General features: G+C 40.0%; 2 protein-coding genes across 19 annotated transcripts; one reads left to right on the top strand and one right to left on the bottom strand.

Annotated features, from left to right (window-relative positions):
* Window positions 1-48,866: 48,866 nt before the first annotated feature.
* On the top strand, window positions 48,867-57,404 carry CDK1 (cyclin dependent kinase 1). The gene is made up of 8 exons (XM_035542235.2): window positions 48,867-49,007; window positions 49,207-49,257; window positions 50,942-51,098; window positions 52,200-52,323; window positions 52,719-52,889; window positions 53,346-53,509; window positions 53,638-53,779; window positions 57,049-57,404. The coding sequence occupies exons 2-8, from the start codon at window positions 49,221-49,223 to the stop codon at window positions 57,163-57,165; spliced, it is 912 nt and encodes a 303-aa protein (XP_035398128.1). The 5' UTR covers window positions 48,867-49,007; window positions 49,207-49,220; the 3' UTR covers window positions 57,166-57,404.
* Window positions 57,405-80,210: 22,806 nt separating this feature from the next.
* RHOBTB1 (Rho related BTB domain containing 1) lies at window positions 80,211-132,842 on the bottom strand. 18 transcript variants are annotated; one of them, XM_035536802.2, is made up of 12 exons: window positions 106,551-106,595; window positions 106,073-106,176; window positions 99,108-99,163; window positions 96,939-97,094; window positions 96,495-96,602; window positions 92,183-92,368; window positions 89,447-90,417; window positions 88,895-89,013; window positions 86,319-86,469; window positions 84,601-84,689; window positions 82,988-83,093; window positions 80,211-82,474 (listed from the first exon to the last, which is right to left on the bottom strand). In XM_035536802.2, the coding sequence occupies exons 5-12, from the start codon at window positions 96,515-96,517 to the stop codon at window positions 82,305-82,307; spliced, it is 1,815 nt and encodes a 604-aa protein (XP_035392695.1). In that variant the 5' UTR covers window positions 96,518-96,602; window positions 96,939-97,094; window positions 99,108-99,163; window positions 106,073-106,176; window positions 106,551-106,595; the 3' UTR covers window positions 80,211-82,304. The 18 variants fall into 18 exon arrangements, with proteins under 18 accessions (XP_035392695.1, XP_035392719.1, XP_035428548.1 ...); XM_035536826.2 differs by having other exon boundaries at window positions 96,969-97,094; XM_035572655.2 differs by lacking the exons at window positions 96,495-96,602; window positions 96,939-97,094; window positions 99,108-99,163 and adding exons at window positions 128,402-128,500; window positions 132,777-132,838 and having other exon boundaries at window positions 106,551-106,752.
* Window positions 132,843-144,179: the final 11,337 nt, after the last annotated feature.

Genomic DNA, 144,179 nt, shown 5'->3' with positions numbered 1-144,179 from the left:
GGAGGGTAGAATCTGTGGTATACCTAAAAATCAAAGAAATAGAAAAAAATAAAACTGATAGGCAAAACAATCTACATGGTAGTACGAACAGTGTCTACATGAAAACACATGATATGCGGGGTCTGCTGTGCACCAATCCAAAGACCATCATCGCTTTGTAACGAAGGTCTCAGGAATATTCATCCTGCACCTTACAAACACACCATGTGGAATATCAGCATCATCAGAAGTATGAAGTTACCACACGTTTTACACCCCACAACTGACTGATGTCACAACACAAACTTCACATCCCACAGAATGCGGTTGTCTCATTTTATCTCACAAGGATATTACACAAACCAATTGTTTTTAACCTACATAAAAGTCAATGTATCCCAGAAATGTGTTCTAAACATTGCTTCTAAACAGATCCACACATTACCATGAAGGAAAAGATCAAGTCCTTTGCAAACTGGGGAAAATGGACTGAAGAATCCTGAGACATGAGACAGAAGGGAAAGGCAAACCAAAAGCCTGCAAAGCACTGAAAGAGCACAGGATCATCCCATAACTTCTGATAGCTTTCCCTCCAGTTCTGCCAAAACCTACAGATAGCCAGGAAAACCTGCAGGATGAAGTCTGTGGAAAAAAAAAGCAGAGAAACCTGCTTCATCTACTTGGAAAATAACAAGAACAGAGACCGCCTATGTTTTTCATCAGCACACTTCAGTTTTAAGCATCTTGGTATAGCTTCACATTCTAGATGCCGCCCATTACAGTTCTTGACCAAATGCTTTTCAGTGAGGAAAGTAGTCAGAGACACGACCAGGTAAAAGATGACTTCTTGGCAGGGTGAAGGAAAGAGGCCAAGCAGATGTCATGGAGTTATGACAGCTTTCCAGAAACTTTCTTGGATCTCCCCAGAGTTAGGACTATCTAATTCTTCAGTTCTTCAGGTGCAAAAGCAGGAAGCAGAACCTGTCAATATTATGAAACACTGTCTTTTTTTTTTTTTTTTTGGAGGAGGGGACGACGACAAGGTCCACCTGTCTCAACTCAGACCAAGAAAAAAATTTTTTTTTTTAATAATTTATGCCTTCCCAGAATAGTCACTCTTCAAGCTGCTTGATTTCCAAAGCCATTACAAAAAAAAAGCTTTAAATTGTTGCCATATCTCTGCTTTCTGTTAGTGAATACAGCACATAGAATCACAAAATTTACTCAGAACTGTATCATTGGCTGTCACAAACTGCCCAGATTATAAACTAAGCAAAACAACCACGTTACTATACAAACAGTCCCACTGAAAAAGAACCACCTACATCATATTCTATTATTATTTTTAAAGGTACTTAAAATCCCTGTGAGAAACTAAGCTCAAGAGATGCATACTCTCTGTTCTTTTGTCAGTGGGAATGTAATGATCTTTTTAAACATGTAATTCAGAATGAATTATTACCAATATCTATATAGAGGTCAGCTAATTCTGTGTATTATATGAAAAGCCAAATAGTTCAGAGATAATCCTTTCCCAAGAAAAAGCATTCTGTCCAATAATCCTAGTAATGAAGAATAAAATACTTTCACATCACAAGTCTCAAATTTGTATTCAAAGACCTAACTTTAATACAAAACATTGCAGTAATAAACAGGGAAAGAAAAACAGCAAATAGCATTGTACAATAATTCATTAAAATTTCCCATCATAAAAAACAAACAACCTTCCAGTTTAACAATTATTTGGCTACAATTCTAAACAAACAATAGGTTCCACCTCTGTAAATATTATGTTCCAGTCTTAATTCTTAAGTTATGCAAAACATTACACTGATCATTCAACAATTCATCTTTAATGTACCTGAAGAGGTCTTTACAATCCCTAGTGAATAATTCATGTTTCCATTTTGCCATTCTCTCCCAGTGTAGAAGGAGCACCTTTAGTTCAGTCATGGCCCTGACTTCATGAAGTCAGAACATCACCACAAAACAGTCAAAATGCTCAAGGAGAAACTGCTTCACATACCAAATCAAATTCCCAAATGGAAGAACTAAATAATCCTAGATAAATCCAAAACATCAAACCAGGATTTGAAAAGATTGGCCATATGCTAAACTGTCGCTCCCATACTGAGTGATGACTTAAGATACCAGTGTAACTGGCTGCTTACTACAATACTGTTCATGTCACTCACATATGTTGCTTTGACAGTTATTACAGGGTGTGGTTTTTTTGTTATTGTTTTGTTTTGTTTTAATAGTCTAATCAGCACATTAGATTTGAGAAAAAAATGCAGACCAGTTAAGGCACTGAATTTTTGACCTATTTCCATGGAACTGGAAGAAATGCTTCAAAAGGACTAGAAAAAAATATGAAGAATAATTGTTGTATCTTTGCAATTTGCGTAATGGAAAACGTGAGAAACCCAAGATACAGCTAAACAATAGTTCAGCAATCAGTATTTTCTGCAGTCTGAACAGAAGTGTGAAAATGTAATGCCTGTGGTACTATGAAGAAGATGTACAGAGGGGAGAAAAACATTTATCCATAGCACATCAAGATGCAGAACATGAATCTTACTAACTAGTTAGCATGAACATCTGACTGATAAGAACTGGAGCTTTTCTCCATAGCTGGCATATAAGGTAAATGAATCCAATAGTTAAAAAGTTGTGACAGTGGCATGATAAAAGATATGAAGCAGCTGTATGGTAAAACATATCAAGTAATGAAATGCTTATATTAGCTTCTTGTATCCACATCCAAGATTCTGGTTACTGCAGAGTTGTGGCTAGACAAAACCAAGATTGTCAACTCTTGGAACACTGGTACCTTAAGCAAGACTATGGAGCAACAAATGTCTTGTGTCTCTGTAGCAGCCAGAATACCTTTTTTTTTTTTTTTTTTTTTTTTTTTTTTTTTAAGTCTTAACAATGTTTCTTACACTCCACAGGAATGTTCGTTTCCACATTGCCCAAAATTAGCATTAGGAAAAAAGGGTAACTTCGATACTAGACTTAATAACCAAGGCTCCCAAGCATTACCTCGTTCAGAGATTCACAAAACCTTTTCTGACAAATTGGAAGTTGAGAGATTTGGGTTACAGATTTGCAGTGAGGGGTGGCAGGGAAGGAGTGGAATATATCTGTACTTTCCATAACCAACATAAGGTACAAGGAGTCCTCCGAATGATTTCATTTTTAATAGATTGGATTCTTCTTTCGTGATTTGTTTTTCTCATCCATTTACTCTAAGGCTACATTGAAGTTTCTGTAAATGACTGTACTATAACACTCAGTTCTTTCCGCAGCTGCTTGTGTGTCTTATCTAATAAACAGTTTGACAGAATACAGATGTACAACATCCTGGTCCCACAGAAATACGGAGCTGCAGATGGTTAAGGGAAAGTATCTCACTGCAAGTTATTCTGTTGAATGGTGCTCTAATACTTGTGCGTGCACATGTCTAGGTAACTAAGTTCTTATATGCAAACTCAGGTACATATAGTTGTGTATGTCACTTTGTGCAATACTGATTTTAGGTTGGTATTTATGAAAAGACACCTCTAAGTCTGGAATAAAAGACCTGAAGATGTTATACTTCATTTTCAAACAGTGTAAAACAGTATTTTTGAGGAAAGAAATTTAATCACTTTCCAGCTTTAGAGAATTTGGCTCCAGGTTAGGCACTACAAATAAGATCTCTATCATTTTCTCTGTGATGAGGAGGAATTAGAAATACCATGCCTCCCATTACCTTGAACACCTGCTACCACTCTTAAGTGTGCCAGTGAATACTGGTCAAACTGGAATATCAATGAGAAAATAAACAGAAGATCTCATGGACAAAGATTTGGGGACCTACCAAGCTTCCACACATTCTTCAATAAAACCTGCCTGGGCACTATATCAGGCAGCCAATAAGAAAGACCTTTTGTGAGACAGAATTACTTGGTCTTACAAGTTGCCAAAGAGAATCAAACGATGCCAACAGCAGCAGGAGCAGCATTATTACACTGCGGTCAGCAGCGTGGTAACTAGTAAGTACTAATTAACAATATGCAAACAGATATAAATACTTTCAGCAACAGGAGTCCATTCAGTCTCTCACACTGAAGTAGAAATTCCTGCATTCTCTGAGACACTGTATTATATGGCCTCCAGTCAATGGTTCTGATGAGATAGACTTACAAAACACTAGGGGCTTTATAGCTTGAACAAAACAATACACAGCCACATATAAAAACTTTGCCAATCTAACAGTAAGACTGATTTGATAACAGGCTTATGAAGTTCTACTTTTTTTTTTTTAAAAAAAAACACATGAGAAAAATACTTGTTTTCAGTGATGATTCAGATGAAGCAAAATATTCATTAGTATTGTTGGTAGAACTGAATTTTTAAGAGATTAAAAATGATAGCCAATGGTTTGACTTACTCCTCCTACATTTCAGAAATAACAGCCAGTAGCGTAATACCACTGGGCGATGTCTCACTGTTCTGCAGGACACCTGTCCTTAGGGACGCACGTCCCAGTCCCATTCCCTGCTGACACATCACATTCTTTGTGCTGCAGTCAGATGAGACACTCAGAGGCTCAGGTTAGTCCTGTCACATACTTTAACCCAAATACAGAAAAGAGGTATTGATGTATTAGTAATTCTTTTGGGTAAATTTTCACATTCTACAGAAGACCCCTATTTACCCTGTAAATCAGTAGCATCGCCTTCAGCTGACGTATGAATTCTGAGGTGCTCTTTATCACTCAGAACTGGTACATTTTAAATGTTTAAATGATGTACCTAGTCCCATCAAACACAGGCTTTTGTAGCATTTTAATGTCTTGGCTTTTAGTAGCTAGAATCCAGCAAAGGGGATACAAGTGCTATTACTGGTCGCTAATGGATATTCTCCTTCAGCTCAGTTGCTGAACTACATTTTGAATAAAGGGTTTGATACCCGAAGGGAACAGCCTCCTTTCATTACTGTCCAACACTTAGACTAAAGGAGAACTCTCTGCAAGTGGTTAGCAGGGACAATGTTCATATTTCTATTTCTAAGTTCCCACTTATTAGAGGATAAAGGCATTGCATAATATTTAATTTATGCAGGTCACATCCAATACATTGCATCCTACAGCTAGACATCTCCACACACAGTCTTTTCCTATTTCCATTTTAAAATTGCCTTTTATTCAGAGTATTCCATTGTGAAAATGTACATTTGAAGACATAAAGAAACAGCAGAAAACGTTATCAATTTTTTGAGCTGTCCCTCTCAAGATGTGCAACCATCTCCCACCTATGCTAATATGATTGTGCAATTTATGTCAACCTTTGTTACCTATGCCACATCCCGCTGCCTGTACACTGCTTTCAAGAGAGCTGAAGCATACGTAAGCAGATCTACACCAGTTTTGACCCAGCTACCTGCTAGAAGTACTGAAGACCTCAGCTTGTCTACATAGTTCAAAGGAGCAATGCTGGCTCCAGAACCAAGAGAGTGGATGCTGCAGTCAGCTACCAGACAGAAGTCACATCCTTGCTGTTTTCAGGGTTACCTCTGCAGCAACAACAAAACATTCATGATCATACTGTCTCATAGATGAAAGGATGCCTCCACAATCCAGTTTAGTAATTCCTTGAGCATGATCCCTGCAAGTTTATTATTCCTCAATATTTCTTCTTATCAAGGCTTCACCTTAAGAAAGGGTTGAAATCCAGTGTTGGAAGTGTGCACACCACAGTCACTACTAGCTGAAACTAGAGATGCCAATCCTGTTTACGCTGCCTTTGGCACATGCAGCATTCTGCAGATGAGCTTCAAAGCATTGCTCCTCTGCCACATGTCTTCATGCATGTCTTCACGCATGTCTTCAGCTAGCGTAACAATTTCAGAATGCAGAGTATTTTCTCTCACCACTGTTGAGCTCATCACTTCTGCTGGGGTTTTACAGCAAAGTTAGAGATGTCATCCATTTTCTGAACTGTCTCTAAATAACTGCACACTAATTCGTGGCAGATATCCTCAATTCTCTCTTCTAATGCCCAGGACTTAGCTCTTTATTCCTCCATACACACAGAATAGAGCACTTTTGCAAAATCAGAGCCTGAACTCCAAGACTTTGGAACTACTTTATTTTTCTATCTTGAGCAGAAGCCACACTTTCTCATCTCATCCCAGAGAGGACTTAATGAGAACTTGGTTTGCTCAGGTCACACATTCAGGAAAAAACACGCTGTCTCAGGAATAGTCCTCTGGGAGATCACCTAAATCATCAGAAGTGCCACTAGAGACACCCATATACTAGCCAGTAGTATATGTTATTGTTGGGTTTTACAGTGAGACTTAAAACCTGACTAATATTTTAAAGCTATTGCTGAAATAGCATAACCACCTTAACTAGCACTATTCAAACAAAAAAGCATCTGTGGATAAAAATTACGAAGGAAAAGCAGTAACTTCTCTTCCAGTAGCATCTAACACATGCACATAATACTCCTTATTTAACATATTACAAGATTTCATTTCTAGTACATTATATGATTCCATTTCTAGTACGTTATATGATTTCAGTTGTCTTGGTTGGTTTGTTTGAATATCTGTGTCTTTTCCCCTTTCCCTCATTTTAATTCACTACATCTCCAGTCTGTCAATAACAGCAGAACACACTATTAGCTTCAATTTAATTGCATAACTAAAAAAGAATCTCTTTTTAGATTCAAGCTGCTGCCTTCCCATGCAGTAAGAATTTGTACAGAAGTGCTGTGTGTATTAGACAATCTACATGTTTGCTAAGTTAAAGACATAAGTAGCCTCAGCAGCCAGTTTAATATTTCACTGCAATCTTCTGACATGCTAATTAATAGCTAATCAGAAAGCTCCTAATAAGCAAATGAAATGTTATTTAGATTAACACTGGCTATTTAAGAGTTGATCACTCACAGCACGTAGAATAGTGAACCGAAATCAGCCATCTCATGCGACATAATTTCAACTATTTTTCAGAAAATAATTAGGTTCTACTCAAAATGCACTTTTATGAGACTATCTTCAACATTATGGCAGTGAAAACAGTGGCAAACAGCAAATTCCATGGGCATCACTTCATACAGTTTATTTCACTGAATTACCATCCCCTCCACCCCAAATCCTAGCCTTTCTATGGAAAGAAGAGCTCATGTGGCATGGCAGTAGACTGTCTAATTTCATGCAGTAAACCTTGTATTCTCGTTTACAGAAGCCTGTTTTTAGATGACAGAAAATAAGCTCATGGTTCAGTCACTGCTGCAGGGGGGAAAAAGCCGAAAGAAAAACCAGACAAAGGCTTGACAAACCAACCAACCACAAATAAATGCTGAGTATTTCCACTAAAGGTCTGGACAACATCCTGGTCACGTACAACTTCCAACTGTATCCATTAATTACCTAAAGAGGCTTCATGTTCAAATTATGGAGGTGGCAACTATATCACCTCCCTCTCTTTAACAGTAACCTGGACAGACATGTTTTATACTGTCACCAAACGGCCTCTATATAGAGCTACTGATCCCAAATATTAGTGCACCAACAGTCACTATTCTTACGGTTTTGTTAATATTTCACTGATGAAGACATTTAATCATTACTGCATTTAGTGATAGGATATTTGCTAGTAGTGGAAATCGCTGAAGAGCTCATAAAAGGTGTTCACGTAGCACTAGTAACAGGTTTACTTGGCATACGTTGGTACCTTCACAGCTGATTACTACAAACAAGTTATCTGCAAAGAAAATTCAAGTAATTATGATAGGCTATTCAAAAAGTTTGAATTCTGTAACTTAAGCTTAACTTCTAATGCAAATACTAAAGGTTATATTCTTCCAAGTAGGGAATGGGATCATTCTACAAGAGCTGTTTGTGAACTGAGGAAGCACTTCAAATCAATTGCTTATGAACCACCTACAGACTAAAATGATTTCAAGGCTAATTCTTGCTTTCAATACAGTATTCAACCTGACAAGAAAAACAAAACTCACAATTTAAAGTTACCAAGAAATAGTTTATTTGGTTATGCAACTGTTAAGTTTCTATGTTAACTGTTAAGACTCTTAAAAGATCATTAAAAGATCACAGACAAAGTTTCAAAGAGCCAGGCATCAGCTGTGCTGACAAGTGTTCTTGTGCCCTTCACCTAACCATGTTGAATTGTAATGCCTTCTTGTATCATGCATTGGGTGTTTTGAAATATTCTTTTCATTCACACATTAAATTTCAGCACTTCAGGGGAAGGCCCTGCATAGGCAAAACTTGAGTGTGCATGTGGTATTTCTTATTATAGGAAAACAAGGAAACTCACTCAAGTTCTCTTCAAGAAAAGCTCAAAGTTTCAGAAATGTTCTAACACTGTGGTGCTGCTTTCAGTAGTGTTTTCATCTTCTGAACTACAAAAATGCCAAACTGGAAGTCACAGACAAGGGTCTCTTGGGATTTTCATGTTTCTCTATTCATGAGAATGACTGAGATGTTTTGTTCTCTGACATCCTCCCCCCCTTCTTAATCTAAGTGGGACTAAATAGAAAGGAGAGAAAGCAAATAAAAATACCTCACACACTCAATGTGAGCAAGATACACAGGTAGGGTAAGGCTGTTATGGCAGGTTACATCCCCTAATACTATTAACTCCAGTGCAATTCTGGCAATTTACCCCATCATCTCAATTCTTCTAAAAGTGTTTCTTTCCAAATTTCCATCAGTTATTCTTAATTTCTCTGAACTATTTTGCCAGTCACTGAGCAGGGAAAAAAAGTGTTAGAAAAAATTTTTAAATGAGCACCCCACTTTCCATTGTTCAGTTCTAGATTTACATAAAATGCTGATTAAGTATCTGCTCATATTAGGACAGCCCTTCACTCTGCTGATTAACCACACTACACCACTACACTTTTTTTTTTAATTAGAATTCAAAAAAAAAAAATCTTTCGTACAAAAATTCTATCTGGAATAAGAAAGGACTTCATGAAGAATCAATAGTAATCAAGCTGGAAGAAAAGCCTGTCCTAGCCACTACAGATACCCACTGATTCAAAGGAACCACGTGTTTAACTACTGCTACACCTACATACAAATTACAATCATTAAACAAAGCTAGTAGCTAATTACTGCAAAAGGTTCCTAAGCCACTGCAAAACAAGACAGCAATTTTTAAAGTGCTTTAACAAATTTATTATCTATATTGTTTCCCCTCATACAGCTTTTTTTTTTTTTAAACCAAATACTTAAAAGCACACTTCTCTTATTCAAGTTCTAGAGTACTGTGAGATAGCATTTTCAGAAGTACCGATGTGAATTAGGCCACACAGTCTGACTCAGTTTAAGGCAAACCCAATTTGAAGAAATGTAGAGAAAAGAAAAAGCATTGTCTTCTTTAAAAGCATTAGCTTTCCTGGCTATCAGCTTTCAAGATGTCAAAAGACAGTGTTGCTTGAAAATGTAATTCAGTTTTTTGATTACCAATTCACATTTAAGTTTAAGTTTGTCATGTTCTTTGAGCAAGGTTAGCAAAAGTCTTTCAGCACAGACGTTTGAAAAGTGAAACGGCTAACAAAAAAAAAAAACAGACTCCAAGAAAGAGTTGAAATTCTAAATGCAGTTTGGAAAGAGGCCAAGGGATCCAAGCAAACCCACTTTATCAGTCTAAATGAAAAAGAATAAGGATATTAGCTGACAAAATGATTTCTGAAGTTTAACTCTTTAAATAGTATGATTCAAACAAGTTTTGTTTGTTTTAAATCACTGTTTTTATCTGCTAACCACGACAAGGAAATAATCAAAACCATGCAAGAACTAACATGCCCTCTAGAGCTGCAGAAACCCTTATGCTTTATGGCTAAGCAGCATGGTATTCTACCAGATGCATCAAATCACCATGTTGTGGGAATACTGCATTACCAAGGTTCAGGGTTTGAGTTCCCAAACCCTAACCCCCATAAACTCTCCTCCTTCTCCCCCCACTCCCTCCCCAAGAGAAAAACAACAACAAAAAAAATTGGACTGATTTCAATCGTATGTTTTACTAGTTCATTTCTATGACTGAACAAAGCACACACTGGATAGGCATCCATACAGGGGCAGAACTGTCCCATCTAAACAGACTGCATAGGAATAGGCCACAGCTGTCTGAACACTTCTCAAAACACAGAGCTTTTTCCATCAGCTCCTTGAGTAGGTACAAACTGAAAACTGTACAAATGGAGAACAAAAGACAAATAAACAGCATCTCAAGCAAAAAGCTGATAGATTTTAGTGTGTCTACCACCTTTAAGAACATCTCCAACATCAAAACAAATTCTCCAGCAATGAACAGAAAGCTTGACTGATCCAAAGCTATAAGCATAGTAGTACTGTTCCCCAACTAAGAAAACAACAGCAAGCAGCAGGCAATTTGCTCTGTCTTCCTAAAAAAGAGGTTCAAAGACCAAAGGTCTCCCACATGCACACGGAAGGGTTGTTGCTGATGAAGGTCATTCAGGGCAGTAGCTGCAAGCTCAAATCTTTCAGCTTCAAATTATAACACAGGACTCTGCGAAAACAGAAACACCTTTAACAACACAATTTTATTGTATCCTCTTTTAGGGGCTGAGATATATCCCCTGCTGCTGCTTTTTGAAAACACGTTTCCTTAAATCTAAAACTGTACTGCGTTACACTGATCCAATGGTCCATTTTAACATAATGAAGATGCTTGCAGTGCTAATCACCTAGGGATATGATGGCAGCGTTATTTAACCCAGCAATGCTACCATAAGATCATTTTAGATTTACCGAGACGGATTTGCTAGCTGATCTGCTGAAGGTACAGAGCAGTGCGGGTTGCTGTGGAAACACAGTACAGCTACACGCTTTTCCATGGCAACCCGGCCTCCCTGGAATACTAATGAGTGCCCATGGCAACACCAAGCTAGAGACAAGATGTCTGGAGACCCAATATTTCATGTATCATTTATAACAAAAACTATATTTGTACATTTCCTGTGTGAGATTCGATGGTTTTTTAGATCCCTGCAGAATGTTACATCTGCAGCAATCTTGCAAAGTGTAAAAATTGTACATCCATAACATAAATGGAAAATCCTATTTCAAAGCAATGCTAAGGTTGGAGTTCAATTCCACAAACAAAAAAATCTGGAGTCAGCATACCCAAAGTTAGCATCATTTTGCACACAACCAGTACCATCAGCCCATGATGTATCACACAATTACTCATGCACAATGTTTTCGGGGGTCTATCTCGGGACAAGTACTGTTTAATATCTTTATCAATGACATGCACACTGGGATTGAATGCACCCTCAGCAAGTTTGCAGATGACACCAAGCTGAGTGGTGCAGTCAATACAACTGAAGGAAGAGATGACATCAAATGGGACCTGAACAGGCTAGAAATGTGGGCCCGTGTGAACTGCATGAGGTTCAACAAGTCCAAGTGCAAGGTGCTGCACCTGGGTCAGGGCAATCCTAGACACGAGCACAGGCTGAGAGAAGAACTCACTGAGAGCAGCGCTGCAGAGAAGGATTTTGGGGATTCTGGTGGACAAAAAGCTCAACATGAGCCAGCAGTGCGTTCTTGCAGCCAAAACTGCAACTGTGTCCCGGGCTGCATCAACAAAAGCAAGGCCAGCAGGCCAAGGAAGGTGATTGTGCCCCTCTGCAGCCCCACTTAGAGTCCTGCATACAGGTCTGGGGCCTGCCCCAGCGCAAGAATGATGCAGACTTCTTATAGTGGGGTCCATAGGAGGGCCACAAAGGTGCTCAGAAGGCTGGAATGAGCACCTCTGCTATGAAGAAATGCTGAGAGAACTGAGGATATTCAGCCTGGAGAAGACAAGGCTCCAAGGAGAATTCATTGCAGCCTTCCAGTACTTAAAGGGGACATATAAGCCATGTTCCAGGTGTAAATAGATCAACTGATGCATTTCCTAAGTGACAGAGCAATGAGGTCAGCAATATGGGATAATGAAGTCTGCTTCATGCGAGATATTTCACAACAGCCTTATGGTTGTGGAGCTTCTCAGGTGTCAGATTTCTTACTGCTCTGGAATGACTGCAACAGCTGATGCTATCCTAGCAGTGAAAAAACCCAAACCACTGTCCCTTCAGCAAATTGTTTCAAGCCTAGGCGAGGCAGCTCCATGTGACAAAAGTTAACTTTCTGACCTAGATCGGATGCATCAGTAGCTTTCACCCATCTTCTAATCTACTTTTAGCCTGTGGAAGCCAGAAGGAACTACAACTGCACATGCTTATGAATTCTAGACATAGGGTACCAAAAGAGGTCTGCGTTCACTTAGTCAATTCTCTCACAACAGTAACCCACAAGCATGTCATTCTACAGTCTGCTGCAGAAGTGCCATAAATGCAGCTGAACTGGAGAGACTTCCTTCATCTGGGGGCAAAGTGTCAGAAACAGAGCTCCTGGTAACGGTGTACCCTATAACATGGAACTAACCTGGACTAGTACATGGCAAATACCTCGTCTGATTCCAGATACTGCTGCTGCAGCCACAATGCATTGAATACGTGCATACAAGCACTATTAAATCAACACAATCACATTCAGCATTATCAGATTAGTGAAAGCACTGCCTACTATTACGTTAAGAGTTTTCAGTGAGTTGCAGAAATGATAATGGGCACATTTGGATAGATCTGAGGAAAAGGTTTGGGATGAAATGACAACACAAAATGCAGACCATGGCCCTAGTATTAAATTTAGTATCAGCTTCCTTGAAATACTACCACAGGACAAAAAAAGAGCTTATCAGGTTAAATGAACATTTTTGTTTCAGAAGCTTCAATTAGTATAGATTGAGTAACGAAAGAAAAAAAAGGCAAACTGCTTTTAAAGCAGATTAACAAATTGCTTGACAAAGCAACAAATGCACCCTACAGCGGACCTACAAGCAACAAAGTTTTCTACAGAGGAACAGAGCTTGCATTACTGCTGTGACAACACAGCATTACTCAATGCAAACTTTGTCTTCTTGCATCTAACCTGGTTGCACAGCACTGAATTCAGTTTTGTCCTTAACCATTTTTAGTCCACTAAATACTACAATACCTAATACACAAACCCAGCTTTCCTTCTGTCAGCGCTTACAGACCTAATTTTAATGGGAACCAGCAGATAGGAAAAAGGGATTTGCGGTAAGTTACAAGTTTACACAGGAGCACACGTGAATGCATTGCAGACGCTAGCCTTTTATTCCAATCCACATTTATCCTTGAATATTTTGGTGCTCTCCCTCCACTCCCCCACCCCAAGCTTATTTGTTATCCTTGTTCTCTTGCACTCCTCTTTCTTTGGAACTGCTTATATATGAGGGAACATGAAGGGTAGTTCGAGCTTGTCTCCTACAAAGGAAAATACAGTATGACATTGGTCTGGGGTTGACAATGGCAATTGCTACTTAAAAGAAAAAAAAAGACTTGTTCATTAAAATATTTTATGACATTCTCCAGTGAATTAAAGGTAGGTTGGTTTGGTTTTTGTCTTTTTTTTTTTTTTTAAGCAGATTGTACCATGGGGCCAAAGTGACCTGCTACATAGCACCACCTCTGTAAGGGACCCTTTGACTCTCTCCCTCTGCATGGCACTGAGCACGCACAACATATGCAAAATGCATACAATCACATACTGTTCATTTCAGTTCTTACATACGAAGAGTGTTAGGAACTCTTTGGAAATCCACTTGGGCCATGTACGTGCAGGGCTGCTTCTGAGACACGCCTGTTCCCAAGCCCACATATTCAGAATACTATTCGATTGCATCTTTGCATCTACTTATCACTTTCCTTGCATGCCAGGGCACACACACACACAGAAAAGTGGTCTTAGATATGTGGGATGCACGCACAATGTGACTGGAGTGGGACAGTATCTGTAGGCTTCTCTGCATTGCTCTGGAAAATGCAAGGAAGAACATACACAAAAAAAAACACACCTGTCTCTACTGCTAAAAATGACAGGAAAGTGGAGCTAATTAAGAAAATTAACAAGACACCTTTTCCCAAAGATAACAGACAAAACTGTCTGAGTAATTCTTCTCTGTGTAACTGAGGAGATTCTAGTAACTCAAAAAGATCCCATATTCAGGAAGTTGTGGAAAGTCCCATGTAGAAATACATATTAAGGTCTGCACCAGTCACTTTGAGCTATTAGACCCTCAAATGATCTTAAACCTTCTCATTAACTATTTTTTTGTTTTCTTGTTTATGAAGAACGTGACACCTTTCTGCATTTTTTTTTTTAATTCCCTCTACTCAGTTAATATATTTAGCTTGCTATGACCTCCTACATCTTCCACATTCTTATACTTCAGATATTGAATATGATGTTTTACTTTAGGGACAGGTCATAAACATGAAAAATGGTACTTGAGACCTGCTAAGCTCGTAAAATTGTGAAAGGAAATTCCAATAATCAGAGAAAGGCAAGCTAAGGGAGACATACATAACACACTGCAGGAAAAAAAAAAAAAAACAAGAGCTAATACTGCCTCTACTTAGAGGCAATCTGTACCACTAAAAGCTAGGAAGAGGTATTATTTAGATATGCTATCTTCATTGCAGCTAAAGCGTACCCATCTTAGACCAGGACATTAATGCAAGAGCAACATATTTACAAACTGAATTTCTCAGAAGGGAGTGAAAGGACCTCAGGTTTGTGCACAAGTAGATGAGCTTTCGTTCTTTCTAATGTCTCATTCAACAACTATTCACTGGGATATTAAAAAACTATTAGTGATGCATTTTAGGTACAAGACATTCACTTCCAAATGTCATTGTGTCGCCTTGTATACTTTTATTTGCATTAATTTAACCAAAGCTATAACCCTTCTGAGTGTAGACTTAGCCAGTTCAGCAAATCACTTAAAGATTATACATGGGAACAGCCATCAGAAGCACATGCTTTAGAGCAGAGCAGCCTTTTCATTACACTTAGGTGAGAGGTTCTGTAAAATGTAGCACAAAAAGCATAGCATTTTTAAGCAGAAAAAAAAAAAACACCTCTAAATCTGTCATTATCAAGCTACTTATTCAGAGGGACTTTCCTAATGCCATGTAGTGTCCTGATGTTATCTGATAGTGGTGAGGAACAAAACTGCGTCCTCCCTAAACTACTTGTTTAAACAAGTGCATCTTCGGTGTTATACAAAGATACCATCTAAACGTATGCAAGCGTCCAAAGTGGAAAAACACAGTGAGGCCACATGAGCACACAATCACAACAGCACGTAAGGGATTGCCCCATGTTGAGTTCTGCAACTGTGGGGCCCGCATGCCATCTACTGGACGATTTTGTACTTTCTCTTCCCATCTTTTTACCAACCCATAGGTGCTAGGCTGCCGTGGGAATGTACACCCTCAAGATGTCTACACATGGGCAAGTATCTTTTAATTAACCGTAGTGTGATTGAAAACACTGTATAGTGTTGCGTGGCATGCCTTGTCACAGGCAGGTATGTATTTAAAGCCTGCCTGTATGTGCTTGCTCAACGTTTCAGTATTACAAAAATTCTCCTGCATAAACTGGAAGTGACAATGGATTATCATTCAGTTTTGCTCCTACTGTTTTCACTTATTCAATGAATGAATTATTCCTTCCCCTACACTTTTCATTCATTTCCTAAAGACACCAACCTCAGGGCCATTATGTAGTAGTGAGATCCAACAATAAACCAGAGGTATTATCCTTTTATTAACCTAACTGGTATGGGTGGGAGAAGAGAAAAGCAGAGACACGTTTCACACAACTAAAATCTTGTAGTTTCTCTTTCCCCACATATTACAAATGCCAAAGGTCGTACAAGTTTATAAGGCCTTTTATTTTTATATCTTGAAATTAGTGCTGCTGCTGCAACATTACCACTGGAATTGCTAACACCATCCACCACTTGGGAGCTCCAGGACTCCGGTTTCTTGTTCTTAGTATGTGTGTCTGGGCTCCAGGACACTTGCTTCAAGATGAGTGTCTGGTATTGCCACCGTACATGAAGAACTCTGATGTGTAGCATCAGGTAATACAAATAATATTTAGCAAACTTAAAAAAGAGTCCTGTGACAATATAAACATATGCCATGTGATCTGTAATATTTCTGCTGCAGACACTGGGGGATTGGTACTGGCAAATATAATTCTAAGCCTAGCAGGGAAGTATACAGGTGAAAAATGGAATCTGTTTGTAGCATATTCTATTTGCTTGATGAACAAGATGCAAGATACGGGGAAAAATACTAGAATTCATGAAATAATGTAGTAAGTACAAATAATAACCGGGACACGGTGCTCAGAGCATATTTCAGTACTTTTCTGAAAATGGTAGTCATTGTTTGACTTTCACAGTCAGTGAAACAAGGCAAAATAACACCATACAGTAATGTCTGGGAAAGAGTGAGAGAATGGGTGATTACTTTGAGAAAATATGCAGGAAATTAAAGCTGCTTACCTTCCCAAAAATGGCTTGGGTACATAGAGCATAACTTAGAGGAAGCAGTTAAGCAACAAAGCTGGTAAGAGGAGAGCTTCAATGCTGAAGGAAGGCAAAAAAATTCAAAGGTGAAAATGTCATGAAGGAGAAAAACATGGAATGAACTCAGTTTCTGGTGAGTAAGGTGAGGTTACCTATGTAAGTCACAGAAGAACATTTGTGTCTTTACAGAAAAGATAATTTAGTAAGCGTAAGGGAAATTAATTACCTTTATCCAAGCATTAATCTGAGATAATTTAAGGGTAAAGAAATCCTAAGCATAATTGCAGTAAGTATGTTGTGCCATCACATGCACTGGAACCAGCAGGGCAGGGCACCATAGTTTTGAGCCATACACAAATGCAAAGCTTTAAGAGGAGCCCTGATGCATGCACTGTCTCTCATTGGTCTGTCCACATGCAACATACCTTGTGCTTTCTAGAAAGCATCAGGCCTTACAGCACACATGAAGAAAGCTTTTCATGCATGCAGTAAATCCAGTGATTGGGGCCACATCAAGCCTTACTGCACATTTGCAGAAAGATAAAACAGCATTTGCATCGCAAGTCTGCTGCTTCCTTCAAGCACTGAACACAGAAAGCAACTAAATATGCAAGTTTATATTTCCTTGTAAAAAGAGAGACCTCTGTCCATACCTCTGCTGAAGAGGAAAGCCATGCGTAAGGCTTTACAAGAACAAGAGCCACCATATCCAAAGAAGACAGCAAACACTGTCTTTGACGTGGAGTCTGACCATCCAGCTTGCTAAACAATTTAAGGCTATTGGTCATCATCAATATATATATATATATATTTAGTTTTATAAGCTTATTATAGACCTTGCCAGGGTTTTGAGGGAACAAAACTCAACTGAAAAATGGAACAAAAACACTTTTACATCATCAGGTTTTAATTACACCATTAAAAGACTAAAAACTACACACACCCTGTCTTTTTTTTTTTTTTTTTCAGTAAAGGTAATGTGTGCACCATCATTAGCAAGTGGAGTAATTTAGTAATTAGTAAAGCTGAGGTCAGCCAAGGAGGACAAAGTAACTGATTTCAGAGAAAACGTTAAAGGGTTAAAAGTTAGGTTAAAAGTATAACACCTCAGGTCATTATGCAGGAAGTTTTGTTTGTGTGTTTGTACAAGCACATACCAGACAGCTGAATGTCCAAAAGCACAAAAGCAGGTGCTTAATGTTAATACCTTAAGACCAGTTCCAGATTCCTATTACTGTAAAACTGTTTCTGCCAATTGCTATTCTCTAAGACCCTTCTCATTGCTTGAAGTCATATGGCTAACACAAAGCTCTGCAACATAATTATGCTCTCAAATATATTTTTAAACTACAAACCCCATGCAGTGCAGAACACTACAGATTGGTAGTTATTGGTACTTTAAACATACAAGTGTTTAAATGTTTAAACGTACAAATCCATCGTAAGAAGTGTAAGGCAGAACGTATTGGTTTTGGTATCCTGTGTTTCACTAAACAAACACATTACTCCACCATACACCGCACATGGAGAACACCATGCTGGTTATTGGTTTTGTGCTCTCATAGCTGGAATGTGTGTATAAAAGTAAGTTTAGCAAGACATTTATATTGCTGTTAGTAACAATTGGTAGAGATCCAGAGCTTTTGTATGTTCTCTTGAGACTTTCTCAACAGGCAGGATCCTGGGCTACCTTATGGAAAGCATGCACTAGAAAAACCCTTTACGCAAATTCAACACATTTATCCAAGTTCCTCTCTGTACTCAAATATTGTGTCCATCACAAAATAAATTTCCTGCAGATGAGAACTATGATATACTTTGTAGTAATGACTTAAGTATATGCTTACAAATATTAGAGACTTAAATACTACTTCTATCAAAATGAAGTTTTCTGAATAATGACATCACTGATGTAATTCACAGCCCTTACAAGATGTGAATATATTGACATGTACTTTACACAGCAGGGTTAAATTCAACTATATCTATTATGAAAATGGATGTCTGGTTATTTACTTCAAAATACTAAAAACTGCCTAATACTTAACCAGCAATTTTTTACTTTGTTTTGCAATAAAATTGCAATAAATAAATTTGCAATAAAATTGCAAAACAACAATCATTAACCCCTAGGCTAACAGTCAAGACAGCAGACACTATGCAAAGATGTACTCTTCACACACAAAATGAAAGATCACTGGCAAGTGGACGCAAGATGCAGTTCCACCCAGAACTTCCATCAGAAGGGAGAGGTCCTCCTCAGCCTTCCTCCAGCCACCACCCTGCTTGTGTTACCCCCAGCCATCCCCCGGCACACAGCAGAGCCTCTGCAAGCCTCAACTCACTAAAGCAACAAAACCAAACAACCTTTCTGCTAGATTTGTTTTCTGACATTTTTGCCAGCTCCATCAGCCAGCAAGCGCTGAGGGTGGCACAAAGGCGTAAAGGCAGAAGCACAAATTCTTCCCTTTAGCACTGACACACAACTGCCTTTTGAGGAGCTTTTAGCTGCCTACTGCTTGTTTATACTTCACTCATTTAGTATCAGACTAAACCAGAGCGCGCAGCTCCTAGATCTCTACTCAGACACCAGTGAAGACCTAACACAAGTTCTGATCATTTTGCACTGGAAGCCACTTGCATTTAATTCACATGCCACATAAACATACAGGTGCACCGCTCTGAGAGCGCTCAGAAGCTCAGCCACACCAGGACAACCAACGACATTAGATGGATGAAGTCAACCATTACTTTTTAAAAACATTCTAAAGCAACAAAAAGCTGGAAGTCTGATCCAGCAAAGCACCAAGGAGGCACATAAATTTAAGCCAAGAGGATAGAGGTACATATGCGTGCTTTGCAGAATCCAGACCTAAATGGTTTAGGTGAAAGGCACCTGGAGACACCTGAATCTGATATCTAGGGAATAAACCTGTTACAAACACTGTAGCAGTTTTGCTCTGGTAGATTGTTTTCATTATTTTGTCACGGCACCAGAAGAAAAACAACTACAGTTTGTTTTTCCATGCACAGACAGTTCTGTAATCAACTTCCACAGCATGCTTGAGCAACAAAATTAAACACTCACGTTGCGGAACTCCATAATAATTTAGCTCTAAATGCTTCCCTAAGCTTATAGGTTACATTTCACATTTGATACAAATAAGTACCTAGAAACCATCATTTATTTGTTTTCTATTTATATATAGTAGTGTCCAAGAAAGAAAATGCAGTCTAATGCAGACTATCACTTCAGACACTACTACAGAAAGAGTGGCACAGAAAAATCATCATGCCTTAATTTATTTTCATATTAGATGTATTGAAAAGTAGTAAACATCTAAATATTGTTAATGGTTCTTATATATAAACACACATTATGGAATAGGTCATGCAATTAACTTCAACATTTGTAACCATCGTCTTTGTATGTTCTTACCTACACAGAAACACAGTTCTTCAAGACCATGCTTGTTCTTTTTGTTTGTTTGTTTTAAAAACAATGCCATAGTTTAAGAGGCAAGCATAGGGGAAAGGTTTTTCTTCCCCATTCTTTTCTGAAAGGGTTGCATGACCTTTGTATATCAACTTCAAAAGAACACATTCTTTCTAAGAACTCATCTGAACAATAGAGCAAAACCATGCTACTACCCATGCTCTTAACCAGGGACCTCAGGTTTTCACACGAACAAAAGCAAACACTGTACGTGCACTACCTTGGCACTAGCATATTAGTTCAATTTTATTTCAAAACTGACATACTGGAAATAGCAGTTAGAAGTTAAAATCAACAGTATATACCCCTTCGTTCATAAGGCATAGCTTTTCTTTCCAGTGGTTCCACAGATGGAAAGGGCACTTCTAATGACAACTGTGCCTAACAAGTATATAACACTATATAGAAATGAAACAAGTCATAGATAAAAATAAAGAACTAGGAAAATTTTTAAAATTAGAGGGCTTCTAGAGGGATTCCAGGACAGTAATAACCATATAAAATAAGAGGAAGATGCAAAAAGCATATTTAGCAATACTGATGTTATGTTCAATAAATCCATAGTGCCTTACTAACCACATGCAGTACAGTATTTGTTAGGCTTCTGAATCCAAATATAGTTTTAAAAAAAAAAAAGAGATCTAAGAATCTACGTAAGCGTCCATTCAATAGAAAGGCTACAAATACAATTTAAACAATCATTTAACCAAGTTTTGGCATCGCCTTGATCTACCAGATAGATCTAGTATGGACTTGCCTTATGCAAATTTGTCATTTAAGTTTTAAAAAGCACCCAGTCGGGAAGCTGAATAAATGAGTTGAGCCAAAATCACCAGAGGCAGAAACTGTTACCACAAATTCTTCTTGGATGACAACAAAACTGTAAACCTAAAAGGCAAAACGTGAAGCTCTTGTCCTTTTAAAAACTGTGTACAAAAACAATGAATGCTATTTTATGAAAACATCTTTGGTTACTGAACATTTTATAGTTATCTTTCTCCTTTGCAAACAGGCATATCTAAAACACACTAATCAAAACATCACAAAAATAGAAAAAAAACAACCCGACATCCCCAAAGCATGATATTTGAAATCCTGAAGGAGTAATATTATTACTGCAAATGACCACAGAATTGATTGCAACTGCAGTATTGATTGTTTCAGTTAATGGCTATTTGCTTTAAAAATGAACTAAAGCCATACTATTTTTCTTTTCAGTTTCTTCCATGTGCTTAAACATGTTTTTAAGCTTTGTCTCTTGTAAACAATTATCCACTATGAATCAAGTAAGTGCACAATACTCATTATTTTAAAGGCTCAGTTGTAAGCACAAGCCACGTCAACAAATAACACGGGCAGCAGGATGTTCCCAAGCCTCCCATTTAGCATAAAATGCTTTAATATTTACTGCTGTTCTCATACGCTCTGCATACACATTCCCTTTACATATTTCAAATATCTAATACATATCCCAGGATAACATACATTCCAATTATTACTTTAACAGAAATGACAAAACTAACTCTTTCACCAAATTTTCATTTTATTTGCAAAAAAAAAAAAAAACAAGTCAAATCACAGAACCAAGTGCTTAGATCTTACACCACCAGGAGAGGACTGTACTACTCTGATTTTATTATGTGATTCTTAGGATGCAGCCTGTTACGGATAAAAGCAAAAATTATATGGAAAAACTGTAGTTCTTCCAAAGGAGTTTTTACAACAGCCTACAGCAGGCCTTAAGGAAATCTAATACTGGACAGACTTACCAGCTCACTAATAATTAACCACTGAACAAAATATCACATTGTAATAAATATGCAAAGCCTCATGCCAGTCTAATTTCTAACTAAAATCCAGTTCTTCTCGTTGCCGGGTGGGAGACTGACAATCAGCCTCTCACCCAGCGATGAACTCAGCAGGCCTGTCCCTCCCTGCTGGCACACCGAACACTTGTCTCATTCCAGAGACCAGGGGCTCTGAGAACTGCTGTTAAGAGCTGAACTCTGCGCTGGTTACTCTGCCTACATGTTTCTGCTGTACATCCAAAGGATTTGGACTGATTTTTGAAGGAATCTGAGGCCACTGTTTAAACCCCCTTAACCTGGATCAGCAGAGGTCTCTGCTCACACTGTAAAGCCACTTGCCCAGCTGTATAGATTGAACAACCGAGCCAAGAAACAAAATTGTCTGGAAACACCAAACAGAAATTAATCAAGCTTTGCATTGACTTGAGCAGCATAAAAGCACAGATGAGAGAGAGCAGGAAGTAACACGAGAGAAACTGCAACCTCATGAGGAAACAACAAACAAAACTCAAAAAAAAAAAAAACACAAAACAAGGGGGAATTCCCAGGTACTTGTTCCAAAGCACTATTAGACACCCAGAGGAGGAGGTCTGGAGACCATGGAGGGTACTGGCCCAGGTTCTACAGTGGCAGAGCTGCAGGAAGAAAAGTCTAAAAAAGCAGGACCATGAAGATCCCATGCTCTTTAAAAATACTACTAATAATAATAAAACAAAAACTTCAGAGGTCCCTGCCTGTGCCATAACGCTGTTTTTAGGAAGCTGAGAAGTGCATTTCCATTGAGCACATGATCCTAGTAACTATGTAACATAAAAGGAAAAAGCTCTTTGTTTCTTAAATGTGCTTTTCATCTTTGAACATGGTCCGAGCCAGCTTTCAATTTTCTTTTTTGGTAAACTTTAACAAAGGTTGGTTCTACAACCACTTTATGAGCATGCAACACAATTAAGCAGACCATTTTGTGGACTCTGGAACTTACCTCATCTGCCCCCCCCTCCCCCCCCCCCAACTCGTGCAGATTCTCTGACGTGCTAGTAGTGGTACAGTTAAGCTCACACCACAGTTGATGAACTGGAAATGCGAATTTGTTGAGCCTCCTTTGTCTGCCCACCTATTTTCATGAAGCTCATGGAAAATTAACTTGAACTGTTTCTGCTCTGCAAAGTTTAATTGAAAGCAGCCAAGAAATTCAAGATGTCTTGAGTGTTGGTAGGGGGGAGGCTAACAGAAAGGATACTGTGGGAAAACCCAGCTGAAATAAATGTGTGTTCCCTCACCAAAAACATTGTCAGCTCATTTTCAGTTATGTATTTAATAGGTCATACAGTTACACACTCAGCAGATGAAGATATGTAAATAGTTTGACTATGATTTCTCTTCTCAACTAGCTAGCCCCATGCAAATACATTCCATTAGCAGAGCTACTGCGTGCAGTTTTAGGATTCAGGCTTCTTTTGTCTCTTGGCTCTGCCCACAGTTTCCATCTCGTCTCTCCTCACACCTGGCAGCTCCTACCAGAGCACTTACTAGCCAGCAGAAGCTGTGAAAATGAGAAATGGGAGAGCAAGCAGCAACAGTTCTGTACCGTGCATTCCCCTCCCTCCCCCAGCTATCACAAGGCTCCTCTGGCTGTGTCTGCTGCCTTCCCCACCGAGCTGCTGACAGCAGCCGATGAGCTGGAGGAGGCTGCGAGGAGCAGCAAGTCGGCTGGACACATCGATGACAGGAACAGAAGCAGCTACCAAGGAAGTTCACAGCTTCAGCCCCCATCAACCTCCTCATGGAAGAGCAGCATTGCCACAAAAGCTTCTTGAACAAAATGCTAGATTTTCAGCCCTTCAGCCTCTGTGGGACATTAGGCAAATGAAGATATGCTCAGCACATCAGATTCCATACATTATAAGGATCCATACATTGTTGTAGCATCGTTTTTGGAGAGGAACCAATTAAACACAAATGGAAGTGAAATCACAGTTCAACTAAACACTGCACTCCAAATAGCTAAAAATCTCCTTCCTTCAAGAGTTTTACTTCTTTTCCAAAACATTTCAACAGTATAAGTTGTTTATACTTCAGAGGCAAGTGCATACAATGGGTATAGAGAACTTGTTTCAACCACGGTGGAGAAATAATTACCATGAACTTTCTACCTCCCACCTGCAATTCCTGCCTGAAAGAAACAATTGCAAAGCAAAACAGTGATTTAGCTGAATGGTTGCATTTTGGCACTGTGATTCAACAACCTGCAAAGTACTCACCTGAAAGAATCCTAACACATTCTTTCTTAATCACCAATAAAACTGATAACAATAAAAAACAAGAAAAGGAACTTGTAATTTCCTAGTCCCGAAGCTGTTCAACCTGGTACCTCTGGAGTTAGTTATTTTTTCCTCTAAAAGCATAAGTCCTTTCCTTCCATTCTCTACTGAGAAAAAAAAAAAATATATATATATATATATATGTAGCAAAAGCAAATAGAGATAATATTTCACACCTACAATGCTTAGCTGAAACAAACTTTCATGGTAGCAGAGCAACAGCCCTATTACTAAGTGAGCTTGGCACTAGATTTGTGTTTTAGCTTCTGCTTTTAGACATCAATTTCCCTGCATCTTACACTGAATCTTCCAGGAAAACTTAGATTCACAGTCACAATGCTGCTGGCTCCAGTTCAGGAATATATTCCCTGTTCTGGGGAACAATTTGTCAGGTGCTATAGTCCAACAAAAAGTATAGATATTCTCAGGTGCCTTCTTGAAAGAGTCAAAAGCAAGAAAAACTGCACAGTATTAGTATTAATTAGGTAGTCATCATTTTATTCCACTATTTCTGCCAGGGAGCAGAGAAAGCAGATATTTTTATTGCGGATGCTGCAGGAGAAGAGGAGAAAGCAGCACAGAACCCAACCCATTTATTATACAAGTATAACACTAAGCAAACACTGCTCCCGGCCCTGAGTAGTTCTTAAGAAAGCAAGAGTAAGCTTTGATCACAAAATTCAGGGTTTTTTTTCTTTTTTTTATTTTTTTTTTTTTAAAAAAGTAGTTCTGAAGGAGCATTTATCCTGTAATTTTCAAGAGACAGTCCTACAAGAATGCTTGCAGCTCTGTAGTTGACAGTCCACACTCAGCTTCCTTTAGGCAAGTGGTCAGCCATTAAAACTACACAAAGATACAGCTAAACTCTCCATATGAAGTTAGTCTACATAAAAATAAAACAGAAAAATCCAGCTTTCTGATTTTTCTTATGTCCCAAGATTCTTGGGGTATAGAACTGTCCACACAGGTGCTGAAACAATTTATTCTTTCCCCCCTTGCTCTGGTGTCTCACAGTTCTGGAAGATATTTAACCTTACATTTTATGAACACTGTCAACACATCTCTGAAGAATTTGCTTTTCTGATCCCTTTCCACTCTGCTCCTGCTTGCTCACTTTCTGAAAAGAGTTAGTCCCCAAATCCTGTGACTAAAAGGAATCAGAATAGCCTAAATAAATTAATGGGGATGTAAGAATACTTGGCAAGAGATACAGAAGCACACACTGATTTTTCTTCCACAATAGCTGATTCTTGGAAGCCCAACTTGACATGTATAGTATTCTTTTGTATTACTCCTGGCTTGCAAAATGTTTTTTCATGCAGCTGCTGGAGGGAACTGTCAGCACTATTTGGAAATACAAGAGATACAACTCAAAAATAGAGCAGATCTATTTCATCAAGATCCAAACACAGTCAAGCAGTTTTCAAGGCCAAAGTTTTTAATTTAAGATAAAGTAGTTGTTGCCATCTTTGCAGTTTTTACACCAAAAATACTTTCACTTCTGATTTAAGGAACCTTCTCTCACTGAAGAGTGATGAACATCTCCCTCTTTTTAGCCTCTGTGGCCTGTGGAGGAAGCTTATTTCAGTTTATTTTATTCTCAGGTTAGGGAAAAAAATTAAAAACTAAGGCAGATCAAAAGAAATAAGGCCTCGTGTTTCTTCTCTCGCATCAAGTTACACATTACAGAATTGAATGTAACTGTTTATTTCAAAATGTAGAGATTAGAACTTTTTTGGTATGTTACTGTGAGTGAAGTATTTTTAGGTTGCTCTCCCCAGCCACGCCCCTTTAAGTTGGCATTTATTAGCGAGCGTGCTTAGTTTTTCATCACTACCTCACAAGTCGCACTTCTCCATTCATCTCAGAAACTTGAGAATCTTTCTTTAGGTGCTCCTTCCAGAGTTATTCCTTATTTATTTATTCAGCAGGAAAGTGCTTGAGATTTGCTAATGCTATCATGACTGATGTTCTTTTGTGTGGTAATACTATAGAAATATTAAGATACAAGGAAAGCAAAGGTTTTCAATGTATAAGATTACTAGACACTGAAAATACACAGAACATTTGTATTTCCATTATTGCACAAAGATCCAAGCTTACAAAAGAACCTAACTTTCTCACTTAGGCTACTTTGACCTGGGTTTCCATTAACACCAAGACTTGTTTTTCACCCCTCTTCACTGCTTTAGGACAATTACAAATACGGATCCGAAGCTAATAATCACATATATACTTCTGGCATACATAGTTGTGCTGCACCTACAGTTCTCCAGGATCAGTGCTTTAAAAAAAAAAAAAGCAAGCAAGCAGGTTTTTGAGGACTAAAAGAATCTCCCTCCTCCCCTGCACCCCAAAACCCCTCAATCAAAACCATCGAGTCCATCTGCCAGTCCTGAAGTGCTCCACCCTGGCTGACAGCACACTCCAACAGCCAGCCAGCTGCATTTTAGGTTTTGTAGGACAGCAAAGAAGGTGTTGTTTCAGAACAAAAGACTCTGCCTAACACTTCCATAGATACTGGTGTTTGGATCTGACTCATGTTGCAAGATGCTTGCTTACAGGAAAAAGTGTTGCTATAGCACATGATTAGAAATTAAAAAGCAAAATGAATGTCCCAAAATGCATAGGACAGATCAAAACATTCAATTCCAACAAGACTGTCAGTCAATAGCTCCACAGAAGACAACCATTAAATTAAATCTGATACATATGTTGACTATTGTTTTAAACATATGACAAAAAGAAGCAAACCCAGGACGTCAATGAAATTAGAGACCAAGTCACATAGAGAAATAAAATAATGTCTTCAAAAAGCTCAGAAGACCTTGTGATTGCCCTGCACTGGTTCCTAGAGATCCAAGAAGCGTCACCCTGGCCAGATGGCACCTGGACAGCGTGGCCATTGCCAAACACATACTAGGACACCAAGGCCCAGCACACGAGCATCAGCTACTAGGAGGGAGTGGCTTTAGCTACAGATGTGCTCACATCTTACCTTTCTCCTTCTTGCACTAATTCTCACCCTCTCTCACACCAGTCAAGCCCTGTTTGCTTCCTGTGCACCCTTTCTTATGGTACCAAGTCTGCAGTTTTCTGGTTTTTAGCTTGTTTCTACCCATGCTCTCGCCCAGCCATTTAACAAGTGCGGTCCCTTCAGCACTCCAGTTCCTTCCCTATACTCTTCTGAATCTCATGCCTGTGGCTGGCTCCCTCCTAACCCATCTTGAATCAATTTGGCATGAGCATCCACACTCCAGTTAAAATCCCTGCATGCGCCTAAAGAAATGCTGCTCCAGATGAAAGGCCCTCAGTTTTAGAACTCAGTTGAATGCTGAGACTTGTGGTTTATCCCTAGAAACCCTTGGACTTTGAGAATTGTTGGTACCTCTATGGCAGTCATAATGGTAGGTATCATGCACTATCTAAAATTGATCTCTTAATTATTTTACTCTTTAAAGCAATATCTTTGTTTTAAGGCAACCTCTGATCACAGGATTTTATGGTGCAGACACTGCATCCAAGATCACTCTCGGCTATCAGGTCAGGCCATCCGATGAACTCAGAATCAGGCCTGCACTAACAGCAGTATCCCTCATAGTCCTTCTGAGGAATGAAAACAAAAGTACGTGACCTAAATATCCAGTGCTCTGAGAAGTGAAGGTTAGAGGATTCATCTGAGCTGTTTGTGACCATAAACATCATTGCCTTTAGGCTGGTGTAATCTATGCCCTAAAGCACCTTGAAGTTATCTGTTTAGAACATAAATGATATTCAGCATGTCCTAATAAGAGCAGCGGAAAATTTGCCAAGACAAGCACAGTTTAATTCCTACCAATACTATAAAGATCCTCAAGAATCTTGAAGAAATTGGGAAAATCTCTGGGAAAATACATAACACGCCAAAAGCACTTGTTTAAATCTGGTATTTGATAGAAAGTGTTGGGGTGGGAGGGGATGATCAACAAAAAGAGAGCAAATACCTAGGAAATTTATAGTTTATACATTTAAGATTTACAAACCAGAAACTGGGTGCAAGTCTTCAAAACATTATATATGATACGAAATTCGAAACATACTTACCTCGTTCACCTAACTAAGCACAGGAGAAAAACTGCTTGTATACAAATGCAGATGAGAGAACTTTTTGCCAGTAATAAAACATGTCATAAAATACAAATTTCTTCCATTTCAAAGTATTTTTCTACAATCTGATGAAGATTGTAATATTATAATGTTATCTTCTTCAATTTATTTTTCTACTGAACATGTAATTTTCTGCTTGGCTAATAATTTCAATGTGATTATGAAACAAGAATACACATCACTGCTTCTCAACTGAGGAACATGGAACTCATTTATTAGAAGTTAGCCATGTCAAAGGAACAAAAGCAGACAAATGGAGTTTTACTGCTTACTAGTACCAAAACAAGACCAGTTTTCATACATTCTCAAACCCCCCCCTTCCCTCCCCCGGCTATGGCAAAGGCTGAGAAAAGGGGAAAAATTAATGCAACACGTTCTTTTCTTTAGCGACTGTTATTTAAAATACAAGCTACGGTCATTCAGGAGGAAAAGCAACCTATGAGTCTGAACACAGTTAAAGGGTCCTTATACCAAATTAGATGCACATTTTAAAGAGGTTAAGTAATGCAATGCTACCTAATTTCTTCGCTCTTAACAGGTTTAAAAGGTAACAAAAATCTGTATCCATTTTCAAGTCTAACTCTTAAAATAAGAGTTGTGCAATCTAGTGGCCTTTCCTTCTTTAAAAAGAGCATTTACTCATTGGATATTCCAGTAAGCTTATTGTCCTTCCAACTACCATATATCAATATACACAGACCCATTTATCAGATGACAAACAATACAGGCATTGATGCCTATTATAAAGCAAACTAATCATTAACTGGAAAGTTAATAAAATAGGAAAGAACACATCCTTCAAAATGGAAGAGCTTTTATATTTAGTATGACCAGAATATCATAAAGCTTCAGCCAGTGTTTTGAGAGATCACTAGTTTCTACAGACAGCACTACTAGCATCCACCAAGCTTTCTGACCCAGCAAATAACTAGCCTTCTGACAGGTATGAGCGTTCTGCCAGGAAAGCAGAGCATTAGAAATATTCTGACAAGAGCACCAACCATCTAACCGGCACCATAAGTGGGAGAGATCACACACGAAGCGGCTGGCAGCCTGCCAGAGGGGCAGCAGTATTGACAAATCCAAGTAAAACAGCAAGGACATTCTTTCGGTCAGGGAAGTGCAAGACTCATTCATACTGCAAGACGTTTTTGGAGGACCTACAGCCCTAGTGACACTGCTCAGCCAGTGACTGGCAATAAGAATTCAGCCTCCACTTTTGATAACCATACACTAACCACACCAAGAGATTCAGTGCATATTTCTCACTTTTAATATCTATATCCTCATTTCATGCTGAACTGTCTAGCTAAACACACAAAAAAAACAACACAAATATAGGTATTCTTGTTGATGAGTACCAAGAGTTAAATAATCACAATTAAAAACGGACAAGAAGAGAAGCTTCAAATGTGTGCTTGACAGCATTACTGCAAACCTCAAAGAGCAGGAAGTATTTTTTCCACACAGATTTTTAGGAGAAGAAAGCATTCCTTCCTTGTTTTATGCTAGTGCTGTGAATACTCCTCTCTGGTTTTATACTCACAACAAAACCTCAGATCATACAGCAGCCCCAGGAAGCAGAGAGCTCACGCATGTTAGTATCCAGGAGTTCCTAGAACACTGGGGTGGACTCAAGATCTCAGAGAAGAGGGAAGCATTAGCCTTCACTACCTGTATTTTTGGAAGGGGATTCAGTGGGTAACACTGCAGTTTACTTCACAAGGACACAAGCCTTTAGTTTCACTAGAAGTTGGGGGCATTCATAGCAAAATAGCTTCAAAGATGGCTTTCCTTTTACAGGCTTTGTATGAACAGACATCTGAACTCAGAATTACTTTTTTTTTTTAAACTCAAGGACAGAGAGGAGAACAAGATCGCTTAATGCAAGTTTTTGTCATTATCTACCTAACCACTATGAAAGAACATTTAAAAAAAATGCTGAAGTGGAGAAGGTTACTGTAACATCAGATAGAGAGACCCATTCCAGAACCCACAATCAGCTCCAAGAATTCTATCAATTTCAGCAGACTTCAAGCCTGAGCTTTATTTGGCATGGTTCATTAAATACAAAGCTACTTCTTAAAGCCTGTACGACTAGCTTTCAGTCGCAGATTAATTGTAATCTCAGCCAGACACATTTGAGAACAGAGCAGGAACAGTAACACCTGTATCACACGCAGTGAAAACCAACATTAAAAGGCCATGCAGACAAGAGCAGACATTAGCTGTGTGGGACAGACCTCACCAAAGCCAGCAACTGAACACAGAACCTGGCAAATGGTAGCAGAGGGCATACTTAGAACTGCAGCAGGCACAGCTGGCAGACAGCAAAGACACGGGCTGCCTTCTGTCCTGACCCTGCTCAACCTCTCATCTTCCACAGGCCATGCTCCATGTGCCCCTGCCTTAGTTCATTAACCCACCCCAGAGTTCCAGGTTGAAACTCCTGCAAGGTGTCTGCCAAAAATGCAAGGCAATAGGAGAGAGATGAGCGGCTGCAGTTTAAATTTTGGGCACCAAGAATATTATGGTAGGAATAATTTGTTATTGCTGCTGAGACTTCCCACCAATATTACCACCCTGGCAATCCAGCCACATGTACTGACTGGTTGTCTGTTCCCTTTGTATAATAAAACTGGGGAAGAAGAAGTGTCATGGAACAAATCTGTAATTGTATTTAAATATGTATAGATCACTTATTCCTATTAATTTACATTTCAATTCTAAATTCCTACAACTCTGAACAGGCCTTCTACATTCCATCTCAATCTTTTCTTCAATCAAATCTCAAAAAAAAAAAGATTGATTTCTGAGAAGTTTCAATCCTGAATATTGCCATCACTACTTTCCCTGGTCATTACATCACTTGACTTAGAGTTCTACACTAGAACATGCAGTTGGACAGTCTGTTATTAAGGGGAGCTGTCTTTCTTCTAACTCTGGAGACAGGTACTGCCATTCAACACCTACAAAAGTCGAACCAGTCACCTGCTCTGCACATGGAAGGGACAGAGGCAGCTCCACTCCCCCAGCCACACGGACTGCCACACTACCAGGAGCAAAGAAAGAAATAAGCTAGTGAGTGACTGTGATGAACACAGGTGACAAGCAAAGGCCACAATCCCATTAAATACAAATACCCAACTTCTCCACAAAGTCACTTTACTAAGAAATAACAGCTTTACAATTTCATTTCAGCCAATGCAAGTGATCGCATATATATAGCGGCAGTTATAACATTTTCCTTTCATCATTTAGGGACAGACAGTCAATTTAAAACTTATGACGATTTCTAAGCCATTTCATTATCATTTTTTAAAAGAATTTCCTGTATAAAGATCACTACAATGTGTGGACACATTCCCAGGAAGATCAACTTGTTGGTACATATTTTCAAGTGTAATGTTTTATCAGTGTTTTCCAAGATTCTTAAAGTTTGGAGCTCCTATTTTCTGACTACTAAAGAGTAATATATATAATTTTAACTGATGGAAAAAACTAACAAGGGCTCAGAGTGACTAGTACAGCTGGATTTGCTAGGTTTACATCAACAGCTGTCACAGAACCAGTAACAAAGGAATTTTACTTTAAAAAAATAATTTATTTATACTAGTATAGTTTTACTTGAAAAAAGGTCATTTATTTATACTAGTATTGAAGATGTCTGCCCCTCCTCCTGTAAGAAAAAAAAATCTAGTGTCCTTCATGCAGAAAGCTTCATGTGATTATTATGTTAAACTGCCAAAATCATCTGCATCATCTGGAACTGGCACAAAAATAAGCAGATGACAAAATTGCAGGTGTCTAAGAATTACTTCTCCTTCCACGGAAACGATCTTAATGGTATTCCTTTTTGTTGCCTACAATAGGCTAGCTTTGTTAACTGCAGCAAAGGCAGGGCATGAAAGAAACATTAACCGTAGCACAAGCTTTTTTTTTTTTTTTTTTTAAGACATAGCTTTGCTATATTATTTATGGATATCTTCTTACATATACACCACCTGATAATGTTACCACCTGCAATACTACCTATAGTGGCTATATAACTGGTTCTGTTTCTAAGCATATTTGCGTGTTACTCCCCAGTGTCTAAACTCTAGAGTAATTATGTGGCATATTCCCTCGCCCCCCCAGCACGTGAGCTCAGTATGAGGTTAACAATCTTTGCACATTCACTTTACAAGCTTTAGATCACTGAGATCACTGTTGAATACTACATTTTCTTTTGTTCCCATTTGATCAAGGGACTATTCTTCTAAAACACCTTGTTTTAGAAGAACAAGTTCTTTAGGAAGACAGACACATTAAAGGCAAGGGAAACAGGCTACAGCAAACATGCATTTCATTAGAATTATGATGATTGGAACAAATGCAACATAGAATAAATGACAAGTGCTTAATCACTTCAGAAGCATGTTTTTACCTACTTGTATCACTGTAGCAAGCAATTCTAAACTGCTTATAACAATCTGGTATAATTCATTTACAGAACAAAGAACACTTCACTTTGAAAGAAGTTTTAATTTAGCCGAAAAGAGAGACTGGCTATTTCTATCTAACCTGTAAAACCAAAACTGTCATAGTAAACCCATATTAGTATCTGAAAACAAATAAAGCACAATCAAAGTGGGGGGGAAAGAGCTGCATAAATAAGCAACGGCAATAAATAAACCAACAGGGACAAGACAGGCAACTTCTAAGGGTAAATTACAGAGCACACTACCTAGAATTATGATTCTTAGAGAAGTTTTCTTTAACTATGTCAAACTTCCTGATGGGCACATAAATGGTGATAAAATGAAAACATTAACTTGCCAGGGACATTAGCATTGATAATAACAATCAAAAATTGGGAGCTGGATTACTGTCCAGATGGGGGAGAGTGAAATATTTGGAAAGCTTTTTCAAGCAGCCCAGAATTCCACTGTCCTCTCCCACACGAGCCCAAAGGACTGATATCCACTGCAAGCTGCTGATGGTGATGGAGAGGGGCAGGAGGAATGTTAACAATCTTCCCCTTTTGACCCACATCAAGGCTGAGATCACAAAGAGGCTTTGCAGGGATGGAGCCTGAAAAGAAACACAGGCCACACACAGGAATGTGTGCTGAACTGACAGACTGATGCATGTGCTTTCTCCCCCTCACACACACACACCTTTCTTTTTGTTTGTTTAATTTACAACTTAATTAGAACACTAGACTATGTATCCGATCTTTATACTGAAACCATTGCTGCTTTTTTTTTTTTTTTCAAAAAAATTAAAAACAACATTTAGCACTTACTGACCCTTACACTGCCAAGGCCAGACTTTTCCAGCCACCAAATCAAACCCAGGCATTATTTTTCATAGCCTTCCGGAAAGATACTGTTTCTAGTGAGTTTCCCTAGGATGCAGGATTAGCTCCCACTGGAAGAAAAAAATGACTCTTCAGACTTCTCATGTGGTTTCTGAATATACTTAGCTTGCTACCTCTGACACCTGAGTTTTAAATGACACCATGTTTATTTATGAAACATAACATTACACATCACAGAAGAAAGGTTCAATGTATTTATACAACATTTTCTTCAGCACTGAAGACCAGTAACAAAGCACCTGCCCTCCTGCCAGTGTTGCTACAGTCTTTCTTAACCCTAACGCTTTTTAAAACTGTGCTGTCAGCCTCACCACCAAAATGACTAAAGGTCATGAAAAAGTTTAACGTGTATCATGACAATAAAGAAGAACAGTGACTTCAGGAACGAGAGTGCTTTACTGAATTCAAGTCATTTCTGAAAGTGATTTCAGAGGGAAGGAAGGCAGTAAATAAGTTTTAAGCAAAGGATTCCAATCAATAAGGGCAGAGCAGACCTGGTCCACCAGAGGAAAGAAAAGAAAACACAGAAAAGACAGTTCTTTGCAGTGTAAGGGTATTTGCAACTAAGGCACTGGAATGAGATGTTGAAGCTACGTGTTGAGTTCCCAACTAAGGATACAAGCACCAAGCCTCAGGCTGAGTCCTATGAACCACATACACTCCTGAACACAGGTAAGCACCTGTACCAGTTGCTGCTGTTCCACAAGGCAGATGTTTAAATGGGAGATGCAGTTTAGGATGTTCTTGCTTTTTCCATATTCATTGCAGCTAGTTCCTACCTTCCCACCAGAAGCTACTCTCCCGCAGCAGGACTGCCTCACATGTTTGCAGAGCCACGACCTGTGAAATGATTTGGCTTCCCAGATGGGCGTGTGTGCTCTCCGCAATATCCTTTGAAGAGGAACAAGCCAAATGAAGGTGTAGAGAGGAAGAAAGGAAATTGGCTCTGCCATCACTGATGGAAAACACTGAATCACACCTATAGATCATTCACTTACAAAATGGGGTCATGCCTGTAGCACAAGTCATTTCTTGTAAAAATGGACATTGTAGGAGCAAATCCACATCCTGACACATGCTGGGCTTGTTCCCATCCATTTGTCAGGTGGCAAACACAGTGCCCTTAGAATTTAAGCTGGATTCTGCAAATAAGGTAACGAAGGGGAAAAGGTCAACTTCTTATTTGGTGGTGTGAATGTGATGAGGCAAAGCAAGGTAAAGAGGCTGAGGTTAAACAGAATATAAATGGTCTATGGTACCTCAGTGAAAGCACAGAGTAGACACACTGCTCCACACTGTAGACACTGGAAGCAATAACTTTGGAAACATTGGTCTGGATTCAAAAAACTATTAGTATAAGTCCAGATACTCAGAAGTCATGGGGATACTTATCTTTCTCTAATTTCAAGTCCAACAAAGTTTACAAACATAACTTAGTAGATATTACGTCTACATCTCCAACGCAAAGAGCAACTCCAGATGCACATGATGTTCACAGGTGAAGTGTTCTAACAAGTAGCTAAGAGGACCTTCCCTCGTTGACTTTCTTTACCTCTCCACTTTCCTCACCTTAAACACAACTTGCTCCACACCTCTGGATAATATATGTGCCAGTTTATGTACCTCAGATGTTACACAAGGGAGACATGAGTATACAGAGAGAACAATAACATCATCTCACTGTGCCTTAAATCTAACCTATGATGACAGTCACTTCAAGAAGTGGTCCAGGAAAGCTCAAAAACACCAGGAAACCCATCATCAAATTAAAATAAATAAATAAATAAAAATGTAATTTCTCCCTCTTTTATAGAGGAGCACTGAGGTCACTGGAAGGTAATCAACAAATAATTTTAAGTTTTTAAAATGTTATCAAACGCATTGATCCCCAGAGTTTCTCCTTCAGCAGAAATTATTGTAAAGTTGCTTCTATTTCTGGTTTCATCAACTTCATTACCCTTCATGCCATACACCCATCACATGATTATTACTATGTTGTTACTGTTATTAATATTATAGGCTACTCCTACCTATAATTTCATGACTCTCTCAGAAGTCTTTTCTTTCCCTGAGTGCAGTATCGATCCTCAGAACAGAAGGCCCACTAACCCACCTTTTATGTTGAGTATTTACCATTTTATTACACCCCAAGGCTGTATCTTAAAGAGCACACTTGGGTCACCTGACCTTGTATGCTTCACCCTCCGCATTCTCAAGCCCACAAAACAGATTTTACACATCAATCCCCCCCTCCCCCCAAACCTCATAAAACAGTGAGTCTCACATCACAGACAGAAAGCTTCAAAATAAGGGTAAACATGAATGAACAAGCAAGATTCTCACCCAAATTAACTGTGCCCCATCAGCAATGCCTGCAGTTTTCCTTCTTACTCCCATAAGCCTTGCTTTCCTGTGCAAGAGCCTGGCTTTTGTGCTTTTAAGTATATATTATGGTTTTGCATATAGGCTAGGCTCATCTCTGCAAGAAAAAAGGAAAGGCTAAAACTAATTGTCTTCTTTTTTTTTCAGCTTTGTCAGATTTATTCTGTGCTGTGATTGGGAGTTCTTTGCGCAGTAAGTCCAGCAATTTCAGGATAAATTTTCTATGAACCAGTCCTAAAGCTACACAGGTGTTTTGAGGAAACTGAACCTGCACAGAAACGTCTCTGTTGCCTGAGGCTGTGCTAAACCATTATAGTCACAGAAATAACTATGAGATTACAGGGTGAAAAAAGAAAACAAAACCAAGAATTCCCCCCAGAAAACAATGGCAAGGAACAGAAAAGCAGATAATCTTTTAAAACTAAGACATGCAATGAAAATCTACAGGATAGTATATTTTGGCAAAAAAATAAAATCAGTTTTGTATAATGTTTATATGAAAATGACTGTTTCCCACCACAAGTGTCTTCCTCAGTCTTCTAAATCTCAAATTCAGGAGAAAAACCAGAACTTTAATTATTAGGTCAGGGCATAGTCATTCATAACCTTTTCTTTTTGTACTTTTCCATAAAGAAAAATAATTAACAAAGTTGAGAATCCATAATATTTTCTTCAAAAGAAAAAAAAAACTTAAAATGTAGTACTAGTAACAGCAGTATGCAAAGATCATAGAAGTTGCATAGAATAGGTATGAGTTATCTGAAAGTGATCTCTATCAGGATTGCTTTAAAAATATTTTCCAAAATATTTTCCAAGATAGATGTTTTATCAAAGGTGTTTTAAAACCTAAAATCAAGTCTCCATCAGGACAGTCCATAAGAAACAAGCTCTTCTATGACATGCATATCCTATCAACTACTCTGTCATTGCAGAATGTTATTGTACTTTCTCCTACGAAAAGAAGCTGTCATCACAACTTTAAAATAACTCTCCCCACTACAGCTACATAGAACTCCTTCCATTAGCTCGTAACATTTTAAAGTCAGAATCAGATAAAATCGGTATCACATACTGATAAAATCATGATGCATGCATCAGGTATTATATGGAAACTGGAACAATTTCTCCTTTGAAGGGCACCAACCTAAGTGTGCCCTTGGAGAATAACTTCCTTGATTAGAAAAGGAGACTGAAGGACTGTACCTTTTTCTCTGCGACAAGTAAGTAGGAAATTAAGTTTTAAGATGATTCAATAGAAGAAATTGTAACTACGCAGCTAATACTAAACTCAGTTTTGTAGGATGTCACAGGGGAGCACGGAAGGAACAGCAGCCACCGCTCCAGGACTAAACTGAATGGTTTTGATCAAGATACCAATAAAACTGGAAAAGACTGTAACAGGCAACGATTGACTCAGGCAGAGCAAGGCTCCTCCAAATTTCACCATCACATTAAGCAACATTTTAATAAAGCCATTTTCTCTGCTGCCCTCTTCATCCTCCATATTCTCAATCCACGACACATCCTCTCCAGTCATACATGCCCTGATGACAAAGGCAGCAAAAACACATGGTGCAAACAAATTATTTTCTATGTATTTACATGAACACCTACATAATTCAAAAAAATTAAAAGTTGAGAACAAGAGCTTTGATCACTAAGCAGCACATGCAAGTTATCAGAAGAAAAGCCAAACTCTGCCACTTCTTAGTCACTGAAGTTCTCCATAGAAGATAGGAGTAAGAGTTGGGAGTTCCTTCTTCATTTCCCCACCAGCCAACCCCCACAGGAAAAAAGGAAAAAAGACAGTATTTCCATTTTTCCTGATTTCCCTAAATTTTCAGGGAATAAATTAATGCAAATCTAAACTAGTTCTATCACATTAAGGGAAAAAAACAAACAAACAAACATGTATGTCTAAATCTACTTTGAAGGATTTGTTTTGAAAAAGTCGAATGTTACCATTCTTATTTTCCTTCTTGTACATGTCAGCACTATAAATACTTATTTAACACACAGATTAGAATTCATGCCCACAGAACCCACAGAAATATTTTAAGCTACCCTCATGCCCCAGGTTCTGTGCCACTCAGCTTTTTCCAGAGAAGTAAACAATTAAGTGCCAAGAGCTGTTTAAAAGGAAAAAAAAAAGTCTTCCTTGGGCCAAGTCATTGTCAAACTCCCTCAAAGAGCTAAGAAATTTTTGTCTGATTAAAGATTGCAAAACCGTGCTTTTCTCAGAATTAAAGCAACATGCCACATCTAATTTTGTCACCCAGAGAGGTATGGCGAAAGGACTGCCATTATCAACAGCTTAACACAAAACCTAATGTATATGGGAAACAATCACACTTCAGGCAACACAGACTGGAAAAATAACCTCCAATGGGTATTCAACCACAGGATTAGCACATTAGGTTTTACTTGCTGTCAAGAGCACTGAATATACAGTTTCCAAAGCAAGTTTTGAGAAATAGGATATGTAAGAACAAAGCTTCAAGAACTTTGGATTAGAGGAAAAAAAAAGGCAGTTAAACTGATGAAAATGTAGGATAAATCAGAACGTACAGCAGCAAACTCCCATACCAAACTTTTATCTAGAATTCAAGACTCAGGTAGTCTGAATTATATTGTACATGGTTTTGTTTTAAACTAGAAAACCACCATCTTTCCCAAAGCTTACAATAATTGGAAAAAAAAAGTTTACTGTTTTTCAAAGCAGCTGTGAGTGGAATTGTGGTCTTGCAGATCACACTCAAAAGTTTATTCTGCAAAATAAGTTTTCCTCTTAAGCAGTATTTTTTTCTTATGAGAATAAGATGAGCTTTCATATTTGAACAGTTTGGTTCCTTTCTTCTGTACAACAATAAGACCATTGTCTCCTCTCTTTTCCCATGAAGGCCTTAAGTTTATGGTAAGCTAAATGGCAAGTAAATTATACAAGTTTATAATTTCCGGAATTCAAAGTAAGACATCTTATAGGCTTTAGACGACCCCCAAACTTGTTCAGTACTGTGAACTGACCAGATATAAACACTACAGGAAAAAACAGAACACTGCCAGTGACCCCCAGGCATAACTAACTTACTTTCAGACATTGACACTCAGGACCATCATAGCAAATGAACAAAACTAAAGAAAGAAGTATTATACTCCTCCTCTTATTTTTCTAAAGTATGAACTTCTGAAAAAAATATTTTAGAATATATTAAAATGAAATAAAGAGCCATCCTAAATTATTAACAGCAAAGTAGTACAGTAATAAAACACTATCTTTAATTGCAAGCCATTTTCTTTCCTATGCTGTAGCTTTAGACTCACTCTGCAAAGCTCTGAAGTTATCTTATGAAAAAGCAAATAGTTCTTAAAAAAATATTTTTTTAATCCAGAAGTAAATAAATATTCATGTAAAATTGCAAATCGCTGCATTAGATATATATCACAATTTTAACAAAAACATATGACCAATAGATTATTACCCAGAAGAGATGGGTGAGAATTTTTTTTCAATAAACCCTGTCCTCTAGCACATATCAGCAGAGCAATAACACGTGATAGAACACAATCATTTCGTAACAGAAATCAAGCAATGAGCATTAGCAAATTCCCACAGATATCATCTAGGACCTCAGAGATTTATGATAGCAGAAAAAAAAATCTTCTAAACAGCTCACTAAAAATACCACCACTTTTTCAGATCACGTCACCATTTCTACCACCGGCCATTAGAATTGCCTCAGGATCTGAGCATCTTACAAACCCGTGTCTCAGGGAAGGAAAAAAGCCCAACACACAGAAGGACACACTAGGCATGTAGAGCCTGACCATCCTTCTCAAACCAGTGGAAAAACTGCTGCCTCTAACGGTGGGAAAGGGTCAGATCCCGAAGGACAAAAAGTTGAAGCTTCCCAAGAGTTGTGAGACTACTCCAAGGGCAAGAGGTAACATACACGGTGTGTAGGGTGAGAACAGCCACTTTCTTTAAGAGCTCAGTGCTTCAATGCAGCCTCACTTGCAAACCTATCAGAATAAGTCTGGAAGCTGCCCACTTTGGGAACACATGAGAGATCACACTTTGCCAGCTGGTTAAAGAGATAAATTAAAAAAAAAAAAAGTGCTGACAACTCCGAGATGTACTGTCTTCATATTCTCGGGGACCTGTGTCCTTCAAACAGGGGTCTCAGGAAATGCAGAAGTCACGTCTGAGGAAGAGGAGCTCTTCAGCGAGTTCAAGCCTCACAGGACAGGTGAGTGACCAGCCTGCGGAGGACTCGAGTGCTGGAGCGGTGCGGTGCTTTGCTCCTGGTCCGGCCCCTGGGGGTGTTAATTCACACTGCATCTTTACGTGTGAACACCGGACCGATTTGAAGGGGAAACACGAAAACCATGGCACCCTACAAGGAGGCTGTAACTGGGCAGAGACGTTCAGCGTTTCAGTTGGTAGTAGAAGCGGTTGTTGAGGATTTAATGACTCAAAAGATACCAACTTTGCTTAACAAGCCACAAAGGAGCAAAGGATAACGCTTATTCTCCCTTAATTAATTACAGCGTTGGAGTTTCCGTTTCAGGAGCTCTGGGCACAGCCCGACGGCTCCCCTCACCACACTTTCCCGACCCTTTAAAGCTCCCTTCAGCGGGGAGAGCCGCCCGCGGCCGTCGGGGCGCGGTGCGAGGGCAGGAGCGCCTTCCTCCTGCCCGGGGAGAGCGGCAGGAGCCCGGGGCGAGCGGCAGGAGCCCGGGGCGAGGAGCGGGGCCACAGCGACCGCCCCGGGGCTCCCTCAGCGGGTGCCGCCGGCCACGCCGCCCCTCACACCCCGCCGCTGACGGGCGGTGACCGTTAACGGCCGCGGCGGCGCGAGCCCCGCCGACAACCGCCGCCCGGAGGCGCCGTCGGTGCCGCCGCCCGCGTAGCCGAGAAGAGGAGGAGGAGGAAGTGCAGAGGGAGCCCAGAGCCGAAGGAGCCGCCGTCAGCCCTCGGGAAGCGGCGGGGGGCAGCGCGCTCACCTGGTCCGGGCCGCCCCGTCCGGCGGAGGCCATGTTGCGGCGCTCCCAGGCACCTCTCCTCACCTCGCCTCGCCTCGCCCGGCGGGGGCAGAGCCGGCCCGGCCCTCCCGCCCCTCGCCGCCCCCTCAGGTGGAGCCGGGCCCGACGGTGCCTCTCCTCCCGCGACGGGGGCGGGCGCGAGCGGCTCCCGGGGGCCGCAGCCGCCCCGGCCCGTCCCGCCCCGTCGCGGGGCAGCGGGGCGCGGCCAGGCGGCTGCGGGCACCGAGTGCGCTCACGGGCGCCGGGATCGGGGTGGAACGCGGGAGGGTTCTCGGGAGGGTCCCCTTCTGAGGGGACCGGGGGCTCCCCCCAGAGTCGCCGGCACTCCCCCGAGCCGCGCGCACCTCACCTGGAAACCGCGGCCTCGCTGAGGGTGAAGCCGGGGACTGCTGCCCGCCTGCGGGACCCTCTGCAGGGAGCGCGGCTCAAGTCTGTTAAAAAATAAAAATAATAATAAAACCCGCAAAAACTAAATCGTCTGGCTTAGCGTTAACGAATTCCTTACTGTAGCGAAGCGGTGGCAGTTGGTTTTCTGTAACGAGTACCACAGTTTTTTGGCATCCATTACAATACAACCCCCAAACTCTCACATGTGAAAGGCACCATGAGATCACCTCACGCCTTGAATATAATCAGGGGCTGTTTCTACTGATAACGATAAGCTGAAACTCATTCGCAAGGCACCTGATCGTGTGTGATACAACTGGATTCCAGCACCCCCGTCAGAGCTGAAGGCTGTGCAGCCTTCACACATGAGAGGCATTGATCAAACCGGCAGTTGTGTTTGTAGCTGTTCCTAGCACTCGTGCTTGTTAAATGCCCATTAAACTATTTTAATTGATAACATTAAAATTGATTGCATCGCAAACTATTCAAATTATTTCAATTGCAACTTTAGCGACTATGCCGTTTTCTTACTGTTTTTGATTCTCAGAAGTCTGTTGTGGTACACAAATTTATTTTCATGTTTCCATTAGAAAATAATTTAAGAATTAACAACAGTTAAACACAACAAATGTTATTAAGCACTAACTTACCCAGAAATATTGCTTAATAAAATCACTTTCTACTGTCAAGGACCTTAGTGTTGCAGGTGCAATTTACAGAATGAGCACACAGATGTATAAACTGACTAAAGGTATTTACATATCTTTGAGGTACCATGCAATTGATTGCTTGTCACTATCACTAGATATGTACATCTTTTGTTTATATTCAGAGTCAAAATAAAAGTATTTAAAGAGAGACCTTAGCTGTGCCCAAAGTGAAGGAGTTAATTCTTGATCTCTAACTGATAGGGCTGCACGTTCATAGGGAGCAGCATAACTTTGAAAGCATGCCAATTCTTCAATCTAAATTTACCACCCAACCTGGGATAGCCAATGAGATCTGAAAATTGTTGTCAATTTCTATCCATTTCACAAAAACCCTATCAGCAGTACTTCTTTTTCTGGAGAACAAGAGTTTTTCCCCAGAATGTCTTTCTCCCTCTTATTTCGGATGTGACTCATTTCCTCAGCCCACACAGGGAAATGGGAAGCAGAGGAGAGAAAGAAAAAAGAAAGCAACGTACACGTTGACTAAAAAGAGAGCATGAAGCAAAGAGAGGCACAGTCATGGGCAGCAGCAACTAGCAGCTCTGTGGCTGGACCATACGTTGTTTTTATAGGGCCTCACATGTTATGCTGTTACTGCATACTACCTTTCTTCACTCTTTAGAAAGGAAGATTTTAAATTTAAATAGAATTTGCAGATGTTAAAATAGCACCTTAAAATGTATTTTTTACTATATGTGAAGAGTGTCCTGTAAGTTGACTCACAGGATTAATAGGAGGAAGAATTTTTAAACAAGTCCAAATGTAATGTGTATATGTAAATCTCATATTCATTTCCACAGGCTTACATACCTCACTTGTCTCAACCACACTCTCACACTCTCACTTACAAGTCTTATGAGGAGCGGCTGAGGGAGCTGGGCTTGTTCAGCCTGGAGAAGAGGAGGCTCAGGGGCGACCTTGTCGCTCTCTACAGTTACCTTAAAGGAAGCTGTAGTGAGGTGGGGGTTGGTCTGTTCTCCCACGTGCCTGGTGACAGGACGAGGGGGAATGGGCGAAAGTTGCGACAGGGGAGTTTTAGGTTGGATGTTAGGAAGTACTTCTTTACCGAAAGGGTTATTAAGCATTGGAACGGGCTGCCCAGGGAGGTGGTGGAGTCGCCATCCCTGGAGGTCTTTAAAAGACGTTTAGATGTAGAGCTTAGTGATATGGTTTAGTGGAGTACTTAGTGTTAGGTCGGAGGTTGGACTCGATGATCTTGAGGTCTCTTCCAACCTAGAAATCTGTGTCTGTGTCTGTGTCTCATCTAGAAGAGGATGCCTCCTTTTTGGCAGCTAGAGCAATACCCGGAGGGCCAAAAAAAAGTTACCTTCCCTTACTTCAGGAGAGGTTTCAGGTCAGACTTTCCTGACTGAGGTTTGGAATTTAAATGTGCTATTGGAGTGTATTTGATCTGATACAGCACAGTAGCAGGTGGTTGTCACAAAATGAAAAAGGATAAAGAGATAACGAACGCAGAAAAAAGCTGAGTCTGCAGTAATTAGGAAAAGGAGTATTATTTGTTGAAATCAAATAGCTATAGCAGTAAACAGATTCTTAGCTGGTGTAATTGTCTCCAGCTGAGGAAGATTGCTGATAGTCATATGGCTGTAGTGTTATTGACAGGGCTTTACATGTGGACAAGGCTTAAGAGAGAGGGGACTCAGATTTTGTTTTTTAGCTGAAGTATTCTGTTAACGAGCTCTTCTCATTTGCCTCATAAAAACAGTCTCTCTCTCTAATGACACAGAAGACTGCTTGTGTAAGTAGTGGTTGGGAATTGAAGTCTAGGTATATAACTCTGACTACAGCTCTCAACCACAATCAGAAAGCAATTTATTAGATGTTGCTATTTTTCTTCTTAGCTTGTAAGCTATGTGAAGTGTAAAACCAAGAAATAGCTACTTTTTCCTAGTTTGTATCTCAGATACCTTAGGAGTGAAAGTTTTTCCCAACTGAAGCTAATGGGAATTTTGCCAATGACTTTAGTAGCTGTCTGGATTTTTGCCCAAAGATTTTAGAGAAACAAAAGGCTTTTTTTTGTTTGTTTGTTTTGTTTTCTTTGGCTTGGTACATATACCCTGTTCATCTTTCTCTTCTAATTAAACTTATTAAAACAAAATCTAAGTTGGATATTTGTAGGTATTACTCCAGAGGTTTGTATCCACCCAGCTGCATTTCCACTCTAAAGGAAGAGTTTTGGTGGTAGCGAAGCATTCCCTACTATGGGATAAGAACTTGGCCAAGCCAGGACTGACAATGTATTAAAATTTACATCCAGGGATTGTGTGTGTTTTAGCTTCTGGAGCCTAATCTCAATGCACTTATCAGGTACTCTTTGCATTCTTTTGTTCGCTCCCACAAACTCCCAGCGGGCTGTGCTCTCCTCTCACTTGTTTTCAGGAGCTCTTCTAAACTCCTCACTCTTCTTTCTATGCCATGAAAATTATACTTATTGATACCACTACATCCAGATGTGCTACGCTGATTTACCTTATCAGTGTTAGGTGCATGACTGCTATCCGTGTATGAAGTTAATGCATGGTTTTGTAAAAGCTCAAGACAAAACTTCAGTGATTTCAAATTCAGCTAAGGTTTTCTCCTAGAAGACACAAACATATGAATAAGCACCAAACTGAAATATCTTTCTATATACAAGTTCATTATTTGAGGTGGACATATTGTTTTTGATATTTCCATTACTGTAATCACAGCAACACTTCAGGTAAAGTATTTTAATGTATGCTACACACCATGCTATAAAAATTATATTGAAGTTCATTTGAACCTGCTCAAGTACTTTAAATGCATTTTAAATATTTATATTCATGCTTTAAGGAGATGGTATTTTTTTTTCTTAGTTGCTTCTATGCTTTTGCTCTATTTTCAATCATTTCTTGGGAGGACTTTTTTTTCTTTCTTTCTGTCAAAATGCTAACACAGGATATGAACAACAGAGTTGTTCTCCATGTTTCTTGATAGTGGGAATTGTCCTGCAAAACAAGAGACTTTTAATGGGCTAAATTAATCATCTGAGCTATGTGTTAAAGAGGTATCACCCGTCTAATATTATCTGGCTTTCCTAAATGCTACTAAATAACTCCTACTTTACTTTTGCTTTGTTATACTACCAAAATAATATCTTCTTTTTAATATATGTTAAAAGAAGACAGTCAATGTTTGTGTTTATCTGCTTTTGACTACAGTGAACACAATTTATTTTAGACACCCTAATTAGTATTCACAAACAAGTCCACTTTTTTTAATCCCATCATTATGTAAAAGACAGAATACACTCTCTTCTTTACAATAATGTTCTTAATGAGGAGAATATAACTGCTATATGAAAGACAAGACTATACTGACTCTCACAGCTGCCCTCAGAATAGGAGTTGTTCAGAGTACTACATTGGTTTCTTAGCCGTGAATACAACTGTAATACCATAATCTGAGATTGGCATTGTCTGATCCTATCTTCCTTGCACAAACGGCATTTCAGTTCAAGCAAGTAGAAGTTTTGAATGCAGAAGAGGTTTCAGTATATGTGCCCTTTGCTCGTTTATGTAAATAGAATGTTGATATTATATTGTCGAGGCAGAACTAGATGTCTTTGCCTTTGTGTTTTTCCTCAGTTTTGCTTTTCATTCCACATTTTGCTTTAAATTGGAATCCTAGGGAACGCTTAGATATTCCAAAATGTAATTCTGTCTCTGTTGTCACCAGGCTCGGTACTATTCCTTCAAATAGAACAGTAAATCTCTTCAAACACAAAAGCAAATACAAATGTAGTTGTATCAGTTGTACGCACTTGTATCAAGCAGTATTAGCTGTTGTCATGTCCAAAGAAATTATCTAAATGAGATAAGCACTATCCAGTCAGAAAGGAGACGTTTTATATCCTAAAGATAACCAGACAACAGAGGGAGGGAGGAAAACACAAGGTAAGCAGAACTGTCAAACTGATATTTGGCAAATTTAAGTATAGACCTGTCATGGCACTAATTTACTTTGCCTTGTAAGGAAGCTAGCTAGAACTTTTATACAGAAAGCATGTGAGTATGGAGTGTGGCTATGGAGCATGTATCACCTGTATCAGTGGAAGCAAAGCTATGTGGTGTGCTGGGCTGAGGGAGGGTCAAGCTGAAACTGGTGTAAGCTGCTTTGGGTCAATACTGTCACAGCCACTAAGCACTCTTAGCATATGTTAAGGGCAAAGCAACCTCCTCTGTCTCTGAAGGAAATCATCCCGCACAATGGCATTATCCATGCATGCTGCTGTGAGGTGTTGGTACAGAGCTGCTAGCTCACTGAACATGGAGAGCACAGCAAAATAATTTCCCTGAGCTGATCAATTTGTGATTAAGCTAGCACAATTTATGCATTGAGGCAGTATCACAAGAACAGATAAGGCAGGGGCAGTTATGCAGGGCTTTGAGTGCAACAGCAATCAGGCTGATACTGATCTCAAAGCCATTCACACCCTTGGCCTTTTCCTCCCTTTTCCTCCCCTCTAAAGCATGTCATACAAAGGTATCAGAAAAGCCCAAACTTGTCATCCTGGGCACCAGCTGAGGAGAAAAAAGACACAAGGTTGTTGGTGGCAGCTGTCTGCCATGAGGAGCAACTCTGAAGGCTGGCGTTGCTATTTAAAAGATAGCTTTTCTCGTTACAGCAGCCTTCCTTCTGGTGTCTCCTAGTCTTGACCACTCTAAATTAATGAAAAAAATGAATATATGGAAAAAGGAACATTTTCTGAGTCTGAAAATTCAGTGAGTACTCAGAGCAAACATTACACGTCTACCAGAAATGACTGTATGAATGTGACTGAGAAATGTATGACTTTTTAAAGTTGGTTAAAAATGGAAGCAAAAATGCCACTTTTAAGAAAATTGAGCTCAGCATATTCAGTACTTTCAGACAGATTTTCTATATAAGTAACTGTGTATTTTAATATAACACTTTATCATATTAAGTTTTCATGACACTGATAAAAAAAACAATAAAGTTAACTAAGGTTACCATATGTCTAGGATTTCCCAGATATGTTTTCTCTTTATCTGAAAGAAAAGGTGGACTTTGGCCACCTTCCTAAGTTTTCTGGGCCAGCATTAGTCCAGCTGAGTTAGTAGCAGCAGCAGCTGTGACTTGTGTTGGATATACAAAGCAGCCCCCTCCCAAGGCTGGCTGTACTGTCTGTGCACAAAATCAGGCCAGAGGGACATGTCACATACACTTTGCTTGAGCTGTGCAGTCAGTCTGTGCTGGCTGTGTTGGGTTTGTTACACACACAGGAGAGTTTCTCCGTGGCTGTGTAATGCAGAGCATGTTGGACTCATTTCCTACAAGATGTGAGGCTGTACCTCTGTCTGGGATTTCCTGGAGACGAGAGCTTTGTTCTATGCAGGTAAATCTCCAGCAAGTGCTGGGAACACAAACTACAGGGTAAACAGAAACCGGAGAGCATGCGTGCTGTGTGCTTCTCAGCAGCAAAAATTCCCTGTGAGGGAGGGGAATGTGGAGGATTTTTATCCCTGAAACTTATGTATGTTGGAGGGGGAGGAGTTGGATGAGCTGCATCTTGCTTTTGCCATGGGCTAGGGAAGAAAAGAAGGAAGCGCACAGTAAACACTTCTGCCTGCTGGAATCACTGCCTGAAAGAAATGCTTTTTTTTTTTTTTTTTTTAAGAGAGATCAGCCTGTCCTGCTTAAATTTAAGAGGGAGTAGCAATGCTGTCTTTCAAGGATGCTGTTAACCATTGCAATAAAGTAATTAAAAACAATTTAATGTGGAACTGTGCTTACATCTCACTACTGCAGAGACTAGGTTTCCAAAGGAGTGTTAGCCCACTACTGTCAGTGTAGATGAAAAATAGGGGCAGGAGCAGGTCAGCAAAATCACAGAATCCATAGGGAAATTGTCCCTTAGGCATAGACCTAGAAAGACAGAAATACATTTGCTTTCCGAACCTATTTTACAGTGAAGTTTCTAAGTAACACAGTAACGTGTTAAGTAATGTGTAAGTAACATGGTGCTGCTGCCCCATGGGTGATGCTGGGCCCAACAATGGCTTTCTGCTTTTCTGGCAAAAGGTGTGACTATGGCAATGGAGGACCTCTGTGAACACGAGCTGAGGACATCTTGAAGAGCGTGAGCCCACAACGCTATAAATAAACGTTTATAGTGGTATTTTGTTTTCCTTCTCCTGAGGATCAGAAGCTGTTTCCAAACCAAGTAGTCCTATAGCTGCCCAGTGCAGCCTCGTGTCTGTGTTTCCTGAGGTAAATAATGGGTAAATAATCAAATAACGAGTAAATAACGAAAGGGGAGAGCGTGGCTCCTGCTTTACATCCCTCGTGATGCTCCCAGCCCTTCCTGGGTCAGCTGCTGTAACACCGGCACTAGTGGGTCTGAGTGCAAGAGCGGCTGTGGGGGGCTTCCCTGTCCCCGGACGTGCTCTGGCTCCTGCCAGACCACGTTACCCCGCTTTGCTGCCGCCGGGGGACCCTCCTGCGCCCCCGGCACCGGGCTGGGGGCCGCGCCGTCCCCTCGACGCTGCTGAGGGGGTAAAACTGCCCGCCCGCCTCACGAGCCCGGCCGCGAACCAAGCGGGCGCACGGTGCGGTTGACGCGCCCGGCCGCGCCGATTCTCCGGAGCGGCAGAAGCCGCCTTTCGGGCTCGCTTTGGCGCCGCGGCGGCGGCGGACGCTGATTGGCCGCTTTGAATCGTCCCGGCGCCGCGCCATTGGCGGGGGGGCGGCGGAGGCGCCGCGCGGCCATTTCGAATGCGCAGCGCCCGCCGCGCGTCAGGCGGAGGAGGCGCGGCCCGGCCTGGAGCGGAGCGCGGCGGGACCCGGCGGCGGCTCCTCAGGTGGGCGCCGGGGCCGCGGTAACGGCAACGGCCGGGGCTCCGCCTCGGGCCCCCCTCGCTGCCGCAGGCACGCCCGGGCCCGCCGCGCTTCCCGCTGGGCCCCGGCGGCAGCAGCAGTTACCGGGCGGCGTTCCGGTTGCTTGGTCTGTGCCGAGGCGCCGGCTGCTCACGCGCGTTCCCTTTTCTCTCTCCGTTTCAGGCACAGCCGCAGCGATGGACGAGTACACCAAAATAGAGAAGATCGGGGAAGGTGGGTGCGGAGAGCCGCGAGCCTCGTGCTGCTCTACGCCGTACCGCGTGTCGCGGGGGTTACGCGCTCTAGCTATGGGGGAGCTACTGAAATCTAGCTAAACTGCACAATGAGCCCGCGGGTGTCCTGGTTTCGGCTAGGATAGAGTTAATTTCCCTCTTAGTAGCCGGTAGGGTGCTGCGTTTGGGATTTAGGATGAGAATAACGTCGATACCACGCTGTCGTTTTAATCGTTGCAGAGCAGTGGTCACACCAAGCCAAGGACTTTTCAGGTTCTGGCTCTGTCCTGCCAGCGAGCAGGCTGGGGGTGCAGCGGGAGCTGGGAGGGGACAGACCCAGGACAGCTGACCCCAGCTGGCCAAAGGGGTATTCCTTACTATGGAATGTGTGGTGCTCAGCTGCCGGCCGGGTTACACCACAACGAGGGTTGACTGAAGTAGCTGTCTCTCTGTAAATGCTCTCCGAATGCCTTTCCTCTGAAGGTGACATGGTCTGCTTGAAACAGTTGATCATTGCTGAGAGGCAGCTACCTTCTGCAGTGGCTAATGCTATAACTTTCCTCTCTGAGGCTTGAAATCAGCTTTTGGGTTTGGGAAGCTGCTTAGGTTGCTCCTGAAATGACTCTGTGTGGCGTACTTTTGTCTGGAGCTGCTGGTAAGGAGCAGTGCTTTGAGTGCCTTTGCTGGGATTATGTCCTGTCACTGCACTTGTCCAGGGAAAGGCTACATCATAAACTTTTGTGTAGAAGTGAACTTTAAATAAATATGTCAACTTACTACTTACACTGTACTGTAAAAGAAGATTGCTTTGATGCAGATGTTAGTCACGACCTCTTGTTCACCAAAAACCTGTCCATTGTTAAATGTAGGAGCTGGTGTCTATTTAATGCTTTAGCTTTATCTATGCTTGAGTTTGCAGTACGTTGTTCTGAGAAGCCTCTAAATGAATTGCAAAACACGGGCTAAGAGCTTACAAGGTGCTTCGTAACCGAAGCCTTGTGTGTGAATCTTTCTTCCTGAAAGAAACCAGTTTGAGTTTATCTGAGGAATTCATGTTTCAAGAAGGGTAAAAAGAGGATACTTAAGCTGGCTTGGTTTGAGGGTTCTACTTCTCTGATGAATGATAACTAAAATTTTTGATTTGAGATTTACCACTGGCTCCAATTTTAGCTTCTGCTGAGACCTCCAGCACTACCCTCTCTCCTGCACTGAGGATTGTGCTAGAGGTATTACTACAGATCCGGCCAATGGGTGGATAGATCTTTGCAGAGGGAGCACTGTTATATTTTTGGCAGCTAAACCTTTAACCTCTTAATATGATATCAAAAACACAACTGGCTTTAATACCCTGGGCATGAGGAGGTACAGTGATCCTGTTTGAAAATTAATTGACCCAAAATTTGAGTAATACCTAATTTTACAACTACATCTTCAAATATTACACCTGCGCTATGTGCCTTGTCCTAACAAATTAATACTGTTTATGCGTGGTGTGCTTTAAATAAACACCTATTGCATGGTTAAAATACAAAAGCAAAGTAATAGTTTGTAATCAAGCCAAATAACTAAGCAAAAAATACTTGGTTGCAAGGACTCTTGCCTATATTATCAATTCTCATTTGCACTGTTTTATCTGCACCTGAAACTGGGATTTCGTGCATGCATTTCACTGTTTGTTTGTTCAGGTACCTATGGCGTTGTGTATAAAGGTCGGCACAAAACTACAGGCCAAGTGGTTGCAATGAAGAAAATACGTCTAGAAAATGAGGAGGAAGGTGTTCCAAGTACTGCTATCCGAGAAATTTCCTTATTAAAAGAGCTGCAACATCCCAATATAGTCTGGTATGCATATACTGGTATTTAGCTAAATTCTTTGCGGGGCACTAGGTCTCTCTTCAGATAAGAAATGATTTTTCCACTGTTCCCATGAAGTGAGAGTTAGTCTATTTGCCTGTTTGCTGTGAAGCAGACACTATATTATACTATAGTCCCAAATTCGGTGTTTATGCCAGGTTTTAATTAAGACTTCCTTCTGCTGCCCCTTTCCATTCTAAGAATTGAACAAATCTTTGTTGGCTTTTGTAATTTATGTTAATTATCTTTAGAATGGAGACAGTGTACTTCATGAAAACCGTTTAAAGCTATTTCTTTAGCCAGTCTCATAAGGTTATTTGCCATCTTGGAACAGATCGTCTGACCTTGGTGTCCTTATGTGAGCCTCTGTCATCAATCACTTCCTTGCTGTTTTGTAGCAGAGCTTTAGGCATTGCATTATAACGCTGACATAGCTGGCACATCTGAACTACGCCTGAAGTTTCCGTCAGTGGCTACCCAATTTGAAGAATTGGTTGCAGCTATTGTATTCTCCACGCAATATTTACTTGCTCTTTAATGCAGCAAGATACCTTAGATTTAATGTGACTTGAAACTGGCCACACTCCAGTTGGGTAGTGTCTCAATGTATGTATACATGCATCTAGGAACTCTTATAACCTGTTAAGGATGGAGGAGGTGCACTTAAACCTGCACAAGTCCTGCTGCACCTAGTAGGTTCCTATTCTAATGTAGAGTCCTTAAACTCTTCTAGTAGTTCAGGCGCTGCTGTAGTAAGCCAGCTTTTAATGGAAGCTAACCACGAAAACCCCACATCTTTTTAAAAAGAAACTGCATTTTTTTCCTCGGTCTTCCCATGTCTCATACGAGGCATGAGGGAACATAAGTTTAAGAGGAAATATATAGGGTGTTTGACACAGTTTCAGATGTACTTGATTTTTCCAAACAACAGTGCAACTCACTAAGTCTGTAACATTTGAAGACTGAAAGCTTTGTAAGATTTTCATATTAGGAGTCTAGAAATGTCAGCTTGTGTCCCTGTTGAGAGGGGAAATGTAACAGTGAGTCTGTGCACTTTGCAATGGAGTTGACTGTTTACTCAATTTTTAGTCTTCAGGATGTTCTTATGCAGGATTCAAGACTGTACCTCATTTTTGAATTCCTTTCCATGGATCTTAAGAAATACTTGGATACTATTCCATCTGGACAGTATTTGGATCGTTCACGTGTTAAGGTAATGAGGATAATTTTTTAATGTAATATATAAGTTAAAAAAGATGGACCTACAAAGCTATAAGCAACTCTTGATTCTTAATTCCTTGAGGAGAAATGAAAGGTTAAAGAAGCAGCTGTGGATAATAGAATCTTTTAAAAAGAATTCTGCTCTCAAGTGCAACTTCATTCTTTCAATTATGGAATTAAACTGGCTTAAATGAAAGTAAACACTTAATTTGTGTGGGTTTAAGATTGATTTTAACTCAATATCTGCAATGCTTTGGATCTCTTTCCTATTCCTGTGGGGAGACCTGACATAAGGAAACAGCTTGATGTTGCAGAACTGTTAACTTGCAGTGAAGGTTATAGTGTGTTTTTTTTTTTTTTTTTCCTCCCACTTCATCCTGTCTACAGAGTTACCTGTATCAAATCTTGCAAGGTATTGTCTTCTGCCATTCAAGACGAGTTCTGCACAGAGACTTAAAGCCTCAGAATCTTCTAATAGATGACAAGGGAGTGATTAAACTGGCAGACTTTGGGTTGGCTCGAGCCTTTGGAATTCCAGTGCGGGTATACACTCATGAAGTAAGTTGGAACATCCTTTTGGTGAGTTGGACTATGCTTACTAGCTTCCTGGTTATGACTATGAAACAGCTGAAAATAGAATTGTGGAGCTTTTAAAGTTGTTATAAACTGGCTGTATTATGTTTTACCTGATGGCTTTACAGCTTTCTGACTGTATTTTACTCTGAAATGCTAATGCATCTTACGAATTCCACTGATACCTTGACAGTGAATCAGATAGGCCAGAGTGGCTGCGTATGCTTCCTGCTCTTTCAGGAGTTCAGGCAAATGTTTTTATAGGGTTTGTTACCCTTATTTGCTTCAAACATCACTTACAAACGTTTTCACTGAAACATTGCACTGGCAATTATTTTAACTAAAAAACTGTGAATGCTCCTTAATAATGAGTCATTGTGCTTACAGTCGATTAGAGGACCCAATTCTATAAACTGTTTAAAAAATACCCTTGTTCAACAGGTAGTGACGCTGTGGTACAGGTCTCCAGAGGTATTGCTAGGATCTGCTCGTTACTCTACTCCTGTAGATATATGGAGCATAGGTACCATATTTGCTGAGCTGGCAACTAAAAAGCCACTTTTCCATGGGGACTCAGAGATTGACCAGCTCTTCAGAATCTTCAGGTATGTCAGGCTGGACCTTTCCCTTGCTTGTGCTGTATTGCAGAAGAGTGCTGTGCACTTAATAAAATCATAAGAGTGCACGCAGTTTTCAGACTAGACTGATCAGTATTTTGCTTGTGCTTGCACAGAGCTTTAGGGACGCCCAACAATGAAGTATGGCCTGATGTGGAGTCCCTGCAAGACTACAAAAACACGTTCCCCAAATGGAAACCTGGCAGCCTGGAAACACACGTCAAAAACTTAGATGAAGATGGGCTTGATCTGCTGTCTGTAAGTAGTCTGTCTTAAACTGCCTGTAAGGAAACTGAGCAGGTAGTTTCAAATACTCTAGAATGTCTGCAGCCATGCTAATCGGTCTTGATAGAATGGAGATTATGGAGATCTTCAAATGCCATCAGCAGTTGTACGGGCAGTCATTCTCACAAACCTGGTACCTGATGTGAAATTGACTTGTTTTTCCATAATAGCAAACTTGATTTGGACTACTAGACTATAATTTTATTTTCATTAAGCTGTTTTGTCCTAGCTTGTTTTATACTGATAAGCCAGGTGCAACTTGAAAGTGAGGATGAAGTTCTACAAACATCAGATCTAACTAAAAGCTCCTGCCCAAAAACTGTAGCTGTCACCCTCTTGGTGCCAGCCCTAATTGTGATGTGGTTGCATGACTGCTCATCTAGTTGGAAATATTTTCTCCTGTGTGGCAGCATGTGGATTAATTGTGGCTGGCTCATCTTCATTCATCTTTCCTGGTGGTCTTAATTGACTAGAGATGGAAGCGGCTGGATTTATTGATTAGCCGTGAAACCAGAGGCTAAGTTCACATCAGTCTGTAGTGTCTGTGTCAGTTGCCTTTCAATATCAAGCTAGAGATTTTAGCTGTGATGGGTTAACTCAACTGGCGTATTTTGTGGCTACTTTATAGTTTCATGGCCATACTGTTAAACTACCAGAGCCACACTTTTACTTGACAAGTTCTTCAGTCAGACCTTTCTGTTTAGTGCTCTTCCAGCTCATGTGCTGATGCTGCACAGTAATGTAGGTCACTTCTTAGGTGTGCTTACATGCACTTGAATACAAGATACGAGACACAAGGTACACAAGATACAAGGTACAAGAATGTACCTTGGTGACTTATTGTTTGGCTCTCCTAAAGCTACACTTACACAATCCAGGTTTGCATATGGTGGGGGTGTTCTATGCATCTTAAGATAAGTCAAAACGTCTGAACTACCTTGCTACGAGGGGAATGCTGTACAGCAATTATCCTTGTAGCTGGCTCATGTTTTAAGCAGTCAGAAACAATAAAGTAGTTTATTATGTATTCTGTAGTGGTGTTACTCAGGAAGCTCAAGTGACTACAGCTTCTCACTTGTTCTTTGTGAGAACAGAGCCATGGTTCAGGCTGGCAAACTGAACAACATTTTTTAAATACATAGTTGTTTTGGACAGCTCTCTGAGGCTTATAGCAGTATTGTACAGAAATAACTGACTTAAGTTGGAAATAATTCCTCTGTGTGCACTGACAGCATCACTATTAAATCAGTTTGAAACAGAATTGCTTCTGTGATTGTATTTTGGGATGCTTGACACAGGCAAAAAAGAATTACTGAAGTGATGTTAACACTATACTAATCTCAAAGTATATTAAATTCTGTTAAGTCTTCTATAGTTTTGCCTTAAATTAATATTAAACATTTAGCTTCCCATTAATGCCTGGTAACAGTGGCATGGTTGCATTATTGGGCATCTGGAATCCATTTAAGTTTCCTATGCCACTTAAGCCTGAAGCAGGAACATAGCTTTGAAGGCAACAAAAATGAATAGTTCATTCTAGATTACAAGCACAGGTTATATCAATGAAAACGTTCACTTCTGCAGAATATTGCAGTTGGAAACAATAAGTAAAACAGCTAATTTTGAAAAGGGGTTGCACCATTTTTGTGTTAAAACCATCTGCTTGAGTGAGGTTGTAAGCTTAAGACATTCATGAGTTAAATAACTTCTTTGGCTAGCATTTCTAAGCAATTAATGGCAGTTACCAAAAGCTTTGGTCTGTCAGACAGATCAGATTGCTCAGAAAAGAAATGGTCACTTAAGCTATCAGCTGAAATGCTGTAGTCTTGATATTGAAGCATCCCTTTTTTTTTTTTTTTTTTTTTTTTTTTTTTTTTTTTAGGGAAATTTGCCCCTTTTTGTGATACCTTTGATATCAGTATCAGGTATGGGATACTTGTCTTCTGGGGCATAGCTATAGGGAACTCTGTTGCTTGACTTAGACCTGGGCAGGTACAAAGCTAAATCTAGAAGCACTATTGCATTTGGCAGAAGCCCTGAGAACATAAATGCAAATTCTGTAGTTTAAATCAACCTGGATGGCAAGCTCCCTGTCAGATTAAGTCCAAGGATAGTTTAATGTCAAGGTGGACTACTGGGCAGAGTAATATTGTTGTTTTTTTTTTCTGAAGTATAAATTAGTAGTGGAGATGGGGAAAAGCAACTGGTAGAATACTGATTATTTGAATTTGAAATGTATTTTCCTTTAGTAAGGACAAGTAAAATGGAAAAGACTGCAGGGGTTTTGCTGGTTTTAAGCAAGTTCTTAGCATTTAGGGGAGCCTTCTACCAGACTTGGGAAAATTTAAGGGGGCCTCTCAGGGCTGTGTAACCCATGAGGCTTGGAAGGAAGACTGCAGCATGTCAGTCTAGCTTAACTATGTCTACATGCAAGCACGTGGCTGCTCAATCAAATGAGGTAGCTTCCTACCTTTCCTCTTTTGGACCTGACTGCATGATATAAATTGTTCTGCTAGCAGTTTAAAGAAGTATCTACAACTCTCTTGCCTTTTCTAGGAAGTTCTGGGACTATTTTAGTGGCTACGGCATCCACTATTTTTTTCCTATCAACTTTATTATTGAGTTCTTCAGCTGAATTAATTAACTTTACTGAAAAGAAATCCAAGTCTTAAAACTGTTTTAAAACTTAAATCAGTTCTACCTGCTTTACATGTGCAGGTGTACTTCTGTCCTAAGTGGACCTCGTAGCTGAACAAATCACTATATATTTTAACTGTAAACAGCTGCACCACACTGAAGGGAAGCAATTTCATAACAACTTCTTATATATCAATATAACAAAACAAGTGTAGGACCACTTGTGCATTAAAAGACCATTTAAGCATTTTGGGGCTTTAACAGACTAAAATTATTGACTTAATTGAGAAGCTGATGCTAATAACAATTATTGCTGTTTGATGCCTGGTTCCGCATTTAGTAGAGCGTGTATGTTGCCCCCTGATGCAGGCATGGGCTTGGTTATTGAATATGAAAATAAATGCTTCTTCACTTTGTTATGTATTAATACCGTTCTGACTCATAGGTGGAAATGACATCTATTTCCTTGAGAAACTGTGGAACACAAGAAAAAACGTGTCTCTATGGTTACCTGATGATTACTGTGGTTAAATAATTATCTACTTAACATGATTTGAGTATACATTTCATGAGGGAGTAAGTGTTTCTTTTCCTTTTTTTTCCAGAAAATGTTGATTTATGATCCTGCAAAAAGAATTTCTGGCAAAATGGCCTTGAACCATCCATACTTCGATGACTTGGATAAATCTACCCTTCCTGCTAATCTGATTAAGAAATTCTAAACCTTTGGACTAAATCAAGCAGAGTGAAATAATTGTGATTGGTTTTACTATTAAGTCTGTCTGTAACTTTTATGTCTGTCTGTCTGTCTGCTCTAAAACTGTGGCTGTTTAGTTTGTTTTGGTTTAAGTGTTACCTAAATATAAATATTAACCTATTAGTGCTGAGTTCAAATACAGTGCAAATATCACTGCTATTAATGCAGTGAACTTTCTATAAATAAAGCTTTAAATGCAGCAAAGGACTCAACTTCTTTCCAGACTATAGGTGCTCTACAAAAGAACAGTCTTCTTCAGAATGTGCTGGTAAGGTACTGCTTATCTACGAAAGCAGGTAACTAAAACTATTAAATTTCTGGTTTTGATATGATAGGAAGTTCCTCTGAAGATCAAGCTGTTTCATTGTCATGCACAAGTGAAATTTAAGACTGACATTATACTGAATGTGCCAAATGACATATAAAATGAGATATTTTGAACTGAAGAATTGCAGATTACTACTTAAGCGAAGTAGATGGCCAAACTCATTTTAGGGTTTGCTTTTCTGAAGGTATTTGGAAAACCTTTGCTGTGTGTGCTTTTCTGTAATCTTGAAGGCCCAAGAATTTACCTAGGCATTGCGTGTTAACATGTGAATTAGCATAGTTCTAACTCTTGGAACAGGTAAGGTGTGTGATCTTAACTTTTACAGGGAGAGTGTCTATATACCAATGTGTAACTGATTAGCAGGGCCTCTCTCAACTGCTAGTAGTAATGCAGTTCTCATCAGATTCTTATAAAAGGCAGAGCCCTCTGGATTATACTTGAAAAGCTAATATCTTCATGTAGGAGTATGCAAGTAAATGTTGATTTAACAAGGCTGCAGTGTGAATTGTAATCATAATTTTGAGATGCTACATGTCTACAGACTCTTCCATTATTAAAGCAGGAGCTTTCTAAAGCTCCCCAGCATTTAACTATACAAGTGAGACTACTATAAAACCTTCAGACAAAATTCATGAAGCTATATACTGATAAATGATTGTACGTGATTACATTTCCAATTGCTACCTCTATTCTTGGCTTTTGTGTGCATCAATAGGGACAGGATGCCAGATTAGAAGAAAAGCAATGGAAAGAACTCTTGTGACTACAAGATTAAAAATTGTTATTTACATTAAAATAAGTTGATAGACTTAACTGTAGGCTTCCATATATAGTGTTGTAGCCGCTGTACCCTCTAGTTGTGGGATGTCACATCTGTCAAGTTTTACTGAGTCTAAGCACCATGGAGCTCTTATACTTTCTGGCTTAGGGCCAAAGCTTGCAGCAAAGTGTGGAATAGTAATGAAGGTGTTTAAGTTTCTAAATCAGGCATGTGAAAGGAGTAATACAGACTTCAAAAATAGTGAACTTTGAAAGTCTTTCCTACGGATACTGAGGAATGAGACTTTGAAACAAAAGCAGTGGAGAAAACATCCTGTCACTTGGCTGTTTATTATTGTCTATTTATGAGTAGCTGAAAGTATTAGTGTTAGACCTAGTTTTTGTCAACAAGTTGCATTGTAAGATGTAAATACCGGCTGGGGGGTCAGCATTGTTCTGCAGGATGGTTCTTAATCTCCCATCTAGAGGTCTCTGGATACTGTCACGTTAATGGAATCATTTAGCAGTAGACAGTCGAAAAGGAGTGACTTTTTTTTTTGAAATTGCTTTTATGGAAAGTTACCTCTTAATTGACGGTAGATGGGAAGAAGATTGCTATGGCTGGTTCATTTCTATTAACATCAGAGATAGGATGCAAGGCAAATTACACTAGGGGTCTCATTTGTCTGCTTTTGAGTGTAGTAACTTGATTTGAGCTTACAGGCTAACGGATAGCATTGCTGGTGCTAAATGGTTACACCAGAACAGAAAAATGAGGGGGAACCTATAGAAGACAAACACTCTAGCCAGCAACTGCTCTGAGAATCAAAAGTTAATCTCTAAATTATTATTTGGGGTCTTAACATTTGTCTCTTTGTAGTGGACAGATTTAAAGTTCTTCATGTGCTGAGAGGGAGACTTTAGGCAAACTCAGATTTTGTTGTTTGTAATACTGACAAAGCCTTATTTCTGTCATGTAAGTACAGGTGTCTATCTCAGTTTTGTGTGGTACAGTGAATGCTTTGGCCTATCCTAATAAAAAGGATGTACTAAACGTTGTACTAAATTTGTACTAATTTGTACTAAAATTGTACTAATGTACTAAAATATTGCTGTTTAAAAAAGCTGTGAGCCTGAAACTTTTGTTTACCCAAGTACTGTTATGACTGGTGATGTAACAGTTCATTCAGAGCTGCAATGGTAGCTATTTTAGTATTCCTAGCAAACAGGACAGGGAAATGAGTGTTATGCCATCTACCTGTCTGAGCTCAGATATGGTGATATCATACCCAATGACAACTCATTTTAGTAGCTCTGTTCTGAAATATAGTACACATTTCAGTGATGCAAATAATTTGCATTAAAAAAAAAAAACTATACTGCATAACTGTCCTGCTGTCCAGACCTAGTATGTGAAAAGCTTGTGATGCTGAAATTTCAGCCATCTGAACTGACTCTTTATGCTGGCGAAAACAGGAGGTGCTTTGCTATTATTATGCGGATAATAATTGGCAGCCCTATTTATTGATAGTGCTTTGGCTGTGAATTGGGAGAACTGTATTGCTACAGTACATTACTTTTGTCCTTTAGTTGAGGCCATCGTAGTGCTTGGCAGGGTTTCACTGGTTCATAATCTTTTATTAGGGCATTTAGACAATTGAATTGTACTAAACTAACAGTTGGATATGGGCCCAGCAAGCAATAGCCAGCATATTTCTCATAGCTGCAGACAATGTTCTCTATTTTAAGGTAATCGTTCTCTACCTTTCCTGAAGCGACTTGGAGCTCATGTATTGTTTGCTTCCCCACTGAATTCACAGTGGACTTAGTCCTAAGTTGCTTAGTAATTAAGTTATGAAATGCCAATTTGCTATTCTTACTAGTAGGCAATATAACTGTTGAATTTAAAGCTGCCTTTAACGGCTTATATAGTGACAGAACACCTGTTAAAGACCCACAGGTTTGCAATATAGTTTTTAATGTGAGAACTGAGGTGTGTGTATGTGAGGAGACTATTTAAAAGCGGTCTGGTCTTGGTTGAAATAAAGTTCCATAATGTTGCATCAGTATTGTGGCAGCTGGTCAATAATGTTTTCTACTTGGGTACAGGCAAATCCCAGCAGGGAATGATACTTAAATCTTTGTTTAATTAGTCTTCCATCCCATTAAAAAGTAGTGTGGATAAAAAGTTGGGGTACACAAGACTGAGATTTGGTATAGGATCAAATTAGGCTTTTGATTTTAAAAAAACAAAAAAGTTCCAAGTGCTAGCAGGCTTTGTACTTTCCAAAACAGCCAACCTACTACTGGATACTTGCAGACTGAGCTCAGCTGCTTTTATTTTAGTTGGACATAATTCATTTTAGTGAGGATATGATATACTATCTGCTCTTTGGAAATAACTGACTCTTAAAAACAGAGGTTCTGTAGTGAACAAAAGAAAACAGGAAAAACTTCACTTTCTAAATCCCTTGAACAGGGAAGCTACAGTAAAAGCTGATGTAAAGAGAAACCTATACCTTTTAATGTGCTGGTGTAGATGTCGGGGTCAGAAGGTGTCCTTCCTGGGTCAGTTTTCCTAGCAATACTTTTATGCTGTGGTGTTCTACAAATCCATCATCTTTAATTTTAACAGGTTAAGCATTCTCTGCCACAGACTTGTTTCAAACAATGCTTCATTTGTATGCTGTTCTCTTCCAGTGATTTGTCTTGTGGGTATTTTCCTATCGCTGTTTATGAACCTTTACAGCACCTGGAAATGGATCAGTGTCACTAAATACCTGTTCCTGAAATTGCTGTTAGCAAACATGCAGAACTCATCTGTTCATGCATTTTCCTTTTATCCATATTCTTTATCTCTTTACAATCCTTCGCAACTTGATCATAAATCTGGTATCCCTCTTCCTTGCTTATTTTCTTGTCCTAAATATTTTCCCTTATCATACATCAACTACTTCTCAAGCCATGTTTGATTTTGAAAATGCAAATATCTATTTAATTTTCTCACACAGGCTCTTATTATTAAAACCTGTTGGCTGTGTATTGTGTTATAAATCATACTCTGCCCAGTAGTTTAGTATGGTAGGAGATAGAATAAATTGCATGAAGGATTAAAGATAAAGGCAAGTCCAGGGAGATTAATACCTAGTACTGTCCCCTCCATAGGCTGGAATGCTCTGCATTAGTTTGTACTATCTCAGAGTAGTGGTCGGGGCCAGGCGGAGCGAGGTCTAGTGATCTGTCTGGAGAACAAAATTTTCTCAAGTTGTTTGGTTCAATGTAGTGATTTTCTCCTCACTTACAAGGGGAGAAAGGAAGAATAGGAGGGATCTGAAGGAGGAACTGGTGGATGAGAGGGGTTTTTGAAAGGAAGTAGGAGGAGGCTCAGAGCATAAGACAAAAGAAATGCAAGGAGTAGAGAGAATTCAAGAGAAAAAAGGTGATCTGAAGGTTACGGACAGAGAGGTAAGCACACATAAGAAGCTTCCTAGATACTACTTCAATGGAAAAAGCTTTCAGTTTGAGACTCACTTTCTCCTTTGAGGTCCAAACCTGTTGGAACCCTTCTAAAGGTATTGTAGCAGACTTAGTTTCTAATTTGGGGAGGAGCAGGAGAATACAACACTTTAGATCTCAGTGGCAACCAAGGGACACCTCATGGAGGGAAAAGTAGCTGTTTCTCAGAGCTGAGGCTGGAACAGCTGCCACAGCTTTTATTTACCATCCTTATGCTTTCCTTGTCCTAATGTGCCCATGTGCTGTCTTTAGCACCCATTGCAGAGGTAGTTGTCCTCTGCTTTAGCCAACTAGCTTCTTATTCACAAAGCAGTGCCTGTTTAAGGCTCAGATGTGACTGTTCTGAGCCTGGTCAGCAAGCTGCAGCTGACTTACTTGCAACCTGCTCTGTTGGCTCTATCAGACTGTCTAGTAACCTTTGATTTAAAGGATAAAAAGGAAACCACACAACCCAAACTGCAATTTACTCAACTCAAATTGTAAGGCTAAGTATGGTATCTCATCCGTATCTGTATCTTTCACTAAGTGGATTACAGTTGTACTGGAAAGGTGGGAATCTCAACCTTAGGTGCTATAGAGGTATGTTGACAACTCATGGTAATTTTTCAGTACTGGGTCAGGGCTATTCTGAATTTGATTTGCTAAAGAAAACCTTTTAACACTTTAAAGCAACTGCACTGATCATAATGGAACCAGAAGTGCATGTACTGCAACTGGCAAACTGAATTCACTGAAACACCTCTCAATTTGCTGGAAAACAAGAACAGTACCTGCTGCTTTATGCCGAGTGCAGAGTCAGTGCCAAAGGGAAGATGTTAAGGTAATGATGTGTGTGACAAGAGTAAGTAAGTTCATGATTAAAAAGATTTAATAAAATGAAGGAAAACACTGGATGCTTCTGAACAATTAAAATTAGAAAGTGTCCCTTGTGCATAAGTCAGTTTCTGGCTGAAGACTAAAGCTACTCTTAACTAAATCCAGAGAGCAGCTCAGGGACATAGCAGACTTCTAGGGGCTGAATAGGGACTGCCTTGGGACAATTCTGCAGGACAGCTGGTAAATACATGTTTGGTCTAATTCCTATGGTGCTGAAAAAAGATAGTTTGGCACTTTGCTGCTGTGGGTAAGTCTTTTTGGAGTATGTATAATCAACTTTTTTTTTCCAAGGAGGAAGAGAGTATTGAATTATTCTGACAAGCTACTAAGGATTCATGCAAATTACCTCCCCTCCTATTAATTACCTAAGGAAACCTTCCTGTTTGTCCTGCAACACGCATTACTAAGTGCTCCTTTGCTTTATATGTTGAAATATGGGGTAGATATGAGATTTATATTGGCCCAGAAGGGATAGGAAATGTACCTGCTAGTCATAAACCACTTTCAAGATATCTATTCAGTGAGATTGCAGCTGCATTTGCTGCACTTAAAATTACACTTTTAAACAGCAAATAAAACTATTCTGCAACAGATGATGGAGAACTTGCTAGCTTTCCTGTTCTTGGGGTTACTTCTGACTAGCCAGTTTTGAATGGCAGCGTTTCCTGCTTGGTGTCTGCAGACCTTCATGAAGATATGACACTGCTACTGGCTCTGTTTGATCTTATTTTGTACCTGCTTTGTAAAGACAGAGTGAGAATAAGGAGAACCCTGATATAAAGGTCATATTTGATTAAGCCTGACTATCCATTTTCATCTAAGCACCCTCACCTTATTTTTTGGCAATCCTCATCAGCTTATGGGGGCAATATAAACATTTCCCACTGCTTTGATCACTGTTTGCTCTGGTTTACATCTGCTATGTAAATAGCTGTTTTCAGGTAATGACTCTTGGTTCTGTTTGCACTGCATGTTCCTGTATAATGTAGTATTTCCTCACATGTAAATGTCAGTGGGGTAACTAACGGGTGTTTAACTGCTGTTGGGGCACATTTCTCTTCAGAATGGTCTGCTGGCTACTTCGGTATATTTTCATTGTTTGAATCAATAGCCCCAATCTGTGGTGATGCTACTGTGAACTGATTGACAGATCTCAAACATACATATCCATAAATGGCTAAACTGGAATGAAAGAATTGGAAGGGGCAGCTGGTCTTTCCTAGTTGCTAAAATGACAAGTAAGTTGTTATACACTTGAGGATCAGTGGCGTTAACAGATTAAAAATCTCCAGATCAAATAACTCCAGATCTTTAAATGTAGTACAAGCCTTTCTGCTGCTCTCTGTACAGTTTGGAGTGCCCTGCTGGAGGTGGGTTGTTTAAAAATATATTTTCCTGAACTATTTTAAGTGGTAACCTACTGAATTTCATTTTGAGAAGGTCCTGCCTACAACTCAAAATATCCAGTATGTGCAAGGCAACATGTTCTTGACTGAGAGTCAAGACTTATGATCTTGGTAACCTTCAGCATGGATCTTTAATCCTGAAGGAAAATGCTTTTCCCACGACAGTCTAGACTCACTTAGCAAGCACCACCCGTGGGTCTCTAATCCAAGAAGGCTAAAGGAGCTTCCCTCATTTGGTTCACTCTGCATCTATTGCTTTTCTTTGTGTAAGACTAACTATCACTCTTCCTGCCAATTACTGGTCTTCCAGCAATGTTATTTTTGCTTTTAAAAGAAGAAAAAAAGATTTAGTGCTTGTCATTCAAAGTCCATTCAGTGCTATTTTTCTTCCCCTCAGCTATCTGAGTCTATTGACTTAAGAGATATCAGAGATGGAGCTTTTACAAGGCCATTCTCCTTGACAGTGATTAGAGGAAGATCATCATAAGCAAGCCAAGGGCGCTCTCTGTGTGGCTTCCAACAGAGACTCGAGATGATGATGAGGGTTATCTACCTCAGGCGGTTGTCTCATGTGAGCATTTTGATTCAGTAATATCAGAGGAAAGCTCAGGCTCTAAAATGCTCCCAATTGGTGGCATAAGGGGATAAAAGGAAAGGTCAGTCCTTTTCACCCTGTAGACTCTCTTAATGGATCATGCAGTGAACAGCTTACTGCTGTGACCTAGCAGGTCTTCAGACACCTGTGGGGATCAGAAAGGATTTGACTACTTGAAGGAAGGCAGGAAAAGCTTAAGTATCTGTTAGTCCCTCTTCACAGGTCAACTTTGGTTGCTTCCTACAGGATCTGGACGTTTGTGTCATCTTAGTTTGGTTGCTCATCTTGTGTGAGCAAGTCCCTGAGCTTCGAAGCACCATTTCAACCCCTTGATGTGTGAACTGTGGACAGTAGTGTAAATAACTCACAGCTGAATTCAGGCTCTGAAAATATAAAGCTTTGCACTACACCCGTACTTGGCACTACCTGTTTTTCCTCCCTAACACAGGCATGTATTTTCAAAGCTGCTAAACTCACTGGCTGGAAAAAAGGGAGAAGGGTTTTCGTCTATTAGATTTCCTTGATATTAGTGTAAAACTATAATCTAAGGCTGAGGAATTACAGCTTCTGTGAATTACCTCAGCCAGCTCAGAATCTCATCTTGAGATGTGCTGGGAAGTTAATAGTTCCTCAGCATCCTTCAATAACAGGCAAAATGATGAAAGGAGGAAGCAGAACAGTGTAGAACACTGGCGAAAGGTTGAGAGTTTATTTTGCATTATCCATAAGGAAAAGTGTCATGGGGAAGCCTTTCTTAAAAGTTGTGTGAATAATAATCTTGATATTAATAGAAAAACAGTGTTTAAAAGACAGTGATTTTTTTCATCTCTTTGCAGAAATGTTTGGTACTTCAAGCACCAGTAATGACTACATTTAATTAGTATTTGGGGCTTAATATATAAATGTATGAAAATAAGAAAAACAATGGAACTGAAAGAGACATCATTTTAGATGAACTATGACAATAAACAGTAAAGCCTTGGTATGCATTTAGTATAAAGTCACCTTCTAATTTCTAAAATTGCCTTGTTTCATCTTCTTGACCACGAGGTGTCACTATGGCACCTAAATACCAGCAACAGCTCTGCAGAGGGGGAGGGAAGAAAAGAAAAGCTATCAAGAGTCTCATGGCTCCATGAAAAATTGAAGGGTATTTATTTTCTGGTAGGCAGCCAGGCTGAAAATACTATCTGAATTGAAAGCCTTTCATGAAACATCTGGGCAGTTAAATTTTGCTAACTTCAAAGATGTCCAGTACCACACTGACATACTGATTTCTTTCTTTAGTGAAAAATCACTTAGGTTAACACAAAAAAGCCTCTGTAAAACTATTTCATGCTGAAATTAATGATCAGAATTACTTCTCTTAAGAAAGTGAGTATCACAGAAGTGCCAGTCAATATAGTTAAACTGCACCAAACTCATAAACTCTCAGGAACTTGTGAGACTGTTTAGTTGTCCACAAAACAATGGCCAGTTTTGCACTGGATTTTATGAAATTTGCAAATTTAATCTCCAGATTTCCCATTCTGTATTTTGTGTGAGTAAAAGTGTGTATGTTTTGGTTTTGTAGTCTGTCATTTTCTAAGAGCTTGATTGATTCTTTGCTGGTAAAAATAAATATAAAAACTAAGCTTATAATACTGAATTTAAGGTCTTGTTTTTATGTTATTTCAGTATTCTAAATGCAAAAACTTTCATCTAAAAGCAGAACTAGGTAAAGTAGTTCCCAGATGACTTAATCCTACTGTCTGAGGCACAGGATTATATGGTCATATGCCTGGTAAAATTCACTCTGGTGCTGGTGTATGAATCATTAGGGTTTTTTCTCCTCGCAGTGTACACAGTGATGTAAAGATAAATAGCACAAATCTACACTAATAACCCTGTTCTACTCTAATAACCCTGTTCACTGAGCTGCTTGAGGTGGGAAGGCAGGTGCTAATATGTAGTATGTACTTGGATAGTTCTCCTTGGGAATGGAAAAAATTCACTAATCACTTCCCAATTCTCATTCAAGTGCTTATAATATGGTCTAGGTAAGAGTATTTTTTACACATGGATAAAGAACAAATAAATGTAAATATACAGGTGTCTTCTCTTAGGAGATGTGGCCCTGTCAAAGTACTTGTTGTGGAAAAATACTAGTTCTGCCTCTTTATAATGGGGCTTTTTCAGTGAGAGAGATGTAAAATAAATCACATGCAACATACTCATCTCACTATGTGACATCAATTCTAAGGACAGAGACTAAGTGCAAAGAAAAAGTCAGTCTTTTGTAAAACCTGTCATTGACTTAGAGTCACCATAGATCATTCTTCAATTCGTAGAAACTCTGCCAAAGACAGGCTGCGTGATTTAACTCCTACTGCTCATCTTCAGAAACCCAGCCTACAAGTCTGGCTGTGCTCCTTTCCAACAGGAGTGCTAAACCTCACGACTTTGCATGTACAACTAGAGGCAATGGTCCTGAGTCATTAAACATTGCAATGCAGTGAAGAACACACTCAGATTTAGGAGAGAGGTACTAGGTAGGACTGAAGTTGGGAAGTACCCTGTGTTTGGGGAGCTTGAGGCATCACTCAACTCCTAACTAAAAGGGTACAAGCAAGAACTCTATGGATTATGTGTTTTTTTTTTCTTCTTCTTCTTATGAGTAAATGATGAGTCCTAACTAAATTAGAGTCCTCTGACTGCTCCTGACAGGCACAACAAAAACTAGGCTGGTCTCTTCAAGGCAAAACAGAAAAACTAAAGGAATACAGAGGAGTTTCATTTGTCCTCATGTCTGTAAGAAGAATAAGTCTCAGCTCTGATGCTATGGCCTGCTACAATTGAAATACACTTTATATGGAAGAGTGAATGTCTATGCACAGTTTTCTCATGTAACATGTTCCATAGTATGAAAATACTTTCTTAGTTAAGAACAAACTTGGCTTAGAAAAAAAAGTTTTCAGATAATAAAAAGCAGTGCTTGTACAGATTTTTCCTCTTCAAGCTTTGAAAAAATGTCAACTGTTTTAAGTAGCGCTCAACACCTTTACATTGTTATATGAACTCAAAGTAATTGAGATTATTCCCTACATTTTATACGCCTACCAGTTATTTTAAAACGTGAGAGTGTTTTCAAAGCAAGATTCTGTTTTGCTATCTCTCTGCAACCAAGCAGCGTTGAAAAGTGTTTGTGTTTTGTTTTCATCATTACTTTGTTTTCTTTGATTCTTATGATAGGAGCAAATGGACTTTAAATTCATTGAATAATTCGAATGATGAAACCAATCCTTTTAGCAGATGTAATGTGGAGAAGCCCTTTAGCCTCTGTGAAGATTTACATTAACTGTGAACTTGGCCTTTAGTGTTCCTAGCATTATTTCTGCAACAAACTGCACATGAACGTGCCTATTTGCTATGGAAAGCCACAGGCTGGGGGAAGCTAAAGCAATGCTACAGCCTCTAGATCTTCCATTTGTAGACCACACATACCAGTTTTCCCTCCCAAAATGTGATTATTACATTTACAACACAAACCAGAACTGAAACATCAACAAAACTAGAAACTAAGCTGTTCACTGTTACCTCCAGCAGAGAGCAAAATAAACACTTTCCTGCAGCATGCTTTTCTATGGCCAGAATCAAATTTCACATCAACCAAATCTAGCAAGCGACAGGTCACAACACATGCCTTTAAAATACTGAGGAAAGCAAAGCTGCTTCTTCAGCAGCAGCCAGATAAACCAAACCAAACCCTCAAAATTCTTAACAGCCTCAAAGTGTGTTATCAGCAGTCTGCTAGCTGTCGGTTCAGTGACCAGCCCACGTTCTGCAATGGTTATTCTTTCTGTCATTCTTTGTGTTTGACTAGGGACTGTCTTCTCGTCTGTCTCATAAAGTCTGTCCCAAAAACATTCTGTTACTTCAAGTCTCTTGGGAAAAAAACAAAAAACATGGCTCTGCACTTCAGTTCTGGCTTGCTAAGATTGTGGAGGAGCACAGAATGAGGACCAAGTACGCAGACCTCCTTGCTTTACCAAAGGCACGGCCAAATGAAAAGGTTACCACAAAGCAGCTGGCCTGTACTAGGCGATACGTGCCTTTAGCCTATGATAAATGAGAGGTGGTCCCAGTTTACTCTTTACTCCCCCAAATTATTATTATTCATAATAATAAAAGTCTGATATAAGTAACTGAGCCTTCAGCAAGTTCCCTGACTAGCAGGAAAGTTTCTCACCATCTGCCACTACAATTTCAATATGACAGGCTCACAGCATTTGCCATGATTTTGACAGTGCTTGACTTTGTTTTTTTAGTAAGTTGGCTTCTAAAGCAAATTTTTGCCAAAAGACCCAAAGGGCCTTTCACCTATTTAGAAATTAAACTTAGCTTTTTAGGTTTTAGCCACAGGATTGTGGAACAAGAGTGCGAGACTCCCATTCAGAGGAGTTTCAAGCTATGGGAGTTATTATATTGCATATAATTGCAGGAGGAATCAGTCGTGTCAGAAATACTTGACATTAAAATAAGTGAGGGTTTATTATTATTACTTTATTACAATTATTTTAATCATTTCTGGCTATAAAATTATGGGCTGTGATCATTATTGGTCCCGTAAGACTTTCTGACCAGTTACAGGAGCCAAACTTAAGACATAAATATTGCTGGCTTAATGTCTTATAGCTACATGGGATTATCAGTGCCTCAGCTTTCATTTAAAAGGCTGCTTCTTTCATTTCAAAGTCTCTACACCTCACAGAGGGACCAGAAGGGAAAAGGCCTTACCAAGGAGAGTAACCAACTGTACCAGATTCTGGCTTGGCTACCTGGATCTGCTGCCAAGACACAGCTACTGCCTTGTGCAAAGTGCCCCAGGCACCACACGTGGCATGGGAACCTGCAGCCCCTGTATGGAGGGTTGGGGCTTGGCTCAGCTACCCACATCCACAAAGCCTCCACAGTGCTCTTGCTCTGGGGATCATGAGCAACCCTTTTCCTGTGGTGCCTGGGACTCATGCCTGACAGCAGCGATGGGCCCTGGCGGGGCTGCCCTCCAGACAAACCCATACGGATCTGCTGTACAGACTGCCAAATAGGCACTTTCACAGCAGGAGACATCTTCCCCACAGAAGGTAACGTTATGGCATAAGAAACATTCAACCAAACCAGATACCGGATCACCTGAGCATCCCTGAGACCTTCTTAATGCTGAAGAAAACAGAGTGCTCCAGAGAGCCTCAGATGAACACATTTGGAACATGCGAAGGTCCCTAGTGTTTTCTCCATGTATTTAATCAGATGCATACATCCCTTACGAAGCTGCACAAGACCTTATGCTATTAATGAATGTAGTGTGTATGACAGATAATTAAAGGAATACTTCCCCAAGGAGGCTGTGAACCGGTCACCTATACAATAGGTGACAGAAAAATTATGAAGAGATGTTTTCCTTCTTATGTTCTGCAGAAGGAAATGAAACTGAAACATCATTTTTCCTCAGACCTTTCTGGTTAATAAAGCCGAGAAAAAAAGAAAAGGTTATACTCGACTTAATTTCATGAAAACTCCAGTTGGAGATTGAAGGAGAGGCAGCAGCATACAGGAAAAGATACAGTGTTATCTCTTTTTTCCTGGTCAGCAAAGTTATTTTACCTTTTTTTCCTCAGAATCCTGTTCAATGTCCTCTTAGTGATCCAATCCCCTGATTTTACACAGAGCTGCAGCAGATGACTCCTTACAGAAGGACACATCAATGAATGAAACCAAACGTTTGTAAATGGGTCTCCACTAAGAAATAAGCTTAGAGGTATTTTTAATTTAAATTTTTGAGAGACATCTTTTACTTACGTTGCAGAATGAAAGCAAGAAGATGTTAATGCACTTAATGTAGCACTACTTCAGCGGAGAAAAATAGAGAAACAAGAAGTAAAAAAAAAAAAAAAAACACAAAACTACAGCTGAAATAAATTTACCCTCCCACTAGGTTAAAGCCCACTGAAATAAAGCCCAGAGAGGAGGGAGAGGGAATGGCACGAAGGCTTCTGGGGATAGGAAGGCTTTAAAAGCTGAAGCAGCAGGTGAGTTGGCTGCTTTGTAACTGGTGAAGAAAGAGCAGTACTCAGAGTTAAATGAAGTCAAAGGTAACCTGTTTCTCCCCTTACCTGATTTAGATTGGTTTTCTTCTTCTGTCATGTAAGAAGTAATATGTTAGGAAAAAAAAATGTTATATTACATGGTCTATAGGAAACTTTCTTTCTTTTCATGGGATTTTTGTCATTTTGTTACAAGAGGCAATGTTTTTATTCTAGTAGCAGCCTAGGTCTGTATTTGTTTAACTTGTATGTTTGCTTACAGGTAAGGATTCCTTACGGTTTCCTCTGCCCTGTGTTGGTACCAAGATTGTGGTCTACTAGAAGCCTTTTCCTCCTGTTTTTGTTGGGGTTGGCCTTATGCAAGCTTATGACACTGCAGGAGGCTTTTTGTAAGGAAATAACTGTAAGCTCCTGTTGTCTTTAGACTTCAGTCTCTGCTTCCTGCTGCTATACTACATTATTGTGCTAACGAAAGAAGTGGTTAAGGAATGAGCAGTAAAACCCCTAGTAACTACAGGGATGAGTTGTTGTATGGGACATCTCTTGACCACAAATCCTAGCTGGTTATTAATAGCTGGAAAAATGCCTTGCTTAAAGTTATAGAAGACATTGATGCTGCAGCCTTGTACGATGGTTGAGGATAAAGAGATGTGGGGATCTCTGTGCAGCAATTAGTTTCTACATAATATCTTTATCCATTGTTTTTTTTTTCCCTATTCAGTGGGGTAATCTGCTTATTTCACAAAGGTGTTATGGTGCTAAATTAATCTTAGTAAGATGCTTTTGTAGCCCTACCTAATATACTACAGAAATGTTACTGATTAGCGATTCCTATTGCTTGAATGAGGCTTTCAACAAACCATTCAGTTCTTATTTTACTTTTTTTAGATGCTGAAATACACTTTATTTGACACTTTTCTTTCCTGTCTCCTCTGCTTCTGGCAACCTTCAAAATCCTCAGCAAGTAGGTAAAGTACCCCAAAACAGAGAAGCTGAGCCTCATTTATCAGGAAATGTGTGTGTTCTCCTACCTAGCCACAGAGATATATCATAACGAACTGTGCAAAGATAGATTTGATGGGTGGTAGGCTCTCACATACCACTCAGCAGAAAGCAGGGCCAAAAAGAGGCCATCTGCATGGCTGGCCCACATCCAAGGGCAATGGGTGTAAAGTCTGTCCTAGCAGCTCACCTGTGTTACAGCTCAACTAGCTGCTCCTGTGTCCTCCTGCAGCTGGAGGTCTGAGGGTGGCTGTGTAAGAGGAAGGACTTGGAGCTGTGTTTGTGTGTGAGGCTTGCAGGCATTCTCAGCTAAAGCAAATACAGGTGAATCCACTAATGGTGGTGATTGTGCATCTAAAAACAAGCCTCAGTTTCTCTTGGTGTTGTTTACTACCTACTGTTCAGCCTCACTTAAATACTAGCACTTTATTTTTTCTCCCCCCAGTCCAAAAGGCAGTGAAGTATGTGGTATTTTCAAGGGCCCATTTGTTCTGACAGTATGTCACTAGCACAGGGCAAGGACAAAAGACACTACTCTCCCTGAACTTTAAATTTTTGATCTATTTTTAGGGAAAAGTGTTTTTTTGATAACCAGCTTAGGTACTGACAAACTCAATGCTTACACAGAAGTGTTCTGCCTAAGGTTTGGGTCTCTAATGAAAAACTGGCACTACACCTTTGTGTGAATATAGCTCTCAGTTGGAGGAACTCAGGAATTACTCAAAAGGTGTTTATGGCTGATGGAGCAATGTGCTGTGACTGCAATCTGGTTTCCTCATATCCTCCTATCTGGGAGGAGCGTTGCCCTTTATTTCTCATGAGAAATAGTGAGGGCTAGTCTATCTGGCTCTGACTAGACCTTATTTTGTCCTATCTGAACTTCTGCATGAGCTCTCAACACTAATGGTAGTACTTGCCCAAAACAAAGCTTTCCTTCTACTCTGATGTGAGTGTACCCACAGTCATCTTTAATCACATGGCTTAAGAAAAGCTTAAGGAGAAGGATGCATTGGGGGAAGATGGGAAGAATCATTTCAGTTATAAAGGCAATTGTAGGCAGATCTATATTTAAACATAGATCATTTTTATAATAAAAATGATGTAACTTAAACTAAGGGCTTGGAGCCACAAAACCACAGGACAGAAGCTCAGGAGCACAGCTGCAGCTTGCTGTTTAAAGGATCCTCAGCTGCTCTGGATGGAAGTGAGAAGCTCCCACTGTGGGGATGATGCCAGACCTTGTGCTATCTATCTGGAGCTGAGAATTGAAGTGAGGTGGCAGGAGTCAGAAGGTTTGCAGCCTCATTTTTAGGTGAAAAATAGTACTGTGAAGGCAAAAGCCATGAAAACACTGATCTACTAGCCAGCAAAGAATTCAGAGACATATAAATACAACTTCATATACTTTAATGTGTGTAAACCATTCAACAAAATAAATTATGCTACAGTGGCCAAGTAGTAAAAGGCCTTAAGAAAACTGAAAAAGCTTATAATAATGAAAGGCTATTCCCTGAGCAATAGAAGAAATGTGTATTGTGCTAAGTGATGGTGCTTTGTCAGCCTTGTGTGTGAAAAGAATACTCAAAGTGAGTAAGTAGCGAGATGAAGAGGGTGGACAGAATTGTTAGCAAGACACAGTACTTACCTTGTCTCTCTGTGGTCAACAGGCTGATGGCTACACTTAAAGACATCTTCCTACTACTACTGCTCACTGCTGTTTTCTTAATATGCCACTGTACAGCCTGGAACTGGAAACTGATTAATTCCCAAAAGGCAAAGGGGCCACCGAAAGAACAGTGCAGCACAGCTGACTGTGGGGGTTGCAACACAAAGCTGGATCTAACATATTACTCAGGTGCTCGGTTAGAGCTATATGATTCAAGGCACTTTAAAAAAAATAAAAAATAAATAAAAATCCAGACAGGCATCTTGCTAAATCATGTGATAATGCACAGTATGAACATCACCCAGAATCATCACCAGCACTTACTGCAGATTGTGGGGAAAGATTTCATCATTCATGAAATATATTGGGCAGGACTTATCCATCTCATTCCCAGGAGCTGCTGCCTGGGTCTAGCTACTGTACTCCAAGGGGCTTCTGCTTTGCAGTCTTTCCATCTGTAGGCACTATCACTTCATGGATCTGGCCCTCTCTAATAGACTAACCCTTTGCATGGAACAATGCAAGAACACTACTGTCTTCCACAAACAGATGAGGGATGAATCCCTCTGCTTTCCCTCTTTCCTCTTCACATGCTGAGTCTGTGCTTGCCATTGGCAGGCAAGTGATGAGTGCCTGAATGGACACCAGATGCAAGGCAAACCATCCAAATACAAGTGGTTCTGCCCATAGGACAGGGAGGGAAATAGCAGAGAAGTATTTCTGTAGTGAAATGGGAGCCTTCTTAGGGAGGGCCACAGCAGATGAGTACTCAGTTATTCCCTGATAGCCTTTCCACCTTTCATGAGTTTTGACTTCTCCAATTTTTTTCCCACCCCAGGCTGAACACAGCCCTCAGTGTAATACAGATAACTGCTTTCTTAGTAGGCAAAAAGGACTACTACTTCCTGAAGAGATTTCTGATTTCCTAGAGTGTGCCAATCTCCACAAATGTGCAGACAACTCAGCACAAAAATAGTGATTGTGCCACTATGCCCTCCTTATGCCCAATTGCAGCCTGTATCAAAGAATGAGGATATTCATGAAATGCCAGGTGCCCAAATCAGATGGTTTTGATTTGATTAGCTCTCCACTCAAATGCTGTCAAATCAGAAAATGACATTGTAGCTGACTGTTGAATGGACAAGGAGAAAATGTCGTGTCTGCGTTTTACTCCCCAGGTATTGCAATTAAGACCAAAAGGGAATTCAATGAGAAGATGTCTTGCACTGATGGGTCCCTGAAAAAATGGCAATAGAAGGAGCAAATTAGCTGATCTGGTAGCTTACACCTAACAGTCCATTCAAGAACTTATTAGGATTAGCTGTGCACCTAAAAGAGAGATCGGGTCAGGTATTACTTGGTTGCATGATCCTGAAAAAAACACTTCTTTGTTTTGTAGCAGAGTTGAAATGCAGATAATGATCCAGAGCCAGTATGGTAAAGCTTTTGGATAAACATCCAATAGATGAAAAGTGTCCTGTGGCAGCAGTAGACTCTTGTGAACAGTTGAGAGAAGGTTAGATAGTGTCCAGCCTGACAGGATGTGGCTTAGTGAATGGGCAATAATTCCATTCAGTGCATCTGGTGCAGAAAAGGCATGCTCAAGTGCTGCATGTTAACCTGTAAAAAAGTGAGTGATTTTTTTATTATGCATGCTCTCATCAATGCCACCTGGATTTATTATTAGCACTCATTGTTACAAAGACTGCTCTCAGTGCTAGTGCATCAAGAGATCTAGCTAGCCCCACAGAAAGTGTTCTGCAAAAATGGAAGGGAAAATCCCTTTTAGGAATTCACATGCTCCTTTGCAGTGAGCTGGGTGGGAAAAGACACACCAACCTCTCCAGCTTGAATCCTTCTTTTCCATCTTTTTTGGAGCACAGAGAACAGCAGTGCTGGCTCAGACCAAGGATCCGTGTGTCCTTTATGCTGCCTCCAATACCCAGAGAAAGAAGAGTGCGATTAAGTAGTGACAGCTCTCCTGAAAACTCCCAGCATTTGTTTGACTTGGGAAACTGCTCAGTCAGGCATAGTGTCTATGTATTTATTAACTTCAGTAAACATCTCATTCATGGACCTTTCCAGATCTCCTGTGAACTTGTGTAAGCTCTTTGCATTCCCAGTGTCACAAGGCAAGTTCTGCAACTTGACTGCCCTGAATGGGCACCTGGCTGATCAGGACTCAAAAACCAGCTTAGAATGAGTGAAGGTGCAATAGGCTGAATTACTGGATTTCTGCTTGATGTCTGTCTACCCAGGTTTAAAAAAATAAAAACTAAAACAAAACAAAAAAGCTTTTGAAGCCTGAGGGGAGAATGTAGTTCTAACTTGGCGGTCATCTCCCTGGACTAAATCCAACCCATATTTTATGGACTGGGAGGGTGAGGAATGTCTCCTTAGTATTTCTTCCTAGAGAAAAGGGAAAGCCATGGAGCTAGATGAGAACAGCAAGGTTATCAAATGCTGCACCTACAGTTGCAGCTTATGCAGCAAGTGCCTATCTTTTACAGGTACGTGGCACATCTGCTCCATGTACTGCTAGTCAGTACAGGCCACAGAATTCCTTTCTGGAGCCCTAAAGCAAGCTCAGACCAACAGTACCTACTGCAGTGTATAGCAAAGAGGTAGCAGATGGTAAATCATTTTATGACATCTAACAAACTCTAAGGCACCAGCCTCTTTTTCCCCCTCCTCAGCTACATAGGGACAATTAGTTCTATCAACAGCTAGGAAAAGTCTGCCTGGCTACCCCAGTACTGACCTTCAGTCCCCTCCTCATGGTCAGAGAGACTAGAGATGCTTAAGAAAAGAAAGCAAGTCTTTAACTTAATTACCCAATTACCTTTTGATAATTGGCCAATAATCTTTTGAGGCAGCCATTTCTATTTTTTTATTTCTCTTATTTTTTTCCACAAAACTAAGTTTGCTATGACTACAGCAGACAAACTTGCCATAAAAACTGTGTGAAGTGCAGACATCAGTCTCCACAGCATGTTACCACTGCTATTCATTTTCTATCATTTGTAACCTGAGAAAGAAAAGGACATGCATCAGTGGGGACCACAGTCCTCCATTGACTGCAGCACCTTCCAGAGATGTACTCCTCAAACTTTCCTGTCCTTGTCCCGCTGAAATGAAATGGGAACAAAGCTGAGGAGGTCCTGTCTCCTCAGGTGAGTCTGAGGGAGGCAGGAAAAGTTGTGTACCCTGACCATGCTGGACAGTTAGAAAGTAGAGGCAAATCTTCCTCTCCAAAGATGAATAATGACTGTGCAAGTGTTTGCACTTGACTGCAAGTGTTTGCACTTAACTGAGATTGTTTTACAGAGTGCTGTGTGTCTTATGGACTGCAGGACCAGTGACACTAGGTCCCATTTCCTGCACGCCAATGAAGCCCTTCCTGCAGACTCTACAACATGGGAACAGGGAGGATGCAGAGCTCCCAGAGAGCCCCTGGGGGCTCCTTTTGAAACCCCCTTTCTTCATACTGCCAGTGGAAGAGATGTCATTTATCAGACTGTTTTATCATGCAATAAGATTTGTTAATCAACTAAAAACTAACCCCAGACACCCCACAAAAGAAAATGTGAATGCCTGTGTTGATTAACTCACATCTACAAAACTTTGTAAGCAGGTTGTAAATCTAAATGAGGATCTAGGACAAATCTAAAGAATAATCTGTGCAACATGTAGAGCACACTCTGATGTTTATAAGGGGGTGGGAGAATCACATCTATTACTTGCTTAGAATGACCATCTTATATTTATGACAAAGATGCATTTTTAATTATATACCCTTAAACTGCTGAAAATTGTTTTGTGTTTCTTTTTTTTTTTTTAACCTCTGAAAACCAGAACTGGTATCTACAGGCAACCTCCCCTTTCCCAGTTTATCATCTTTGAATGGTACCTGAAATGCTGTCATCATGCTGTCATGCAGCTGGTACCTGCGTCTGCGACTCCGTCTCTGACTTTCTGTTTGTTTTTTGAAAACTGTTGAATGCTTCTACCTTGAAATCCCTGAACAGGCCAATCCCTGGCTGACACAGAGCTTCATTGTTCTGCTATATGCTGTCCCAGTGGAGGAGAGCAGCTGGAGATCCCTTGTATGTTGGGATAAGGACCTCACTGTTCTGGAATAACCTTTGACATGGGACAAAAAAAAAATAAACCAAGTCCAGCAGGTGGTAGTGGGCTCCTCTGTAGGTCAGCTGACTGACAGGGGGTATCAGCACTGCATGGAAAAGGACTTGAGATGAATCAGCAATATAATATGTCTTTACTGCAATGTGTACAGGGGAGTGTGTGCAGAACCTCTGTCTGGGCACAGCGACAGCTGCAAAACAGCCCAGCAGGATGTTGTAGTGGTATGGCCTGCTTACAAATGAAATAGTAAGGCTAAACAATTGCAAAGGAGCCATCACAACTGTTGTCCTATGGTAACTGCTCTCTCTGAATCACATCTTAATCTTCTCAGTTTGACTTTCTCCAGAGCTTAGATACATTAGAAATGGAAGAATGATTATGCTAATGTTCAAATTTTCTTCTTAGCCTTGTGCAGCCTTGGTCCAAAAGCTTTTCAAATTTCTACATAAAATCGAGATTTTTATGTAAGCAGCAGTGAGGGATTTAGTTTTTCTAAATAGATATACGATAGTCTCATTGCTCTGTCTGCTAGTGTAGAATCAATTTGTGACACAGATATTTTTTTAGCTGAAGGCAATGGTGTATGTTAGCTGACAGTGAATTAACTTGTTGTAGAGCCTGTAGAATGGGGATTATTGCTGCTAATACACTCCTATCCTGCATGCAGCACACAGAGCAAACTTTTGTTATCAGATTTGGAACAAAGACAAGCAACAATGTCTAAGTTCATTAGGTGGTACCTCAAAGCCCAAAGTGTGTGTGTGTGTGCAGAGTATCTTACCCACTTCAACAGGAATTTTGCCTATTAGGAAGTAGACTCATGTAAATGCTGTTAAATCATTTTCATGATTTAGGAGTGGCAAGCAACCCACTTTAAAGATACCTCACTGCATAGTACATGCCTTGAACTCCAACCCAGAATAAATAAATGCTAGATTATCTGATGACAAAAGTATAAAAGGGAAAAAAGGGATAGATGAGGGACAAAACCTGTGGTTTTATCTGACAAAGACAGCAGATCTCTTCTAGACTGACAAAGACTAGTCTGATGAAATATGTTACCACTTTCTGGAGTTTAGATACCAAAATCAATCCTATTTAGTATATTAGATCTTTACCTAAATAACTGTGTAAAGGAGATGGAAGACTTGGCCCTCAGAACAGGATTTCCAAGATGCTTTCAGTCAGACTCCCACTGCTTGTTACTGGAACATGGCAGGGAAAAACTTTCATTTTACAAATTGAACCCTTCAGGGTATAAATTGCTATGCTTGAAGGATATTTGTGGGTAAGCTGATGAAGAATTAGGGCAATAAAGTACAGTGGTGCTCCTCCCTTACTTCCTCTGGTACTATCACGCTATCAGTGCTCAGAAGGGATGTCCAGATTACCCTCTTCTATGAGGTAATCCTTTTTAATTCATCCATGTATTTAGTGCTATCTAGCTTTCCTTTACACATCTTGAAGCCTGATCCAACCAGAAGACAATTCTGACTACATCTTCAGTAAATGAAATTAGCAAGTTGTAGCTGGTCTGGCCAATCCTGTATTACTCACAAAACACTTTATTTCTGGCTCTGGTGTGCTATTTGTGGGTTGGGAGGCTGAAAGCACCGGTTTGAGTGTTGATGCAGGTTCTTTAGGCCAGACCTTACTTGCTTGCAGTTCTCTCTGTCTTAGGAAAAACAAACAGAAGAACACTGTTTCTAAGAAATAAGCTGAGACTCTCCAAAAAGAAAAGATATGCAACTTTCTCTAAATGGCCATAATAATTAAAAAACAAAACTAAAAACCAACCCAAAGAGTAACACTTCTAATTTGATCCTTTCATGCCGCCAGTTTTATCGTAATCATTCTTGTGTTTTTTTTTGTCAGTATTGATCCAACAGCCTTTTCTAACGGTAAATTCAAAGGAATAAAATTTTGCTCCCAAAAATATTCTAAATCACTGACACATATAACATCCTCAAATTGCACTTGAGGAGAAATGCACATTGTGTTCTGAATGCAATGTCCTTTGTATTGCGTGAGAGCTTTAAAAAAAAAATCACAAATGACATTCTTTGCATGACATCTTGTAAAAATCTTCTGGAGAAGCACCATCTTTCTACCTTTATCAATTTATAAAGTCTGTATTTGAGGATGTAGTTTCTGAGAGCCCACTAACAGGTAATTAGGATTTCTGTATAATGGCTGACAACAACAGTAGTGAGAAAGCAGGAAAAACAATGGCTGCAGAAAGTTTAGAGTCTGCTGAAAACCTTATGGAGTTCCTGCTGTTTACCTGTATTTTTCCTCCCCATGGCTGTCATGACTAATTAGCTTAATGTCCCTTGGGTAATATCATGGTAATTAAATATCAGAAATCACATGGAAAAGTGGCAGGAGATATTTTTTTTGTTATCCAGTTTAACAGTAAGCAACAAGCGCAGACCTTGCCCCATCCCCATCGTATACAAACACTATAGGGCTTCCTTGTTACATTCCCAATCATAAATCCTAATATGCCATACAATTGTCAGCTCAGCAAAATTCAATGAATGATATCACAGCTGCATGCTTACAAGTGGCTATAAAAAGGGTGGAATCCTTTTTACAAATTTAGAAAGCTTCTTCAGAGAGATGAGAGACAATTTGTAACTAAACCATTTTATTGACTTTTTTGCAAAATAAAAAACACAAAATAACCACCATGATTAAAGGCCATAGACAGCATTAACCAAATGAACCAGCCACTTGGTTATAGTAGCTGACAACTAGCACAACTGGATATTATTGCATATACCTCAGGTTCATTTATACATCCATTAGTTTGGCAAGATTACAATCATACAGTAGCTTTGGTTGTGTAAAACCTAGTAGCAATACTTAAAACGTGACTAGTTAATGTTTCATGACAACAAATACTTATCTCATCTTAGTCTTGATGCATCTTTTCTCAGTCTTTTTTCTCTACAATTTTCATCTTCACTGACCAAGAATTAAGGAGACTGTATTTGCAACCGTCACTTATAGCCCTTCTTTATCACCATATGGTGACAAATCTTTATCAGGGTAGGAATCTGTCGCTTGCCTTATAAAAGTCTGTAGAGCAGCATCTCTTTCCATGCTGGGCAGCTTCTACCACCCTGCAGTAGCATCTGCCAAGAATTACTCTGGTCAGAACTCAAATAGGTAGAGATGTATATGGCTTTCGGTTCAAAGCATTTCCTGACCTACAGCATAGGGGCTTGACCATACTGCCTTGCCTTTGAATACAGGAAGGAAAAAAACAAAAACAGCTTTTCACAGTGGTATGCTGAGATGCCAGCACAAAACAATATTAACAGACCTACTACACAATACTACCCTTGGTTACAGAATTGTGCCTGAGACACTGTACAGGATTGCATGTGTATGTCCTACAGTCTATGTATTTTAGTTTTGGTCTTTTAAAAATGCTCTCATCCCTTTGTAATCTAGTGTAATACTGCAGCTCTAGAGCAATGGTTGATAAAAAGTCATAAACACCTAAGGTATTTGAAAACTCTGGAGGCCTTTTCTTTTTTGCATCACTCGTGGAATTCCATCATTCTGCCCCAGCTTTCTAGGAATACCTGTTTCCAGAGGAAATATATGACCTACTTAAAAATAATCTAACACTTTGAATTCTATCTGGGAAAAGTTACAAAACAATTTGGATCAAACTGAAGTGATGGTGTGTGAAGATCATTCTTCACTTACAAAAGGCTATAACACTAGATAACTCTTACTCGGTTTTGCAGCCCTTTCATTTGCTTGCACTGAAGCAAAATGGAATTCGGCATGAGGAGTGGCTGCATGGTTAAGATTTCACCGAACAAGGTAACTGCCATGCAGTAATTCAAATGCAAGCAGTATAACTGCTTTTTGTATTCACATCCATACTAATATAAGGATATAAATTAATAAGCCCTTCTAAATGGTTTTAGAAATATCCTCTTTGATCTAGACATTTAAAACTTCTGAATACTTAGAATCACTAGATTTCACATGGCCCACAACTTCATAATTATTTGCACTTACATGGCAAATATTAGAAATACATTTGCCTGCAGTTGAACGGGTAATTATACTACCTATTATTCAGCTAAGCAAAGATCAAGCGCTCTATAACTTGCAGTTACTGGATCTTATTCTAACCTTTTACTTTAGAAAGGAAAAATAATCACCTAATTATATCACCAATGCACAGTACTTTAAAAAACAAAATTTATACTAGGCAGCTAGATTTTTTTTTCCTAAAATGACTTTTTATGAGATACGCTAAAAGCTGTCTCTTATGACTGAGGATTGTCTATTTCACTGTACTCGCATAGTAAAAATAGTTAAAATCTAATACAAAGCTGCTACATGGTTATTTTGTGGTTTGTAAAATAAAATGATATCCAGATTTTTTTCTGAACAAAATACACTAGACAGTATAAAAATATTTCCCAATTGGAGATTGAAACATTAATGCTGGATTTTTTTTTTTTGGTATAAAAAGAAATGTAATAATGGTAGACTTATCTGCTTCCTAACCAAAAATATACATATCACTTTGAGGAGCTGTTCCAGGCTCACTTTCAGTGAGCTTGTGCTTTTGACCCTAGCAATAATAAATGCACACGTGGAACAGAGTTTCCTGAAAACCTGAACTATATCTTATTTCTAACAATAAGACTAACTTCGGACACTGGCTATGGATTTCCAGTTATGTGCTTTGTTCAGGCAACTACAGCAGAGGAATTCCAGAAGCACCACTTCCGCTTTGAATGGTGTTTATTCAGTGCAACATCTTCCTTTTCTCTTTCTTTCTTAACTCGCTGGTAGTGATCTTCTTCCTTTAAATACCACACAGGTGGCCAGCGATGCCTCTCAAAATATTCTTGATTATCTGATTAAAAAGAAACAAAGTCCCAAAACAAAACGGTAAGTTACGCATTCAGAAACATCTTGATTGTCTGCCAAAAGCTCTACAGCTAATCATTTATCCAGTGTCTGCGTTAGCTGGCTTATCAGGAATTTCCCCAGTTTCCTGATACGTCTTACTTATGGGGTGAAAAGAGTTTGAGAGCAACTGCACCTGAGACCTCAGTCCACCAAAGAAGAGTATAAAAATGAAAGCCCTCTACAGCATGTATCTTTCATCATGGAGCCTGAAAACAGCTCTGTTCCTTCTAGCACCACTGAAATAGGTATAGAACATAATGCTTGCCCAGGAATCAGGCTAATGACTATGACCTTTCCTTATAGATTAGAAGAATATATGAATGCTACACAAGATAGCTGAGCTATGAGACTGAACCTCTGCACTACCTGAGTTCATCTTTGTCTTCAAATATAATGGACTGGATGGGAAGAAAGAAGGGAAAGCCTCATGAAAACTGAGGAGGAAAGTTGCTCATACCTGAAGATTTAGCTTTGATTTCCTTGCGGAATTTGGAGCAAACACTGTTGTAATTGGTGCAGATGTAGTGCAAGCACCATGCTGCCAGCTGGTTAGCATTGTGAAACTGTAAAAAAAAAAAACAAACAAGAAGCATATTCCACTTCCTGAAGTTATCATTTATTTTTCAGCCTCGACTAACAATTCAAGTTAGAGTCATCCTTAGTAGACATGTGTCTGGTAGCACTCTCCCAGGCTTTAGCACTCTCCCAAGCTTACAGGGAATCTTTTGAGGTTGAATTGCCCTCTAGATGTCCCAGACCTTGTCAGACAATTCTGCTGGAGCACAGTGGCCCAAAAGGCTCATGAATAGGTGCTTAGCATGCAGATTATCTGGTGAACTGCACTTAATCCCACACAGGATCTGAGCCTGAGGCACACTAGACCTCATTTTTCTGGTATGTTTGTACCAGTTATTTTGCCCTGTCAGTTACTACAAAGCCTACTCTGAAGTAACTCACTGTGAAACTACAGTCATTGACAGAATTCAAGCACTACTGAAAGCTCAAAACAAAATCTAGTACAAGCTTCCTACAGTCATAAAGAAGCAAGAACTATAATGCAAATCAGACTGTAATCATGTGTATCTATTCTGGCATTCTGACTGTCTATCATCATCTCAGGTTATAAAACATCACACAGCTGTACAGGCCACAGAGGATATCCTAACAGCAGTTAGACACATTACTTCTGCCTTCAAGCAGAAAAATAAAAGGAAGAACCCTTCATAAAATCAAAATTAAGTGATGTAAGCTGCCTTTTCTTGGAAGGGGTTAAGTCCTAGTTTTGTAACAGCATTCAAGATATCGCAAGAGGCACTTGAAAGCAGCTGCAGGACATCTTGCATGGTGGTCAGCTTCTGCTGTATTTCAGTGCTACTTTAACTCCAGACTTCAAGACAAGCTGGAGCCAGACACGTCATTAGTGTGAAATCAAGAATAATTTGATTAAAAGATATTTTAACCTGTACTACTACAAGCTAAATAGCAAATACTACTTGTATTGGGTAGACTGCTGTAGCACTCACTTTGGAAAACAGAGGTGTGCCGTTAGTTAACTGAGTTGGGGGCTCTCTGCATGGTTTCTGAGACTCAAAAAACATTGAAATGTGTTTGAATACAAAGCACTCTCACTGGCTCTGAGTAGCCAGTTTAAGCATTAAGTCTAAGAATATAAAAAATTTTGATGTTACAATACAGGCCTAAATGTATCTACACAAACTACAGAGAGGAACCCAAGAATCAGTTACCATTACTAAGCTGAGCAGCTCCATTATGTTAAATTTCAGATTGCTAAAACATGGCCATGAGACTGAGAAGCTTGGAAGCTTCGAGATCAAGACAAATTAAAACAGGTATTTGAAAGACAACTACCCCCAGTTTACTTACATAGATGTTTCATCTTTGAACTAATGTAAAAACCTCCTTTATAATAGAAATACATCTCAGTTTTATTGTCAGTCACTCTCAGAACTAAAGATTGAGTTTCTTAGATGCAATGCTCAGAACCAATAAGGTGCTAAAAGTAAGTACTGCAGTTGACCAGAGTATCTTTAAAAAACAGCGCGCACTAACCTGAGCCAATTCCAAATAGGACAGTACCTCTCCATCTATTGCAATGCCACTCACTGAGGCTTTTGTCAGCTCTTGTACAGCATGCTGTTCTGTTAGAGAAGAAAACTCATCAGCCACATGGGAAATAGTCACATTTCAAGGTCAGATCATCCACCACTAACAAGGAAACAAGAAGCCACGTTCTTCCTCCTTCTAGTGTTAACTGTATTATTATGCAAGTGGCACATTCACCTGGATATTCTGAGCAACTTCAGATGTAACCAAAGCCAAATTCTGGCCTTTACAGTTATGTCTGGATATTCTGCATCAGTGGTACAAACTCTCTTACTCCAACAGAGCATAGTCCACATGAGTACCTGCCCCTTTGTGTCAACCCAAAGTATTCATTTCTGCTTTCATTCACATTTGTTATCTTTCTTACAGAAAATGAGCCTGCAACTAATAATCACTTATAGAAGGACGAAGTTCAGCAGTTGCCTATTTCTGCTGGAGTGCAAACTTACAAATTAGAAAAATGGATCAGCTGTCTCTTTCGGGTAGTACAAAAGCGATAGCCAAGTTTTTAGGCAACAGCAGACTGCTGCAGATACACTGAGTATACTGACAGCACTAATGTAGAAAAGTTCATTTCAAGTCCTCTCAGATTAGTTGTTCCTAGGGAGCCAGCTACCCAAAAACCTACTTCAAGAGAGTCTCCTTAAGCCTTTTCTAGAAGCAAAAACATCTTAGAGGTTTGAGTGTTTATTGGGGCATTTTGTGAACTGATTTGGCCCTACTGAGTTAAGCTGTTGGCAGTAGAAAACTCAAAAATTGTTTCATCAAGAATTAAATAGAATAAAATATTCTTAATAACATATGTATATTTATGCTGCAACTACTTAGAAGGAATAACCAGGCAGTAAAGAGTTGGTCTGTCACAACCAGTGAAGACAAGATACACATTCCTGATGCACAACTGAAGGAGAGCTAGGATTTGGTATGTGATTAAAATTTGCATGCATTTTTGTCATGTTAATACGTATAAGCTGTGCTTCATCCGTCTCTGAGAGTTTTGGCCTTGACCATGTGTTTAGAACAATGACAAGTTACATACATAGAGACAAACAAAAATAAATCCCAGAGGTCTAGAGTATGCATGGATTTAATTTTAAAACTAAACAGTATCCTATCTGGTCATTTTCCTCTAAACGTGATAGGAAACCCTCTTCCTGAAATGAAGGTTGAATATCCATGTATATACCAAAACATTCAACTCCCATTTGGGTAGTGAAAAGAGATCCAGATAGCACTTCTAAAACATGACCATCTCAATGAGTTTTGAATTGGTTCAGTTACCCTTTTTGAACAGAAACGTGTAAAGGAACACTTCATTCATTACATGATGAAAAGTCCAGTGTTCATCCTGTTTTCAGGTAAATTATTAACTTCTGAATGGATACTACAAAGGACTTACATTGTATCAAGGCTAAAGAGAAGGTTTACCCTTCCAATTCTTAAAGCACAGAATACTTCAATGTTCTGAGACAGTTTTGCACAAAACTGAAAAAGGCAAGAAACACATTTTTATGTATGAAAATATGAGTTTGCATTACAATTTTCCTTTCAGGGGGAAAAAAGTTTCCTTCACGTGAAAAAAAATATTCTGTGTTCCAAAATCATTAAGACATGTTTAAGCTGTTGCACAAGACACTGCATTGGACAAGGTCACAAGTCCTTACCTGCTAATGCAACCAGATGAGGAAGGCAAAACCTATTTGCCAATGCAATTAATTCAAGTGTGTCCAGTTCCTGACTGGAGGACAACTGTTTGGTGTATAAGTAATCTAAAACTGCTTGCATGGAAGTCTTATTTATGTTGGGCAGAACTACCTGGAAAAGATATTAAAAAAAAAAAAAAAGAGTTGTTAATAATAGACGTTTTTTCATAGAAGGGCCATATATTACTTTTGCCACTTTGCTGGACTCTATTTTTCTTCATTTTAGGATTATAAGGAGAATATTTTTCAAGTAAGGAATTCATCATTAACGTTCAAGAAGCTGCCAACAGGTTAAGTCTGCGTCCAGAGTCAGATCCTTTATCAGTGTACGTACAGGCAACTCTATCAAGTTACTGGAGTTGGATCCACATCAAACAGTGGATCTGCGCAATGCTTTCTAACCTGCAAATGGACAGCTTTGTGGGAAACATAAAAGCCACTGGGCACTTCCCATGCCAAACCTCCCTTGGTAGACTTCTGTAGGAATGGAATCTAATCTGCTCCTGGCAAGGGATATTCTGGGGATTCTGTGAATAATCGAAACCAAAGGATAACAAACCAACCAACAAAACAGCCACCAACCCCCCATCCCAAACAAACAAACGCGCACACAAAACCAAAAAACCTTCTCAGTCTGTTTAAAAATAACCAAAGTATCAAAGTAAATGATGGTTGGAAAAGGATTGAGAACTAAAGAAACGAAGCAAAGAAAATACAAACCATTTCTGTAATTAGCACAACAAAATATCGTGCAACAAAACTACCAAGACTGAGATAAAAGCTATCTGATTTCTCACCAGCACAACCCTAAATCCTTTTCACTGAAGGGATGCCTAAAAGAGGAAGGAGAATTAGAAGACCTCACTTTAACCTGTCACTGTAGCACCTCAACTGCATTTTGCATACATGATCATTCCTTCAAGGAGCAGGGTAAACCTGATTCTTGAGGGTCTCAAGGTTGCAGCAGGTAAGCCTGCTTTCAATACCCAAGATAGCTGATTCATTTAATCATCAATTTGTAATGTACACCTTTGCAACTCAAGAGATGCTGCTGGCCCTGAAGAATGCACTGTGGTATTCTGAAGAACTTGCAGTTAAAAAAAAAAAAAGAGCAGAAAAATAATAATAAAATTATGATGAGAAATTAAATGTCTGTGCAACTTAATCTGACTACTTGGAAGGAGTCAGCACATAATTCCTGCTAGAACTGAGTTTACTGTTCCCATATAGCTTGCAGTCAAATTTTGGGGGCTTAGAAATTTTTCTGTCAGCTCTATCTGGGAGGGTGGGATTCAAGACCTGATTTGTTAGTATTAAAGAATGCCCTCATGCATATGAGCCCCTCTGGGAAATGCTCAGTTCTCCACGTAATAGCAGCTAGTTGTAAGCCTCATTCCTTATTAATATGTTTTGCTAATGCAGAGAACAGAAAATTCTGTGAATGAGTTGATACAATGTTGTGTCCCAAATACAAAAAAAAAAAGCAGATCATTTTGTTTTTGTAAAGCAAAGAAGAACATTAATATCCACATGTATTTTAAAACTTCCAAATTCATTACTGAATGCTTTAAACTCTACAAAAATTGGAAGCTAAATATTTTAAATTGGAAAGATGAGCTAAGACTGTCAAGTTTATCATTAAAAATAGGCTGGTAGAAAATAAACGTGTATTCTTCATTGCCAAGTGTTGCTTGCTACAATCAAACTATGTCTTTTTTTTTAAATGAACCACTTGTTGAACATGCCTTTGGCAAAGGAATTGTTTACAGCTGTATTAGAAGAAACAAGAAAAACTGAAGTAGAACATAATCTTCTTGAATATTAAATAGAAAAAAACTCAACTCTTCAAACAAGTGAGACCCTTGATGATAGTAAAAACAAAAAAAAATCAAAAACTGGTTATGGATAAGACATAGAGAAAAAAAATGCTAGCAGAATGTTTAGAATTTGAAAAACAGACAACAAAAGCACCTGAAAATACAAGGCTTCTGTTGCAAAATCTTAATTCAAAGCATTGAGATCTTTTATACAGCACTTTATATCTGCTTTACTCAAGAGAACAAGCCAATGCCGTAGAGAAGCTGAGCTCAGTTTCTGTCAAAGTACTGTGAAGCCAGCTCCCTTCTCTATCTTCCACATTCTTTAATGTTTTTTTCCTTTTATATTCAATGTCTCCTGTCCCAAGTATTCTTTGAAATGCTTCTGATTGTATAAACATACATTCACACAACTTTAAAGCTTATTCTAAAGAAATTCAGAAATTCATATTTAATTTGTTCCATATCTAATATTTTACAGGATTTCAGGTTTTAAGTGCATGCTCCAACATTGGAGAAAATCTCATGCCTTGTGGAAAATGTCTCATCATCCTAGAAATCCTAATTTAATGCCTTAAGAAGAAAAGCAACCCACGTCTGCAAGGGAAGAAAAGAATAAATATAAAGAATCGTTCCAGGGATTAATTGCAACCGTTCAAATAGCTACTGAATGACGATTGCCCCAAATCCATCACACATTATAAGCAAATGGACAAATACCTCACTGTTCAAGCTTTCAATAAACGATCCTCCAAACATAGCAGACATCCATTCACAGCTACAGATCAGTAGTGGCTTGTGGGCATTTATGGTCCCGTCATCCAATTTAAATGTCACATCTGCCATGGAAACAAAGGAACAGGCATGCTGCAAGTCTGCGTTTATAGTGAAACTGTGACTCAAGAATGCATGTTTCAACTGCACTTCTTTAACTGGGGACTTCTTTCACTTTTTTCCCCCCTCTGAGATAACTCTAAGTTTTTTATACAATTAAGCGAAAATAAAACCTTAAAGCCTCACTTAAAAGAGAGATATTGGATGTTCAACACTTTGGAAAATTGGGTCACTTATTTAAAAGCTTCTGTATAGATTTGGAGAAGTTAAACTCCAGAATCCTAGGCTGACAAAGTTGGTCCTGAGTAACACTGTAGCTTTGGTCTCATCCTTCCTCTCAGAACAATGTAAATTGTCACAGTTTTTGAAGTCTGTGAAGAGACAGCAACATGAATAACAGAACTAGTACTTCTCCTGTTGAAGGGTGTATTTACTCACCAGAAAATGTCCCTTTGCAAAGGCACTCTTTTATCCGATTAGCTTTTCTGACATGAAATGCTTTAGTAATCTCTTGATTCATGAAGGCTTCTTTATTCATAATATTTTCCACCATCATTCGCAAATCAAATACTTCCAAGATCTCAGCAATCTGAGCTAGTCTTGTGAGATCTTTTTCATTCTCATCCAGTTGCCCTGTGTATAAAAACTGCAGAACAGTTCTAAAAGGTCCAGCCTGCACAGATGAATCCATTCTTACCACAGTTACAGGACACATCCTATTCGAGACAGGATTCACTTGCATTTCCTTATGCATACTAACAAACCCCTTTCCCCAGGATGACAGAGATCTTGCTGCAGAATTTGTTTCACCAGGTTTGGGTTCAAGCGTGTTTAAAGAGTCAGTACTTTCTGGTGCAGGAATTTTAATAACATCAGCAGATTTCAAGGATGTCTCCTCACTGTCATAATTTGTCTCAAGGTGACTTGTCAAAACATCCTTACTCGTATTTTCTTTTTTACACTGTGTTTCATCCAAGTCTGGACTTCCCTCACATTCCATTAAGAAAAGGTCATAAAACTTTGAAGAGGAGGTAGCTAGGTAAATCTTGTGAGCAAAAATGTAGTCCTGCTCCTGGAGAACAAACATAACATCTGCGCACAGTGGGCTTTCCAATAAATATCCAGCTTCGTTCATGTTCAGTACAGGACATTCGGGAATTTTGATAACTGGAGGAGGGGCTTTTGGAGGTAGGAATGGAGCCTGAAGCAAAGGTTTTTGGACCTTCTTCAAATGAGATTTCCAGAACTGCAGGTGTCTTCTGGAGATCAGGGCAGCTCTAATTGCATTGTCAAACACATCTTTAATTCCAAATTGGTCAAATACACTGGTTTCATAATATGGTATCCCAAGCTCCTTGGCAACCTCTCTGCCTCTTTCTGGTGGCAAAATGTCTCCTCTTTTGATCGGCCTAGGGTTAAACAAAAATAGATCTCCTCACACACTATGATCATCACAAGGTTATGCCAGAAAGCAAAGAATTTTGCAAAATGTGTCAGCGCCAATTTTGAGATAAATATCATTTAAATGAATACAAAATACAAAACTAAGCCCACAAAGCCCTTTGGAAATCTAGAACTGCTGTATCAGAGAGTTTTAGAATAGCACATAGCTATAATTCTGTTCAAGGTTGGTGGTTTCTCTGCAACGCAACTATGTTACTGAAGATGTGTATAAAATTATTTTCACAAAATGGAGTAAGCACTCTCTGTATTAAAGGGAAATTTAAAATAAGAAAAATTGATAGAATGCTTGAGAACTCTCATTATTAAAATAAAAACTTCCTAAAACACCCTTCTACTCAGCCATTCAATCAGTATCTTTCTTTGTATACATACGTTAAGCTCAAGGGGAAACTGTCATGACAGAGATGCCACAAATACAGCTAAATATGAAAAGAGAAATATTTCTTAAGCTTATGCTTTTTAAAGAAAATCACAGTAGCCTATGACAAAGTTGTAACTGAACAAGCACTTCAAGAGACAGGCCCTGTTTTGGCTGGAGAAGCATTATGTGGGATCTCATGAATTTCCAGAGCAGCTCAAGTACATGATATGGGGTAAACAAACCAGAAAATCTGGGCTGGTATTCAGTTTCCCAACAAAAAAATCATCTCACCAGAAGATATGACCTCAACAGCGCATTCTCTGAACACACCATATTGGACAGACACAAGCTGGCAAAGACTTAACACACTCCAGACAACAGCTTGCTTTTGTTGCCAGCTAATAATCAGTTCAGGTGGCAGAAGTCTGTGCTAGACATGTGGAATACTGATTCAAACTTTATTAATAGTGAAATATTAAAGGAGGGTTAGGGCAGAAAAAGAATTTTGAGTTTTGAAAAAAGATTCCCTTTTAAACAGTCAACCAGAAAACCCATCCCACCCACCCAAAGGAGTAATCTGTTTAAAAAAATAAACCTAAGAAAAGCATATTACCAAGTCAAGAATTTGAACACAAGGCAATGTAAAGTTTTGTAAGAACCCATGAAATATTAATTCAGCCCCTTCATGGATATTTGTTACAATAAATTCTTTAATTACATTATCCTAGGTATTATTTCCATTAATCTGGTCTCATTTAAATTCATACAAAATGCGGAAACTAGAAGCAAGCAGAAACACGTGAATGCTCTTTTCTGAATCTGGGAAAAAACAAAGCTTCTCTAGAAGAACCCCCCACTCTCTCTTTATCTCAGAGCTTTAAAAAATTTAATTTGCAAGCACTTACTTTCTGGCACAATCTAGGATTACATTACAGAAGAAAAAAGCATTGAGAATTAAGAAAACACGAACAGAATCTTTCAGTTTAAAACAGTACCTGACATTAAAACAGTACCTGACAGTAGTGACAGGACAGGACATGATGCACATGCTCGGATGGAGAATGAGATATACGAAAATCTCCAGTAATCATCATTATATATAGTAGTGTCCAGCCACTCAAGCAAAATTAGATGTCCAATGTGCAAAAACATTGTGGTGAACATATAATAATAACAACTCTGTGTGTTGATGAACTAACCAGCTCAAACAACGGAATTAAAAAGATGCAAGCACATATATTAACATTTTAGAAAAAAAGGGATATAAGGCTCTATCATTTCTCTTTGGAAAGTACTATATCTGATTAACAAAATTATTTTCTTAATTCTTACTTTTGTTTAAACTTTACCTTGCCAAAGGCCGTCTGGCTCTGTTAACAGCCTCAAGATCTGCATAGCGGAGATCTAGTTGGCAGCCCACCAGAATGACAGGTGTGCGAGGACAGAAATGTTTGATTTCTTGATACCACATCGTTTTCACATGATTCAGGGAATTAGGATTAGCAATTGAAAAGCACAGAACAACTACATCAGACCTAGAAAGACAACAAGAAGACACCAGTTAAAACCCAACAAGCATGCTTTCCATTGTAGCATCACCTATTTTCATCACTCCAGCTTGAAGCTACTCCACTCTATGCTTTGAATAATGCTCTGACACCCAGACTATCAGGATACATGTTGTTCGTGCAAAGACTTGATAGAAGCTATGCATATCATCACAAAAGCATGGGAGCACAAAGCCACATACCTAGGAATCATAGAATATCCCGAGTTGGAAGGGACCCATAAGGATCATCAAGTCCAACTCCTGGCACCACGCAGGTCTACCCAAAAGTTTAGACCATGTGCCTAAGTGCACAGTCCAATCGCTTCTTAAATTCAGACAGGCTTGGTGCAGTGACTACTTCACTGGGGAGCCCGTTCCAGTGTGCAACCACCCTCTCGGTGAAGAACCTCTTCCTGATGTCCAGCCTAAACTTCCCCTGCCTCAGCTTAACACTGTTCCCACGGGTCCTATCACTGGTGATAACGGAGAATAGGTCACCTGCCCCTCCACTCCCCCTCGCGTGGAAGTTGTAGACTGCGATGAGGTCCCCCCTCAGCCGCCTCTTCTCCAGGCTGAACAGACCCAGTGACCTCAGCCGCTCCTCATATGTCTTCCCCTCTAGGCCCTTCACCATCTTCCTCGCCCTCCTCTGGACACTCTCCAACAGTTTAATGTCCTTGTTGTACTGTGGTGCCCAGAACTGCACACAGTACTCGAGGTGAGGCCGCACCAGCGCAGAGTAGAGCGGGACAATCACTTCCCTCGACCGACTAGCGATGCTGTGCTTGATGCATCCCAGGATACAGTTGGCCCTCCTGGCTGCCAGGGCACACTGCTGGCTCGTATTCAACTTGCTGTCAACCACAACCCCCAGATCCCTCTCTGCAGGGCTGCTCTCCAGTGTCTCGTCGCCCAGTCTGTACGTATAGCCAGGGTAGCCCCGTCCCAGGTGCAGGACCTGGCAGTTGCTTTTGTTAAACTTCATGTGGTTGGTGATCGCCCCAATGAAGCACTGCCCCTCAATGCTGAGAGATGATCTCTGCACATATAAACAGAGCAATAAGCAGAGAGGCAGAACTTGCCATTCTCTACTTTTATGCTACAGTTATTCACAGGCTGTCACTGCTTGAGAAATAATTCTGCTGACTGGGAGCCTAAACTTAAATTCAAAGATCACTGGTGCTTAGGAGTTAGAAAGGAGTTAGGCAGAACTTCAGAACAGCCACACAGGCAGACAGATCTCTTCTGAACTTGTCATGGAGAAATACTTTTACTGCACCCTTTTAGATAATAAAGTTGCCTCCTCTGCAATGCCCTTTGAACAGGGGTACCTCCAACATCTTTAATAAATAACCTGTTAAAAGGACAAATTACTGCAGAATTTACAGCAATTACCACTTCTACAGTACGAGTAAAAATAAATTTACAATGGAAATAAAGCACAGCATAGGACAGTACCTCAAATCAGTGCAAGTAGGAAAATATTTGCTAGCTTTTAAAGGTTTTAGGAAAAGCCAAAGTACTTCACTAAATAAAATTGCTTTATAAAGTGTAAGTATGACAATTAAGGTTGGCAGTTCAGCCACCAAACCATCACCTAACTTGTCAGAGCTAGCACCCTAATGCAGAGAAATGCTTGAGTACTTGTCTCAGAGCATTCCTAACTTGGGACAACTTCATTATTTATAAGTTAGGATGGGATATTACAAAGTGGTTCTCAGGCTCTTGGGTCTCTCATGAGAGAAAAAAAAAAAGAAAAAACAAAAAACAAACAATGTTGAATTGAAACTCTTAAGAAAAAATGAGAGGAAGGGACTTTTTGAGGGGTCAACTTATTCCTAGATAACTGTCAGCAGAATAACCTCGGCAATACCATGTCTCACTTCCATCACTCTTTAATTTAGCACAAATGTGTTGTGTCTGCAGTTTGTGTAATGTACAGAGCAGGAGCAATGACTCTTAACATTCACCTTTTAAATAATGAAATACCTCCTCAGTGCTGCTTTCTATATTTCACTGAGGGCACAGATATATCCAGCAAGACTGTTTCTAAAGATAGCTGCATACAATACAGGTACTGCTGTGAGCATAAATTTCATGCAAGAGGAATGCTCCAGCTCTGGTTTTGTACCTTATATAAACTGCAACCCATCTGTCATATCTAGAGACAAGGCCTTTTCAAAGTGGAAAGCTATCTGCTAAATAGAGAGGATTAAGTAGCCAATACAAAGGTCTTCTATGTAACCGAGGCATACATCGATTAAATTCAAACTTGCTCTATTCAAGGTCACGTCAAAATAAAACCGAGACCCCAGTAGACACTTCCTTAGCTCCCAGAAAGGAGTAATCAATGAACTACTAAGATGAAAAATTCGTGTTACACGTATTCTGATCTGGTCAATTTTTTAATTCAAGATGGTCAGAACTACCAGAGGCAACTGTTGGCTGTCTTTCCAACCCTAACTATGACCGAGCATCCTGGAGAAACAGTCTGTCTTGTTCAAAAATTAATACCTAAGCCAAATAATTGCTGTCCTGAGTATCCAACCCTCCTGACGCTACAAAGCACAAGACATGCAGCATCACATCTCTGCAAACCAGAGGGAAACAGAGCTCCAGCAGGAGCTCGCAAGCAGGAGATGACAACAGCTGCCCTGTAGTGCTGCTGCTGGCCACACGCCTGGGCTCCTGAGATAGCCGGGGCTGAAGACCTGTTCCTTGGGGTGAACAGCCCCAGACTACCCAGCAGACTGGTCCCAGGGCAGCCCTGTGGCCTGGTGTGGGTCCAGCCCTTGCCAAGAAGTGTCACGTCAGCTCGTGTGCTGAGCTGCATGTGCTTCCTGATCAGCTTGTCACCTCTGAACTTCCCTGGGCGACCACAAAACCAAGCTGGGGGAAGGTTTCTTCACCTTTAACTCCTAATGGGACAAGGAACTGCACCAACAGGGCATTTCTCCTTACTGCCCGCTGAATGAAGTAAAAAGCAGAATGAAGAGGTATTTTTTTTTCCCACACTTTATTTATCCTGTGTTAAAATCTGGATTTTCCCTTAAAATGCATATGCTCAGAGTTCTGTACTGTAAATAGCCCTGTGCCATGAACAGGATGGAAAACACTGGGTAGCTACAGAGGTCACAGACTGAACCAGCACCACAGCAGGGGCTGCTAGCTCCTAAAACACATCCACCTTATCACAAGAAATTAAGTTTTCATTCAAGTCATGAACATGATTTGCACTGTTAGCACAAAACAGAGACAGAAAACAGTGAGAAAGTTTAACTATCTACATAGGACCGTGAACATCTGGCAAAAATGGACCTTTGGAAACCTTAATCAAAAAACCTACATTTCATTTTAATGCCGAAGGCACACTTACAACTTGCCAACTTCCCAGTACAAAATTTGGTTTGACAACTGTTCATAAAAGCGAGAACCTGTCAGGTTAAAATAAGGCATTAATATTTCCCAAACAGTAAAAAATATATACTCCCAGGGAATGTAAAAGGATAGGATTTTTTAAAAAAAATCTAATTTATTGCCATTTTTGTGTGGTTTCATTATTGAACAACACTGAAGGATGAATGAGTTTTACTTTCACTTTCTTCTTTCTCTCTGTAGCAGTATATAAAAAAATGCAAGCTACTTTTTTTCAAAAAAGAAATTTAATAACCAACTCCCAGTAAAATTCAGAAATGATTCAAGAAATATTTCCACCGACTTGAAAACCTAGAAGTGTTTAAGAACTTCTCCAGCACATTCCTCCTAGAGCACCATCCGAGATGAGCACAGAAGACATCCCTTGGATGCACTTTTGTCAAATACAGTAGAAGCATGTGGTTATACTTAAGGCATATGCTGACGTTTGATATTGAAATACCAGAAGAAACAAAGATAAGTATTACACACACACAAAAAAAAAACAAAAACAACAACAACAACAACAAAACCACCAGCAAAGAGAAAGAGTAGCTTGGATATCCAATTCATTGTTTTGTAGATTCAGTTGTTTGTGTTAGAAATGCATAACTGATTTATTTTTAAATTCTGCTTTCCATAGGCTTATCAGAAGAAACTATGAGTCATCTATTCTTATTTGAAAAATCTAAACATACCACCAAACTCGTAATTTCTGCATGACTTGCTCCAGTGTGGGACCAGCCAACAGTGCAATGCTCTGCACTACCAGTGCAAGAGAACGGCTTTCTTCCTACTCACTGGTGCTGCAAACAGAAGAGAGCACAATGTGGACGTGTAGGACTTGGCAGGGGGATAAAGGGAACAGGTTCTCTCAGCTGTAGGCTAATCAACCACCACTCACGTTATCACCTCCTGGCTGACCAGTCTCCTGCATTGGAGTCACACATTAAAGCACAAGAGCATTTAAAATGCTCCCCACGGAGTTGGGGAAATAATTCTTAATGCAAAACATTTGCATCTGAAGCCAGCCCAGCTTGGCCTAAACATAGTTAAGGACAACCTGTAGGATGCTTCGGTAGGCAAAGAAAGCATGTCATAAACATTCTGGGATGCAACATGTCTACAAACATAGGTATTACCTCAATGCATTCAGTGATACATATCCAAACCTGGATAAGAAGAACTTCTGGCAGAAGCAACAACCCCTTTTAGACTTCAGAGAATGAAAAAGAAACCCCAGAGAACACCATCTCTGGCAGGAATCAGTACATGGTGCGCTGCCATCTTGGGAGTTCCTAGTGTGTAAGATATGAACTCTGTAAGATGTACAGAGAACACTCCAAGTCACTGCAGAAAAGCAAGTAGTACAGCAAAAAGACAAGCCAATTTTATTTTAGCAACCTCAGGATTCAGCAGTAGTCAAACTACAGAAAACCACTGTAACCACCTGAAGTTTCTCAGCAATCACTACAATCAGAAACTCTTAACGTGGGGGAGAACAGGCAGTGTGTTAGCTGTGTGACAAGCCTTTCTGAAAGAGCTGTTAAAAGCAGCAGAGAGTTAGTTTTCTACATGAGGCTCTTTTCTGTAACATAGTGCATTGGTTTGGGACTGAGATTTTGAAAGACTCATCTGCTTACATGTTCTGTATGTTCCTGAGCTGGCATAATGAGCTGCACTGCAGAGAAACTTACACACCACGCTGGTGAGCCATCTCTCAATGACAAACTGCTATGCATTTTCATCTTTCCTAATACTTTTTATTTTAGACAGAATTTCACGGAAACAGCAATATTAAATGGCATCTCATAACTTCTATGACAAGCGTGCTTAAAAGTTTAACATTTCATAGTCTGAAACTAGAGTTATAAACTGTAATGATGGCTGCAGATATGCTAACGGGTTTATGTCTCATTCAAAAAACAGGATGCCTTCTGAAATGTACACACTGTATTACTTAGGAAGAAGTTCTCTCTAGTTTATAATTTATGAGATACTGGCAAAAACTGCTGCATGCAAGAATTGCTGGTCACGTGTATGGGGTATCATTTGTCATATAGTCATGGAATAATACTGTTTGCTTTGTAAAGATGAAGAAATAAAGCTGAGGAATACAGAATGTGAAGAGGAGACGTGTCTGATCTGGAAATAAATGCAAGGAGTGGGAAAGAGGGCAGAAGAAAGGTTGAACTGTATTGTTATGCTATATTTGTGTCTTTCTAGAGGACAAGTTAGAAGTACATGTTTTATTTTAGAGAGCTTAAATGAGACCCAAAAAGAGTCAAGTCCGACAGAATCAGTTTAAGGATAGACAAGTTATATTTTGTATGACAAGAAGTCTGTTACGCATGCTTATTCAAATGAAACTTTCAGAATAGACTGGGGGGAAGGGAAAAAAAACAGTGAATTTCTCCTCTTATTTTTTCTCTATTTCTAGATATCAGCTTTCTCTGATAAGAACCGGGGTCAAAATAATGGAGTCTATTCTTAGAATTTTATAGAATCTTAGAATTTTAGAGATTTTTTTCTTTGATAGAAGTTCATCCAAACTGCTAGACCCACTTGAATTTACCATTACAGCTAATCCTTAGATGTTAATTTATCAATTAAAAGTTGTTTTGCTTTTGATTCTTCTCATTTTTTCCTTACACACTTCCCATAATATTCCCCTGTGGTTCCTCAGAAACCCATGTCACAGCTGAACTCATCCTATTTCAGACAGAATTGGACACGACCTATCTCTAGTGTCTACCTGCATAGTCTTTCAACCACCTGAAAGGAAAGATTGCGTAGGGCAGCCTGGGTGCAAACACCAGCTTCTGCAAAGTTCACAAACACAGGAGGCTCAGGCTGTAGAAGACCATCTAACAATTAAATCCAGAATCTCATTTACAAAATCCTGCTATATCTCCATGTTGATCCAGGTACATTTTGAAGAGAGAGATACACTCAGTTATACAACATTTTTTCATGCATGCATCTCACAGAGCTGCAAATAAATGAATAAATAGTGCAGATAGCTATAAGCAAGGCTGATAACATGTTTTAAGTGGACTCAGTTTTTAGTAAATGCAGTTGCAGCCATCACATGAAATGAGAAGAAATTCGTTAAGTGACTGGTGAGCATAACAAAATGACCTGAAGACACAGGACTTATGTGCACACACTCAAAACAGATGAGTCGATAGGAAAACTAAAATGCAGGGGGTGCCTGGCATGTGAAAAACTGAAGGTATCTGGGTAAGGCAGGGCAAGACCATGCAATGCCCTGGATGTGAGCAGGAGAATCAATTAGTTCTATACTTTACCGACTGCAGTGAAGCTTCTTAAGTACTGGTGTAATGTGCGAAACTGTCAAAATGCCCTGAAATATATTCAGATTTGATGGTGAGTAACATGCAGATCTATTTCTAAAGTTTCTGTAACATCATTTTTAGTAAGAAACAACAGTAATAAGAAGATGATAAAGCTACCTTCAGGAAAATTGCATATTTCAAGGCTGTGCTTCAAAAGTGGAAAATTACCCCATACATTCCTTACAAACAATACACCATTCTTAAGTGCAAGCATTTAAAAATCTCTCCTATTTCCTTTGAGGTACTCATGGGAAAGTAGCGGTGCATGTACAGAGAATGACAAAAAGTTTTGTATCATGAAGAAGGATTAAAATACCTCAACCTCCATAGCAGAAAGCTGTAAGAGCTATTATTGTTCAAATGCCTGACCAGCAATAGTGCTAAAAAGAATGACAAAATCGTGTGGAACAACATAAGAAGCAGAAAATAATTTTATTTTTAATTTAAAGGACTGCTTACACAGTTTGGGGATTTGCTTCATTTTATTGCTGGCTGCAATAATTAAATTTACCTATAACTCTGGTTCAGCATATGCATATGAAAAATACAAAAATACAAAGTGCTAAATAAAACTTTGCAGCTGAAATAGGCTGCCTGCAAGCTACCCTAGCATGATTCTGGGCCAAATTTTACCAGTCTCAACTCAGTAAAACTCTCCTTGGAATCTGATATGTTTGCACCATACACATCCATAATATACACTACACACACCCACTCCCTCCCCAGGAGCAGAGATTTTGATTACTTCATTCTTAACACAAGAGAAAAAAAAAAAGATAAACAGAATTCTAGAGATAGTTAACTGAAGCTGAAATTCTTAAATTTTCATATCAAGGTTTATACAAGCAAGACACAAAGCCTGAACACCAAGTCAATGGAGAAGGATGGAAAAAGACAAAGCCAGCAAGAGAGACACCAGAACTCATAATACCATAAAAAGGGACTGATAATGATTTAGCTAAGAATGTTTTTGTCAGCTGACTGCTGCCTTCAGATGGAAGATAAAATAACTCACAAAACAATGGACAAAACAGACACATAGAGAAAGGTGGGCTTTACAAGCTTATTTTCTGTTATTGTACAGAAGCAGCTTACATATGAGAATTACACGTTATTTCTCTGCAGAGAACCAATCAACTTTCATCAAAGATACTGCAGAAAAATAAAGGAAACCAATGAACCCCTTCTTAACTCCCATCCCATCCTCTTAAAAAATACCAGGAACTAACGTTCCATTAGAAAAAGCACAGCTTAAAAGAGGTAAGAAGAGATTTAGCTAATGTGTCATCTAAATCAATGGTATTTAGTAGAAGAAAAAATATTTAAAGGTAGGGGATGGATGTGAGGATGGAAAACAAACAGAAAAAGGAAGATTCAAACCTAGATCCTAAAAGGAATCATGCTTTTAATTAACTTTAAGTGCTAATGAAGGACAACAATAGGAACAAGACGAAAAGGGAGGCAAAAATCCTACAGAAGAGGAGAGAATGGTGGGTTCTGGTTTGCATCCTGTATGCGAGTGACTTCTGAAATCATGGAATACATGAAAACTGAACATAAATAAAGACACACCTAGCATCTGTTAATCTGGGGAAAAATACGGACTACCATTATTTTTGCTTTTCTTTGGCTATCCCCCAAACCAGCATATTATTCATTACTTTTTCAAAAGTATGTTAAAAAAAAAAACACACACAAAAATACCCCAGCAACAACTGTTGTCAGGAAGCTTCCGCTGGCAAGTTGATGTCAACAAGGTATTGGTAAGTGAATTGAGTTTAAAACACTTATACCTTTTTGTGCATATTCTGATACATTTATAAAGAAATCCGTACTGAGATCCTGAGAGCCTTGGTGTAGAAAACAGCTCAAGAACTCTACCTAGCACATACACATAAAGAAATAATTCGCTGAGATAAAGATTTCTACAGAAAGCCATTTCCTAGGTTTAGCATTTCTGAAAGATTCTTGTTTTTCCTTGCAGTACTTAGGATAAAGCCCACATGCCCTCTTCCCATTGCCTCCCCCAGACAGTGACTTGTGAGAGCAAGGGAAATATGGAAAATTATGAAATACAGTAAATAATATTTGATACATACTTTCACTCAAGGAAGGCTTGAAGTATTACAGCTCTCTCTTTATTCTAGATACATTACATATAAGTCAAATTGAGTCTCAGACCCCACTAACATTCATTTGGCACATAACTGACTTTTTAAAGAAGGAAGGATTCTTAACAGCAATTCCAACCTCTTTCTACTCACAATATAGAACTACGGTGGGATGCTGAGAAAACACATAGTAGATCTGCTTTGATTTTACTGCTTTATACATGAAGTGTATACTTTCCCACTGACTGAGTGGAAAAGTCTCAAATGTTAGTGTACAAAATGAAAGAAGAAAAAATTAGTGCATGCACACTTCTTATCAAAATAAAGTCTCTTGAGGATGCAATCCATCTATGAACCTCTCTGCTTATTCTAGTCTTTCTTGGGCCTGATCTGAATCAAACATGAAAGAAAAAAGCATTTCATATCAAATATCAAAAATGTTCTTTACATTTCTTCAAAACTGCTTGGTGAAGAACCTGAATAGCCTATAAACCACTGTAAAGTAGAGGGAAGGCTCACAAATTTTAGTATTGGAAGGTGATTTGAAGATACTGCACACTAGTTTTGCTTTTGTGGTAGCAAAAGGAAGCAGCAAGGGCAAAGACACAGATTTGAAAGCAAGTGGATTCCCCGCCAGCTGACCCTTTGTCATCAAAGCAAGAGACTCCTGTGTCTGTTAAGTACTACTGCTGCAGAGACACATCTCTGATGCTCCCCTCCAATCCATGTCAGTAAACAGCTCATCAGGTATGTGGAAAGAGAATTATTGTAATATAAAAACAAGGATTCTCAGGACAAGGAGTCCTGCAAAAGTGTGGGCTTTTATTCAAATCACTTCTGAAACCTTGGTCTTTCTCTGAAGAAAGGAGAGGAGCTCCTGGCTCAATTCTCAACGTAGACACAGTGAGTGACGGGGACACTGATCTATCTAAAGGCCTGGTAACTCTGCAAAGACACCCACCTTGTCCTAATCTAGCTGTATTTCCTGAAGGCAAATACCATTTTACATCAAATTTACCTGGGTTTTGTTTTTACATAAATACCATTATCACTGTATTTTAAGAAAGAGAAAACAAAACAACCTTTAAACAGATTGGCAGAAATCTTCAAATAACGGTGATAAACCCATAACTCAAGGAATCATTTCAGCAGCAGTCAGAAGGTATATTTTTGTGGATTCAATTACCTGGAAGTAACTGGTTAAGGGAATTGTAATCACACAGAAAAAGACAAATACACGTTTCTTTGTGTACATACAATACCCACAAGGCTTAGGAAATCCATTCACAGCAGAGAAAATACTCTAAACATATTTTAAGAGGCTCTATCAGTAGTCTCACAGAAAGGCTCGTTCACATTTATAAGCACAAGGAAAAAGCTGTTTTCTGCCCATGCTGTATGAACAGATTTTGTTTGGTCTACAGCTCATATTTAAGTCGCAAGTAAATAAATCATCCTGGCTGCATTAGCTGACAAACCACATTCATAGTATTGAGGATAAATATTTGTTTGGGACTGAATTAACCCTTTGCAGATTTGAGCTCATGTTTACACATACTTGAGCTGCATGTATCAAAAACTTATTAATCAAATTGTAGTCAAATGTGTTTACCTGGGGAAAAAAAAAGGAAGCAAAAGGAAAACAAGTGCAAGCCACTCTTTTTCCCATTTTGCTTTTAGAAATGGTTTGAACACAATGACATGATGTTCAAACAAAACCAGATTGGACAGGAGGACAGAGGGTAGAGAATCCTGACAAGCTGATAGAAATGTAAACGTAGATGTTTTCATGTCTTTACACATGCAGTTCTGTGCCCCCCAGGGACACTGGAACATAATAGCAACTTCAGCCTTATATTAAGTTCCCACTTTATTTGCAGTCTTACAGAATGCAATAGCACTGAGACTATGTTGTTACTGGATGAAGAGGTGACTAGGTACTGGAAATGAATATGCTAACCTTAACAAACACATTGTATTTTTGTTATTGTCACTTTGGAGTGATTTTGCATCAAATGAAACCCTGCGGGAGAGTATCACCAGATGACTATTTGACATCACATGCTGCTGCCTAAGCTGAACTGAACAGGATACCTCCAAAACTAAAACATACACTCAAGTTTAAGGAAAAAAAATAAAGTAATGCTATAAAACACTGCAGAAAATACTTCCACAAGTCCCTCCAGCCACCTCCCTCTCCCTCCCTTAATCTGCCAGGATCTGTTTCCCAAAGCTCCTGTATGAACATGATTATTAAACTGAACACCACACAATAGAACATGAGCTGGATCTCACTCTCTACACGCCCATTTTAAATGATGTCAGTACAAACATTAACTATTACATTCTCATTAACACCGAAATGTTTCTCTCTTTCTCTCACACGAAAAAATAGCAGTAAAACATTCCTTTAATCAATCTCTTTTCACGTTTCTATCTGTGAAAAATAAAGAATTAAGAAGGATTTATCTTTGCTGCAAGTCCTGCTAACTGTTCACCCTGTCATCAATAGCATAATCTATTTATATAATGTTTTGCACAACTGTATGGAATAATATTTTCCAATGAGCAGCAGGTGAATTAGTGACCTGCTGGTTCTTGTTACACCATGTTTAAGACAATTAGAGGCCTTGGCTGAGTATTTGGCTGAAATAAACCTTTCCTTGCACAAGGAGCATAGGCATAAAACAATTTTGAAGGAAATTGAAAGGGTATCTCATTAAATGATATTTCAGACAACCAGAAGCACTGGGTACTTGGAGATGTAGCCTTGAGCAGTTTGGCATAAACTGCATCTTTAACTGTACTGCCTCACCTAGGAGTAGACTAGTTCAATATAAAAAAGGTAATTTAAAATCAATTCATATAAATGTGAACATTCAATATTTTTATTGAATGGTACAATGTTCAGAAATGCTACAAGAGATAAAATGTTAAACAGCTTATTCAAAATAAAACTAACTTAAAAAAAGAAAAGAAAGAAGTACCACCTGATCAGTGTTTACAGTTAGGAAACATTACAACTGAAATTCTGTTTAAAAAATAAATTCTTTAGAGATTCCAGTTACATACTAGATTAAGAGACTTGCAGAAGAAAAACCACTAACAGCACCATAAGTTTCCCGAACAACCTTTTTAAGTTGACCAGGGCATAACAAACCTGATTCTACATAGGTTCGGTTCTGCCAACATCACAAATTAATTCCTATGTTCACATGCTTAATCCCATGAGATCTCAAGTTATTCACGGCCCCGTTGGTTTTTGCATGATTACACGCTAAGCATGTTGTTTTCCCACCTCTCCTGTCCTGTCAGTAAACGGTGGATCAGAGTTCAGAACACGCCTGATTTTGTTTTCTTAATCTCCAGTAATCTTCTCAGTGACACACTATCTGTTGCAGAATATCAGGAGGCCACACCAAAGATGAACGGTTAGAGGAAATGTTAAGTTACATCCATATTTATCAAAGTAGGCTCCACATGCTGCCAAATGTTAAAACAGTATCTACTCATATACTTGAGCAGCACCGAGTATTAAGGTCAATGTTACCTTAAAGTCACACACAGAGATTATTGACAAATGGTACAGGTTTTGTAGCCCTGGACTGCTGTGGTGCTGCCTTAGCTTCTGATGCAAAGTTCAAGCTAATTCATGACTCTTAAAACAGACCACTAACACAGGGCTGTATACAAAGGACGGTTTGTACCAACTGCTGTACGGAGTTTTACACTGTGAAAATTTAACTGACGGATTCAACCAGCAGAATCCTCTGCAGTGATTCTGAGGGACAAAGAAAAAAGTCAACCTCCAAAGTCCCTCATTTCATCATAGCACAGAGTGAAAACAGTAAGACAGTACATTTTGGCAACACGAAATCCAAAGCTGGGACACAAAATCTACAGTGGACTTTCCCAGCTGGAAAAAAAAAAAAGTCTATGAAAGCTTGGTTATCGGCAGAGACTGAAGCAGAGAGAATATGGAAAAGTAAGTTTGAAAAGGTGAAAAAAATGTGTGAGGACCAAGACCTTGCTTAAATGTCAGTTATGGAAAACAAACAAACAAAAAAAAAAAACTGTCCAAAAAACCTGTCCATCAGCCATCTTCAGCTAAGTATTTGCCCCATAGAGGTAGTCTGTTCTCATTGTACATGCTTTCAGTCCTTGTTGAAGTCCATACTGAAGTTATGTTATACATGCTGGAATAATCCAGATTACTTTTTTTTCTTTAAAGCTTTTTGAGTGTAATCCATTCACTAACAGACACTTGATACTTATGGAAGAACGTTTTTTCCTTTCTTTAGCTTTAAATAACAAAATACAGAAGAGTCTCACCTGTGATGGAATGGGCTCTGCTCTCAATAGGTGAGCTGCCCAATCAATGTCACAGTTTTTAATACAAGAACTATTCCTTCCATCAGTTTTCCAACATCTCTGCTTGTTAGCTCAGCAACAAGTAGGTAATTATATCATACACCACTTAAACAGGCAGGGAGTGCTGACATTCAATTCTGTGTAAAACCACAATCATATTTTGGGAATGTTTTTTAAAGTTTGAAATGGGACAACATTTGTTGACAGAGCTTAGCAGGCTTTTCAAGGAAATGTAGTGTAATAAAACTATGCTGCTTTTGAAATATTTCTCTCTTTTTAATCCTTGCAGTATATAATCCTCTTTGCAGTAGGCAGGAATATGATAACCCTTGATTGTTTTTAAGTCCTTGCTTTTTAAAAACCAAGATTTGCAAATTCTACGGCTCTGAAATTTTACTACAAATATGATTTGAAGTTTAGTTTGGATCAACTTACCTTCCATAAGCAAAGCGCCTGTCTTTGTGGTGGTCCCCAAATGTATCCCACAGCCTGAGAGAAACACTCACTTCATCCACAACATCTCGTGAGCGTTCAAGGACCTAAAACAAAATACGCATTATGTTCTCTCTTCCTCCATCAAACAAGTACGTTTCTAATTTGCCTTGTAAAGAGATCAAAAGCATGCTACATCAAGAGTCTATCACATGTAGTCTTTGTTGAATGCTATATTTTATAAAACACAAGCAGAATGTACAGCTTTTAAAAGTACCTTTAATTTAAGAAAAAAATACTTTGGAATGAGAGACTTGGGGAGATGTCAGCTTCCTTGCATATCAGACCACGGCTGCAGAAGAAACTGCACGTACAATACTTGTGAGCTCTTTGCTGCATTCTGGCAAAGAAAGGCTAGCCAATAAACATTAGTACAACCTCACAGCATGTGCTCCATATTTTGTAGACCTGCAGTCCTTACCTCTTGGCAGACACGGTACTGATCAATGGCCCAGACAGTTGGTACGTGAGTTGCCAGCAGCTGATACTGAGTCAAGGTTGTATTGCATGCTCTTGCACAAATTAGACGAGTCTTCCCCACTGCATTATCTCCAACCACCACACACTTGATAGTTTCAACGTTGGGTCTTTCGTAGTCCATGTCAATGTCCATTTATCAAGAACTGTAACAAGACAGTTAGACTTATTTTCTATTACTGTACAAAACAATGCTGCTTAGAACCAGAGCCTTCTAATTCCACTTCTTCAGAGATGCCTGAAGAGGACAAAGTCTCAAGGAAAAGCCTGTAGTAAACTGTACCAAAGCAAGCTAGCTGGTCCTTTAAATACTGCACAGTTATGCAAATGCAGGGCTATTTTGACCGCAGTCAGTTTATGCTGTTCACATGCTATTTTCACTTCGGTTTCTGTAAACACAAGCCTGTTTCCAGAGGATAGATCTTGGTGAAACAAGGACAACTAGCACAAACTTAGCTTTTGCTAATGCTTTTTATGCTACAAAGGAGAAAAGACTGGGCATCAGTAGCTTTAACCTGAAGGATTCTAGTACAAACCTGCCTTCAGTAATCTTGCCCATTCAGGATTTGATTTAGGGCTCTCCAAACAATATTGCTAAGACCAAGTCACACAGATGGTTTTAGTTATATGCACACAATAAAATTGACTTGTAAGATGACTCCAGAGACTCTGTTCTCTACAAACCACAACTCCCATTAATTCCTGCATGTATTACACACTCTTAATTTTCCAAGGAAGTTTATAAAGATCAGGGACCCAAACAAAACCTAACAGCCCAGCAGAAACTTGCAAATACACTCATATATACCCACAAACTTTTTAATGTGATACAGAAAAAGTAAAGAGACTTAGATTGTTGAAGATACTAGCCTGATGGAAAGTTATTTACTTAAATATTCTTTGGCAATGTATTGAACAATGCTTGGATATGAACGTAAGCCAGAACAGAGGGATATTTGAAAGACTGAAATCAACTTTGCACGTTTTCTACAGAAGTCTGTTATTTTCATATAAAGGGACATGGGATCATAGTTCAACATATCTGATTTTGGTTTTCTAATGTCTAAAAAGTCTCCAGCAATCTGGTCTCTGCTGGGGAATATAATCAAGGAAGGGGAAAAGGGAAAGTGCAAGGCACAAACTTGTTCAGAAAGGCTTGCCTAACAGTTATTTCAGCAAGGAAACATAAAACAGTTAAACTGACCAAACACTGATCATCATCTGAAGCTATGTCCTTTTTTCCTGAGAAGAAAGCGCTACAGACAAGTCATTGAGTGTCTTTTGTTTCAGTAGCTTTTTTAGTATTCATATCTGTGGTGGTTTTACTCGGGTGGGCGGCCAAGCTCCACCACAACCGCTCTCTCACTCCCCCTCCTCAAAGAGGAACGGGGGGAAAATATCAGGAAAAGGGCTCAAGGGTTGAGATAAGGACAGGGAGATCGCACAGTAATTATCGTGATGGGCAAAACAGACCCAGCATAGGGAGATAGTAAGATTTATTACCTATTACTAACAAGCTAGAGAAGTGAGAAACAAAGGAAAGAAACCAAAAGCACCTTCTCCCCCTGAGCGGCGCAGGGGAACGGGGGAATGGGGGTTATGGTCCGTCTATGGTGCTTCTTCTCTGCCGCTCCTTCTCGGTCACTCTCGTCCCCTGTGCTGTGGGGTCCCTCCCACGGGATGCAGTCCTTGCTGAACTGATCCGGTGTGGGCTGCCCACAGGCAGCAGCTCTTCAAGAACTGCTCCAGATATGTGTCTGTACCGCGGGGTCCATCCCTCAGGAGCAAACTGCTCCAACCTGGATCCCTCATGGGCAGCAGCTCCTGCCAGGTCACCTGCTCCTGCGTGGTGTCCTCTCCACGGGCTACAGGTCCGGCCCGGAATCTGCTCCGGCAGAGGTCTTCCACAGGCCGCAGCCCCCGTCGGTGCAGGTCCACCGGCTCCACCGTGGTCTCCTCCACGGGCTGCAGGGTGGAACCCTGCTCCACTGTGGTACTCCATGGGCTGCAGGGGGACAGCCTGCTTCACCATGGTCCTCACCACAGGCCGCAGGGGACTTCTGCTCCGGCACCTGGAGCACCTCTCCCCCTCCTTCTTCATTGACCTTGGCGCCTGCAAGGCTGTTCCTCACTCCTCTCACTCTCCCAGCTGCTGTGTGGCGCAGTGTTTTTTTTCCCCTGTCTTAAATATGCTCTCACAGAGGTGCAAAACATCACTTATTGGCTCGGCTCTGGTCAGCAGTGGGGCCCTTACCAAACATGGGGCAGCTTCTAGATCCTTCTCACAGAAGCCACCCCTATGGCCCCCTGCTACCAAAACCTTGCCACATAAACCCACTACAATACCTCATTTGCTCACAAATGTAGAATATATGTTAACTATCAGGTTATCCAAAATATTAGATACAAGCTGTTCTGGTGTACATTTTTAATTGTGTCAATCACTATGTTACTATTTAAGAAAAAACATGTATTTAGTAGTTGGGAACCAACCACTAATTTTAAGTGCATTCTTTCACTACTTTAAGGGATGTAAGCTGGAAAAAAAAAGTCAGTGTTAGGACTGAATGCTACACAAATATTTAAAATTTTGAGCATGGACTGCCAAAGAAGACCTGTAATGGCTATGATACAGTTGTTTTAATTGATATTTATGTGTGGCTGGGAGAAATTAGAGACCACATTGAGAGCTGTGCAAGAGTGAGTATGTGCCACTGTTGTGTCACACTGCTAAGTTTTCACAGACATGGAATGCTTCAGGAAATGCCACAGCATAGACTAGCACGTAAGGATACATGTTAGAGGGCTGTTCTACCCTAGTCTGCAATGTGGGCCCAGTGACTCTAGAGCAGACAATGTGGTTTCAAGCTTGTATGCATAATATCTACTGCATGTAAACCTAACGGGCCTGTGATACCAACCTGCTATGTCGGCAAGAGGTTTTAGCTGATAAGGAAAGAAAGCTATTAAGATATTGCCTTTATTCTTTCATCTGAGTTGTGACCTGCATCCTGAAAGGTTACTACTTGTGCAGTAAAGGACTACAGAGACTTTCCAGTTACTTCTGCCATTCAACCACAGCTGCTGGTTGCATGCAAGCTCTCATCAGGCTGACACCTGGGAGGGCTCATGGGCTCTGTACAATCTCCATGAATCCAAATATAAGAGAGCTAGAAAGAGAGAGAATTCCTCTTTCCTCCCACCCATCCTCTCCAAGAATACAGCCATGATATAAATAAAAGAAGACAAACACTATGGTGTTTTCCACATTACAGAAAATAAGATATTTGTACACTGCTGCCTCAAAGCCAGGGACCTAACTGAGCAGCAAAAGCCCCACAAAGTTTCAATGTGTGATCTAAAAATGCTTCATTTCAAGTCTGAGAATTAAGAGTAACCCCCAACATAATATATGGTGTTAAATTACTTCATATTTTATTCATGCATGGACTAGACATCACAGATGGAATGTGTTTACAAGGCTGGAAAACAAAATGAAGGTGCATGGCCAGCCAGTGTGTCTGGTTGGTTTTAAACTACCAAGCAGAGAGATTCCAAAATAAATTTTCCTCCAACCCAATATTCCATTTAAATGTTGCTATTCAGATTAGCTGAAGCGCTTTTATAAGAATCTGATTTTACAATTCTTCAAAAGTTTATAAGTGGTAGTTCTGCAAAAATGCACTACAGTCAGTCACAAAATATGTATTAAGTGCAGGGTTTGGAATGTTAAAAAAAATTCCAAGAGAATAACAAAGCAAGTTTAAAATTAATAGGCAAATCTTAATAAACATAATGAGAAATCAATGCAATTATTTGAGAATCCTAGAAAAGGAACACGTGAAAATGAATTTTTTTTTTCTGATATACTTACTGATTTACCTAAGGCAAAGATATCACAGAACTCAGACACAGCATGCCCGAATGCCCTGTTGTAGATCAATGACAGACTAATGAAGATATTTTTAGCATGACTCAATACTGCACAGGACAGATTAAAATAAACTGGGAATAGAAAAACAAAACAAAAAAAACCACCCCAAACCTAAACCTTCGTGGCTATGTTAAGGAAAGCTCTTAAAACCACTCTAGTAGATATGAAGTATCTCTGTACTAAAAATGCAGATCATTTTAATATTGTTCACTAGTTTTCAGAGAGTGATTAAAACAGAAATAGCTTCTAAAGAGACTGACAGACATAAGCCTGGACAGATACTTAGACACCTCAAATAAATCTGACACAAGCTACAAATTACAATGTAAACAATTAGCAAAATGTGTGGATTAAATGCTTATAAATGTAACCAGAATCTTTCTGGCTTCTGGAATGATTAAAGGCAGGAATACATACAAGACTTTAAAGATACAGACATGGTCAAGTTTTTTTTTTTTTTTTTTTTTTTTTTTTAAGGTATCCGTTAGGTTAAGCTCATGCTAAACCTATTATATAATCACCCTGATTAAAAATGCTAAATATGTTGTTGCAAAACTTAAAAAAAAAAAAAAGATTTGAGCTCTGAAAGTCTGGTAACATCTGGGAGAGCCAACAGGAACTAAACCAAAACTGGTCAGACAAGAGCAATCCAGCTTATGTGAAGCTTAAGAAAAAGTAGCATAAAATTCCAGCACCAATGAAAAACTTGCCAAACCCAACCTACAACAGTTTAGTTTACCAACAAAAGACAAAAGGAAAAAGTAAGAGGAAAGTTACTGGAAGTATGACCAATCTTAGAGAGGACACTGGCAAAAAAGCCACAGAAGAACAGAAAGGTCAGCAAATGAGGAGCACTAAGAAATCTACTAGGGGAACCATCAGATCGAACATGGCTGTTCCCACAAAGAAAGCAGTGAAAGATTCAGCTGCTTAATCCAGTTCTAAGGAAGGATGAGGAGATGGATGGAAATGAAAAAAAGATACCCACAAGAATAACATGGATCATAAAAATCTCTTAGGATGTTTCTATTTTTACATTGTCACCCTTGATTGTTGGCATATGATGAGGAGACAGAGACAGCCAAAAATCAGATGTGAGTAGATTCAAGATCTAAGATAAAACCAATTAATTAACTAACTTCATTGGCAGGAAAGAATTATTCTAAATAAAGCTGATTTATTTCCAAAGAAGTGTAAGGTTACTGTCGTGAACCATAGCTTGCTGACGTTTATGGTCACTAATTTCTTCCTCTGTTGTTTTACCTTGAATTCTGAAGGATGCTTGCTTTTTTGCTTAGTTTTTCCTCAATACTGAATGAGTTGTTATTATTATCACTAAAAACAGTTGTGGTTGCTATAGCATGCAGATCTTTCTGGCTAGTCAGCCTCAGTAATGAAACACTGCTTTTCTAGAGAAATTTTCCAACAGATCTGTAGATGGAGCAAATCATTTAATCATCTAATGCACTAGAACACAGATTAAACATGACAGACACACACAACGCCTCTCTATGTATGCATGAATGTAAGTATATTTACATACGAAATATAACCAGACCCTAATCATGAACTTGCCTTGCTTTAAGAACGCAGTTTAATATGTTTAAAGCTATAATTGCAATTTTCTCTTCTGGAACGAAAGTGGATGAAGATCCAAATCTAATAGCCATCCCCAGGAGCCGTCCCTATAAAACCCTATGTGGGATCAGATATCCACCCTTATGGATCTCACTGCCTGTGCAGCTAACTGCCCACTTTGAACTTCCTAGGTATTTTAAATCATTACTTAGTTCATACTAAATATACCCAAGATTTTTCAAAGAGCAGTAGCTACTTATCAACTCTTTTCAGCAAAACACGACAAACAAATCACCAAGAGTGTCTACTTTAATCAGTGATTATGGAGTGATCCTGCAGGCATTTACTTCTTAGCTTAGTGCTTAAACATGTCCAATAAGACTGAGAGAGCATCTCTTAGCATGAAAACAAGCAAGTACGTTTCTTTGTTCTTGCATTAAGAGCAAACTCTTTAGCTGAAGTTTCAGAGTGACAGCATGTAAGGACCTTGCCTGCCCAGTAAAGCTTTTCTTTAAGTTATTTCATGGGAAAAAAATAATAAAAAAAATTCTAACCGGTCTCAAGGAATCTAATTAAACATGCAAAACATAAAGGCTTTCAAACAAACAGGTTGCCAACCAAAATCATGTCATCACAATTACTAAAGGAATCTAATGGAAAGAGACACCAAAATTTGCCATTACGTAACGTGGATGGTGTGAGTGGGAATTGTTTGAAAAACTCAGGCCAGCAGAAAGGTAGTAAACCCATCAACATTTATTCCTGAAAAATACACTCTTCTGAAAACATTTGAAAGAGCATTTCTAGGTACTCCATATTTCAATCTAGTCTGAAGATGTATTTTTTGAGCATACTTTCGGAGTGATGCCCTCAGTGAGCCATTACACAATAACACATCAAAAGGGGCATGAAAAAATTGACAAGGGTAAGCAATGATCTTACCTCCATCCCCAAGTTACAAAGTTACTGCTTGTAACCATTGACACTGGAAAAGGAGATGCAAAATACCAAGTTCTTCAGACACATAAGTCATTACCTTGCTGTGCAGAATCCCAAGGCACTGGCACACTGGCAAGGACCAAAGAGCTCATGAGCCAGAGCAAATGTGAAAGTGAAATGTTTGTTCTCAATATCTAACCTGCCATGTGTTGTTTCAGAATCTAAACGGATGAACACACATATGCCAGGGAAAAAAAGCAGGGGAACTTGCTGTTCATTTGTGTGGATTAGGGCCCTTCATCAAACCCAGACTACCTCTGTGATGACACACCACCATTGGAGCACTTCCTTAGACAACCAAAAATCTATGATACTCTTGAGCCTTCTGAAGTGTGCAGTCCACAAGGACATGTCTTTGTGTTTTACTCACAGACTTTCAGACAAAAGAGAACCAAATGCAAATGCCAGCAGTAGACTTGAACTATGTCAATTTTCTGACAGGTTCTGGGAGACCTGAAGTGCAGAAATCAACAAGCTGATTACTCTGAGCAGATTACGTATTATTTTGACCTGTGACATACATTGCAATATCCTCTGTGATGAGATCATGTCTCTAGAAATTAATCCATACAGCAGGTGAAGGACGTTTAACCATTTCAGAAGCCAGGTACAAGAATCTAGGATGAATCTTTTCTGTACTGTGGGAGAACCTACAACACTGCTACCCCTCCCTTCATCAGTTCTTCAGTCTACCTCAAGAACATGCCATGATGCAGAGCAGTCCCTTATAGCTCCTTCTGTTTCTTCTTTTTTGCTGCGCAGAGAGATGTGAGGAAGAGTGACCACACCGAACCCACCCCCGGTAAGAGGGAAATAATCTGGGCTGGCACATGGTTGATTTAAGGCTCTCGCATAGTTTTGCGAATGCGTTTTGTCAGGATTCAGGATGCACCTGGCTCCAGTGGCTGCTTTCCATTTACCAGAGATACCCACAGCAGACACAAGCGGCTAGGCAGTGACCAAGCTCTGGCATTGCTGTGTGCCATAACTTGGCATATCAACACTAACTGAAATTAGCTGTGGCTGACATTAGTAAAAGTGATTGAGAAATGAGTAAATGAAGAACAGGCAAGACTCATTTGGACCAGGTGGTAACCATCTCCAGAAAGCTGTTACTTCAAAAAGCAGCCCCCCATAAAATGCCATTGTGCACTGAGACCTTAGATTATTCCTCCTTCTGCAACAGATCACATTGCAGGAACAGATTAATGGTGCAGCTCTACTAGCATTTTAGTTTGGACAAGAATACATTTTTGAAGCAAAAACCCCAGTCATCACTACTCACCATGCTTTGGTTTGCATCAGGAATGGCCACCTAAGTGAACAAACTGAATTTGTTTCAGATTAATCTGAAGTGAAAGACATGCCACCCACCACTGAAGAGTGAGCATTCACTCCACACCAGATTAAAGGTAATCTGAAGGAACACCTACAGCCCCTGAAACGTGTACTGCATGCACACTGGGGCCTCAGCACCAACATTTTCATCCTCAGATCCCCTGCTACTGCACCGCACGACCCACTAATGTAGACAGCATCAGATGCTTTGGCTCCTGGTTTGGTATTTGGATCAATATTTTGGACAAAGCTGCAGCTGAATCCTTAGTGACTCCAATGGTCAAGAGTACCTGGGATAAGATATAAAACTCAGGATTAAAGGGAGAAGCATCACTGAAAAAGCCTGATTCAGCACTACTGGTTTTCATGGTCATGAACATACCATGAAATCGTACTCTTATGCAATTAAGGAGCTCAAACAGCATTACACTACTGCTATTATAGTAAAGGTTATTACCGATTTTACCAATTTATATAAAGACAGGTATTGACATTGTATGCTCTCTTTGGTAAGAAAACAACCAACCAACCAACCAAAAAAAGAACAAACAAGGCATTCTTCCAACTTCTGCACATTTCTATGGGGAATATATTTATCAAATTTTGGTAGAACTACAAAGACAAATATTCTAGAGACACCGGTGACCTTCTAGCCCAGGAAGCTGTTGAAGAATTCACTTTCTGCTTTTTTTCGTTCCAAAAGACAGGTTCCGGCTCTAGTTTCTTGAACTTTGTGATATTTCTCATGTGTTAATCAGTGATGTTTTAGGAAGATTTTTTTTTTTGTGATTTTATTTACTCTCACATATGATTGGTACAAGGAAACTGTACAAGGTGAATGAAATCTCTAGATGACAGCATAAAAAAAATCTAAATGCTGGCTAGAATAGTAAATACTTCATGATTTCAGACTTCAGATAAGTGCTACTTCCAGATCCTGACTCAAATCCTGCATTTATATCTCAAATGCAAATCCAGTGACATTAAGTGAACTGTGCAAGAAGCAAGTGTATGTGGAGTTTACTTGTAATGTCTAGTGCCACACAGAGACTCGCCAAAATTTTTAAAAAGAAGACAGAAATTGCCATATCTTTTGCCATGTCTTTTATATCAGACAGAAAGGATAGGAAAACAGAAAAGTAGAATGTTAGATGAGAACCAAAGGGAATCCACAGTTTAATCTCATGAGCCTACCTCTATTAAGAAAGGGCCCAACTGTCACCGCACGTACCCCAGGTGGCACCAACTCTAGCTCACACGCCGTGTCACCACCCAGTCCTTCAGCACATGGCCTTGAGCTCTTTTATGTACACACCATCCACGATCCAAGGGTATTTTCACACTGATCTGACGAGTCTTTGCCTCAGTGATGCCTTGCTGTGAGCTCTGTAACTGCTGTATGTAGCAATGACTGCTCTGCCTTATTCTTCCCCTCTTGGGTGGGGGAAAACAGACCCTGCTTGGGAGACAGTCACAGGTACGTTAAGTGTTCTACAACACTTGATAATTTTCTTCTGGCAGAAAAGATGGGAGCAAAGGAGAGACATGTCAAACATCTGTTGCTCCTGTGCATTTCCTAAATTCAAGGCTTCACTGTCTTTTCAGCTCCTTCAGCCAGGGCAACATCTGGATGCAGGATTTAAACAGTTTTCCAGTGAACAACATGTATTAACAAAGAATCAAACATTGGGATTTACCAGTCAAGTGATCAGTTCTTCCTCTCAGTCTAATGCTCTACAGTATTTGTGAAGCCTGGAGTTTTAAAAGGGCAGGAGTTTTAGAAAGCTCCCCAGAGCTAAAACTGATGTTTATTTCTTCTTGGATAAAAATACTTGTACACATCTGAGCATGTCCCAGATCTTACCCTCTGTAAGTATTATGTCTGTGAGATTAAAAAAAAAAACATTATAAACATTCAGCTCACCAAGTTATTTTTTTCTATTAATAGTGAATGGATACATCACAGACCTGAGGCATAGCATCAGGCATACAAATCCAATGGGCATAAAAAAAAGAAAAGCACAACCTAATGGAAAAGGACCTCAGAAAATTACTGAAGAGAAATTAAGCTGCTCTACTTCCACGTGCTGTGACCTATCCTGAATCATAGCCTGTACACAGATATGTCCCATTCAGTTGCTACTTATACTGAACAGTTACACAGCGACTGTCTCTGTCCTAACAACAGTGCTTTCCTCCTTGCATGCTCTATTTTTGCCTAGAAAGAGTGCTAGCTTAAGAGCTCCTGTGAACACACTGAACAAACTAATTTCCACCTCAGCTTCTATTACAGCTCAAGCTGAACATTTGGCTTCAAGTCAGCTGTGTGTCCTGAAATAGTACACAGACTGAGGATGAACAAAGTCATTGAGAATATTCTGGCATCTCTTCCTTGCTCTCACTGTGACCATATGCACAGCTTCAAGGGCTTTTTTTTTTTTTTTTTTAATTATTACTATCATTTTTAAACAAGTACATTGCTGCCTTCGGAAGCCTGAGTAGCGCTTTGACCAGCAGAAGGCAACCCCGAGCTCTCTGACTAGTCCTCCTCAGCCTGCCCAGTGACTGCTTTCCCTTTGCTCTAGATGTTGGATGCTACCATATCCACTACAGGCTGACTGAACAAATTAAGGTCTACTACCGCGTGCCTTTCTTGGTCCTCAGAGAGGTCCAGCCAGGAGACACCTGATAGCCGCGTGCTGCAAGCCCCCCACAGCAGCCTCCTGCTGTAGTCACAGCAACCCACAACAGACTCCACAGACACAGCAGGAGAAATGAAGGGGGGAAAAAAAAGACGAAGAAAGATAAACCTTTGCAAACCTTCGGGCTTCTAGGAGATGCCACTCAGAAGCGCCAAGAGGTTTCTGCTTCCCGTAAGCATCATCTATTTTTGCCTCGAGCCTCGTGGCTGGAAGAGGAGGCCGGAGGGCTCAGCTCCAGCGAGGACTCGGTACCGGGAAGGGGAGGCCGCCTCCTCTCCCTCTCCCGCGGGGGCGGGAGCGCACCTGCGGGAGCGCGCAGGGCTCGGCGGCACCCGGCCCGGTAGCACCCGACGGGGAGCAGCACGATCGCGTCCGGGCGACGCGGGACCTACCCGGGAGAGCGGGATGCCCGGGAGCCGGGGTGCAGGGCCGGGCCAAGGGTGGCAGTCGTCGCCGCCGCGCCCCCTCCCCGCTGCTCCTTACACCGGGGGGGCGCCGGCAGGCGGCGGCGGCCCGCCCTGGCAGGGAGGCAGCATGCCGCCCGCTCGGCTCGGCAGGGCTCGGCTCGGCTCCCCCCGGCCCGCCCCGCGGCGCTGACTCGGGCGGGAGCCGCGCGCCCTGTGACGTGCGCAGCCCGCGGGCTATTTATAGCGCGGCCGCCGCGTTCATTCATGAAAAGCGGGACGCGGCGGGAGGGGGGGAGCGGGACGGGGACAGCGACACGGACGGGGAGCGGCCCCGGCCCGGCACCGCCAAGGGGACCGATCTGACCCATCGGGGGTGACTGGGGGAAAGAAAGCGTGCCCTTACAGCGGGCTGGACTTGTACATTGCCAGTCTTCCAGCAGTAACACTGCCTTTTCTTCGGAAAACGTTACAAACTTGTTTAAAGAACACCTTGACTGACAGTACCGAACTGCATTTTGGTTATAGTCAACTATATTTTTCAAATACTGTGAAGCCAAACTCACATTAACCAGGTCAGACTGCAACAATCCTCAGTAGAGTACAACTGTGTCACGAAAAATTACAGTTGGCAACTTCACAGGAGGTTATTGGGTGAGGTACTGCAAATATTAAGCATTACTTTCCCAGCTTTGCACAGAATTTGGATGGACAGGGGGAAACAAATCAGAAATTAAAACAACTCTTGTTGTCCGTACACTCTCACTCAGGACATCTGCTTGCAAACAAAGAAGTATCAAATTGATAACGCAGTCAACAGTAACAACAGAAAACGAATTAAATCGTACAACCTACAGGTTTAAGATTAATAGTATGATTACCTTCCTTTTTTTTTTTTTTTTTTAAGTTTCAAGCTCTGCATGAACAACTTTTTCTCTATAAATGAGGTTAAAAACTTTCATTCTATGTAAGAACAATCCCCCTGTGTACTCGTTTCTAGGATGTGCAACTTTTGGGGAGCAGTAAGGCTCAGGTTCAGCCTGCATAATTCAGGGACTGGGCAAAACAGGGTGATACAGAAGGTATCCATTTTACTGGGCTGTTTTAGAGTGGCAAATCTTAGTTTCTTATTGGCACCTTTGTTTTACAGTTTAAATATTCATGTTTTGAAGAAAAATCACAGAGCTAGAATCCTACACACCTAGACTGCAATGACAAAGATTACTCAGGTGTTTAACAAGCGAAAAGAGAAATAGCACTTTGCTTTTGATGAACAAAAAGTCTGAAGTTTCCCTCTCTTTTTCTGCCCCATCAAAGGGTACCCAAAGCCTGAAGGCTTCTGCAGCTGTGGAAGCAGCTGCAGCTACTGTGTAGTTTCCATTTAAATGACCATCTGCAGCAACTTCTACCATTCAGTGCCTTCCCACCACAAACGTGTAAGTTCCTATTTAATTCAGTCTGCAGCTTTTCCAGCAAAGTATAAAATAAAAACCCAGAACAGCTAGAAGCTGTCTGTCCTGTGTCACATAATCCTATTGAGCGGTATTTATATTTTTACAAACATCTTAACAAACAGTACAGCTTTGACCACCAACTTGTCTGAGTAACATACCTTCACAAGTAGCTGGAATGCATCTCTAATAGGGTGTAGAGCAACTGACAGTTTCTAGGCTTTGGTACAAGAAAGGACAGCAATAAACAACAAGTATTCCCCCTGAGTTAGCACAAGCATTAAAAATACATGAGTGTTAAAGCTTTACTCAGTTAGATGTTTAAGTATTCCAGGTAGCCAGCTTGCATTTTTCTTTTTTGGTTTTCTGTTTTCAAGGGTGGCTAACAGCAAGAGGGAGAGGGTGAAAGAAATAAGTTCCATTTTTACCATCCCCGAGGACATGGCATTGGACCATGGCTAGCACTTAACTACAGAGCCTGGTTTTGCCAAGTCCATAGAGCTTTCCAAAACACAATTATGGGCTGCCAAGTGTGTCCCATCGTTGCATCTCTGTTAAGTGTTGTTAACTCCATCACGCAACTCAGAGAATAACTGGATAAAAAAATAAGAATAAAAAATGTGCATTTGTACACAAAGAATTCTACTTAGAATTATTTTAGTTTTACTAAATCACAAAATGTATTCGGAAGTGCAAACGTAAGGGTATATTCCATATGCTCCAACATTTTATTCGTTACTCTGGGGCCAAGTGAACATTTTGGTTTTGAGAACATATTTCTCAGATGATTAAAAATATCATGAGAGAACATTAGTTGTGCGTAAACCATAACTGAAGTTACAAATAACCTTTCTTCTCCTGGCTCTGGAAAGTTAGTTTAACTTCAGAGGCTCCTCCAACACACTCTGTTAGCTGAACTCCTTAGGGAGCTTTCTACCATCGCAGAACTGCTGAAGCTTAATGCCCTCAGGCCCTGCCATCCTCTGTGCTTCTGAGGGACCAGAGGAAGGCTCAGGAGCAGATATGTTGAAAAAATACCAGTCAAGAATAACAAAAGGTGATGGAAGAGGGGATTAGAAACATTTACTTCAGCTTCTCTGTGAAAACTGTTCAGAAAGAGAATGAAATGAAGTAGCCCATGCTTCTCACCACCCCATCATAATCTACTCTGCTGTATCTGCAGAAGCGTGATAGTCCAAGCACACAAGTCTGCGGGTGAGTTTTTATAATACTGTGTGTTAACATTCTGAGAAAGTCTGCATCTCAGACTCATCTGGACTTGATGCCATGTGGAAGCAAGGGCTTCTTCCCTGTACTACAGGTCTAGGTAGAGTCTATAAGAGATGTCTGCTTCAAAAAGTTAAATAAACAAATAATCTAGTGATGTTGGCATTTGCTCCCTCTGGGGAGTCATGCTTTTAATTCAGGACAACTGATTTCCCCTCCATTTTTGGTAGCAACACCCAAGCACAACTACAGTTTCCTAAGACAAGTTACACGCAGATGAGCAGACAGCATGGACAGCTATGGGACGGGGTTTGAGCATACACTGAGGAAAGGCAGATCTGACATTGTAGAGGCAACCCAGGACAGCGCAAGGATAAAACTCCATAGCATTGGACATATCGGAGCTCTCCCCTTAACTCTGAATGCAGGGGCCCTTTATATTAGAAGAGCTTTTAAGAACAAGTTGAGATTAAACTTATTTCCCCTAAAAGCCTCTTAAATCCATGAGGAATTCAGTAAAGCAAAGTAAGTTAAATTATCCCATATAGGTATGGGCTCTGTGTTGCATCTGGCAGTCTCACAGGGACAGAAGGTGCTCCCTACAATCTATGAAACCTGCTTTCAACAATACAAAAGAACATGAATGAACGATGTACAATCAAAATAAGGAGACATGGTACATCAGTGATGGACTTCACCATCCTCCTATTGTATGTGAGATATGTAGTCTTAGCCAACTGGCAGCAAGTGAATTAAAATATCAGAATTATCAGAATTACCCAGCTCCCATCATTGAAGTCTACTTTTTCCCCACAATTAGGCTTCGAGGCTTTAATTATGTGGGTAGATCAAAATCACTTCTAACTACTTCTGTAATGGATTGGTATATACTCCATTAGATTTTTTTTCCATAAAAAATTCATAAAGAGAATAAATGCATTGGAAAAAAATATGTAAATGCATATTTTATGCGCGTTGAAATAAAATTCAAGTCATTTCTTGTCAATACACTTTTTTTTATTAATGGGTTTGCATTCAGAGCTGTATTATTCCCATGCCAAATGCATATGCATTCACAACTGGCTTTCTCTTCAGAACTATTACATATTGTATGCAGCCCTTTAGCAATGTAAGGTTTTTTTTGTGTGTAATAAGGACAGAGTTTAGAGTTTGAGACAAGGTGCCTCTACTTAGGGATGTTAACAACTGTTCTCAGCCAACTGTGATACAAAGCAAAACAGATAGGTCAGTTGCATCCCTTTTCATAATATCCCACACAATTCTGTCTCCGTTCTCAGAGATGGAGACGTGATGGATGCAATGATATCCCCCCATTGTATGCGTTACAGACACTAACAGACCACCATGCTTTTTTTTTTCTCCAGTTGTTTACTGAATACTAAATACAGTGCAAGACCATAATCCCTTTAGAAGGCAACACTGCATTGGACCTTACTGAGGCATTCTGTGAATGAGATACAGCACCAGTTTGCTGCGTGAATTGTATGTCCAGTCTTTTTCACTAATGGAAGGATATGAAATGCTGAATATATGCACACCTTGTACACAGTCCCCTTGCTGTGCAGCTCTGAGAAGAGCCTACTTGTTTTCTGAATGGCCCCTTGTCAGGTATCTGAAGACACTAAGTAGATGCCCCCTTATCTGGAGATGGAGAAGAGAAGGCTAAACATAGCTCCCTCAGTATCTCTGGGCGTATCTTTTGTTTCAGGTCCCTAACTGTATAGCATTCATTCCACTCTCTTCAGTACTGTGAAACCCCACACTGGACACTACTTCATGTGCAGCCCGACAAGCGCCTGAGTAGAGGGGAATAATCACTTCCACTGACCTGTTCCTAATACAGCGCAGAACATGGATAGTCTTCACTGCTGGAAGGGCACCTGCTGACTCAGGTGTGTCTCAGTTCCGCTGAAAGAGGCTCTGACATGAAACCTTGCAAAACTCTATTACTGCCTTCACTACTGCACTCCTCTTCTGTACTGGCTGCGTAGTCTGGTGTTAGAAGGGAGTGAATTCATTTCACTAGTCCTAGTTTGCAAAGTTAGGTCTACCAGGACACAATTAAGCAACATAAAATTTCAGCTTAATAAGAAGGACAGCAAGAGGAACAGCTGAATGATTATATAAGAGTCTCCCAAGGGAAGAAGTGGAAGAGCTACAGCTCACTGAATTCACAACCCAGAGAGGACAAGGCAGTATTAAGAATTTGTTTTCTCAGCTCAGTTTTCTGAGGGGATTTATTTATTTATTTATTTTAAGATAGAAGGTTTGCAACAGCTTGTAATGGTTATATTCCCTGCTTCTAGATCCTCAGAATTACAACATGGGTAAGAAAGATTTAATCAGCTTATGTACCACTTCCAAACACAAGCTAAATGGGAACAACTGACTAGTAGGAGGATATCTTCTTGAATATTTATCATTTTGCTGTCTCGCAAAGGAAGGAAACTAGAAATGATTGCATCAAAATGTCATAAGACTTTTCCAGCTACCCAGAGCATGCTAGCTTTATCAGCTATTTCCAGTATTTAAGGGGGCTTCCAAGATACAGGAGGCTCATCTTTAAAATCAATGGTTTGCCCTCTAAGAAAATCTGTTGGAGCACTGTATTCTATACCACTCGCTAACCAAAATACATGCTAATGTATCAGTGAAAGCTACACTAATACATGAAGAATTATTCTCAAATCTTGGCAATTTTGTCCATAACTACTGCCTTCGTTCACCAACTGGGACATACCAGAAACACATTTTCAGCCCAGAATAACTCTTTATTGCCACTTCACAGGAAAACATCCATATATATATGAAAACCTAATCCCAGGTGCAAATTCTCACCTTGAAGAAGTGATTTCATGCCTATACTACATTATCCACTTATCTCACCTGTGGTGCTGATATCTGCATAACTGTTAAAAGTTTTTCTTAACCTTTCTGCCATCCACTCAGGTGTTAATGGAAAGGAAAGAATATATTTGGGGAATGAAATGAGAGTCACAGCAAACAGTCAGCTGGGGAAGATTCTGTCTGTCTGACCTTCCAGCTGGTCTCAGTCCCTCCTCTACAAAGATCAGTCAAAATTCACTTCTGAGTACTGAGTTTTAAAGAGACAGGAATATCTGGGAACTACAATAAAAAGTTCTCAATGGCAAACACTGTCTTTGCTTCTCACTCTTGATCTGAGCTATTGAGCTTTAAAAGCCATATATAAATGGATCTGCTCTCACTCTTTAAAGCATTATAAATGCTCTGCCTGCCTTTTGAGGCCTGTAAGAGTCACCTATCATATTCAAAGTCCAGTAGCTTTATATGCAGGAGGATACAAAACGCAGACCAAAATTGAAAAGCTGAAATACTGCTCAATGACTGCATAAATTCTAAAGGATTTCTAAATATAAGTCTCTGCACCTATGTGCAATTGCTGCACCAAGTTGTTTATACGGGCACTTTTAGAGAGATCACGCAGTCTTGAACAAAGCTCCCTCGCTACAGGAACCTGAGGGTGTAGGTTAGAGGTGGTGAGGGGAAGAGAATAAACGTGGATTTTCCCTCCTTTCCCCAGTAGTCAAAGACTGGTTTAAGAGGTCTCTGAATCACTACTTGCATACAAGAGCATCCAATAGCCATATTCTGTTCTCTCCAGGGGACCAAAACAAAAGAGCTGGATTAAACAGTAGAATCAAGGGCAACTTAATCTCACCATCATTCATCTGTGATAAACAGCCTTGTTAAATGTGATTTACTCTTGCACCTCTGTCCTATAGGTGGCTATACACTAAAGTAAAAGCCCCTGGTTATGGTTTAAGAGTCTGATACAAATGCCACTGAAACTGATGGGGAAGGTTTCTACTGATCCCTATGGGCTTCAATTTAGGTGATAATTCAAGAAGAAAAAGATCTGTAGAATTCCTGTTATATTCTGTACATCCTCTGCTTCTGAAACATACATGATTTTTAAAGAGAGAGCTTTTCCTGGAATGTAAAACCTTGTGTCTCTTACAGCTATTTACACCAGTCCAGTGACATGATTTAGTTACACTAGCACAGATTCCCATGCAAAGACCTCACTTCGGCAAAACAAACTTAAATTTAATGGGTTAGCTTGGAGTATATCAACAGAAGGTTTACTTTGTCCAAACACTGCTCATCTATTTTAGTGGTTTAATTCATTATGTTTAAGCAAATCTAGTTCCCACAGTTTCTGTCTCCCTAATGAGTCAAGGCCTTAGATCATACCCAGAAAGAAGATTACTGGGATTGGTTCTGGTGGACACCTTTCTCCCTTTGAAAGGCTTTATATAAATTCTACCAAAACGGTGTAGCTGAAGGATAATGGTAACTGTGGAAATTGCAGAGGAATGCACATAGTGATCCACTTTTATATCTTGAAGAAAAGCCTCAGAAGCAGCAAATGACAGTTTGCACACTCCACCGCAGGCTGTCTGATGGGCTTTTCCCAAATCACTGTTACCAGGAATAGTTAACAAAAAATGATTCGATTTTTCTGTAACGTTACTGATTAAAAGCCACCACCTGTGAAAGCACATCTTTCTTATACACTTTTACAGTTTTTACAGAGAATTTGGAATATACTACCTCCAGAATCTATCCAACTATCAATCATTGTTACAGGTTTGAAAAAGATTAGGTAAAAGAGAACTTAAAAGGATTCAAGATACCATGTATGCGGTGTGATTTGAAAAGTATGAAGAAAAAGCCATTATTTTCCACTTAAATTCAAAAACTACAGTTAAAATATTGTATTATTGTAAGAGAAATGTTGACAGTTCCGTAACTATAGAATTACTACTGGGGACCACTGTTGCAAACATACAAAGAAAGGAGGATTAAGAGAACCAGATTCGCCCCTGGAGAAATTCTAATGGAACTGGTCACATCACCTCAAGTAAAGCCTCACCCACAACAATTTCCCTCAGAAGACTGGGAAATATTGGTAGAAACATTCTTCCTGATTTACTGACTAAGGATCTAACTATATGTCTAAGCATGCATGTCAATGGAAATCATGCATCTGAAAGAGAGCCACATTTAAGGAGTTCAAGTGTTAAGCAACAGCCATAAATCAAGAACTGAAACATGCAAGCTGTCATGAGGTCCACAACATACACACCTGTCTCAGACCTAAATGTCGCTCAGAACAGTTATTGGGACGTTTGCCCATTTATGAGCCCAGACACAAACACATTTCATCACTGATAAAGTCGGTGAAAATAAGCAAGTATCACGCCAAGTATGTTTTTATTGCTGTAAAACCTCATCTTGAGAGTGCTAAGCCCTTGTTTCCAAAGTGTGAGACACAGGTAATTCCAGTTGCCAACTGGATGCTCTGGGGTGACAACACTGCTTTTATATTACAACTTGGATTTATTCTGTTGGGTACCTTGTTTAAGCTCCCTGGATTAATAGACATTTCTGACTGCAGCATTTCTTTCCCAGTTTCTCACTTAACAAAGAATTGTTTCCTGATTCTGCATGGATGTTATGAGAATCACCCACTCTCCTTTATTAAAGGTACAGAAATTAGAGATGTGCTTAGTACAGGATTCCAACGTGCTGTGAAAAACACTACTAGAGAACATATTTAATTCTAAGGATTAAAAGCTATGAACATAGCACCACTACCCATTCCCACCAACCACAGACACATAGCAGTCCCCCAGTTTTCATACTTTCTAGTCAAAAGCTTGGGAAGGACCAGCTCAAGCAGTTTTAAGATTTAAAATTTCCTGTTCTACATTAATTCTACTGCGGGTTGCTGTTTCACAGGCATACATGCTCCTCTGCTGGTTTTACACAGACCAGAGCTTGTTTCATATCTACCTGAATTGGCAGCTAAATTAAATTGCTGGAGTCTGCATGATTGTGTGCAGTAGCATACACTTACCCATTTTATTCTATTGTCTGTGGAGCATTCTACTGACTAGGGAGAAAGTAATCTCTGAGAGCAGTGGCTTCTTTAACCACAGAGCTAAATTTACTACTAGTCATCTCATAATTCCTCAAGTGACACGGAAGCCCATAAGAAAACAGACCGTGACTGGGATACTAAGGAGCAACTAACAGCTCTACAAAGACATGCCTTCTGCAGATGTAGCATTTTCTGACCCAAGCACATGACTTTACAATACATAAGTTAACTTCTATACAGACCTGCATATACGTTCTCTTCAAGAATTTATACCCAGTAACAGAAATTAAATCTGGAAACAGTGAGTTCACAGAGTACGTTTCACAAGAACAATAACCATCTGTAACTTAATTAAATGAGTTATGAGAGTTACGCAGAAATCCATTGAGAGACAGAAAATCAGGCTGGAAGCGTGACTTGCCACTAGGAATGAGGGTGAAGAGAGATACTGGGAATTCTTAGACGTGCCATTTTGTGTTATTACATATTTCCATGACGATGAAATCACTCATGGTATATTAAAAAATTCATAGCATCAAAACTTGCATACATGTAATATTATACACTGGCTTTCAGGAACTGCACTATAAAATGATTCTATTTTTGTTCCTCAAGTATATGTTTGTCTTTGATAGCGCACTGGAAGGGGCTCATTAAATTACTAATGTAACTATTAAGGCTATTGAATTACCAATTTTGAGGGATCGATTCAAAGCACATTAAGATAAGCAGAAATCCAAAGGAAACAACCACATCTCTTCCCTTCAATGACCCTCCTTTCGGGCTTTGAATGATGAAACCTCTCTCTGCTGACAGTATTAAACCCTTCTTTGGATGACCCTCTCTGCCCAAAACACTGAAGTAGTTATTCCAAGGGCTCATAAAATGTTCTGTTCGGTGGCACACAATGGGGGACGAGGGGGTGGTGAGGAGGAGGACAGGGTTTGTGTTTATTTTGAGAGCCCAGGGGGAGAGACTGCTCCCCAAGCTTCCTGACAAGATGCTTATTTTTATTCACATTGTCACTATGTTTTCCCATGAACAAATATACTTCAGAGGAAATATTTCAATAAAATGTATTGGGATAAAAAACATGTTTACTTCCTCTCCATTTATTATGAGAAAGCAATTTGGTTACATGAGAAAGTAAACTGATTCCCTAGAGAAGTCTGGGAAGGGGGTCATTTGTGCAGGGAACCCATTCTTGAAAATATTGGCAACATGTCACTGTGTTAGATGACCTGTAGAGGCTTCATTTGTGATTACAAGTGAATACATCAGAGATTTACTGTTTCCTTTGTTCAGAGAAAAACCCTATCCTTTTACAATCCTGTCTTAATTAAAATATTTTCCCTTTGACAAGTTTTTGTAGCATGTTACATTCCTATCCACATTATTATAATGTACATTTAATATATATGGCAAGATACAAATCCATTTTCCTTATTGTTTCTGAACATAAATAGTTATTTTCACCTACTGGCCTTTTTAGTCCAAATTTCATTGACTACTGGAAAATTTGACCAGAGGGCTGGACTATATGGCCTCTTGAGATTCCTTACAGCCTGAATTTCCCTATGATTCTAAATTCAGGAGATGTGTTTGGTTTTTACTAATTCTTACATATGAAACAGCAGTTTCCTAACAGTACCAGCTCAGTACAGAAGTAGCTTTTGCCAAGTCCCATACTAGCCTTATTAATATGCACCTGTAATTCAGGCTAGCAACAGCCCCACCTTTGCTTAGGCTGCACAGAGCAAAAAAAAAAAGAGGGATGCAAAAAAAAAAATTGTGGTACAAACTCTTCGTTTTGGGAAGTCACTCATTTCCTCTGGCTGCAGTTACTCTGGGTAAATATTCACTCTTGAGAATTGGACTTAAGAGCTTCTATTTCTTTGATGCTCTGAAAAAAAGCTCAATATTGGGTCAAAAGCTACTATGTGTAGAAGCCAACCATTACACTAGAGTACACACCTTTATACATTTGTTTTTATCTACTAGAACATCAGAACAAAGTTGAGTAACCCTGTAACCAAAAGAATTAATTCTAGGACTTTTCAATTAAGGCTTTCAATGCAAAGTTCTCTAAGTCACAGATGCTATAACTTTAAAATACACGAACAAAAGCAGCTGGACAGAACAGCAGTGGTGACAGCAACACTCAACAAAGTCAGTCGGTTTTTTTCTTTAATTTCTCCCTGGCATTACTTACCTCACAGGAGAAAATAACGTTCATATCCATTTTTAACAGCTTGATCAAGAGCAGAATTCCATTAAAGATATTTCATATCTTTCTATTACTGTGGCTCTCCTGAAGGGAAAAGTAGAGAAAAAAATACAATAAACCTTACTATTTTCAACCTAAAAATCATAACACATGCAAAACTAAAGACAGCTCTTATGACCTATTTTATATTATAGAATGGGCTTGCTTGGTCAACAGAACAGTCTTTCAAAGTTCCAAACACAGGTAGACTGAATATCTGCACTAAAACACTAACTTTTCACTCCAATGCATTGAAGATGTCATGGGTACAGACAAGATTTTGAGCATAAATGGAAATTGATACACCTCTGTCAAATAAAGCTGGGTCTTGAATAGTTTTCCTCTAGATGTAGATACAAAAAGCACCCTATGCATGAGAACCAAACATTGCTGTATCAGTCAACTAGTTCTTCATAGGTTAACTAACAGCCTCTGAGGAGGGTTTTTTACACCTTCAAGGAGGTGACAAGACTGTCTAAAATATGAAGTAACAGCCTGATGATGTTGGGATTACTGTGTTGCATCCACCTTTAGTCCCAGGTGAAATTAATTATAGAAGAGTTATGCTGGGATTGGTAGTTGTCTGCATTATTGTGGTATGGTTCTCATCCAGAAACAATGCTGTGGTTTTACCAGGAACCTAACATGGGTGCAACATTGATTTCACCCCTGATGCTTCCTTAAAAGCAAAGCTCAAAGAGCCAAGTAGCTTCAAAGGCTTCCTACTAGCTTGAAAAGCAGAAGTAAAATGCAGATTCTTCGGCTGAAAAGACTAGTGGCCTGCTTAGCTTTTCTAGGCATCACTCTCTCTCCTAAGTAAGATTTCAGAGTGCAATTTAGGACTGAAGTTAGTTTCCCACAGAAATTCCTGCCTTCTGTAGATACCCTGCACAAGACAACAGTGGGAGCGTAAAAGGAAAATGAGGTAACACCTGATTCCACCTTGTGGAACAGGCAATCCACTGGCACGAGAGACAGGGACACAATCCTTATAGCCTCCAGAAGTAATTCTACTGCCCTAGAAGCAGCATCTTTGCCAGTCAGCCATAAGCATTTTAGTTGCAAAGAATATGTCTTCCTCAGCTGCTACTGCACGCAGCTACGGCTGTTAAGAACCTTCTCACCATGTTGTCTGGCTCTCTTCACCCTGGCTTTCACTAGGACAGGCCTGCACAGCCTACACATGTAGCTCCCTTTATCAACCCTAGCAACCACAGCCTCATCCCACAATGAAACAAAATCCCAAGTAATGAATGAAATAGCAGCATTAGCACACACGGGATGGGATGCTCAACTGCTTAAATACCTATTTGTGTGACATTGTACTATTCATAACTGTTCATTCATTTCCTCAGTACTGATGCCAGATTCAAAGCTACCTGCAGCTTCTGTCAGCACATCCCTTTTAAAAAAGGATCTGACTTATCTGATCACATACTCAGAGCTTTGTGTTTTTATTTCACTGAGATCTCATGCTTTCTAACCAGTTTTTCTCTGCTTTGCCCTCATTAAAATCTACAGACACTGACTCCACAGATATATTAAGATTCTTCTCACTTTTAAGCAGACATGCAAAGCCCTTCCACAGCTCATTCATAATTCTTTTTCAGAAATCATTAATTATTTACATCGCTGTCCTGTTAAAGGCCTCATTGAGACTCTCCCACTTGCTGAGAGATTTTTTATTTTGTTATGCTATAAGGTCAGACCAGTTGTTTAAAGCGTATAAACAGATAGAAATGTAGTTAAATCTGATTTTCATCATTACTAAAGCATAAGCCTAAAAGTTCCATTTAATTAAAATAACAAAGATTCTGTCTTCCGTCCCCCTGCCCCTCAATCGTACTTCCACTCACTGGTTTTAAAGGTAGTTGGGACCATAAAAAAAAAGAAAGGTTCTAATCTTAATTAGCACTGTGCTTCCTAATTACAACTCTAACTCAGTGAAGATCTTCACTACCATGGTAGTAGGGGCAGATCTTCTGGTCTTCTGAGTACATATCATCATCACAGAAAGAGAGCAGGTAAACCATGCGTGCAACTTCCTTATTTGAGTCTTAAGGGGCTCCTGGCTGAAAAGACCTGGCCTGAAGCTGCAGAAAGCAACAGTTCTGGCTGTGGCAGCGCAGCTCTTTCCCTCTCCCATGCAGGAAACAGGCTGCCACCTGAACCAGTGCTCGCACAACCCAGTGTTGTGAGCCCACTATGGTGCTGTCTGCAGGACACACAGTAAGGACATCATAAATTGAGGGAAACCAAAGCCAGCTGGAGCAAGGAGTAATTCAGTGAGGGATGTACTTCTATTCTCCAGGTGGGGAACTTTCTTTAAGTGTTGGGAAGCAGAGGAGCAGGTGGTTGTTGAAGAGGCTGGCAGGTGACATGACTGCAGCACAAGGAAGGCCCAGGAGGAACACAGACAACACCACACAGAACACCGGGCTCTCTGAATGGCGCCTCGGGACCAGCACATGGTCATGGGCGACCTTGCCTAGGAGCCTCTTCTGCTGCAGACAAATCAATCCCCTAATGCAGTGACACCAGAGAAAACTCAAGGAAAATTCAGCACAATTTTCTCCTCAAACCCACCCCAGCCTCACCTTCGGGTTATTTCGTAGCCTATGGTGATACAATCTTTTCTCTCCCCCAATTTTTATTTACTTTTGAAAAGATTATTACCAAACTAACAATATTGCAGAACTTTATCCTCTCAAACTACATAACAGCTTCTTTCTACCAGCCTGTCACCTTCACCTATTTGTTTCATGTTTCTATAACATCACAGTTTTTCAGTATATCTGTCCAAAATTTCTTCACCAAGCTTCAATGTATTACGCAGAAGAAAAATAACTGGTTATAAATGTTTCCTGCTTTAATACAGTCTCACTTCAACCTTTTCCCTTTAAAATTTTAAATACTGAAAAAAGTTCACGTAAAACAAAGTGCAGAACATGAGTTCACTGTTACAATCTTTGCTATGACACACCTCACTTACTGTACATTACATGGTTGAACAGACACTAGAAATCTAACTTCCCATTGATATCTAAGCCAACGTTTCCTCCAAACACATTTTCAAACCTTTAATGGTCCAGAACCCTGGTAAATGTTAGCGTTTCACCTTTCCTACGTCAGTTTCAACAAATGTGTCTTTACCTGAGGTCTCCCTTGGAGATGAAGGAATTTTTTCCTGTATTGATTACCTAGAGGAAAGGAACTGATCACATGTACGTACGTTTATTCAACTTGACAATCAGCTTCTAAAAGAAGATGGGGTACCATGATTGCCATTAACATGCTACAGTAGGAGCACTCACAGTGACTCAGTTAAACCGCTGCTCAACAATATGTTAAGTCCCATGCTCCCCAGTTCTGGAAAAGTTTTGCCCTTTTCTCATTCCTCTTTTCTGAGAGCTACAAAAGAGCTGGGCAGGGCAGAGCCCACCGTTGCTCCCCCAGAGGTCCCCAGCAACTGTCAGGAACAGGAGGGGTTCTCTGCCTTCATCCTCCTGCTGGTCTTTTTTGGAGACACGTCCTTCTGCACAACCAGCTCCTCTTACATCTGGTTCTCTACATGCATTTGTGCTCAGTGCCCGCTGCAAATTTCATTTGTGTAATGCAGAGATCCATTAATAATTTAAGATTAAAAAGGAACCCAGGCGCAGGAACATTCCATTTTTGCTCATGCGATAGATGCTACTCCACTAGTACGTCAACTCAAGTTATCTTTGTGCATGCTACGTTAATTCAGTAAATTCCTTTTCAAACAAAGTCCATTCAGAAACTGTCTGGAGAATCTACACAAGAAAAAAAAGTTAATTTTTTAAGGTGAACCTGCCAGATTAACACCCAGAAAGAGAAACATGAAGAGATTTTAATTTAGCCCATCAAGTTTTCAAAACGACGGGGGCAAACAGGGTAAATCGTAAGGAAGCCCTCTTCACGAACAAATCAGTCATACCAGACGTACCGTTCAACGTCCCAGTGCAGTACCTACACCGCGCTCGCCCGGAGAAATAAACAAAATGAATAAAATACTTTAAAAGGAATCGAAGAGCGCGGCAGCGGCACCCGGAGGAGCCGTCAGCGCCCTGAGCCCGGCCGCAGCCAGGCGGGGACTGAGGCCGGGCAGGTGCCCGCTCCCCGGGCTCCTCTCCTCAGCCTCCCGAACGGAACGGAACGGAACGGAACGGAACGGAGCGGAGCGGAGCGGAGCCGCCCCGGCCTCCCCCGGCTCCCTCCCGGCGCTCGGCAGGGGGCCGAGCGGCTCCGCACCGCGGCGCCTCCCTCCCCGCCTGCCCCGGGCCCCGCTGCCTCCTCTCACCTCAGCGCCAGCCGCCGTCGCCGCCGCCGCCACCGCCTTCTCCTCAGCGGCCCGGCCCCGCCAAGCGGCCCCTGGGCGGGCAGCGCCGTCACGTGAACGCGCTCGAGCACGCGGGGCCGTTAGGGGCCGTTGCGGCCGTTGCTGGGGCGCGGCGCGCGACGGCGCTTCCAGCCTCGCCCCTCGTCTCAGGTGAGGCGTCGTGACCCCGCTGCGCCTCGCTGCCTGCCTCAGGGAACGCCGCTTGTCTGCAGCAGCCGAGGGGCTGCCAGGGCAGGGAAGCTGTTGCAGGTCCCTGCCGTAGGTCCCCGCGCCATCCTGGGCACTGCGAGGGGCAGGAGACCCTTGAGGGGCTGAATGCCCCTGTGGTGTGTGTGTGTGTCTGTGTTGAACGTTTCTGTCTCTGCTGAATAAACTCGGGTGTTCACCTCAGTTTCCTCACACATTTTCATGTTGAAGCTGAATCCTAGCTAAAGAGGAGCGGTAAGTGTTTTGCCACTTTGTCCTCGCTGAGTGTGACCTCTGTACCAACAATACACTGACAGCACTCTTAAAAGAGAGCACTTGAGGGAAACCATGAATAGCCGAGCTTTGTGCAGTATCTCAGAGGGTTGCGGAGTGTATGGCTTAGTTACAGCTCAGGGAATGGCCCAGTACTCTGGTAGGAATGGAGCCATCTCTGCTTACCTGGTGTCCTGATTGTCAGCCCTGGATCTTTCTGTCTGGGGGTTCAGTGCGAGTTCGGAGGACTCGGGGGGGATTCAGGCTTGGTGCGCTTGCTAGTGCTTTATGTCTCTCAGCAGGGACATTTAATGTTGGTTCTTGAGGGTTACTGACAGCTTGGGCCTTCTGAGGGAAGAAAAAAAATATACAGGGTCTAAAGACAACACAAACTAGCAGCATTAAAGGTTTGCTGTCAAAATGCTCCCCCATTTCAGTGGCAGAGGTCAGCCACGCTTCTGTTTAGAACTAACAAGTCTATGCCCCAAACCGCATAAACCACAGCAAAAGTGGAGTTCATTGAATTTGCTTTCTGTTTTTGATGCTTTATATTTCATGTGCCTTGCTGTGTAGTCATGAAGGCCTGAACAGCCTTACCTGCTATCAGCAGCATCATGCATGCTGTATCGATATGCTGTATGGTGCAGCAGGGTGGATTACCCTGTGTGGAACGCCATGCAGCCTTGGCTAGTCTGCCTCCAGCACATACATCATTGCCTTAGAGTACTGTCAAGCACCAGCATACCCTATGCTGTAACTTTAAAAAAAAAAACAACATGGGAGGATAATCACAGGACTGCAGGAACTAGGTCTTACTGTAAGCCCCTTGCTAAGGGAACAAAAAGAAAAGTTGCTAACAACTTCACTAAATGTTAAGATTTTGAATAAATTCTGAAAGCGAATTACCTTTGTTGGTTGTGTGGTATCAAGGGAAAAGAAACATTGTTGGGCCACATTTATTCCCTAGAAATGGAAGGATTATTTTGCTTGGGAAGAGTTTATTCAGACTTCTGGTAACCCATGTTTAAAAACCCAGTAAGGAAGCTTCCACAGTGCTTCCACAGCATGTGAGTGCAGAAGTGTATGGTTGTGCAATTTCAATGAGTACAAGCAGTCTAAATTCCTGTAACTCACGCTGGAAACACTATTATTTGCAAGGCAATTGGAGCAGACAGCAGAGCTCACAAGGTTATCATTTGCGTCTGTTCAGAAGATGGCCTCAAACCTTGTATTGGCTAATATTTTTAGCTCTGCTAAGTAAACTCATGTAAGATCAGAGTCAACCCATGCAACAGGTTATATAAATTGCTTTAAATCAGCTGCTTTTTGTGAACACTGAATACCTGGCTTCTATTTCTTGCATTTCTTTTAGCACTTGAAAATGAATTTAAGGTGTGTGAAAGGTGCGTGACTGACAGTTCTGGAAATTGAACTCCCATGTTTAATCCCAGACTGGGTACAGCACAAGCAAGCTTCTCAGTGCTACTGGGGAGAAAATGGTTAGGCCAAGGGTAGTCCATTCACTTACTTTCTCATGCCTGCAAAGGCAGGGTTTCCTGGGAATTGTGACTGACAATTCACTCTAAGACTTAATGGGAATATACGGCTAGGCCAGGTAGCTTGGTAAGTACTTCAAAACCAGTGTAAATAGCCTGTAGAGAGCAACAAAGAGAATCTGGCTGTTTGGGTCTGTCCATCAACTGGTACATGAGCTCTCCATCTGTGCAAAAGACTTGGGATCATAGGGATGAAATAGGAAACCGCATAATGTGAGTAGTCATAAAAAACACTTAAAGACTACACTATAAGATTAATCAATGATTTCTTAATCACTGATTGCATGATGTACCAGGATATAATGATAAAGTAAATGGTAATAGGTATTGTCTTTCTAGGCACACCAGCTTTTCGTGGATATTGAGAGTAATACTATTTGATACATTTCCAAGGTATATTTCCTTAAATATCAGGCTAATTGTTAATTTATTACAAGAGAATGCTAGATGTATTTTAATACCACGATATCAAGATGCCAGAAGTTTACTAGATTTTTTTTTTTCTAGCAAACACAGAGATACAAAAATTATGTGAAGGAAGCTGTGGAATCTTTGTCTGTCAATTAGTGAAATATGTTTTGTAAGTTATCAGAAACTGGTGTTGCACTTAATTTTTAAACTGTCAAGTTGTTTCCTCACTGCCCTGTAGTTACCAGGTAGAGGATATCTTTTTACATTAAAATTGTGCCTTGGATACTAAGGTTACACGTTTAATTCAGAAAAAGCAAGCATTTAGTAATTCACCTGTTTTCTAAAGTATGATTGTCCTGTTTCAGCCTTAACCTATTGTTAAACAGTACTATGGAAATCTTTACAGCACACTTACTCTGTTTCAACCAATTTTGATTTATGATCCTTACTGTTTTTTGTAGATAGATTCGTTTATGCTTTTAAATGCAGCTTCTTTTTGTGCAAAATTGCAGGTCCTGAAGCTGTGAGCAGACATGGAGGATATAATACTATCCTTCCAAGTGGACATGAACTAGATGATCAGAAGCTGTGTAAGTTCCAGGCTTCCAGGAATGGCTGCCTAAGTATGTTATTAAATTCACTGTTAAGAATAATCCTTGGCTGACAGTTGTGTAATTTTTGTGACAGTATCTCTTGAACTCAGTCAGAAGACAGGCTGATACCAGTCATGATGTCAAGACTGTGATTACATTGCTCACCATTCACAGATACCATGGTGACAAAAATATTTATGGTTAAGAGTCCTTTCGTTGCTACACTGTAATACATGAACTGCAGTTACGTTATTCTGACTAAAGTAGCTTCCGATGACTCATGTCTGGAGATAATAGATTTGGGAGAGGTTTTTGTTCTGTAGAAAAGTGATATAAAATCTGATCTGTGGTAATTAATACATTTGTCCTCTTCTTCAGCACCCACTAAGCGCATAAGGTGAAGTTAGACTGAGTGAACTTTCTGAAAGTCCTAACACCTGTTTTCAAACAGTGCCTGGAAGCATGATGTCTTGCTGAAAGTGAACAAAGCATAGGCCTTTGTGCTGTGGTGGAATAGGAAGGTTCATCTACTCGGTTCTGCAATCTGAGCAGTGGTGACCAGGGCAGTCATATATGGGAAGTGACAATGAGCATGTCAGGGCAGTGATGCCCCTGGCCTTTCCAGTTAGGTCTGAAAGCCAATGACTCATCATGCTACAATTCATTGAGATACTTTTAATATTTTACCCTCTATTGCCACAAATGTATTCTCGGGGTTATGGCAGTGGTTACCATAGCCCTTTACTACCTTAGCAGGCAAGAATAGACTTCAGATAATGGTGTCCCATTGCTGAGTGCTCTCTGACTGCCCATAGCCTCCCGCAGGCTGTGTCCAGCTCTGGCTCACATTCCCATCCCGGCATTTGGTGGTAGGGCAGGTGGAACTCCTGTTCTCCACAGCTTTGTGTGGCAAAGATCACACTGATCTTATGTCCCATGGGGCATCCAAATCACAGTGATTCAGCTACTCAGGATTTTCAGAGTCTTTCCTAGAAAGCCTTGTGATGTCTTTAAGCTGCAATACAACAAATCATTCCAGAGGAGTGAGAGGTTTTAGTTCTTTCCTACAAAGTTTTGGCAAGCCTACACGTAAAACACTATACATAGTTCAGTGGGAGTTGTGAGCAGACCAGCAGCTGAATGAGACATCAGAAGGCATACTACAGCATTTTGCTGTTTACATCATCTTTATAGGCTGTTATAAACATAATATTCTAACACTGAAGCAATGATCGCTCTGAATCACTTTGTGATTGTGTACTAGAGAAATCTTCTACGTAAGACTGAAAGAGGTTTGGCTGAGTAAAGATGCTGGCTTGGAAACTACATGAGAGAGAAAGGATTTCACTGGCTGGTTGTTTTAACAGTGAAATATTTTAGCCTAAGCAGAAATACTAGTTAGGCTGGAGAAATGCCAAACCTATAATACACAAAGTCTACTTTGCACAGAGCAGAGGGAATCCATCCCTACTTGAATCTCTCTTTGCTTTAGGGCTCAGAAATGGGCAGGATTGAAATGACAGCAGAATTCCTGAGGTCTAGTGGTTCTTACAAATAAAATTGTACTTGCTCTGCTTTGACAGATAGTTTATGTTTATCTAACATTACTCAAAGTGGTGTTTTCATACAGCTCCTTCTTGTTAAATAAAAAAGCTTATAACCAGCTTGGACAAACCTAACCAAATGAAGAATACACTCTGAAGAACTCTGGAAAGAACAATAATGTTATGTAAGGAGGATAGAGAAGACAAACCTTTTTCCTCGTTAATTCCCATGGTTTCATTAAACAGTCAGTGAATACGTTCAGCCACCCCTAGCTAGTCTTCTGGAAAGCATAAAATTGAGCAAGGAATTTTTATGTTACTTAGTAATAAAACCAAATTGATTGAGGCAAAAAGAATCATAAAGTAATGTAGAGTGTTAGATTGTCTGAAGCTTATCCAGCCTCAAGTTCAGAAGTAAAACTGAGACAGAGCAAGAACTGATCAAAAATTCCTATACCATCCATTTCCTACACTGGAACTGCTGAGCTCAGGGATGGATTTACTATGGGGAATGAGAAGGGACTAAGTCTCTCCATTTGCGTGGGGCTGTGTGTCCCTGCAATGTTTAGTAAAAGCATTGTGTCCCTAGAATCTTCCTCTGTCTAGCCTGAGTTGCGGAATTTAACCCTGCTGGAATCCAAGGTGGATTGCAACAATGTGTAGTGTGTGCAGTCCTTTACTCTGCCAATACAGAGGATTTGCACCAATGTAGCTGCATTCCTAGCAAATCCTCAGTATAACAAGCCAAGGCCTGAAATACCACCTGGACTTCTGGACTTGGTTCTCAGCAACCTTTCAGCATAACCTTTCACCATGCAGTGAGTATGAAATGCGACCAAACCAGAAGAGCACAGTTTTATTCTGCTTCACAAAGAATAAGTGATCAGATGCAACTTGATGGAGAGTAGGTCCACTGTGAATTAAACATTCGTTAGCTGAAAACATACACTGGGCGTAATCAAAGTACTTGTTTGATGATGCAGATTATTGCAGGGAGCAGTCAGTTCCCAAGAAAAAGAGAGTTTTGTCTCCCTTCCTAATTTTAGTGTGATACAAATTTCAGATTGTTTCATGTGCCTTTGCTCCTGATCTGGGACCAGTGAGGGAGATGAGAATTAGCACACTGCCTCCAACCCCTATCACCTCCTGCCACTGAACCCCTGGTGTATACAATGTGTGGGAGTCTCACCTAAGCATCACTCTCACGTAAGCATCTTTTTTGTAGTGACTGTGCATATCGGTTCAAATACTGCTTGCTGGAAAACAACTCTAGAGCACATTACTGGAGCTTGCTTGCTCCCATTACCATGCTTGCTCCCCTCACCCTCATTTATCCTGTTCACTAGTTACAACAAAGAATTAAGGGCGTAAAGTATGATTTTGTTCCTGTCCTGACAAATGCCTCTCACAGTTCCAAACGACTTTGGCCAGAACAAACCAGTCTGTATAACTGTAGGAAAAACAGTGCCTTCCGCTATCTCAGAGTATGATATGCATACAAAAATAGATACAGATATACCTGAAAAGGCACCACTGGTATTTTTTTTTGTAGCTCTCTAGATGGTACAATATGTTATTGCAATTACATGTAATTGTCAAGTCTTTGAACCTCCTGTAAACATCCTTTCCAGACCCAATAATAGGTTACTGTTCATAAGAGGAAATTTAACTGTAAACACGCATGCTGTTCATTCTTCTGACTGTTTATGCTGTCTATTCTGTCCATTTTCACTTCTTTGTTCTTTCTCACATTTATCAGCTAAAATAAAATGTGGTTGTTTAGATAACTTTTTTTTCAACAGAAGTTTGGTTTTAAGGAGAACCCCAAACCAACCCTCAGGTCAAAGTAAGAAGTTCTGCCTCGGGCTGTGAGTATAGGGGCTGCAGCACCACACAAAGCCATCTCTCAGTTATTCCCAGTTTCCTTAATAAAAATTTTTAGATGTGACACCAGGGTGGTAAAGGCTGTGAATCTTCAGATAAATGGTCAGACTCTGGGCTTCAGGGATGAAGGCCTGGCAACCATGGTACTACAGTAGAGCCTACAGGGCATCAAGATTCTGTAATGTGGAAAGGGATTTCAGCTTGCAGCTGTGTACTGACATGCACATTCCCTGTCTAGTGTGCAGAAGGAACACTTCTGTAAGCTGGGTCTTTGAGACTGTTCTTTTGATTGGCAGGTCACAGACTGCGTTACTGGGAGCACATCATTTACAAGAACTTACTCTAGCAAGTCAAAGATAGGAAATCAGCATCAGTACTTCCAGCTATGGAAAGTTTCCTTCCTTTCCATCCCTGAATCTATATTGGCTCTATATTGAAAGATAACATGGCAATCTGGCCCCTCGTCTGTTCTATCATGTCACTTGTCCTGTTACATATTGTAACATATCCTAAGAACAGAAAATTCAGTGAAAAACTTGATGAAATCCATAGTTAAAAGCCCTGTTGTTTTTAAAATTTGGGGTTGTTTTATGGTAGTTATATGACTTGTTTATTTTTTAGACTGAAATTGGTCCATGAAGTAAAAAAAAAAAAAAAAAAGCCTTAGTGACATAGTGACATGATTGACATTCTGCATTATTTGGCAAGGGCATTTGTATTGTGGTATAATGTGGGCCATTAGAAAGAGAGTTAAGAAATATTTTGTGATTGGCCACGGTAAAATTGATTGATAAAGCACATGCATTCATCTGAAAACATTTCAGTTTTTGGTCTATTTCTGAGCTTTCAAGCACTCTTGTTAATTATTTATTGATAATTGATCCTTCTGAGAATGAAGAAGCAAACAGCACTGCTAATTCTATAGTGATGATAATATAGATTCATGTCTACTTTTTAGTGGCAGAAAGAGGCAAAGAAAGCAAAAAGGTCCATGGCTCAAATCAGTAGAAATCTGAGAAATGATGATAAACGTGATGTCTTCAGTGGTTGCTGTTTCACACTTGGAGAACAGAGCTGTCATTTTTGCAGTTAGAAGGCTACCAGGAAGGGAAGTAAGTGAGCACTTCTGTGACTCTGCCAGGGCACCTTGTCTGGTTTATGCATCTCTATTGAATTCTGTGAGAGAATTCTTCCTCTGAGAATTGAGGAAGATCCAGTTTCACATTTGCATGTTCTAGGAATCTAGTAGTGTCTGCGCTGTGACAAGAATTTCCCCACAGTTGGGATATTTGTTGTCTGAAATTGGCTAAACGTTAGGATGAAACTGGGTGTGTGAATATAAAGAAAGTGTCATGCCCTAAGAACAATTGCTTTTTAAGGGATTCTTTTCTCACTAGCCTGGGTTCCGATGAAATATGCTGTGTCTTTCATCTCCTCTGTGTAATGGATTGGGGCTTCTGAGCTAAAGCCCAATTTGTTTTGTTGCCTGGTGCAATGCAGCAGCAGCAGCCTGCCAAATAGCTTAGGTATCAGTAAGAGTATTGCCATGGGCTTATTAGCTCAAATGCTGTCTTGGGCTGATGTGGTTCCACCACTTTCAGTTCTAGGGCAGCGTAGGCTTCCTGGGTATGAGTGGTGCAGACCTCCTGTCCTTGTTCTATGGGAATAGCTGGCCCATTCTTTGTGCCTTATTTATGCTGATGCACAAGTACAGGCATTGTGTCAGCCCTAACAGATTCAGCCGGACAACATCTCTAACGATGGCTTTGCTGGTGTGAATAACTGAAGGCCTTGGGTTTGTAAGAATTCATTCTCAGAATTTACAAGTGAGGTGTGACAAAATCACTGGGGTTGAAGGTAAAATAACGTGTATTGCAAACAAGGACTTTGCTATTTAGCAACACCTGCTTACAGAATGTTTCATTTCAGTTCATTTTAAGCCCAGTACTTACATTGCTGCCTCACCATTCACTTTTTCCCTACCTGCAAATCATAGGGTGACTGTTTGAAGAAGATTGTGTGTCTCAGAGTGTGTGGGTGAATGGAAGGTTAAACATTTTGACTGGCGTTCAGGTGCATCTTGTGCAATCAATCCCAGTGATATCATATTCAGTCAGAAGAGTTTCCTGTTTTGGGGAGAAGAAAAGGGAGGGGGAAGGTGAAGGGTAGGCTCTTGAGTATGTCTTCAGTGTTGCATTAGAAAAAAAGGACTTGCGCTTTGATTGTTGGCTGCAGCTGGGTTCCTAGCAGATATGATGACATGCTGAGTGTTTGCCGAAGTGTTCAGGAAGGCAAGGGAAAGGGGCTGAGACCCAGGACCTGTCTGTTCACATTTCTCCTGAGGTGGCAGGCAGATGGGGAGAGCTGGGAACATGGCTGTATCCTATAAAATAGTGTGTGTTTCTTTGTATGGTCATGGAGGGGCCAGATATATTTGCTTTATGGGTACTGTACTTGTATAACAAAGCAAGACACCTTAACAGGAAAGAAAAGGTCTTTTGTCTGCAGTAAGATGCTGAAATGTATCCAGAATTTTGATGTACATAAATAAACAAGATAGTCAATGCTTTGATAGTTCGAAGATGATGATAATGGGTGATTGAAAGATTCTTTTCTACATGGAGCTCAGGGCTTAATGGGCTAATTCTGACAATGATGTCTGCACTGCTCTTTGCATTTTTTTCAGTTCGTGTTTCAGTCAGTGAAGTTCTCTCAGCATATTGGTAGCCACTGAATGCTTTACACAACATTTATGCTCTTGCCATTATGATTGGAAAACTTTTTTTTTTTTAATTTTGTACATGATGTTCTTGAAAAGTACTCTGTCAAGAGCACTTCCAAATTATCAGCTCATGCACAAGTCACATATGCTCTCTGTCTATCAAGATTTTCCTGTGGTGCTAGAACATTAGTTTACTTGAAATGACTGGGCTTCACCCACTGGTATTCTTTCTGGCTGCCCTTCATGTAGAATTGGGAAGTAATATCCCTTTTGCAGTCTTGTGCAGCTAAGATGTGTAGGTTGGTGCCAGTCTCTGGTCTCTTGGAGTTAGTGATATTCAAAGCCTTGAATGTCTAGGTTATTTCATCTGATAAAGGAATGTCTGTTATCAAGGGGCAGGAATTGCATGTTTTGTCATCATTTAGAAGGTAGCTGGGTATAAACGGTTTGTTTTGGACATCTGGGATATATGACGCTTGTGCAGCTGGACACAGTTAAATTAAAAACAACAACAACAACAACAACAAAACAAAAAAAAACAAAAACAAACAAAAAAGCCAAAAAAATGGAGCAGATTGAGTAGTTTTGTTACAACAGTTTAAAAATGTATACCTTCCTGGAGAAAAAATCTTTCTGAGGGAGCAGATGTAGTGCAGAGAGTTAATAGAAAGGGCATGGGACAGGAAGCTTCATGTCTCTGTAGGCTGTTGGAGGGATTCCAATAATGATGTAGAATCTGAGGAGTGGTAGGACACAGAGGTGGTGAAGCAGCTGTGGATGATAATGCATTCCTAAGCAGTTCTGCAGTTGTGTGCAAGGAGTAAGAGGTACTAAAACAAAGGCACAGAGACAAAAGGATGTATAATCTGGTACATTATCCTCTTAAAAGTGAAGGATAGCCTGGCACTGTCCTTTGCTATCTGGCTTTCTGCAGCAGAGCACAGCTACCTGAGTATTTTGGCTTCACAACTGACAGACAGTCACTGAGAGAATAGTAGGGCTCCAAGGTCATTGCACACTGGATGCCGGAAATGTAAACACAATTTATCTTAGAAAGACACTAAAGGTGGCTTGCACCCCTCAGCCTGCCCTGCCCTCCCCTCCCCACCCTCCAATAAACCACGCACCTTTTTAGCACCATTTGTCATCACAGAGGGAGGCCTTTGATGACATTTTTTATTTAGTTGCACACAATAACTGGGTGCAGCATAGCATAAAGCAGCTGTAAACTAGGGGAATAACATAATCCATCTATGTATAAATCTAGTGACATCTGCTATAGTTATCGCTATATCATGATTCTAAGGCAGCTCAGTTGGACACAGAGAGAGAGAGTGTTTCCTCTAAATACAGAAGCTTCCAGCCACTAATAAAGGTATCTTATGTAAAATTTAATTTAGAATTTCATAGCTATCAGTTTCCTTACAGCTGCCTTTTCCTGTACAGTCATTAAAACACATATGTTCTGCAGATGCTGGCAGGGTTTTCAAATACCACATGCAAAATGGAAAAAGGACATTTTCCCTTAATGTAAACAATCTTTCTTCTTGCAATAAAGCACTTTTTTCCAAGATTTACTGGCTCATTACTTTTAGTGACCATCATGGAACTTTCTTTCTGAAAAATGTGGAACACCTGTCCTTTTAAAACCCAGTCTTTTTGAGATGTCTCAAATTTGGCATCCCAAAATTAAGGTCCTCCAAGTGGATAACCAGCCTTTGGAATTCTGGCTATTACCTTCACTCAGCCCAGGTGACCCCTCATTGCAGCACGGGGAATTTTTTTATCATGAATTTCTGGTTAAGTCTTAAATCTCTTTCTGGCAGAGCTGTTTTTATTGTTCTACCTTGTGAAAAAAAAAAAAAAAACACAAAAAACAACAAACACCACAAACACATTAGCCAAACTTAAGACAGTGCTCATGAATCCGGAACGAACATGGAAGTTTGACTCCATAGGCTTTAAATTACATTCCAAATAATTTTTTCCCTAAATGGTACTCTATAAAAAGGCATGTAATTTGATTATTCTTTACTTATATGTTTTGTACTTAGTGATCCTGGGCAGAAATAATGTTACCTGGAAAGAACCTACATGAGAATAATAAGGAGAGGAACTGTTGTAGTAATAGGTCAGAAAGAACTTGTGGCTGGGGAGATCTCTTATCAGCATTATTTTTCCTCAGTGCTATTAAT

This window comes from Cygnus atratus, chromosome 7, assembly GCF_013377495.2.
Source record: "Cygnus atratus isolate AKBS03 ecotype Queensland, Australia chromosome 7, CAtr_DNAZoo_HiC_assembly, whole genome shotgun sequence".
NCBI lineage: Eukaryota > Metazoa > Chordata > Aves > Anseriformes > Anatidae > Cygnus > Cygnus atratus.
This window is presented reverse-complemented; position numbering and strand designations above follow the sequence as displayed.

Coding starts and splice junctions, on each gene's coding strand:
- CDK1 (XM_035542235.2), top strand. CDS start 49,221: ATGGACGAGTACACCAAAATAGAGAAGATCGGGGAAG. Junction 49,258..50,941: donor AATAGAGAAGATCGGGGAAG/GTGGGTGCGGAG, acceptor TTGTTTGTTCAG/GTACCTATGGCGTTGTGTAT. Junction 52,890..53,345: donor TGCGGGTATACACTCATGAA/GTAAGTTGGAAC, acceptor CTTGTTCAACAG/GTAGTGACGCTGTGGTACAG.
- RHOBTB1 (XM_035572655.2), bottom strand. CDS start 106,742: ATGGACATTGACATGGACTACGAAAGACCCAACGTTGAAACTATCAAG. Junction 92,369..106,072: donor AGGCGCTTTGCTTATGGAAG/GTAAGTTGATCC, acceptor TTGTCTTTCTAG/GTCTGATGTAGTTGTTCTGT. Junction 89,014..89,446: donor TTGCAAAGGGACATTTTCTG/GTGAGTAAATAC, acceptor TTTCCATGGCAG/ATGTGACATTTAAATTGGAT.